Source organism: Lithobates pipiens, unplaced genomic scaffold (genome assembly GCF_037356315.1).
Source record: "Lithobates pipiens isolate NorthernLeopardFrog02 unplaced genomic scaffold, aLitPip1_a1.2 Scaffold_8, whole genome shotgun sequence".
Lineage (NCBI taxonomy): Eukaryota > Metazoa > Chordata > Amphibia > Anura > Ranidae > Lithobates > Lithobates pipiens.
The window spans coordinates 75,182,861-75,327,039 of NW_027507903.1; the positions used below are offsets into that span (position 1 = coordinate 75,182,861).

Genomic DNA, 144,179 nt, shown 5'->3' on the forward strand with positions numbered 1-144,179 from the left:
AAGTCATAAAAACACCAAGAGGGGCAGGTACAGTGTCAGGAAAATCCAGAAGAAACCAGTTGGTGGCTCCACAACTTTTGTTTGTCGTTACCCTAATGGCTAATGTCAGCTGCATATCACCTTCTGTGCTAAAGTTTGCAAAACATCTAAATCAGGGGTTCTCAAACTTTTTAAGAGCGAGGGCCACTTAAGCAACTTGGTAACCAGTCACGGGCCACAATGGGCGGATGACAGGTCACGGCTGCTCTACAGGCCCTCCAATCCGATCCACCTAGATGGAAGGGGGTGAACTCCCTTCTATTTTTTTTCCCCGGATTTTTAGGACTGGATTGGAGGCAGGCGGGAGGAAACGGACAAAAGTCTGTTTACATCTGCTGCTCTGTAGAGGTGAATTGAGGGTGCGATTGGGTAGGGCCGATCGTGTGAAAAGGGCCTAAACTGCTTTCACGCTGATGATTACCCACACCGCAGGTACAGCGTAGTGCACCTGTGTCTATCCCTGTGGGTTAACTGAACTTTGCCATAGACTCTGCCTGTGGCAAAATCCGGCGCTATACAGGAAGCATCAGCTTATGGGCTCTGCTCTGTAGCCATTTTCTTCCTCTACCACCAGCTTCATTCCCAACACAGATGATGTGGTATGACGGGTCGGCAACCTGTGATCTGGGCTTGCTAACCTGCCATTCCAGAGCAGGAGGTCGCGGGCCACATCAAAGGGCTCCGCGGGCCACATGTGGCCCCCGGGCCACTGGTGGGCCACCCCTGATCTAAATGAAGTAGCCATCCTCTGAGCAATTATAAGGAAATTTTTTTTAGTATGGAATCAACTGGCTGACACGATAGTAGAACTGCACCATCCATTCAGTGTGCAGTTTCTACTATTGTAGACAGGAGTGACATCATCGCAGCTCGGCCATTTAAGGGGCAGGAGCCCTCAAAGCCAAAAAGGAAGACTAGGTGAAGACGGAAGCTCCAGCAGTGGGGCTGGAGGCATTTATTTTAAGGCAAGCCTTTCATAATGTGCTAGGATGTGGGGTGGCAGCATGTTAGGACATTAACTTGCATGGGAAAAGGTATTTTTCCTTTTTTTTTTTTACCATTCACAACTGTACTACCTGCTTTAACGACAGGTATGACTCAAGCTAGGGTGTTGATCAACATTCTCCAAAACTATAGAGTAGGTCCATTTTATAAAGTCTAATGTTGCTTAAAAAAATCTCACACTGAATTAAAGATTTGTATATATTTTTAGATTTCAATATTACTGTCAAAAATACATTATATGATTTTACATAGGCCTTGTGCTACATTAGAACACAAAGACAAACAATCACTGTGTAGTAACTGAAACATTAAATATTAAATAAACAAAATAAAATAAAATGTGTAAACACTAAACTAACATGGATTGCTAATGCAGCACACACCTAATCAAGATGTATTATAGTAGAAAAAAAATGGATTAGGACTTTCTATTTGTTTCCAGTCTACATGAAATACACAGAACATACTGAAGGAAAATCTCTGGAGCTTGTCCATGTCTTTCGTCATGTTCATTCACACCAAAGTCTCTGTTCAATGTATAATCAAGCCTTTTCTTTCTTTGAATCTAGCCAAAGATCTTCTTGGCCGATAGCTCAGCATCTGGGTGAAAACTGAGGGTTTGTTGGAGTTTCTATGTAAGATTTCAGTTCATATGCTGCCCCACTGTCAACTTCCATGGACTTCCGAGAGAAGAGAAGCCGCACATCTCTATGGAGGTAGATCTTTCCTGACTTAGAACTCTGGAACCTGAAAGGCAAATGGAATAATTAGAATCACCAGGCAATTGTATCGTCCAGACTTTCTCAAACTTTTTTTTTTTTTTTTTTTTTTAACGCTGAGGAACCCTTTGTGGTCTCAGGGAACCCCTACTAATAATAACTACCCTGTTTCCCATAAAATAAGACCTAGTGTGATTGTCGGTGATAGCTGCAATAAAAGCCCTACCCCCCCCCCCCCCCAAATAAGCCCTAGTTAAAGTCCTTGTAGGTCTTCTTTTCAGGGTAGGGCTTATTTGGGTGGTAGAGCTTATATTGCAGCCAACACAGACAATCAGGCTAGGTCTTATTTTAGGGGAAACAGGGTATATCTACAGCTCACAATACATTTGTGTGATGGAAAGTGGGAAGAATGCTCCTTACATTTGCAGTCATTGGGAAGAATCCCTCCTTATAGATACAGTGGGAAAAATGATTTGATCCCCTGCAAATTTTGTACGTTTGTCCACTTACAAAGAAATAAAGGTTCTTTAATGGTCATCATATGTGTATTTTAAAAGATAGAGACAGAATATCAACCAAAAATGCAAAAAAAACACACGATACAAATGTTATAAATTGAGTTGCAGTTCAGTGAGTAAAATAAGTATTTGATCCCCAACCAACCAACAATAATTCTGGCTCCCGCAGACTGGCTACAGTATGTCTTGTGGTACACAGATTAATCCTGTGGTGCCCCTAATGACTTATTTGTATAAAAGACACTTGTCCACAGAATCACTTTCTTCCATTCAAACCTCACCTTTATGGGCAAGAACAAAGAGCTGTCAAAGGACATCAGGGACACGATTGTAGACCTGCACAAGGCTGGAATGGGCTACAAGATCATCAGCAAGAAACTTGGCGTGAAGGAGACAACTGAAATTATTCGCAAATGGAAGAAATACAAAACAACCATAAATCGCCCTCGGTCTGGAGCTTCATGCAAGATTTTGTCTCATGCGGTAAGGATGATCATAAGAAAAGTGAGGGACAGCCCAGAACTACATGGGAGGAGCTTGTAAATGATAACAAGGCAGTTGGGCCAAGTGTCACCAAACAAACCATTGGTAATTCAATGTGTTGCCATGGATTAAAATTCTGCAGCACCCACAAGGCCCCCCTCCTTAAGAAGGAACATGTAAAGGCCAGTCTGAAGTTTGCCAATGAACATTTAAATGATTTAGAGGAGGATTGGAAGAAAGTGTTATGGTCAGAAGAGACCAAAATTTAGCTCTTTGGCATTAATTTTACTTGCCATGTTTAGAGGAAGAAGAATGCTGATCATGACCCTAAGAACACCATCCCTACAGTCAAGCTCAGAGGTGGAAACATTATGCTTTGGGGCCGTTTCTCTGCTAAAGATACAGACCAACACTGCCGCATTGAGGGGCCAATGGACAGGGCCACGTATTGTAAAATCTGGGATGAGAACCTTTTTCCCTCAGCCAGAACACCGATGACGGGTTGTGGATGGGTCTTCCAGCATGACAACGACCCAAAACATACCGCCAAGGCAACAAAAGAGTGGCTCAAGTAGAAGCACATCTCCAGACCTGAATCCTATAGAAAATGTATGGAGGGAGCTGAAAATTCAAGTTGCCAAGTGACAGCCAAGAAACCTGAAGGATTTATCGAAGATCTGTAAAGAGTGGACCAAAATCCCTCCTGAGATGTGTGCAAACCTGGTAACCAACCTAAGAAACGTCTTACCTCTGCGCTTGCCAACAAGGGTTTTTCCACCAAGTACTAAGTCATTTTTTGCTTGGGGATCAAATACATATTTTATTCACTGAACTATAAACTTATATAACATTTGTATCATGTGTTTTTTTTTTTCTGGATTTTTGGTTGATATTCTATCTCTATCATTTAAAATACACCTATGATAAAAATTATAGACCCTTGTTTCTTCTGCAGGGAATTGGATAATTGTTTTCCCCACTGTAAGCTAAAAATATTATTGGGGTCAGTGGTTACCTTCTTGAGAGGCAGGAACTGCTCAAGGAACCCTCAACAATGTCTGGAAGAATCCTAATATACCAAAGCAAAGCTGGTCTAGGAAGAGAAGAGCGAATGTTGTAAACTAGAACTCAGAGAGGTACTTGTGACTTCCAGGATTCCTGACCTGTGTCTTGACCATCCTCTCAACAAGGCCACAGCCATAGTCATTAAAAAGAGGATATGACACCCACCATGGAAGTTAGGAGACCTGTTAAATGAGATGCATTTTCCTGACTGTGCACTCTGTAGCACATTGCTGGAAATACTCAACACTGCCCTGCATTTTACATTTCTATTTATAAAAAGCAGAGCACAGTGCTGCGCTTCCAATGTCCTGCAGCGTGTTCTCAGCATAAGGCCTCAAACAAGTCATAGGACAGGTTTCCTCCTCTTTCAAAATTGCAGTTTTCAGTGTCATACACTTGAAAATTTGCACCTGAATCGGTGAACGAAACGGCACCGGACTGACAAATTGCACTTACACTAGCCTCGCACATATATGTGAACCCGGTCTCACCTTTTTTATAACAGTAATTGGTAGTAATTGGTAGTACGCATTAAACTTTCTCAAAAATGTACAAAGTAAATAAGGGAAAATACCTCAGATGGATGAGGTAACGTAATGTCCGCTCTTGTGTCTTTACGTTTTTCTCAAGGTTTGTCCCCTTATCACGATTTGCAGGAACAGAAAATGTTCTTTGTCTGAGGAATGTCTGGTGATTGGCTGGCATGTCTTGCAAGTCATATTTCACCACAAACATCTTCACCACAGTCTTGTTTGGATTAAATAAGGTCTAAAAAAAAAAAAAAAAAAAACACCACATATTAAAACTTAAAGGATTTATTTTACAAAAATGAAATATTGTACCATTTAAAGCTGAAGTATAAAAAAATTTAAAAAGTCACTTAAACACCAGAAATTGTACTTTTAATGAACAAAAAGCATACCATGTGCTGGTAACTGCTGTGTTAGGTTGAAATCTTCAGTCCTCGCTCTGCCCCTGGATACTCCTGTGTAGCGCCGGCTCCTGAAGAGCATACGCTATGCATTTTTGAAATTTAACGTTACACCTGAACTGCATATAATTATTATAAATTTTGACCTCAGCATCAGTCTGACTGGACTATATGGTGTTCAGCCTGGCCATAGGGGGCGCTGTCTCTTCTGGCAGGCATGGAAACACAGTATGGTTGGGTGCTTTAAGGTTACTTTCTCTCTGAGCCAGCCCGGTTGGAGTGTCACTCTTGCTGTGCTTTCTGGGAGAGGGTACTTAAGATATGGATTTCACATGGTTCAGGGTTCCGGTCCAGAAGTATGTTCTGACTCCATGGTCCCGGTCCTCATGACCAGCCTCCAGGATGCCTGTGGCCTGGGGTGCGGATACACCTGACTTTATGTCTCGGGGCTGGCTAGCCCGAGGCAAGGAAAGGATTTGGAAGTGGTCCGGTGCCATCAGGTTGTGGAGAGGCCCAGCAACTTTGTAGTTATCCAGGGAAGGACTCTTCAGAAGAAGGCCACACAAGGGTTGGCTTCTTAGCAAGAGCCTGGTAAAGCTGAAGGACCTAAGGGAATCCAATCTCGCGGGTTTTACCAGACCGGCTGCAAGATACTGGTACCACGCCAGTGTTCTACAAGTTTTCTAGTTTCCTTGTTCATGTTCTACAACAAAGTCTGTGGCAGAGACTTATTCCTACATGTTCTACAACAGTCTGTAGCAGAGACTTGTTCCTGATTTAAGCACCCTGTTGGCTGCTAGGCCTTGTGACAGAGGGACTATCCAACTGGAGCGAACATCCAGCTGTGAATGGCTATTCTCTGGATTTATTCAAAGTAAGAAAGTTCTTTATTACTGACTTTGACACTGAGTGTACCTGGACTTTTCATCTAACCCTCTGATCCTATACTAGAGACTGTTAACTTCGTTTTTGCAACAAAAAAAAAAAAAAAAAACCCTTTGAGCGGATCTATCGTCAGTCTCTCAAGTTTCAGGGCCATCTACCACAGGAAACCCCTAGACACGAGGAGCGGGGGCGAGAGAAGGTAACGGTAAGCCCATTAAAATCAGCCGCTCCTTCGGGGGTTACGTGCTACAGAGTTCTGCAGAGGACAGAAGATCTCAACCCAATAGCAGCAACCAGCATATGGGACATTTTTCAATGATTGTAAATAACTAAACTTCAGCTTTAATGCAACCAAGCACAACAACACACACACACACACACACACTTGTTATTACACTATATTGTTTTACTTGCACAAGTATTCAGACTTTATCAATTCTCCCTCATTCAGAAAAAATAAAAGAAAAAAATATATGCTCAATATATTTTTTCTGTCCTGTTAAAATTGTATTTTGAATCATGGAAACTGTTATTTTTGAAAATCAGAAACATATTTACAGCTTTATGTGTTGTTCGAGTTCATTGCAGTGTTAATTTCCTTGACTAAAATTACTAAAATATTTTAGTTAACTAAATGAATACTATTTTAGTCTAATAAAACACGACAAACAATTGAGATGACTAAAACTAAAATGCCATTTTAGTCAAAAGACTAAAGCCTCGTACACACGATCAGATTGTTGGCCAACAAAGCATCAGACTTTTGTCCAAAGGGCGTGTGCCAGGAACTTATCTTGCATACAAACGCTACACAGTTGTTGGCCAATAAACACGAAATACGAGGAATTTTAGCTCTTGAGCGCCACCCTTTGGGCACCTTCTGCTAATGTCGTGCTTGGTGAGCATTGATTCTTAGCATGCGTGTTTGTACTTTCAACTTTTGACGGACTTGTGTACAGACGACAGGAAAATCTGACATCAGACCGTTGTCCGCCAAAAATTTACTAGCCTGCCAGCCAACATTTGTTGGCGGAAAGTTGTACAACAATTGTCTGATAGAGCATACCAACGGTCGGATTTTAGGCCAACAGTCTGTCATCACACAATTCCCTGCCGAAAATCCAATAGTGTGTACGAGGCTTTAGACTAAAACTAAATTGAAATTTGACTTCAAAATGAACACTGGTCTGTAGTGCATGTTCATATCTCAATATCATAAATAATAACATATTCGATTTTTCACTCCAGCAGTATATAATGAGTCTGGAAATTGTACAGAAATGTTTACACCTATTAGACAATTTATTTACAACTATTAGATTTTCGATTACTAAAATTAATTTTAGTAGACTAAAATATACTGGAGATTTAGTCTGCTAAAATTCTTACTCTTTCTTTTTTTGTCGTTTATCGTTTCTGATCATGCGCAGTCGCTCTTTTCTGATTTTTCTTGTATGAAAATGGTACACATTAAAAGAAAATTGTTTGTTTTGTTCCCGAGCGAGAAAAATTCTGTAGTTTGTCCCTTGGGAAATTTTCGTAAAAGAAAATTCGGAGTCGGTTGTTGAAAGTTGTGTACACACTATATGAAAATCGTACGAAACTTCTCTGGAAGAAAACATTCACCTGATTTTCTTATAGTGTGTACAAGCCTTTACATGCCTAATAGTGAGATCAGGGCTTTGACTGGATCCTTGTGGTGCATCTTTTGATCTTAGACACTCCATTAGGCATTCTTTATGTTCTTTGAAGATTACTTTTTTTTTTTTATACTTATATATTCTAAAAATGTAGCCTGGAATTACTGTTCTGAAAATTCTAGATACTCAGCCTTTATGCTGATCCAATTATATCAGTTCAGTTCATGGTCCAAGTGTGCGTTCTTTATTGGAGGTCCAGGTCAGGGGGCTCAAAGTACTGAGAAGGTCAGTAATTTGCAGCCTAATATCGTTTTTTCAGCACAGGTTTTCTTTAACAAAATAGTAAACTCTTGTTAATCAATAGCAGTCCCAAAGCAGAATACTGCAACCATCATATTTTACTCCTGGTATGATGAGGTGTTTCCCACACTTTAAATTTTCGTATTACATTTACCTTCAACCATGTAGTGCAAGGGCCTGCCTGATTACATACAAATAGAAAGTGTTTAGGTTTGACCTCATTGTATGGTTTTGGTAAATCTTAAGGAAAATTGTACAAGAAAATTGTATAATGTATGACCAGTTTATATGTGACTATATTTAGAGTCTAGCCGTGAATGTGCTGGAAAACTTGGTTAAGTAGGTATATATCTGAACTTTAAAAGAATGGTTATCCAATTGTTCTGGCTGCATTTGTTCAGGGTTTTTCCAAGGAACAAACCTGTAAAAATTTTCCTCTCTGAAGCCTACCCTGCGTTCAAAAAGATGTGTCTCAAACTTACACACACACACACACACACACACACACACACACACACACACACACACACACACACACACCCAGTGGAAGGGTGAGCCCCACGAGTAGCAGGTTTTACAATGATTGAAGTACAGATAGTTTCCACCAGCCATCAACAGAGGACTTTTTAACAAAGCCTGGACATTTAAATAGAAGAGTGCAGGCGAACATCTTATCCTTCTATTGTTGCTGTTTAAAATTTCTAACATGTTACTCTGCAAGATAAGAGAGTTGAATGTCTGAATACTTTTGCTCCATTGTGAAAGGGTCTCCTAATTGGACAAGGTCACTTACTACTTTAACAAATAGGAATACACAGTACTGACCACTTGTATGGTTCCAGAAGGAGGTATGCGATAACCCCTCTTGCCAAGAGAATCCAGTGTAATGTAACCCTGGATGAAAAATAAAAATAAGATAGCACCAACATAATGATTTCACAATCAACTAAAGAGACAATCTAAAAATAAACTGCAAAATTTCTAGCATTGTATAGAAAGCCCATGTTATTTAAAGAGCTGTGAAGCAACAAGGTTCTCTTTCAATGCACCAACTAAACCATGTCCAAAAAAAATAAAAAAATAAAAAACACATGGCACATTACTTCTGAGCAGGGCGAGGATACAATAATACTCGTTATTAAAACGGAATCCATTGGACCCAGATAGTGGACATCACACCAACAGAAGGGTATAAAACCCCTTAGAATTATTTTATTAAATATTCATTTTATAATCTCACTTCACCCGTCACCATACCAAATTCTTTTGCACTCATAAGCAAGATCTTTACAGAAGTGTAATATTTTTATACAGATTAATGGTACGTTTAGAAATGAAGATATGAGAATGGTCAAGTTGACTTTGTCTCTCAGAGCTAAAAGAAATTTGGCACAGTAGTGTCAGGGTTTAGTCCCAAGATGAGCCAGACACCTCCCTGTACAGCTCCTTCTTCCTGCCCATTCATTTACTTAAAGCGATTGTAAAGTCTCGTTTGTTATTTTTAGAAAAAAAATACATTTTTTTTATACTTGCCAGCTCTGTGTAGTAGTTTTGCACAGAGTAGTCCTGATCCTCTTCTTCTCAGGTCCCTCTTTGGTGCTCCTGGCCCCTCCCTCCTGTCAAGTGCGCTAACAACTTGCTATGGGCGCACCAGAGATGAGTCACAGCTCCCTGTGTCTATTCAGGCATGGAACCCCTTCACTCTCCTCATTGGCTAACTGACTTTGATTGACAGCAGCATTGGCTCCGCTGCTGTGTCTCAGCCAATCAGGAAGAGCGTCCCAGATAGCGGAGGCACCTGCGGACATCTCTGGAGAGAGATGGGGCTCAGGCAAGTATTAGGGGGGCGGCTGCACATAGGAGGCTTTTTATCTTCATGCATAAAATGCACGAAGATAAAAAAACCTTCCAACTTTACAATAATTTTAACTGCTTGCCGACCAGCCGCTGCAGTTTTACTGCGGCAGAAAGGCATGGCTGGGATATGCACGGAGGCTAGGGGCTCGCATGGAGGCATGTGCCCAGAGCCGATTCAAGTGCCCGGCGGGCACAATTGCTTGTGACAGAGCAAGAACCGGGATCTGTGTGTGTAAACACACAAAACCTGGTTCTTTCAGGGGAGAGGAGACAGATCAGTATGAACACTGATATCTCTCTTCCCCTAGTCAGTCCCATCCCCCTACAGTTAGAACACACCTATGGAACACCGTTAACCCCTTCCCCGCCCCCTAGTGTTAACCCCTTCCCCACCAGTGACATTTATACAGTAATCAGTGCATTTTTATAGCACTGATCGCTGTATAGTTGTCAATGTTCCCAAAAATGTGTCAAAAGTGTCCAATTTGTCCACCGCAATATCGCAGTCTCGATAAAAAGATTGCTGCCATTACTAGTAAAAAAATAAATTAAAAAAATGTCATAAATCTATCCCCTATTTTGTAGACGCTATAACTTTTGTGCAAACCAATCAATATATGCTTATTGCGATTTTTTTTTTACCAAAAATATGTAGAAGAATACATATCGGCCTAAACTGAGGAAAAAAAATAAAAATAAAAAATTGGGATATTTATAATAGCAAAAAGTAAAAGATAGTGTTTTTTTCAAAATTGTTGCTCTTTTGTTTATAGCGCAAAAAAAAAAAAAAACGCAAAGGTGATCAAATACCACAAAAATAAAGCGCTATTTGTGGGAAAAAAGGACGCCAATTTTGTTTGGGTATAGCATCGCAAGACCGCACTATTGTCAGTTAAAGCGACGCAGTACCGTATCGCAAAAAATGACCTGGTCATTGAGCAGCCAAATCTTCCGGGGCTAGAGTGGTTAATATAAGCCAGGTATCATTACTTTGCTCAGCTGAGCAAGATAGCTATCAGATCTGGTAGTGCCTTCTGTAAAATACTTTCAAAGCCTTTAGGGCTCATGCACACAGGACGTTTTTACAGCTGCTGTTAGAGGCGTCGGAAAGTTTGTGTTCATGGACACACGCTAACATGGAGGGGCGTTTAGAGGAGGTTAAAAAAAAATGCCAGAGGCGTTTGGAGGCATAAGCTTTTAGGGGGAAGTAGAAAAAAAAAAAAAAAGAGCGTTCAGAAGCAGAGGCTGTAAAAATGAAAAATGACAAAAATTTGGCTAAACACTGTAACAGAACAAAAGATTATAGCGCACACATACAAAAATGTAATTGAAATCCTACAGTGCTATTTAACCACTTAAGCCCCAGACCAATTTGCAGCCAAAGTACCAAGCCCCTTTTTGCGATTCGGCACTGTGTCGTTTTAACCGAGAATTGCATGGTCGTATGACGTGGCTCCCAAACAAAATTGGCATCCTTTTTTTCCCATAAATAGAGCTTTCTTTTGGTGGTATTTGATCCCCCCTGCGGTTTTTATTTTTTGCGCTATAAACAAAAATAGAGCGGCAATTTTGAAACTTTTTTTTTTACTTTTTGCTTTAATAAATATCCCCCAAAAATATATAAAAAAAATTTTTTTCCTCAGTTTAGGCCGATGCGTATTCTTCTACATATTTTTGGTAAAAAAAAAAAAATCGCAATTATTGATTGGTTTGCGCAAAAGTTATAGCGTTTACAAAATAGGGGATAGTTTTATAGCATTTTTATTAATTAGTTTTATAGCATTTTTATTCATTTTTTTACTAGTAATGGCAGCGATCAGCGATTTTTATTGTGACTGCGACGTTATGGTGGACACATCGGACATTTTTGACACATTTTTGGGACCATTGTCATTTATACAGCAATCAGTGCTATTTAAATGCACCGATTCCTGTGTAAATGACATTGGCAGTGAAGGAGTTAACCACTAGGGGGCAGTGTAGGGGTTATGTATAACGTTATGTGTTTTTTTATTGTAGGGGGCGTGGCCTGGCATGTGACGTCACTGATCGTCTTTCCCTATATCAACAGACGATCGGTGACAGCCACAGTAGGAAGCACGGGGAGAGGTTTGTTTACACAGACCTCTCCTCGTTCTTCAGCTCTGTGACCCAATCGCAGGACACCAGCGGTGATCGGGTCCACTGGTCCCGTGGCCACGGTCACGGAGCTCAGGACCGGGTCCTGAGCTCCCGACCCACGGCTGGCCACAGGTACAGGTACGTGCTTGTGCCCAGCCGTGCCATTCTGCCGACGTATATGTGCAGGAGGTGGTCCTTAAGTGGTTAAAGCACCTGAAAATAATGGCATAATTTGATTCATAGTTAGGGTATGCCCCCCCAAGTCTTTGTCTGTTATAGGGGTTCCGACCAGTTCCCTTGGGATGGAGCAGCCCATCATCCCCCACCAGTACTTCTAATTAGTTTCCACCTGAGTTATACGAGGAGTCCTTTTAGTTCTCCCATAAAGAGGAGTGTATTTCTATCATGGTTGAGAAGTGGGATCTTTCATTTCTATGATTAGTGTAGGACCCACTGAAAATGGGGTACTTTGATGCAGTAGTGGGCTTAAGCACTTTATGGCCATACGGTGTGACCAAATCCCCATATTTGCCATTATGTTCAGGGGCTTTAAATAGCCTTGTAGGATTTTAATGACATTTTTGGATGTAGGCGCTATAATCTTTTGTTCTGTTTGTATGGTCTTATAGGAGCGCCATCTTTAATGTGATGCATAGTTAGGGTGTACCCCCCCCCCCCAAGTCTTTGTTTAAAGGCCGTAACAAGTGGTTAGCTGCGTTTGGCGTTTTTACATTACAGGGAAAGTTTTTACTGAAAAATAGCCGAAAAAACGCCCATAAACGCTATTCAAAAAAAAGAAAAAAGAAAATGAAAAGGAGAAACCAGTGTGCATGAAGTCTTAGTGTGCAAGGTACTAGCTGGTAGGACTTTGGACAGAGTATACAGGGCACCTAGAGTTATGGGCGATTCTCAGAATTTTAAGTTCTGTTGTGGGTCCTGCATCCTTTGTAGAGCTTTGGAAGGGATAAAGCCTGCTTTCCCAGGTCCACATCTTACCTGGTAGCTAGAACGAAAAATATTAGCCTCAGCTGTCCACAGGTCTTTATATGTGAGAGATGACTCCTGCTAAAGTCCTAGTCCCTCTCTTGCTCTACTTCTGCTGTGGGAGCCTGCTGCTGGGTGAAAAGGCTGACTGATGAGAGAACACTAAAAGGGTACAAGAGCTGTTTGATTGCTATGGGGAACCCATTAGGGGGCACCCAATTAGGCAGGAACTGATCTGAGTTTAGTATGCAACTCAAAGAAGCAGATTTTTTTGTTTTATGCCATGAACTTGTTGTATAAAGCCCTGCTGCACTTGAATAAAAGTTTAGTCCCTCTTTCCCTGTCTGGTGCATAATTTAAAAAGCCCAGGGACGCAAGTGGATTTAGGGCAAAAACAGCCCAGGAAATCAAGTGGCTAAAGCTCAAATTCAGCTTTACCTTCAAATTTTGCACAGCTGTGTTTAGGCTCCTCTTCTGCACTGAAATTGCCTGCTCTGATTTCACTGAACACTGAGCTTTCCACAATGTGCGTTGAAAGCTGAAGCAAACCAGAGCCTACTTTATTTTCTTGCTGGAGGACATCCAGCATCATCTTGTCATTTCCTCCCCAACATGACTGTCCATAATGTGCCTCTTTTATTAATTTGATTTCAGTTATTTTAATTATAGATGCTCAGCATCACATGCGGGCATTACCCAGGGCAGTCTGCATGCAACTTCAGCCTGTCTAGAACTCCTCCAGACTGACATCCAATCATCTAGGCATTTTGAGATTTACATAACTAGTCCCAGAATCCAGCCCACAGCTTGCATCAGGGTGGAGGGCTCATGAAAAAAGTACTAAGACAGGGTGCTGCAGGGCTGGTGCAAGGATTTTTCTCTACTTAGGCAAAAGGTGCATTTTGCCGCCACCTCTTCCCCAAAGGCAGTCTTATTGCCATCACATAGGGGACCAATAGCCCAGTGATAGCATATAGATGACAGGTTCTCTTTATGGAGACACCCACCATGACAGCACTGGGCCCGCAGGTGGGAAAGTGGAGCCTGGTGAACATGGCAGGGAAGGGGGCAGGGTGGGGCGTCTATAGAGGCTGGGAAACATATGCAGCACTATAAAAATCCAAATCCCCAGCCACTTGCTGGGGATTCAGATTTTTACAGTGCTGTAGACATGTTTTACACATTTTACCGCCCCTTTATCCTGGCACCCTAAAGTGGCTGTTTAAGCCACCTTATGGTAATGCCAGCCCTGGGGTGCTGTGATGTTTTCAAGAATCTATGTATGACACCCTGGTGGATCCTCCCACTAGCAAGAATTGCACAATGAAGCATAGACACCCAATGATGACATCACTGGGTCTGAAGGGAGGCAATAAAAACCATACGATTTTATTAAAAGATTTAATTGTTGATGAGAGGGTAGAGAAAAAGGCAATTCAAATTCAGCTTTAATCCATTAGCTAGGATACTTTTATGGTTGTTGCATTATTACTTCTAAATCTAGAAAGCACTAACTAATGAGTCTTACCATGTATGGAGAGGGAGCATTGTCATCCGAAACACTGTAGAAAGACACTTTGACAGGCAATGTCATATGGGTTGGGCAGAAAACTCCACTTGCCCCAACAGCTGCTGTAAAACCCCCGACTGTGCCCAAAGGTTCAAATCTATAATTTAGGACGGACTCCTGAAAAAAAAGAGAAGAATATCTGAGAAGACTATTAAAGAAAAAGAAAATTCTATTACTGGGGGGCTCGCCATGCCCTCTCGGTGAACAAATTTATAAAATGATCTTCTCTGACAAACTCTGTTCTCAAACTTCAGAGAACTTTTCCCATCGTCTGCCACTTAGCACCGAACACTCACTGGATGTGTTGACCTTGTTGTTGAATGTGGAAACCCCACTTAAAGGTAAATGACAGTACTGAACTCCTAACTACTTCTGGCAGCTGCAGCAGATTGCCAGTAAGGAATAGAACATATTGGTAGATACCAAACAGACCAATCCACAGGCAGTGCATTTGTCAGTCAAGCTATACTGCTACGAATCAATAAACCCTACAAGCATCAGAACAGTTCACCACCACAGAGCTCTGTACAGACGGCAGCATTTTTTTTCTCCCCGCAAAGCAGGCAGTAAAACAGGCGCATCACTTAATAAAAGCAGCACCGATTACCCATTATTAGGCACACAGTTAACCCTTTAATAATATAAATTTAATTTGAGTACAGTGTTGCATGACCGTGCAATTACCAGTTAAAGTAGCACAGCGTGCAAATAGCAAAACATGGCCTGGTTATAAAGGGGGTAAAATCTTCCGGAGCTACAGTGGGTAATTCTGCCAATAATATATCTATCAATCCCAAAACCATTCCGGTGATCAGTCTATATTTGTTCAGATTATGAAGCTGCGAAAAAGGGAAAATCTGGTGGTGAAAAGATTGCATTTGTCCACAGTCACCATGTTAGTTCAAATGCCAGAACTATTACTATTGCCTGGTACACACCACAGGCTTTTTTTTCTAGTTGAACGAACGTTAGTACAGCGGTTTCCCCCGCTGAGCTGTTGTGTTCTGACAGGGGGACAGTCCCCCCACCAGAACACTCCGATCAGCGTTTTCTGCCATTGGCTGAGAGAGCAGATAGGGAGTTGGCCGGCTTCTGGTTTTCCAGCATGCTCGGCCGGCTTCTGTTGAATAGACTGGCATACACAGGGGCCAAATGACGGCCGTTTTTTATTGAACCGGCCAATGCTGTTGTACACACAGGGTGGATGTTAGAGGGGGGGGGAGGCAGGTTATAGAGCGCATGTCCCCATTTATAATCTACTGCCTGAGCAAAACCCAGTACGAGCAGCTGAATTTAAAAAAGGGCAATATTCATTAAATTTTGTGTTTTAGAGAAATGTACTGTAAGTACGCACATTACGTAATAAGGCTGCAGGAAACCTACCTCAAAATTTCCCAGAAGACTAAGACAAGGAGCAGGTGGAGCGCTGCAACTGAGTTGTCGGTCAGAGCTGCATTCTGAACCCTCTTCTTTTTTCTCACAGGAACGTTGTCTGTTGGATTAAAAAACAATATATAATTATTATTTTGTCTTCATGGTCACAAACCCAAAATAGCTGTAATGAGCCTAAACCCAATATAAATTATTTCAATTGGACAGCTAATTTGCAACCAAAGATTTAGGTCTCTGATCTGCAGTAAGAGATACAACCAAACTTTGTACTGTAAACTAACCAATTAAATGACACTGAGTGCTATTAGATTTCCAGCGGCCGGCCTTCCCCACCAATATAAACAGCAGGAGGGTAGGCCCGGTGCTGCTCATGTGGGGGGGGGGTGTAGGGAAGGCAGATTATTTTGTTACTATAGGAGGGGAATCCAATGCCATTAAATTCATAATGGAAAACACTTAAGCATTTTATAATTAAAAATAGTTTATGTGTAATTAGCTCCCAGACCCCTAAAGGATGATGTACTTATAATGTAGACAACATACTTGTCAACATGTTGATCTGTACATTTACAATTTCAAATGAGCAATAGCGAGGTGTTTTGCATACATTACTAAGACGCCTTATTGTACACAGGCACCATACTAAAATGGCACAGATTTACAAAGCCTGGTGTGAGAAATCCAGCGCAGAATAGGAGCAGTAGGTGATAATTCTGCTGGTTTACAGCATCTTAAACAAAAGAACCCCATCTAGTGGACAAATATTGTATTGCACTTTTTTTACCTTTTGCCCTGGTCCACACTAGTTCGGCTTTGAAATCACAATGCACCTCTGATTTCATTGCAATTTCGTTTAACAGAGAACTACGCAAGTCACAAAGAAATCGTAAAAAAGTAGTCCAGTCTTTTTCAAAGTTGCTGCGACATGAGTCGTGACAATTTTAACAGTTCCATTGCTGATAAAGGAGTGTGACTTGTCATGCGATTTGTAACTGTCAAATCACGACAAACCGCACCAGCGTAAATGAAGGCTATTAAGTATAAGGAAAGGCTAAATGTTTTTTTTCAGTTTTGGAGTGAGTGGAGAGTGATTAGAACACCCGTCAGGATTTATTGCCGTCTTTGCTCCCATTAGGGAGAGTCACCCTCTCCATTTGTCAGGTTTACTGTTATCATTGAAAGTAAAAAAAAAAAAAAAAAAATCCCACATTTGGGGTTCGCTGAACAGTAAGAGATGGGAAATCTTCCAGTGGGGAATACTAGATCTGGTGAATGGAAATCTCCCCGATGGGATGCAGATGGCAAAAACTGACAGGGGTTATAACCCCCTCATTACGCTATCCAAAATGACTTCAGATCAGACTCATCACTTCAGCAGCTCTCTGTAGCATAATGTGCTGTGTATATTTACATCTCCTTTGGGTGAACACAATACCGTTCCTGTGAGATGTTTAGATTTTTATGGGCCTCACATATATTAACTTCGTCCAATAAAGCCACAGCTTCCTGCACTAACCACAAAACTCACAGTATAAAGGATTCGCAAAACATATCTAGAAGGGCTTCACTCTGCGTGCTTGAAGTAGGTCTATATAAGGGATATGCAATTAGCGGACCTCCAGCTGTTGCAGAACTACAAGTCCCATCAGGCATAGCAAGACTGACAGCCACAAGCATGACACCCAGAGGCAGAGGCATGATGGGACTTGTAGTTTTGCAACAGCTGGAGGTCTGCTAATTGCATATGCCTGGTCTATATAATCAAGTGGGGAAAATGAGGTGCGGCATGATCCCCATTAACCTACAGTATATGTTGGGCATTTTCAACTAGGGTTCCTTAAAGGAGAAGTTCACCTTTGGAACAAGTTTCATGTTCTACCTGTATTTAGGATGGAATATGTAACATCTCCCCTCCTCCTGCTCTCCCCTCCCTGTGACAGTGGACCTGGGATCTTCTCCCTGCACCCGCTGTCACAATTTAGAAATAGCGCAGTCACGCAGGACTCTGCCCACGCAGCTGCATAATTCATTTACAGAGTTCTGTAAATTAATGAAGTACAAGTACCGTCATCTGCCATGGCCAACAGCTTGTAGTACACAATGAACTACAAGGGTGCTGGTGAGTGCTCTTGTAGTCCATTGAAATCAAAGGCATGGGCAGACAATGTACTGAGAATCTGCAGGATCCTCAGCAGATTGCAGGTGCAATGCCTTTCTGGCTGCAGAGCAAAAAAAATAAAAAAACTTGAACTTGGCCTTTAAGTCATGGCTGATTGACCCTACATCTGAGGTCTGCATTATTCCACGCCCAATGGCATAACACCAATGAGCTTTTTAGCAGTCTGGAAGTTTGGCATTCTGATCACTAACCACCAATAAAAGGAGCCATTTTGCAAATAATTCTAGTTTAATAAATGTTAACGGGGGGTTCCCTGAGACCTAACATTTTCTTAAAGGGTCCATCTGGGATAAGAATGTTGGAAAGGGCTGATTTATGCTGTTACATGAAAGTGAAACAACTAAGTGAATGTTTGGAAATATGATCATTAAAACTACAGAGAAATTAGACACACACACACACACACACACACACACACACACACACACAGTGCTGTGAAAAGGTATTTGCCCCCTTTTTGATTTATTTATTTATTTTTTTGCATATTTATCACACTTAAATGACTCGGGTCATCAAACAAATTGTATTATTACACAAAGACCCGAGTAGAGTACAAAATGCTGTTTTTAAATGATGGTTTCATTTATTAAGGCAAAAAAGCTGCCTGGCTTTATGTGAAAAGTAATTGCCCCCTAAACCTAATAACTGGCTGTGCCACCCTTGGTAGCAACAACTGCAATCAGGCATTTAGGATAACTGGCAATGAGTTTTTCACATTGCTGTGGAGCAATTTTGGCCCACTCTTCTTTGCAGAATTGTTTTAATCCAGCCACATTGGAGGGTTTTCTAGCATGAACGCCCCGTGTAAGGTCATAATTATTATTATTATACAGGTTTTATATAGCACCAACAGTTTGCTCAGCGCTTTACAACATGAGATACGGCATCTCAATTGGATTTAAGTCTGGGCTTTGACTAGGCCACGTCAAAACCTACATTTGGCTTTGTTGTGTGTGCTCTGTTGTGTTTCGGATCATTGTCCTGCTGCATAACCCAAGTGCACTTGAGCTTGAGGTCACGAACTGATGATAGAGCTCAGAATTCATGGTTCCATCAATTATAGCAAGTCGTCTAGGACTTGAAGCTGCAAAGCAGCCGCAGACCATCATGCTACCACCACCATGATTGGGCAGCCAAAACAACATCACAAATGGATTTAAAGCCTTTACATAACAGGTGAATATAGTAAGCACACGACAGTTATGATTTATCCCAACCCCTGTCATTGTTAGACAGGTCAGCAGGTAAATATTAAAAGTGTGAGAACCTTAAAAAAAAAAAAAAAACAGTAATTTCATCAACTAAATCCCATCCCCATTTTAAGGCTGGCCATACAGTACATACATTTCTTGAACAATTTTTTTTTAGATTTACCAAAACCATAACCACTTTCTTCAGACAGGGCCATGGGCTACACAGCTGAAGGTAATTCTAAAGGAATTAGAAGAAAATTGTATAATATATGGCGAAGCCTAACCACATGCTGTTCTCAGAATTCAGTATTTATTAGCTTTTTTTGGGGATTTTCTTTATCACCCTAGCAAGCTCACAGAAGATCTGCACAACCTTACATTTATACATTGCTGGCATTTTTTGGTGTAACACTGAACACCCTTATTTAAGAGGTATCCCAACAATGTACTGGAAAAAGAAAGGTTTAGGAAGAGAAGAAGAAAAAAAAAAAATATATACAAAAATATAAATACCTCCTTGTGGATAAACCTTTAAATTGTAGTAAGGAAGTGTCCAGATCAAAATACCCTGACTGCGTTTTTCTTTGTGGAACCTAGGTGAAATAAAAAGATTCTTTCATCTGGTAAACCCTGGCTTTCAACAAACATCAAACTCCCAATCTGCAAAAATAATCTGGATTTCCAAAGACTCTCAGCGAACCTTTAGATATTTCGACAGATGACCAAAGAGAATGTTCTGACTTTAGCTTCAATGTAGTAATATGCTGCTAAGTGTGTAGCAAGCATGTAACAGTAAGTCTGTAGCACATATAGAAGATGAAAACTCAATCTAAAAAAGTATCTGAAGCGGTATTTCCGCAGAAAAAAAATCAAATGTCTTAAATACGAGGAAGGGAAGCAATGAGAGCTACAATCCCACTTATGTCTGTTATGCTAAAGAGCTGTGTGTATGTATTGTTCTCATATTAAATAGCAAGACCATCCTGAGGATGCTGTAGAATTTACACAATCAATAAACGAGTCTTGAAAAGAACACCAAGACTGCTGTGTTGGCAGCTAAGAATATCTTGTGATCTGTTTAATGTAGTAGATTAGTTCTGTGACGTAGTGATTGCGCCCATACATTTTTTTTGTTTGGGCCAGCTTGGTTCAAATGGAGCTATACTGTGGCAGAACAGTCTGCCCATTTGGAAGGATGTAATACAGTGCAGCAGCTTCAGCTGCATACAGTTAGCTGTTGATGGCGGAGTCCTATCCATTTCCCTTAACATCTGGGAATAGTCCTACACACTTCCCTTCTGTGGCTGGAAAGAGTCAGCCATGTGACATCTCAGCCAATAAGGAATAATCTTTTAATCAATGAATACAAGGCATCTCTGATTGACCAAGGGGAAGAGGTGGGCAGATGACATCACAAGCTCCACCTTGGCCAATCAGATCTTGGTAGAAAAAACTTCTTGTATTCGTTGATAAAGTTACAAGGCTTGTTGAAATGCTGAGATCACAGGAAGACAGCACAACATACTGTATGTAGCAGAAGCTGCTGCACTGTGCGCAAAACGCTTTGGCAGCGGTGCTTTTAAGCCCTTCTTTGGCCGCTAGTGGCCGAAAAGCGCTGCTAAAACTAGCAGCGCTTTACTGCCGCAGTGTGAAACTCCCCTCAGTAACAGGATGTGGATGCAGCAGCTGTCCCTAGAACTGGCAACAAACTTTTGAACTAAATGTACAACTTGTATTTGCAATGGTCGAGGCACACCAAGCTGTTTTCTAGAATTATTGCATGTAAATACAGCTATACAGCATACAAGGGAACAATTATTAATATTAAATATAAGCAGAAACTTACAGGACTTGAGAGTAAAGGTAAACCTGTGCAAGGGTTGAAGGCCTTGGGCGAAGTCCCATCTAGTGAGTGGAAACCCCTCTTCCTCCAATTATTGGATGTCCGTAGCGTAACAGATTTCTAGGTATGCCAAAAAAGAACATATAGCATTAGATATATTATGTATTTTGTTGGATCATATATACACAAGCAGAAAATAGGTATGCTCATTAGCTCCATCTAGTGGTATGTTTTCATACTTAAACCTTCATGTGGTTTGTGTATTTCTTCCACTTCTGTGCAAAAGTGTAAAACTTTGATTTTGTGCTGGTGCTTCCTGTAATATAATAAGATCGATCACTGCTACTCTTTTTTTGTAAAGTAAATTTGCCCGTTATCACCCTCCTCTGCTGGTTTACTGCATTTAGCCTGCCGAGTCCCTCCCATGGCCCTGCACTCTATGCAGAATATTGTGCAGCCCATTACTACTTTTTCAATGTAACAACTGGGTTTGCAGAGGCATTTGGTACAGACTAAATTGATTTATATCCTTTGTGGCTATAAAGATTATATTTAAATAACATTTTGTTCAGCTTTAATTACATGTGAACTCACATTCTTTTCTCTTAGCCTGCCTGCAGAGTCCCACAAATACCTGCTGAGCCTGAGAGTGAAGTCCATGTAATGCAGCTTCCAGTGACGGTGTGGTGGTGGTGCTGCAACACTCCTGAATTCAGAGCGGAGTTGTAACTCCCATATAGGCTGTGCTATTAGCATGGTCACTGCTGGTTCACAAGTCTGTCAATTTTTAATCAGTACCTGACTACACCTTCGTGCCCACTGTGCCATGACAGCGCTGCCTGTTGCTAAAAACCCTCCAGCTGTGAGCTGCAATGCCTGGGGGGTTCAATGCCATAAATTAAGGAGGATTTGGCTCACTAGGGAGGTAAAAGACGTCGTCATGAGGCTTGTGCATTACATATTAAATGGGCCCGTTACTTTTTTGGACTGGCATAAAGTCTGTGATAGAGAAAAGAAAACTACGCTGGCTAAGTTTGGCTCATATCGTACCTTGCTAGATACCCTACAGCTGGCCATACACTTGCCAATGCTGGAGCTTTCCAACCTAGCTTCATTAGTTTCTCAGTTACAAGAGAGCAAACAATGGATACTGAGGCACAAAATGTATGGACACTGCAGTCAGCCAAAAGGTATTTAATCAACCCGCAGGCTGGTCTTATGGAAATGAGCGCATGGTTAAAAAGGTGGTAAAATGTGGTTGATAAAAGCTTCAGAACTTCCCAGTTATTTTCTCTATTGCCCATCGAGGAACACAGCTTGATGATAATTTAACAACCTAGGGTTATACTGTTGCCTACAAGAGAAATGGACACTAGACACAAAGAAAACTAAAGGCCAGCCCCTAGAGGTTATGACCCTTCCCATCTCACACCTGCCCAGTTACGCTTACTGTCCCCAGGAGAACAGATCCCTCCATTCTTTCTGCAATATTTCTTCCTTCAATTGGAAGATTTTTCTACCATCCACAGGTACCAATTTCAGGCCGAAAATTCAAAATTCCAGAAGTTTCTCCAGTTTGCTGAGTGCACGCTCTCCCAGTTCATCCAGTATACTGGTCTCATCTCTGCAATGGTCCTGCAGTTGCTAGTATTAACCAGTCTGTGTTGCAGTTAGCAGAGGGCTCCGCTATTCACATCAGTTCAGTATCTGGAGACTCGCCAAGCATTGGGACCAGAGCTGTGGCAGTTCAACTGTCTGCATCTCTGAAGACTCACCGTTGTGATTGGCTAGCAGGCTGTCAGCTTCTGTGTCACATTCCTACAGATGCTGCTATATCTAGAAGGCTGTATGATGGGAGGTTTACATCTTCTCTTTACAGAACTTTCCTATTCATTCTAATAAAGAGTTTGTGCTAACATACTTTACTATTTTCTAGTGTGTTGAATCTCCTTTTTTTAGGGGCTGGTCACCGGTGAGGCAGCAAAGCACTATCTAAGCTCAGCCGTCCTTTTAAATCTTCCGCCATTTTATCTGCACTGTGGGTATTTTTTTAAATGCAGTAACATTTTCTGGTGTTGGGCTCAAAACACTGTTTTTTTTTTTTTGCTTAGAAGGCGTTCCGATTTTAAAAGCGTGGATGCACAAATGTGCTAGAACAGGGATGGGGCCCTCCAGCTGTTGAGGCATTGCAAGGATGGCAGTTACATTTACTCTCAGAGGCATGATGGGACTTGTAGTTCTGCAAAAGCTGGATGGCCCCATGTTGCCTACTCCTGCCCTAGAACATGCAGCTTGGTCACTTCCCTCATACAGCTTATTCTGAAGAGTCACCTGAGCTAGTAATCGCTATTCCATTGATACCTCCTACAGTCTAACCAGCTGAGAAGTGGCATTTTGGCATCAATAATTGTCTGGAGTTTGTACAATGCTGCCTGCAGAGACAAGTGATCACACCAACCTGGCTGCTAATGTAAATCCTAGTACATACCTGATGCAGCAATTACCCTGGTAGCACCATCTAGAATATTGACTCAGTTATGTGGAAGTATTTTATAACTAACCCACACATTATATAGTGTGCAAAACGTTAAACCTGTGCTGCATCAGATGTCTTGATAATGATATAAAGAGCTGAGACAAAAATGTACCAAAACCAGGTTTCAAGACTTCTCTGTCAATGACAACCAGCTCTTCAATGGCCAGGCTTCACTCACAAGCCAGCTGCTCTTACTATGAAGTTGTCGGCATGATGATCACCTCATCTCATTTCAACAGAGAAGTCTACTACACTACTGAACCATCCTGCCTTCATAAAAATTCTCTAAATAAATATTAATAAAAATGCCAAACCAAATATGTGGAAATAAAGTTTTCCTCTTGAATCCAAACAAAACATATAAATATATGTATTAGCCTATTTAGATTAATACCGGATAAAATGCATATTCAGTAACTGTGCTGTGGTTGGCAGATGTTCATATGCATAGCCCAGCAGGGGATCTGTTGGGATGAGCAATAGTAATGAATGGAAACAGCTGAAAAAAAAGCCACAATGCATTTGCTTGTGTATGGAGTTCATTTAGATCAATGCACAAGTTCAGGATTGGTTCTGGACTTACACCTAATGCCACCTTGAAAGGCCTAAATGTACCTACCCTTACAATATGCTCTTCAAGACAATTTGCTACAACTAACTTCCTCAGATTTTCTTGACATAGAAATTAAGTAATTTAAAAAGTAGTCCTATACTGGGATAAACACAGAAGATGCCATTGAGGACTTCTGCCTGGAAATGCTAGTCATCGCAGCCCGCCCATTCAACAGCTGCAGCCTGCGCACCCGGAAAGGCGGCCGGGTGAATATGGATTCGCAGTCAGCGGTGACAGGGCGCCGTTGGAGGGATCTGTTCTGTAGGCAATAATATGCTAGTATGCATTGTATACTATACAATTAAAAATTGCTCGCTCTAATCAGTTTGTAGCACAGTAAAGCCTTTTTTAAATCAGGAGGTATTTACACATCCTAATCCACCACATATCATCCCTCCCCCAAAAAAATTATGAGCAGTGCCCGGTTTCCTCCATACAGGATGCTTGCCATTCAGGCCAAAGAGTTCAATATTTGTTTAATTGTACCAGAGAATTTTGCTTCTCATGGCGTGAGAGTCCTTCAGGTGCCTTTTGACAAACTCTAGACGGGCTGCCATGTGCCTTTTACTGAGGAGTGGCTTCCGTCTGGCCACTCTACTATACAGGCCCGATTGGTGGAGAGATGGTTGTTCTACTGGAAGGCTCTCCTCTCTCCACAGAGAAATGCTGGAGCTCTGTCAGAGTGACCATCATGTTCTTGGTCACCTCCCTGACTAACGCCCTTCTCCCCCGGTCGTTCAGTTCAGCCCACTCTAGGAAGAGTCCTGGTGGTTCCAAACGTCTTCCATTTATGGTTGATAGAGGCCACTATGCTCATTGGGACCTTCAATGCTGCAGACATTTTCTGTATGCTTCCCCAGGTCTGTGCCTTGATACAATCCAGTCTCGGAGGTCAACAGAAAATTCCTTGGACTTCATGGCTTGATTTGTGCTCTGCCATGCACTTTAACTGTGGAACGTTATATTGGAAAGGCACACCTATCTAATCATGTCCAATCAATTGAATTTACCACAGGTGGACTCCAAGTCATACAAACATCTCAAGGACTAACAGTGGAAACAGGATGCCCCTGAGCTCAATTTTGGAAAAGGCTGTGAATACTTATGTACATGTGATTTTTTTTTTTTTTTTGTTTTTTTTTAAGATTTGCAAAGATTTCAAACAAACTTCTTTCATGTTGTTATTGTGGGGTATGGTTTGTAGAATTTTGAGGAAAATAATGAATTTAATCTGTTTTAGAATAAGGCTGTAACACAACACAACATGGAAAAAGTTATGTGCTGCGAATACTTTCCGGATGCACTGTATATTTGCAGGATTGCTTCTTAACAGCCCTAAAGAATGGTTTTATTTTTTTTAAATGTACTGACATCAAATGAACAGTTGGAGGTGGAGGAGTGGTGCAAGCTTGCACAATGCGCTTCCGAATCCTAGAGCAATACCTCTCTAATAGAGGCCAACTACAAGGTACTTTTCAGTTGGTATAGGTCACCAGTAAGAATAGCAAAGTGTGTCCCGGGAACCTCCTCAGTGCTTCAAGGGGTGCGGGCAAGAAGGATCAGTCTTTCATACCTGGTGGAAAGTGTGGAAATTTTGGACTCCAGTGTATAATGTTATCTACTCACACAAGTGAATCTGGTCAAATCTCCCCAGCAGGCGCTGTAGGGACGGTTACCAGAGGGATTACCGAGACACACTAGGAGACTAATCGCATTTTTTTTTGGCTGCCAGAATTGGTAAATCATGGAAGTCTCCCACGATCCCATTTGAGTCATTGAAGGCCAAGTTATCCTGGATTATGGTCAACGAAAGGCTCTCGGCACTGTTGAATAAGTTGGCCTTCAACGAAACCTGGGATTCCTTGGATCAAACATCTGTCAAACCTTGATTGGAACAATGGTTACTCTGTTGGCTGGATATGGTGCACTCGTCCTCCTTTTTTCTTCCTCTTCTTCTTGTGCATTTGTCCTTTCTCACTTTCTTTTCCTTGATTTTGGTTATATGGTCATAAGGATGTTTAAATTGGTCTATCAAGAAACTGGTGGGGAAATTTGGTCTCAGAGCTTACCTCAGTTCCACTTACCAAATTGCTACCCACCATGGTTTTGAATTAAGGGGTGGGAAACTGTTTGCATTTGAAAACCCTTGTATATGATAGCCATACCTTTCAGTGTACATTTGCTTATGTTCTAAGCTGTTAATGTGCCCTATGTCCTATTATAATATTCTTGTGAATTTGTGTATGAAAACAAAAAATAAATAAAAATAATTATGGAAATGAAATGTACCGACATGGCATTGCCTACAGTAAAATAGGCATTGTTGCACATTGTTAAAACCCATGAATTTGGCCAGTGTGACAGTCTTTTTTATCATGTAGGTATAGCTGCTCTACAAAGAGTGTGTGTGTACAAAAAAGTATTTCTTAAATTCTTTAAAAAAAATAATAAATAAATAAATATCAGACATAACATTGGACATGTACTTTTTTTTTTAAAGCTTTAGTCCAGGTTCACACTGAGCTGTGGGAATGAAGCCGTGCGACTTCAGCTGAACTCACAAAATTTCACTCCCGAATGTCAGTCTAGATTTTGGCCACAATTTCAGAGACATCTGTGCAGGTTTCTGCACAGATGTCAATGTAAATTGCAGCCCGAAATCACAAAAAGTAGTACAGAAACTTTTTTCAAATGCAGAGTCGTACCAATTAGGACAGTGCCATTGCGGGCAATTGCCGCCGATTTAACATTTAAAATCGCACGTCGAATCGCACAAGTGTGAACCAGGGCTAAAAAATACAAAATCCTGCCTAAGAGCAGATACCACAAAATAGTGGTCACAGAGCACAGACCCCAGGAATTAAATAAAATTAAATTACAAAAGGTTTTATTTATGGGCCTTCCTTATAGTGTCTGCTCTTGGGTAGGACTTCTGTTAAGGACCCATAGCAGCCCCCTCTTCAAACTAATAGGCTTGAATCAGCATGCACATTTTCAAGACCTGTCCAACATTTTAAATTCGTTTTGCATATTCATGCTTCAAGATATTGTGCTTGATAAGAATTAATTCACAAATAGAATAGTGCATAATAAGGTAGAACTATAGACAACACTTTGTTTTTCATTTTGTATATAGAGTAAGAGACGGGTATAACCCTTGTAAAGTTTATTTTAGCCATCTTTGTCCCATTGGAGAGGTTTACCTTCAGTTCCTGTTCCATAACCATATAACCAATATGAAGTGAGAGGAAAACCGTGCGGATTAAGGATATTTCTTGGAGACCCTCATGCCGCCAGAGCTAGTGTCCCTATTGGAAGGTTCCCCCTTTACTTTTATGGGGTCAACCCAAAATTTGTGAATTTTCTTTTACTTTCACTTTCAATAATGGTAAACAGGGCAAATAGAGAGGGTGAACTTCCCTAATGGGGACAAAGGCACCAATAAAAAAATGACAGGTGTTCCAATCCATCTCTTTAATCGAAAACTAAAAGAAAAAAAAAAAAGTTTTGCTTTTAGTTATAATTTAAATTCCAATCTAGGTTTTCTAAAGACAATAAATGACTATAACTGACTCTAGTAACTTAAGGAGAGGAAATGGCACACACCATTACAGAACTAGGTCTACGCTGCCACACGGCTTAATCTTTGAGGTTATTAAAACCACACTTGTATGTATATACATACCTTTTGTTCTTTATTTTTCAGACGGTCACATCTGGAACAACTCCTGGCAGCCTTTCCTTGCTCTTGCTTGGCACAATCACACTTGGTTGGATCCTTGTTCTCATCATGGGTTGTTTTCGGTTTGTCCTGGCTCTCTCTGAGTTTTGAACCATCGCGGTCCGAACTGACATAATTTTCTATACTATGAAGTTGATTAGTATGATCAGACCCTTGTGCTTTCAATGCGTTATTTTCTATACATTTAGTCTCTAATGCCTGGCTACCTCCACAGGTTTTCAGTGCCACTACATTTCGTGAACAGTTCTTACAGAAATCACTTTGAGAACAGTCTCTGCTTCTGTTTTCAGTCTGCTTGTTGTTGCTGCTGCATATGTGGACATTAGTCAAGCTATGGTGTGAGATGTGGGTTACTTTACTGGTATTTTTTTCGGTCTGGTCATCTTGTTTAAAGTCACATATTTCAGGCAAAGTGACTGAATTTTCTCTTGTGGATACAGATAGTGCAGTTGGTGCTTGTTTACTTGAAAAACTCTGAAAGGAGTTAAAAACTTGCTCACTAGGTTGAATTAAAATAAGTTTCCTTCTAGCTTGTGGTTTTGGTGAGGTTCTACCCTCCAGACTGTTGCGGGAGGAAGTGATGGGTGTATCTAAAGATGGTTTCAGTTTTCTATCCAGGCTGTCAGGGGTTAGATTCAAGTCTGAACTGAGAGTATTTATGACAGGTGTTTCTTGCTCTATCTTGTTAAAGTTTTCATCTTCAGATTGGTTTCGGAATATTTTAGAACATATAGTGCTGGAGTCGTGCAATTTGAAGGAACGATTAGTTATGTGTGCATTTGCTGGATCACACTGTAGCAAATGTTGTGCAATTCTTGCTATTACTTCTTGACGTTCTTGAATTAAGGTGCCTATCAGGGGGTTGGCCTCGGTTGGCTGGTTTGCGTGCAGATTATTAGGTGTATCAACCAAAGATAGGGATTTAAAATTTCTAACAGGAGAGTCTGGTGGAGCTCCCTTTAAATCGCCGACCATACTAAAACCTTGAACCTTTGATGGAGATGTCCCAATGTCATAAGCACTGCCACCTCCAGATATTAACTTGATACTTGTGGCAGGAATAGTCAGATTCATGCTTAGACTTGTTCTAGCTTGCATTAAACCTTCAGGTCCAACAGTCCATGTCTGCTTGCTACAAGAATGCTGAGAATTGAGGACACCATATTGCCTGCTCTCCTTCAGCTCTCGAGGCGGAAGAACACGCTGCTCATGCGTGGAGAACCTCTTTTCATAGAAGCCAAGATCACTATGGATGCTACAGTTCAGCACTGGATAGTTGGATTGTCTAGGCAAAGACTGGACACTGACTTTCAAGGCCACATTGTGAGAGACATTGGGAACAGGAAACACATGCTCAGTTGGGGTATGTGTAAAATTCCACTGCAGTTCTCCATCAGCAGGACTCACTCTGAAAATATATAAAGGAGGACAGACAATTAGTCCCTTTCACATACTTAACTAAAAGGTTCTTGTTGGACAGTATATGCAATCATCTAATTTCATTAACCACCCCGACTGAGCTAAACAGCCTATTTGTGTCCCACATGCTCCCCCGTTCAAACATCACAGCTCACAATGGGAGGGATTCAGCAACAGAGGCAGTGTGGTCAATCCAGAAAGCATTGGGCGGGACTAGATATAGCTAAGGAATGATTAACAATCCACAGGCTTGTTAATTGGCATTGGATATGCTGAAAGCAACACACCCTGCAACATCAATTTCATTCCACTGTAGTGCAGGCACCACAGCCTATATGAAAGTGGCAACTCTGCTCCAAATTCAGAGAAATGCAGCATCATCATAGGAAGCTGCATAATAAAGCTCTGCAGCACATACAGTATACTTTATACCAGGAGGTTCTAGTTCTACCTTAAGATATCTGGGATGGACCACAGAGCCAGGTGTTGCATTGCCGATTGTTTTTTATAACACCAACATATTCTCCAACAATACAATTTTGAGGCAAATACTGTATATGAACTAAACCTGATCAGTATTAAAAACTTTCTAAGGTTACAGTGCTAAACTGCAGACACTTTAAGTACCTGTCCTGGTTTTCCAGTAAATCCCGGTTTCACTTTTGACCCTGCTTGAATTCAAAGCCTAGGCTGTACAGTGTACACCACACCTAGATTTTGTAACTGAGCCACATCTCTGCCAATGCTAAAGCCGGCCATAAAGTGTTTGAATATCGAATGTTTCAGCAGGCACCCGCTGAGATTCGAATCATGTATGGGCAGGCTGAATGTACCCAAGTTGATTAATAGATGAACTTGGGTATAAACAGCCTGCTGGATTTTACATGCGATTACAGCTAGTGGCTGCTAGGAAAAAAATCACTGTGTTCTCCCGGTGGGGACGGCTTCCCCCGCCGGGAGAACACAATGGCTCGACAGGAGGGTTTCCTCCATCAACACTGTGTTGATAGGGGAATCAAGTGAATTTCTTTCCTACAACTAAAGAAATTCACTCAGTCTATGGCCAGCCTTAGTCACATTCCTTGCCATTTAGCCATCAAATGCTTGAGACTCTGTCAACTTAGGCACTTGCATTTAAAAGCTAAATGACAAGGTATGAGGCTTAAAGTGGATGTAAACCCGATTCATGAAATCTGAGCTGGGCACAGGTTTGTTCTTCTGTTATCATCATGATAACTTCTGACAGGTTCTCTGACAAGTGATAAAACCAGCCTGAAATTTGTGTCAGGGAGGGTGCTATAAACATAAGCAGAAAGCTGCTTAACTCACAGGACAGCTCTAAAAAGTCTCTGCCTATCTGGTGGATGGTGTGTGCCCTTCTTCCAATCAGCTGTCTCCCAGTGTAATCCAAGACTTCTCTCGCAGTGCAGAATGAGGAAGTGAAAAATTCTAACATGATATGCACTTTCTAAGAATGATATAAAGCTAAAGACAGCAGATATACATGTAAAACTTATGCAGGGAGATTTGTTTACTCTCTGTGTATCATCTGAGGCATTTCACTTCACTTGGGATATATGAGGGTTTACATCCACTTTAAAATTTCAGACCAGCAAAAGTTGCCCTTTCCAGAACAAGCCAGTTTGAGAGTATTACAAATATTAAAGAATGGTTTTAGTGGGTAAGGTGTGCAGGAGAGCAGTGCGGTGGTTATGACTTTGGGTAGTGTGCAGGAGAGGAGTACAGAGGATATGAAGATGACCGATATGTGCAAGGTAGCCTGGAGTGTATAAGGGTGGGCAGTATGATCTGGAGTACTATGTAATTATGGTGGGTAGTCTGAGCAGTAGAGGAGAGAGAACTATATGACAGCAGTAGTGATGGACGAACGTTTCGCCCGGCGGTCGTTTCGCGGCGAATTTCCGACATTCGCGGTCCGCACGTTCGAACGCCTTTTTCCGTCGTTCGCCGCGGCGGACTTACGTGTTTAATGTATACAAGAACTTTAACCTTTGGTGACACGTTTATCATGTGATACAGGACAGCCAATTGAGACATGACAGCACATGGACACTTGGACATTCCCCCTAACCTATAAATACACCCGATCCGGTGGCCATTTTACATTCTTTCTTCTGTTACGATAGGGACAGGTTCCTGTGTGGAGTAGGGAGAGATAAACCACTAGCTATTTGGTACACAAAAGTTCTTTTCAGGACTGGTATAGGTGTTAGGTGTTGATAGGTTTGCTGTGCTGCTGATTCTTGCAGCAGCCTGAGTGTCTTTTGTTAGTTTAGAGAAAGGGAAAGGACGGTGTATGCTACAGGGACAGCCAGATTAGTCTTTCATCATCATCATCATCATCATCATCATTAGCTGTTACTATCAAGGTCCACAAAAGAGCTGTTCCAGTAACCACTAATCGTTCTCTTTTTTTGCCAATTTGTATAGGGACAGGAAGGAAGCAGTGTTGTCAGGCAGTGAGGGTAATTTTAAAGACTTGCTGTTATTATTAGTTCCACAAAGGTTCTTTTCAGGACTGGTATCAGTGGTACAGTAATAGGCTTGTACATGTATAATATTCTTTCTTCCAAATATAGAAAGGATATTATACTTGACTGCTGCCCTTCTGCTGCAGTCTGCTAAACATTCACAACTCACTTGTTCCACAAAAGTTCTTATAAGGACTGGTAACTTGGTATAGGGTGCTACGGTACATAGGCTTGAGTGCGGTACAGTCTGCTGTTCTGTAAGGACCGCTATCGGTCCACAATAGATAGGGTTGACGTGCACCACTGCTGACCGCTGCCCTATACTGCAGCAGTCCTTCAGCGGTATAGGGACTGACGTACAGTCTGCTAATCACTAACACACAACCTGCTTGTTCCACAAAAGTTCTTATAAGGACTGGTAACTTGGTATAGGGTGCTACGGTACATAGGCTTGAGTGCGGTACAGTCTGCTGTTCTGTAAGGACCGCTATCGGTCCACAATAGATAGGGTTGACGTGCACCACTGCTGACCGCTGCCCTATACTGCAGCAGTCCTTCAGCGGTATAGGGACTGACGTACAGTCTGCTAAACACTAATACACAACCTGCTTGGTCCACAAAAGTTCTTATAAGGACTGGTAACTTGGTATAGGGTGCTACGGTACATAGGCTTGAGTGCGGTACAGTCTGCTGTTCTGTAAGGACCGCTATAGGTCCACAATAGATAGGGTTGACGTGCACCACTGCTGACCGCTGCCCTATACTGCAGCAGTCCTTCAGCGGTATAGGGACTGACGTACAGTCTGCTAAACACTAATACACAACCTGCTTGGTCCACAAAAGTTCTTATAAGGACTGGTAACTTGGTATAGGGTGCTACGGTACATAGGCTTGAGTGCGGTACAGTCTGCTGTTCTGTAAGGACCGCTATCGGTCCACAATAGATAGGGTTGACGTGCACCACTGCTGACCGCTGCCCTATACTGCAGCAGTCCTTCAGCGGTATAGGGACTGACGTACAGTCTGCTAAACACTAATACACAACCTGCTTGGTCCACAAAAGTTCTTATAAGGACTGGTAACTTGGTATAGGGTGCTACGGTACATAGGCTTGAGTGCGGTACAGTCTGCTGTTCTGTAAGGACCGCTATCGGTCCACAATAGATAGGGTTGACGTGCACCACTGCTGACCGCTGCCCTATACTGCAGCAGTCCTTCAGCGGTATAGGGACTGACGTACAGTCTGCTAAACACTAATACACAACCTGCTTGGTCCACAAAAGTTCTTATAAGGACTGGTAACTTGGTATAGGGTGCTACGGTACATAGGCTTGAGTGCGGTACAGTCTGCTGTTCTGTAAGGACCGCTATAGGTCCACAATAGATAGGGTTGACGTGCACCACTGCTGACCGCTGCCCTATACTGCAGCAGTCCTTCAGCGGTATAGGGACTGACGTACAGTCTGCTCACTTCCTTGACCCAAAAAAGCACACCGTACTATATGCCCCTACCCTCCTCTTTGAAGAGGTTGAGCGGTGTCATATTTCTACTGGGGCTGCTTATGATATCCCTGTGCTGTGCTGACTTCCTCCTGGGGGTTCTTATTATGAAGGGATCACACTATCCCTGTGCTGTGCTGACTTCCTCCTGGGGGTTCTTATTATGAGGGGATCACACCATCCCTGTGCTGTGCTGACTTCCTCCTGGGGCTGCTTACGGTGCTGCTGTCAGTGCTGTATGTCACGGTGCTGCTGTCAGCGCTGTATGTCACGGTGCTGCTGTCAGCGCTGTATGTCACGGTGCTGCTGTCAGCGCTGTATGTCACGGTGCTGCTGTCAGCGCTGTATGTCACGGTGCTGCTGTCAGCGCTGTATGTCACGGTGCTGCTGTCAGCGCTGTATGTCACGGTGCTGCTGTCAGCGCTGTATGTCACGGTGCTGCTGTCAGCGCTGTATGTCACGGTGCTGCTGTCAGTGCTCTGTATTACGGTGCTGCTGTCAGATGCCTCTATCACGGTGCATGTGTCATTCCGGTATGTCACGCTGCTGGTGATCATCTCCTGCACCCTCTTCTTTGCCTACCCTGGTCCCTGACCTTCCCTCTCCTCCATTGCCTTCATTAGCTCCATAGTCCTGAATTGTTAGAACAATTTCCCAAATAAAATAAAAATGCTTGTAGTTATCGATCCCAAATTCACCTCATACATGTATTATGTCATTGTCCAGATGGTGGGACTACGTTTTACCCCCTAATAATTACCACGTGGCCGCAAATTCGACATGAAGGTTTGCAAAGTTCGCCTCCCATTGAAGTCAATGGGGCCCGCGGCGAACGTTCGGTTTCGCGAACGTTTGGGTCCGTTCGCATTTCGCTTTCGCGAAACGTCCCGTCGGAAGTTCGTCCATCACTAGACAGCAGGTTGTATGGGATGGTGAGGAGTATAAGCAGCAAAAATTATATAGAGTAATGCCGATAGTATGGAAGTAAACATGTGCAGGACAGGAGTGAAAAGTGTATGGTGGCAGGCAACATGGTAAGAGAGGAGCATGGAGGCCATCACTGTATGCAAGAGGTTGGACACGTGCTCTAAAGGGAGTAAGGTGGGAGGTGAAAGATGTGTCAGTGGAGAGAGGAGGTGACCATGAGAGGGAAGTGTGTCAAGAAAGGGGGGAATGAGGCCAATAGAGAACAATGTCTGTTATAAAGGGGAGAGGGGGGCCTTGAAGCAGCTCAGGAGAGGTTACTATGGTGATGCAGTGAGAATAATAATGTGTAGGGCAGGGTCTGATGTGCTGTTAAGTAAGGAGTTTGTTGTTGGGGGGGGGGGGGGGATTAGGCTGGGAAGTAATGTGCTGTAAGTTGGGTGGTGCACAGAGGTAGGTCTGTCAGCAATGGGTGAGGCGGTGTGATGCAAATGTGCTGCGCGTGTGAAGAGACAGGTTGCACTGTGAGCAGAGATGCATTCTGACTGAGAAGGGATGCGCACACAAGGAAGGGGGTCACTGAGGTTGTCGGGAAGAAATTTGTGAACTGTAAGAAGCATGTGGCCATGCTGTGAGCAGGAGTGTGGTACCTTGGGGCTAACGGGTCTGATAGCTATAGTGATAATTGCATACAGTGATTGTGACCTGCCGAGGGGGACAGAGATGTGCTGGAGGTCTGGTTTGAGGGGGGGGGGGGAGGAAAACAGTGGCAGGGTGTTTCCTATGTTGCAAAGATGTGGTGTGGAGGAAACCACTGCCGCTGTACTGCCTCTGCTGAGCCACCTGATGGTGCAGAGTGAGGAGAGAGTGGATGAAGCCAAACTCATTATAGACAGCCTGAGAAGCTGCAAAAATTGCAGATCTGTGGAGTGGACTTTGGAGGCAAAGACAGGTAACTGTTGCAAGAGTAGATGTGGTGTGGCAAGCGCAGGTGATGGTTGCAATCTTACCGATGTCCTAGCTGGGGTAGGGCACAGTGTATCTTTCAGCTGTGCTGCCTGGGGATCAAAAAGGTGCTAACACTGTTACCTTACAACATTACCGGACATATCAGGTTCACTTTGACGACTAAAGATAACAAAAAAAGTGTCAAAAGTGCTGGCTAATAGTCAAATTGTTTTTCCTTTTTGTTTTACTGGATGTTGTTCTCGTTATTTATTAATTCTGGCTTGGTGGAAAGGGTTATAAAGATCCTCCTATGCTTCCAGAAGAAAGGTACAAAAAAAATGTGAAGCAAATGTGCTTCCTGACTGAGCTCGGATATAACGTCTGTTGTTAATTTGTGATTTCATTTTTTTTTTTTTTTTTATATAAATATGGTTTAAAGTGATACTTTGTATTTTTGGTTTCAGTAAGCAAAAAAACAGGAAATGAGAAGAATCATGTACATATTGTAAAAGGTATTCAAGGTTAGCTGGTGTGCACATCAAAGATAGGAAAACCTTACATCAGCTGTTAGGGAACATGAAAGAAGAAAATGTCTATTTCCTGCCAACACAGCTTGCCATCTGGGTGATGAGGCAACTTTATGAAGAAAGTAACAGGATGGGTTTGTAACTTCTTATGTACGGTGGACCACCAAGTAGGCAACTTAATAATCAGGGAAAACATGCAACAGCAGGCCTATTTTGGAGGTGGAGGACACAGCTTATCTTGTACACATGAGGGGGGGGAGAGTGCAATGATAAGGAAGTGCTACAAGCTTGTGTTCATGATCTTATTGTGGATGTGCATATTCATCTTGAATTAAAAGCAGCATGTTTCCATTTGCAAGAGCCCCAACATGTAACATACTTCCAAAGCTTCCTATTAATGCATAAGTATACAAATGAAATAGCCAATAAGCTATATAGGAAAAAAACAAATAGCAAGCAGGCAAAGCCTATATGGCGAAAGGAGCATAGCATGTCCCTTCTGGGAATAAAACAAACTTACCTGCCTGTTTTTGGCATGTCTTGGTAATGGAATAAATACACTGCTGCAGCCATTAACTGGACTCAAGTCATTTTGGTCCTGCTAATGAAGATGGCCAAAGATCCTGATCCCAGAAAACGACCAAGTGAAGATGTTGGCATTGGCAAGTTGAGTATATTTCCACTTTAAATCCTAATGCCATACACACACACGCAATCGTTTTTTCCGTCGGAATAAACTCTGAAGGTTTCTCCGACGGAATTACGCTCAAGCTGTCTTGCATACACACGGTCACACCAAAGTCCGACCATCAAGAATGCGGTGACGTACAAAGGGACTAGAAAAAGGAAGTTCAATAGCCAGTAGCCAATAGCTTCCGTCTCGTACTTTCTTCAGAGCATGCATCATTCTTGGTATGTCGGAACAGCATACAGATGAGCGGTTTTCCTGATAGGAATTGGTTTAGTCGGAAAAATTTAGAACATATTCTCTTTCTAGGTCCATCAGAAATTTGACATAAAAAGTCCGATGGGATATACAATGAAAAGCTCCCGTCTGACTTTTTCCGCCAGAAATTCCGCTCGTGTGTTCACTGCATAACTCTTTCACCTTTAATTTGCTAAAGCATGGTATAACAAAGAATGGATATTTTTTCCCTAAAATATGGTTACTACAGTTTAAAGGCAGGCCATAAATGATGCAATTTTCCTTCCACCGGGAATCCCTCCCGCAGCGCTATTGCATTCTGCCGGCAAGGAGCCTTCCCTGCCATCAGAACACAATGATTAGAGCTGCCGGCTATAGATGGCGGCACAAATTGTTCGGATAGATCGAAATTTGTCTGGTCCCTGCTAAATCAGCCAAATTCTGGTTGGCTGTGTCCTCTGCACCCGCCTGCACAGCAAAGCTGCAGCTGACAACTCAGCGTGGGATCAAGTCGGATAGGCTTCAAAAAAGCGATGTACACTGGTTTCTTCTTTACAGGATTAGATAGGTTAGTGTTAGATCGTGGATGTCTGTCGATGTCGATATTTTAGTGTTGGGGTGCACTTATCCTTTAAGTAATGCAGGTATTGATATGAGCACTTTCTTAAGCTACAGAAAAAAGCACATATCTTAAAGGGGATCTTAGTACCCAATCTGTACGACTAGAGATAGAAACCTTTTGACTTTTGGTCTGGCCCAGAAATGCAAACCTCAGGACTTTGCAAAGACTGCTAAACTAAACTAGTTAAACCATAACTCACATGGCGTCATCTGCACTTCATGCTGTTTGTTGAGGAAAGGAAAGCTAATGCTGCATATTTATTTGCGTTAGGGACCAGTAGAATGAAAAGCATTATCAAAAAGGTTTATTAACATAATGTATAAAAATCTTGTGCCTGCATCTGTGGCAAACTGGCTTCATGTGCATTCTATTCTATGCCCAGATTATGTGAATTTTGGTAAAAGGTACCTTAAGTTTCAATTCATTGCATAACAATTAGGGCCTCTTAGGGAAAAAAAAAAAAAGAAAAAAAAAAAAAGTCAACTCACCTGTACAGGATGTTGCGTGGTACAGCCCCATGGGAGACACTCAACCAGGCGCTCAGCTGGGAAAAGAAAACATAGGAACGGACTGCCAGCAGTAAGGTCTTCTCTTCAATGAAACGATCTCCACTCCTAACATATAAAAACATTGCACTTGGTGAAAAAAAAAACTGATAAATATACTTTGTGTTCCTGTAAAACAATGTAAAAATGGATTCTGCTCTGCAACTCAAATAAAACATTCATTACAGTGTACCATTACAAAACAAAAACATTTCAAGAAAAAATACCACGGGGAACATTTTGTCCCCTTTCCCTGTGTATCCAATACCATGACAGATAATAACACTGCATGTGACTTTAACCAGAAGCATACCGCATGCTGGGAAAGTCTGCAGGCTCTTAGAAGTAGAGAATGAGCAAGCGCTGTTCAAGTAAAGTAGCTGCTGTAATTATCCTGGAAGTATCAGCTTTGCCCGATCTACAGTAAATCTAATTGTCCTTTTTTTTTTGTCTATTTGGATGCAGCAGTCTGTTTCTGCAAAAGCATCCTTGTGCATGACCAGATATTTTTTTTCTTGTGGTGTAAACAGGACAGCTGTATATAAGTGGATCTATAAAAGCATAGCTCCCAACTGTCCCCGATTTTGAGGGACTGCCCCTTATTCGGAACAAAGTCCCTCGTTTTGGTCCGATCTATATAGTTGTATATACAATGCACTAATTATCTATCAAAAAGGGTTTTACAGTGCTAGATCTTTTATCCAGTTTCTAAATGGCTGCATTTGTAAATGCCAAAAGCCAACATAAAAGGAATAGCAGTTGTACGTTTAACCAATCTTTTTTGTACAATTCTCCTTTAATTGGGGTGTGTCCCAAGCCTACATACTTTTGCTAATAGGTGTCCCTCATTCCCATCTCAGAAAGTTGGGAGGTATGATAAAAAGTGTGTAGCCTATAAGATAGGTATGTTTACTGCTAATAAGTAGGGATGTGCTTATGTTCGGACATGAGTCTAAACTGCCCAAGTTAAGCCCAGTCCACACATATTGAAACTCAGACTGACGAAATGCATTAGGGCAGAGCCAGGCTTTGGGGGGAGATTTACTAAAACTGGGGCACTCAGAATGTGGCGTGGCTGCGAATGGTAGCCAATCAGCTTCCAACATCAGCTTGTACAATTAAACTTTGACAGTAAAACCTGGAAGCCGATTGGTTTCTATGCAGAGCTGAGATTTTGCACTCTTCAGCTTTACCAAATCCTCCCTCTGTGTGTGTTGATCGGCAGCATTGAGCTGTGCATCAGGCTGGGTCTCCTCTCATAGGGCAGCCGGCTGTGTGTGAGAAAGACAGGAGCGCTCACTACCCACTGCTGTGGTCTGCTGGGGGACATTTTGGATGCTTTGTTGTATAATTTAAATGCAAGTTCTTGTGGTTTTGTGTCAGTAAAAGGCTTTTAGTCCTATGGTATCACACTATGTATGGCCTCTTCCTTTGTATGCTCACTAGTGGAGAGATTAAACTTCAGAAGACAGACAGCTCAGTGATTGAAGAGGCAGCTTTCATCTTTCTGGGTGTCATAAGTGCAATGGTCATATTTCTAAAAGTGTGGTATTATTATTTGGCGAGTGCAGATTCATGTGGGTGGAGAACAGCACATGGGGTTTGGTTTGGAGTTCTAAGGGTGGATGTTAGGCCATCACCACTCAAGAGTGAAGAAAGAAGCTTTGTTACTATTATTTTTTCTTTTTTTTGACACTATTACTTTGCATTAGTTTTTGAGTTTTTTGGGGATTTATGTACACATTTACTATTGCAAGTAGTTTCAAAGTGATTTCATTCAGCTGATTAGAATTATTAGAGTATATATATATATATATATATATATATATATATATATTTATCTATCTCTCTCTCTCTCCCTCCCTCCCTCTATCTCCCTCTCTCTCCATCTATCTATCTAAAATATGTTTTGCCTTTTTTTGTGATGAGTTAATAAGTGGATATATATGCACGTATCGCTGTGTTCTTCGTTCTGGTTTATTTATATTTTATATCTAATGAGTTGTAAACTGCAATAGTTTCCTTGTTTTATTCTGTGGTTTAAATATGCTTTGTTGTATCATTTAAAATGTTAGTATAATGGTTTTGTTTTAATAAAAGACTTTTAATCCTATGGATTGAAGAGGCATCTTTCTCCTTTCTGGGATCTCGTCAGTGCAATGGGCATATTTGTAAAAGTGTGGTAATATTTGGTGAGTACAGATCCTTGTGGGTGGAGGACAGCACATGGTGTTTGGTTTGGCGTTCTAAGGATTTGTATACACTAGCCTACATTTACCGCAGCAAAAATGTGGCGTGGTTTGGCATTTTCCCACGGGCCGGTGGTCATAACGTTCCCATCCTGAACGTGGTATTTATGTGTTCAAGAGAGGGAGGTTAAAGCTCACCTAAAAGCGGCAGCTCCTAAACTCTACTAAAAGCCTGTGTGTGTACATTGACATTGACATTATGGAGTGGAGTTTAGGAGCTTTGGCAAAAAAAAAAAAAAAAATTGCCAAAAACTCCTAAACACAAGTTTAGGAGCTGCCAGTGTAGGCTAATGTACATGAAGCCCCTTTCACACGGCACTGTCAGTTTAGCCACGTTAAAAACGTATCAGTTCTTATCCATTGCTTTATCCGTCTTCATCCATCGTAAGTTCTGTTAATTTCCGTTTACATCCATCTTCCGTTAACCACCTTTTACATACATTTTTGCATCAGTTTTGATCCGTTTACAGCAGTTTTTGTGGCTTTCATATTACCCGGAATGCATTGCTTCTCCCATGCGGCACTGCAGTTTTTGAGTGACTTGATTTTGCTGTGTCCTTGCTCTGTCCTTGTGTGTGTCATTTCTGTTGTGCAATAGATTTCATAATTTTTGGGACAGTGCTACATGGTTTGTCATATTTGCCTATATGTGTAGAAAGGAGAGCAAGTAGATTGTGGCTAGGAGACTGTCGATTTTGGACTCATCCCATGCTACTGAAGCGGCCTGAGGTTGAGTTCACATATAAAAAAAAAAAAGAAAAAAAAAGATCCAAAAACGGATCTTAACTGATCGGATGTTGATGGACATTGTCCGTTAACGTCAGTTAATATCCGTTTTCATGGATCGACGTACCCTTGCACATTCAAAAAATAAAATTGGAAGCGGAGGTGAATGGATGGTCATCTGTTTGCCCATTGGAATGCATTGTCGTCCCTTGACAGATGGATGAAAAACGGATAGATGGTCCAATCGTGTGAAAGGGGCCCAAGGTTGGTATTTGGTCATCACCCCTCAAGAGTAAAAAAATAAGCTTTGCTACAATGGTTTTTCCTTTTGGCACTGGGGTTTATTTGCTATAGAAATCAAATAAACACCTGTATCACTTTGTATTACTTTTTTGGAGATTTATGTACACATTTAATATTGCAACTAGTTTTGAAGTGATTTCTTTTAGGTATGTATATAATGTTTTTCCTTCTTTTTGTGACACATTAAATGAATGAATATACATGCACAGAGCACTGTATTGAACTTGATTATTCATTCTGGTTAATTTCTATTCTACATCTAAGTTGTACGCTGCAATAGATTACATTTTTTATCTTGGGTTAAAATGTGCTTTAACCACTTCCCGACCAGCGCACGATGATGTACGTCGACAGAATGGCACGGGCAGGCATATTGGCGTACAGGTACGTCCAATATTCAATGCCGCCCTGCCATCGGGAGCGTGCCGCCAGCGGCGCGCTCCCGCGCTGGTCGGGACCCCCGTGAGTCCGGTCGCGGGACCCGCGGACTCGATCGCCGCGGGCATCCCCGCGATCGTTTCACGGAGCGGCCGAATGGAGGAAATGCTGTGTAAACAGCATTTCTCCATTCTGCCTAGCAACTAGTGACGCTGATCTCTGCTCCATGTGATTGGAGCAGAGATCAGTGTTCACTAAATGAAAGCCCAACCCCCCCACAGTTAGTAACACACCTCTAGGAACACTTAACCCCTACACTGCCACCCCCTGGTTAACCCCTTCACTGCCAGTGTCATTTACACAGGAATCACTGCATTTATATAGCAGTGATTACAGTATAAATGACAATGGTCCCAAAAATTTGTCAAAAATGTCCGATGGGTCCCCCACAATGTCGCAGTCACAATAAAAATCGCTGATCGCCGCCATTACTAGTAAAAAAAAAAAAAAAAAATTATTAATAAAAATGCTATAAAACTATCCCCTATTTTGTAAACGCTATAACTTTTGCGCAAACCAATCAATAATCGCTTATTGCGATTTTTTTACCAAAAATATGTAGAAGAATATGTATCGGCCTAAACTGAGGGAAAAAAACGTTTTTTTATATATTTTTGGGGGATATTTATTATAACAAAAAGTAAAAAATAATGCGTTTTTTTCGAAATTGTCGCTCTATTTTTGTTTATAGCGCAAAAAATAAAAAAATCGCAGGGGTGATCAAATACCACCAAAAGAAAGCTCTATTTGTGGGAAAAAAAGGACGTAAATTTTGTTTGGGAGCCACGTCGCACGACCGCGCAATTGTCAGTTAAAGCGACGCAGTGCCGAATCGCAAAAAGTGGTCTGCTCTTTGACCAGCAAAATGGTCCGGTCTGCAAGTGGTTAATGTACCAAGAGCAAGTTAAAAAAAGGAAGAAGAAAAAAAAAAAAAGTAACAAAAAAACACAACAAATATGATCCACTTAATTTCTGTGTTCATGTAATCACTCCCTAGTCACCCGATTCTTGTAATTAGTTACATGTCACACAATTTTGATAGAACCTGAAGAGGCTGGAAACCAAAAACAAGTTTTCCTGAAGTTTATTTAGACAAAATGATGCTCTCATGGCTCTTTGAGAAAAATAAAATCAAATTGCCATGACTAAAATGGGTATTTATGACAGTAAATTCTTACTTTCTGCATTTGCAATCATTTAAAGACCCGTGGCAGTATTTGGCACCACAACACAAGAACAATCCAATACACAGAAACAAAGAAGCCAGGGCAAGCTTGTAAACAGTTTACGTTAGCAAAGACTGTAAAGGAAAAAGGAAACGCACTGTCTGGGAACTGGCTCCAGGGTCCACCTCTCCAGCAAGAGGGCATCTTGTTTCATTGCAGGATCATTTAAAACATTCCCTTCTGTGCCAGAGCCTTCATCACTATAGCAACAGTCTGGTAGCAGCATCACCTCCACCATGATGGGAATATCATTTCTCCACAGCAGGGTGACCTCAGACCTAGTTTTTCTAGCTTGACGACACTACAGGAGGGGAAAAAAAAAAAAAGAAAAAAAAAAAAGGTTAGCGCAGACAATAAAATAGTTTTACAGCCCAACTCTGGGAAAAGGTAAAAATACTTCCTGGCAGTATGGAGGCAGCCCCACTGCAAGCATTAAATGCTAAGTTATGTCTAGCAGAAAGGAAAAGTATTTTTACTTACCTGATCCTCCTCTCCTCCAGTAGATGGTGCTCCCTTACACTCCAAATGTGAAATGTTCCTCAGTATATCAGTCTTGATGACATCAGAGGGCATCCAAGCACCCCTTTCACACTAAGGCAGTTTTCAGGCGCTTTAGTGTTGGAAATAGCCTCTGCTAAGCGCCTGAAAACCGCCTCCCTTTCATTCCAGTGTGACTTTCACAGTCGGGCAGTGCGCTTACGGGACGTTCTGAAAGGTCCTACAAGCAGCATCTTTGGGCAGGTTGGGAGCGCTGTATTTAGCGCTCCCAAAATGTCCTTCCATTGGAATGAATAGGCAGCCCTTTTTAATTCGCATGAAAAGCGCCGCAAAAAAAGGAGTCTTTATAAGCCTATTTTTGGGGTTAAATGGGCTCGGCTATCGGCCGAAAAGTGGTGTAAAAGCTCCGCTAAAACGAACAACACTTTAGCGCTAACCGTGTGAAAGCAGTCTAAAGCACAAGAGGCTACTGGGACTGGTCCCACAGTATGGAGGATCGGTGTGTAAAATGCTTTTCCTGGTCCCCTAAACCAGAACTCCCCAAACTTTTTAAACAAATGAACCAGTTTACTATCCTTCAGACTTTAGGAGATTCAGTGGCCCACTATGGCCAGCTGGAGCAGAAAATGCCTCGGGCTTGGTGATCCTGTGAGAGTAAAAAAATTACATAGTCGTCTGTGGGACGGAATGGTGCCCCATCCTTGGCGTCAGCGAGAGGAATGGTGCCCCATCCTTGGCATCAGTGGTGGCAATCGTACCCCAGTGTTGGTGTCAGTGGGAAGAATAGTGTTCCAATGTTTATATCGGTGGAAGAAAATATGGCCCATTGCTGGTGTCAGTGGAAGGAATGGTGCCTTATCCTTGGTGTCAGCATGAGGAAATAATGCCTTGAATTAATGAGATGAACAGTGCCCCAAAGGCAGCATAAAGGCAAGCAAAGGGCCACATTCAGTCCTTGGAGCCAGTCTGAAGGCCACTGCCCTAGACCTAAGCAAGCATTTAACCTTTGCAGTGCAAAGGCAGCCCACTTCAAAGTTGAATTTCTACTTTCCCCAGGTTTCAGATTTAAATATTTATCATTCATTCAGTTACAAGAACTTCAGTGCAAATGGCAACCTGCAGTATAATGATAATTTCTGGAACAAATTAAACTCAATAAAAAGGATCAGTTGATGTAGAGGCAAAGGATCAAAGGCTCCCAGTCTGATGGCTGCTGCTTCTCAGCTTCCTGACCTCACACACAGTGCTCCATATGCGGTGTTTGAGGCAGCAGCTGTCAAACCTCAGATGATCTCTCACCCATTACACTCCAGCCAAAGTGTAAGGTTCAGACAAAGCAAGTAAAACTAAAAAGGAGCAAAATATAAATTTCATAAGTCAGACTGCTAATTTCTAATTATACTGAATACATACATTGCAGCATAAACCCAGTCAAAGTTCCAGTATGGTGGCCTGAATTTATCGGAGGAGTTCCGGGGGGTATTTAAGCAGCCCACTCATCTGTGGTCTTTGTCAGGTCCGGTGTGCAATTCGTTACGGCACTAGGCCGACTCTTCCCAACTCACTAGGTGTTCAGGAGTTACGCGTCTGATACATAGACAAGACAATAAAAAATAAAATAAAAACACACAAACTGGACTTTCATGTCGCCCCCACTACAGGTTCCAGTCGACTGAGCTTTTGACCTCAAAAACCAGGACTTCCCAACTAGGGCACAAGTCAGCCGGACCGGCAGTGAAGACCTCACATCTGCCCCTCTGTCACTGTCTCGGGATTCAGAGCGGCAGCATGCAGTCCCTTAGGGGATGGACCATCCCCAAGTCAACAAGCGCAGGGGCGTTCCCTTCTCTGCTACAGCCAGGAAAGCTAAGCTCTTTAGGCTCCTCTTCCCACCACCAGTGACAGACGGGTCCAGCACCCAGCAGGAGTCTCTTCAGTCCATATCTTCGGCCATTTCTCAGCGTCACACCATGGTGTCATCATTATCCACCACAGTCACTGACGTCCAAACCAGAGTGACCGTCTTGGAAGGACGCCTGGCCACGGTCATCCCTGACTCAGTCGCAGTCCCAGTTCCCAACACCCTCTCTGGCAGGTATGACAGGGAAGAGTTCTACTATCTTCAAAGGCCACCTGGTACCAGCCAGCATCAGAAAAGGCATTTTGGAGGGCAAGGACGTCAACATTGCTTCCCTCCTTAGTTGTGTTCACGATCTGGCAGAGAATAAATCATATGCCTGGGGGGACGCATCAGTGGTCTCTAAGGCCAAAGACTCCAGGCTCAACCGCAAAATAGTACAGAGTTTGCGTTGACCTTTGCGATGGTGAAGGATGTCCTGTGCTCAGCCAGCCCCACCAGGAGGGAAGAGCTGGACTTGTATCTCCACACGGTGGTGGACCTGGGCTATAAATGGGGGGGAGGGGTTCTCATTCTATGATTATCACTATTCATTCTTGGCCAAAGCAGCAGCCAGGTTCACGCAGTTCCAAGAGGGCACGGATTGGAGCCTCATTGACAGAGTGGTTCTGTCTCCACTTCACCAGCCTACGCTCACCACTCTGCGCTGCCAGCCTTCCACCCCCACCGCTAACTGGTGTGCCACGATAGAAGTTAGACGCCCTCTTCACCTGCCCTCCAACTCCGGGACAAGTTTGGACCCCCCATTCTGTCAGCAGGGGGAGCATCCATCTGCAATAACTTTAATTTAGAATCGTGCAGCTACAGCCAATGCCGGCTGCTCCATATCTGTACCATATGTCATAAGGCACATCCTAAAACCCTATGCCAGATCAAGCAGCAGAAAACGTCCTGACTAAGCCAAGTGGATGTCCTATGGCTGGGGTTTTACCTCAGGTAGTAAAGTCGCAAGCATTTACCAAACTTGCTCAGTAAATAACACTAAACCAATGAGGAGCTTTCTCCCCTACCTGAATGTTTTTCCCCCCCATTTTTTTGGTTTACCGATCAGCAGACCAGGGAACACTTAAGTCAATTTCATGTTGTAAGACTTGTGGCGTGTTTATGTGGTTCACATCCATCCTGGTTGGAGGGCTTTGAATAATCTATATCGATAATGCATTTACACAATCTTTTGGATGGACTTGTGTCTTTTTTCAACCTGGCTAACTATGTAACCATTACGTTCTTTCTGAGCACTTGCATGCTGTGACCAGAACTTACATCATGGTACACTAAAGATTCGGAAATGCCTGTGAAAGCTGAACTTTTGTATTTTTTGGGGGGGGGGGGGGGGGGTATGATGCAGCATCATACATATGATTTACCTGTAATGGTGTGTATCCCATGTCCTACAAGTTGCTGCTTCATGTAAATATCTTTCACCAATGCTGTAGGAAACTGCCTTGCATGGTGTTCTGATACTTAAGGGATTGACAGCAGTGAGTGAAAGTATGACGAACTTGCAAAGCTCACTCACCCCTTTATCCTACCCAGCCATATTTGTGAACTGGCAGAAGCAATTTTGTAATTTATCAGCTCCTTCGTCATTTACAGAACACACTGCATTATGCAACAATAGTCGTGCAAGTTCTGTAAATGGCTGGGAGGCAGAAAGGTGCATGTGGGCGAGCAATGACTGACATTTGCAGTCACTGCTGCTACCCCTGCAGCACCAGAAGATCGCGTGGGGCATCAAGCGCAGCCTCAAAGAAAGATTGTTTGCATAAAGCAGCAGCTTGCAGGACATGGGATATCCATCATTACAGGTAAATATTGTGTTTGGTACTGTATTACAAACAAATATTTTCTAAAATGTCAGATTTAAACATGGAACGGGCATATTTCTTCATTTTGCCCAAGCAATATAAAAGAGAAGTTCAGGATTTAAAAAACAAAACAAACATATGTACTCACCTAGGTGGATGCAGCATCTGTCCCCCCGCAGGCTCTGTAGTAAGAACTGAGTGATGAAGCACCACTGATCACTTCGTTCTCCCCTCCGCTCTGAGCAGGGAGCAGTGACTGTCAGTCAGCTGCTCTCTCCTCCAACGCTCACTGGAACACTGGACTACGGAGGTGGTGGCAGGGGGTTGCTCAGGCTCTCAGGGGATCACCGAGAGGCTGACCCAGGTGCCGTTCCAGGCATCTGGGTGGATCCCAAACCTAAGGTTGGGATCTTTCTCGAGCCTGGACCGGCTGATCCATAGGAGAAGTATGCACTTCTGTGATCCACAGGTAAAGTATGGCCAAAAAACCTTTGGCTATACTTCTCCTTTAAAGCCCATCTCCAGGGAAAAAAAAAAAAAAAAGAAGGTTTTCCTATGCAGTGGGTTCTGGTTTTTGTCTAGAGGAGAGGACAGAGGAGATTTACTTACCTAATCCTCTGATCCTCTCAGCTCCCCCGCGCTCCAGCAGTCTTGAGTTGTGGACTGTTCCCGACGTCATCAAGCTCAGGCTCCAGTGCTGGACCACGGGGAAGCACCTTTTTCCAATGGAACAAAGGATTGGGTGAGTAAATCGGATTTCGCCTCGTCGCTAGACAAAACAAGCAGTTGACATGCGCATTGCGGACACAGCCCCATGGGAAAACTTTTTTTGCCCGGTTGGGTTTCTAGGACAATCTGCTTGATGAAATGGAAGTAGTAGTGCGATTATTGTAGGCAACACATCCACTTTTTTTCTCCATCACTTAACAGAAATCCATTGCGATTAGGCCTTATTTATAACTAGACCCTTTTAATAAGACCTAGTTATTAGGCCTTTTTAGAACATTCACACGTTCAAATGCAAGTGCTGGCATTGGGGTAAAACGGACTCACCTGGGCCAATTTATCACTGCATTCATGCTTGTTGGGTTCAGGCTGACTAGATTGTGCTGGAGGGCAGTGGAGACCTTCTGTTCTGCCTTTTACTGAATGTTCAGGTGTGCGCCCTTCTGTAATCAGTAGAGCCAGGTATACCAGGAAGTCCTCCGCCTCATACTCAAAGAATTCATCCAAGGAATCTAGTAAAAAATAAATAAAAAGCAGTTGGCATACACGTCAGTCAGGAGAGCATTTCTAAATCACAAGAACCTCACTGCTAAAGTCACCAAGCTGAACTCTCCAATTGAAAAAATCACCATGACTCACAAAAACCTTTCTACTGCCAGAAAGTCTGCAATATGTTCCTGGCATCAGTGATGTGTTACAACGGTTGGAACATCTGGTTTTATTTTATCTACACAAACAAGAAATAAAGGCCAGAATGTTACTCTTTAATACAGGTTTAGTATTGTAATAAAGTAAACTAGAGAACCAATAACAACCAGCACAGGGATCACATTCCTTATTTCATGGGCATGAGAATGGGCCAGAAACGTGGGTATGATGAAGGGTGAATCGGGGTCACTCCCGCACACTGATCTAGGAGACATGTGGGAGAGAGCTCTGCCTGGAGCAGAGAAGGAGGAACTACTGAGTCTGCAATAGATGCCAGGCAGACAGACACCACATTATTATTATTGTATAGGTAACAACAAAGCATGTCAAGTTACTTTATTATTATTATTATTAAGGAAACAAGTTCACAAATGTAATTAATGAAGGTCACCATTAGAAGCCTGTTTACTAGACTTTCTGCAAGCAAAAGCTGAAGAACGGCCTGGGAGGGTGTAATATGTAGCAATTCAACCCCAGGTATAGTAAAATAGGATTAAAGCTTATCTATGGTTAAAATTTAATTGAATTTCAATTTCTAGCCTACTCCTATTATTCCAAACAATCTTGAAAAAGTCCTTTGTGAAGAAGTTCCTTGAATTCATAGTCACTATGCCCTGTGAGTAGGCACTGCCGTGCCACACATTTCACAGAACCTGCCTCCTGAACTACAGAGCTGCTGGGAGGAGAAGGTCCAGGAGGCGGAGTCAGTACAGGAATCACTGCTTGCAGGCAGCAAGGTATCATGGGACATGTAGTCCTTAGAAATTGAAAGTAAAAGCAGAGGCAGTCACAAAACATGCTGGGAATCTATGAATTTGTGGAAAGATGACCGGCAGACAGGCAACTCTCACAACATGAAAGGAGATTTTACAAGTAAGCTCATATAGGATTGTCAAAAATAACTATTGTTTGTATTTTTATGACACTACTGATATTATAAAATGACAGTGTATTTTGTGACTTTAGATCTCCTTTAACCACTTGCTGAATGCTGCGCACCGATATACATTGGCACAATGGCAGCGGTGGACGCACCTGTACATCCCCTTTAATTGGGGGAGCAAGCGGGCGCGCGCACCACGTGCAGTGTGAATGTGTCTGCGGGACCCTCTGACTCGATGTCCACCTCTGTCCCACGATCGTGTCAGGGAGCTGCAGAATGGGAGATGCCTATGTAAACAAGGCATTTCCCCATTCTGTCTAGTGACATGACAGGGATCTACTGCTCACGGTCATCGGGAGTAGTGATCGCTGTCATGTCAGTGGTAGCCCACCCCCCCCCCCACAGTTGGAATCACTCCCTAGGACACACTTAACCTCTTGATCAGCCCCTAGTGTTTAACTCCTTCCCTGCCAGTGTCATTTACACAGTAATCCGTGCATTTTTATAGCACTGATCGCTGTATAAATGACAATGGTCCCAAAATAGTGTCAGAAGTGTCCACCATAATGTCGCAGTCACGATAAAAATTTCAGATCGCCGCCATTAGTAATAAAATTTATTATATATATATATATGCCGTGTACACACGACCGGACTTTCCGGCAGACTAGGTCTTCCCAACTGACTTTTGGTGGAGTTCCGACGGATTTGGCCACACACGAACGGAAGTCCGTTCGGAAGTCTTTTAGTTTTGAACGTGATGACATAAGACGGACTAAAAAAGGAAGTTCAATAGCCAGTAGCCAATAGCTTCCCTTGCCTCGTATTTGGTCTGTCGGACCAGCATACAGACGAATGGTTTTCCCGATAAGAATTGAGTCCGTCGGACAGATTTGAAACATGTTCTATTTCTAGGTCCATCGGATTTTTTGTGTGAAAAACGATCGGATTAGCCCGCACACGATCGGATTTTCCAACGGACTGATTCCATCGGACCTAGTCTGCTGGAAAGTCCGGTCGTGTGTACGCAGTATTACAGCCAGGAGCTACTAGAATTGTACAAGATTTTATGAAGTGCTATATGGTACAGGAGCAGCCCCCAAGGCCCCATCTCTATGTATGAAGCAAAGTGATGTCTAATAAAGTGGAATTTGTGATATCCAGACCTACGTGGATCAGACACATTAAACTGATTATATATAAACAGATTATGTTTGTCAGTATGGTTAAAAGATGACCAGACTGGCTAACGTTACACAATATCATAGCTTCAAACTGTCCCTAATATGGAACAAAATCTCTTTCCCTCTTTCCTCCCTAGCTAGCCTTTATTTTTGTCAGAAGTATAGACCTTTATAAAAAAAAAAAGTGCTATTTAAATCTAAAACTCTAAACAGATCTAAAAAAAAAATAAAAATAAAAATAAATGCAGTTCTATAAGAATTAGAGAAGTATGGCCAAAGCTACCCTACTTTTCCTGTGGATCACAGAAGTGCGCTTATTTCTTGCACTTCCGTGACCCAGATTCAGCCGACAGTGGACTTTAGCCTACTCAGCCGGTCCAGACTGGAGAGATTCTGCTCCTACCCCATCCACTGCCCACGCTCCAGTCACTGTCTATCTGTTCACTGAAGACTGAGTGCTCAGCAGTGTTTGATCGCTCAGTTCACAGTCTTAGAGGCGGTGGGGGACAGATATAGCATTAGATGAATGCTACATCCACCTAGGCAAGATGATTGTTTTTTTGAACACACACACACACACACACACACACACACACACCTCTTTTAATGCATGAAATTAATAATTTTTTAAAAGAAAAAACAGATGCACTGAACACGCCCATCAGCAAGTCCGTGCATCACTGTAGAAGCTACAACGATGATATGACCTGCTTTACTGAGCCCAGGGAAAGGAGTTTTTTTTTTTTTTTTTTTTAAACAAGCTCATAGTGATTAATAACTTACATTTCCATATTGTAAAATGTTTTTATTTTTTTCACATGAGTAAAGATTTCAAACACTTTAAACTTTAAAGTGGTTGTAAACCCTTTCATATACCCAGTGAAGTGACTACCCTCAAGTGATGCACAGAAATGAAACAAATCCTCCTACATAGGCTTCACCTGTTTATCTACAGCCTCCTGTCCTCTGCATTTAAAGAATTTATAAAATTTGTCTGCGCTTTCAGGAAAAATAAATAAATAAATAAATAAATAAAAAGGGTGGAGAGCTGAAATGACACTCTGCAGAGCTCAGTGAGGAGAGCTCTGAGAGCTGATTGGAGGGAAAGGACACCCGCCCCCCAACTCACAGGAACCAAGTGATTAGAGGCTATCAATCCACCAAATTTTTCAGGAGTGATTTATGCTAATGGCAGAGGAATGCCGCAAATGACACTTGACAAGTAAACACTATAGAGGGAAATCCGTTGTTCATATTTCATATCAGAGGTTTAGAACCACCTAGCAGATGTCCACATGAGCTAGGTATAATTTCACTCCACCCACCTCACCACAATGTTAAAATAATTTTTGTTTACTTTATTCTTTAAATTTGTCCGCCTCCAGGCTGCCATTCTCCAAGCTAGAATAAGGTCTCCTGTGCTCCGAAGCCTCCTAGGACAGCGGTCGCCAACCAGTGGACCACGAGAAAATGTTGGTGGCCCCCAGGGGATGTATACCACCCAGTGTTTCCAGTGTTCTCAATCCGCTCTGGCAGTCAATACTGTCAGTGTGCATGGATACCCGATGCCTCTGCTGTAGCTCTTGTGAACTCAGAGGGAGGCTAGGAGTAGTGCAGAGAGCGGGAGGTGAAGGAGGGGAAATTCCAATGGCAGTGCTGACCACAGACTGTGGGAGGGAGCACAGAGTTCCCAGCACATGGTTGGATAAGGAGGTGAAATCCAACGATGAGTCTGCGTAGCAGTGTGATGCAGAGTGCAGGGGGAGGGGGGGGGGGGGGCATAGCCATAGAATTGTGTGTATTAAGCAGCAGTGTGATGCAGTGTGGGGGGGTCAGAGAGCCGGAGCATTGTGTGTATAAGGCAGCAGTGTGATCCAGGGGAGGGGGGGCAGAGAGCCGAAGCATTGTGTGTATAAGGCAGCAGTGTGATCCAGGGGAGGGGGGGCAGAGAGCCGAAGCATTGTGTGTATAAGGCAGCAGTATGATCCAGGGGAGGGGGGGGGGGGGGCAGAGAGCCGAAGCATTGTGTGTATAAGGCAGCAGTATGATCCAGGGGAGAGGGGCAGACAGCTGGAGCATTGTGTATAAGGCAGCAGTGTGATCCAGGGGAGGGGGGCAGAGAGCCGGAGCATTGTGTGTATAAGGCCTGTAAAATTTAGGTTAGTGGTCCACGGGATTTGAAACAAAGTTTAGTGGTCCGTGAGGTCTGAAAGGTTAGTGACCACTGTCCTAGGATACACATTACATATCCAAGGATGCTTCAGTTTTCAAACAGCTGAAAGAGAAGCCGACATACCCGGTAGCGCATCATCAGGGGGCCAAACTGCTTGGACCAGGGTTAGGCTGGCCATACACCGTTCATATCTCGGTCGGTTCAGCAGGAACTGCCCCAAATTCAAACCATTAATAGGCAGGCTGAATGTACAACCAGCCTGCTGGATTCTCTTGCGATTATTGCTAGCAACTGCTATAGCCGCTAGTGATAATCACGGTGGTCTTCTCCCAGCGTGGATGGCTCCCTCCCCTGTCCAGGAGAAGACAATTACTTAGCAGGAGGGATTCCCCCGTCAACACTGTGTTGACGGGGGAATCATGCAAAATCCTTTCCTGAAACCACAACCACCAAAATTTGCACAGTGTATGGCTAGTCTTAGCCCTTGTACACACGGTCGGAGATTGCGACAGAATGTGTCCTATCGGACATTCCGACTGTGTGTGGTCTCCGTCGGACTGTTATCCGACGGACCAACTTTTCCAACTTGCCGGTAAAATTTTCCGACAAAATGCTCCTATCGGACATACTCCGATCATGTGTAGCCTACTCCGACGGACAAAGTGCCACGCATGCTCAGATCAAATTCCTAGACCAAAGCTATTGGCTACTAGCCTGAATGTAGTCCCGTCGTAACGAAATAACGTCATCACGTTATGTACAATCGGATTTTCCGACAACTTTGTCCGACCGTGTGTATGCAACAGTTTCAGACAAAATCCGTCAGACAAAATCCAACGGATTTGGTTGTCAGAATGTCCAACCGTGTGTACAAGAGCTTAGGCATTTGGCTCCAGATGTCAGCAAGGAAAATGGAAACCTGGGATCCAGTGCAACAGCAGCGCGGTGGATGATGGCAGAACAAAGCTGGATTCACTAGCCAGGCAAGCGTTTGAATTATGCAGAAGACCAGGGAAAAATAAAGTGAAGGTAAATTAAAAAAAAAATATGGAGGGTGGTGGCTTTAAATATCTGTTTTTGAGGCATAGAACGCAATAAACAAGGTTATAAATAATGCATGAACTGGAAAATATAATCTGTAGAATTGAATTTGCAGCCACAGCCTGCATTTGTTACATAAACAACCTTGATAATCTGGCAAAAAAAAGGTTTCTTCAAAATGAGTAAAATATTTGTGTGCTGGAAAGGTTGGTGTAAAAATGGCTCCTTCCTTTAAGAGACAGAAGAATTCACAACACTACAGAGGTGTCTTTGTTACTGTACCAGCTCCAGTCTAAACTAGTACAAAGAATTAACAGACAGCCCTCCGCAGATGAAGCAGCTGGCATGCTTACTCCCAGATTACACAGAGGTACTTATTCCTACAGCTGGAGAACATACCATGCGGCTTTTGTTCTGCCACTTAACAGTTCCTTGGCCAAATTGCTTGTAAATCTCACAAAATTAGTGAAACAAATGTAAAGCAAATTTATGGATAAAGTCTGACAAACGTTCACGGATCAATTAAAAAAAGTTATGGTAAAGAGGGAACGTTTATTAAAAACAGTCCAATATAGAAGATGGTGGTCATCAGCACATACACACACGGCTGGGTTTTGTCGGAATAAACTCCGAAGTTTTTCCAATGGTGTTCCAACAGAGTTCCGCTGAAACCATTGTGCGTACACGCGATCACACCAAAGTCCGATCATTAAGAACCAACGACGTACAACACGTACGACGGGACTAGAAAAAGGAAGTTCAATAGCCAGTAGCCAATGGCCTCCGTCTCGTACTTGCTTCAGAGCATGCGTCGTTTTTGGTCCGTCAGAACAGCATACAGACAATTTTCCCGATAAATATTTCCGAAGGAACCAATTCCTAACACATGTTCCATTGCTAGGTCCCTCAGAATTTTCGTAAAAAAAAAAAAAAAAAGTCAGATGAGGCATACACACGATCAGAATAACCGATGAAAAGATTCCGTCTGACTTTTTCTGCCGGTGTGTACACGGCATCAGGCTCTGTTCACACCTTGGCATTTTGTTTTCAGGCAGAGAGTGGCGAGATTTTGTACAGGTCAAAAAGGTCACCAATGTTCAAAGCAGAAAACACACAGGTAAGCTGCCAAAAGAGAAGCTCCTGTACTTTGAGCTTCGGGCTTTTTGCTTCAGATGACAAAACGTTTAGATGTGAACAGGGGCCATTGAAATGAATGGGATTTGTCTTGTTGGGCGAAAAATGCCCAAAAACGCCAAGGTGTGCACAGAGCCTCAGGCTTGGTTCACACTGCAACAACTTCCAGTGCGACTTTGACCAATCATAACACAGTGGGACTCATATTATTGAACTTAAAAAACCATTTGAAGTTGAAGCCAAAGTACCAAAGAGAAGACAAAGAAAATGACTTCCTTGAGACTTTTGTGATATATGGCACTCATGTCGTAAGGAAGACACAGAAAAGTAATGCAGGAACAATTTTTTTTCCCTCGCTGTGACTTGCAATGTGGAAACAAAGTGGTAGGCTGACATGCAGCTGTCAGGAAAATGGAAAATTGAATGTTGGAGCTTATTCGGATTGGAAAATTGCGATAAGCATTTATGTCAGCCTACCACCGAGAATGGCTGACGTCATCATGCTGACAAGGATCGTACTCGCAGCTTATCGAGTTAGTGGTCGGAGACGACTGGTACATACAAATGCTTTTATCCCTAGTGCGGGTTGGACACTTGTAAAATGTGAGCAAATCATTTTATTATTATTTTAATGTAGTCTTTTAAAAAAGACAAACGGTATTACACTATTGGAGTCTCCTTTTAGACCCCTTTCACATTGGAGGTGCTTTTCTGGCGCTACAGCGCTAAAAATAGAGCCTGCATAGCGCCTGAAAAAAGCCTCAACTGCAAACCAAGTGTTAAAGTCCGAGTAGTTTCACACTGAGGCGCTCCGCTGGCAGGGCATCACAAAAAGTCCTGCAAGCAGCTTCTTTGCAGCACTGAAGGAGCGGTGAATACATTGATCCTATAGCGTCCCTGCCCATTGAAATCAATGGGCAGCCCCGTCGTACTGCCGGCAAACCGCCACTTTGCGGGCAGTTTTAACCCTTTTTTCAGCCACTAGCGGGGGTTAAAATTGCACCGCTAGTGGCCGAATAGTGTCGCTAAAAATAGAGCCGTTTTACCGCCGACACCCGGGTGCTTTCAGTGTGAAAGGGCTCTTATTCTATATCCAGTGTTACTAAACCCAGTAATATGAAAATAATTCATCCACCACCCCCCCACACCTTCTAAATCTTTTTAAATTAAAATATGGCCACTATATACCTTTTTGGATGATCTGTATATCAGTTGCACGATAAACTGCACAGTTGCTCCAGAGCTGAGTGTTCAGGAAGGAGGAGTTTTTTTTTTTTTACTATAGCCTGTATACATGCCCACACGTGTGATGTCACCATCATGTGACCTGGCTTTGAGAACAAGTAAAAAACATTCTCTCCAGCATAAAAGACACAATTGAGCATGTGCAGGTCGCCTACTTTGCCTGTGTTAGCTGGCTTTGCCCAGATAGACAGTGCAGGAGGGAGGATCTGTGCATATAGGATAAAACGGTCTTTTTACACAAAGCAGAGGATTAACCCCTTAAGTTCCACAATGAATATAACACGCATGCTATGCTGCTTATACAGTCAGATTTTACGGTTGTGGGTTTACTAACACTTTAAAATGTGTAGTTGCTGGCTTATAAATTTTACCAGCCATTAACTCTGGTGAGTTTGTGTAGTGTGACTGATATCGGATTACACTGAGTGGCAAATTCACATTTTCATTTGATATCAAAGTCATCTGAGATTCAGTTTTGGGATTGATGAACTTTATATATTTTTGGATCACTTTATTTATGGACTGGTTTTTCAATTGTTCCAATACGTTTTTCTAAACATTGTTTTTATTATATTTATCTATAACTATATACATTTTTGTCTTATGAGCACCTTGCTTGTTTGCATCTTGTATTATAGGAGGTACTTTTTGCCCTGTATTTATATTTAGGGTTTGCATTTACGGCAGTCATCAATAATATTCACAATATTAGACATCGGTTTGGGGGGTGTATTTAGGGATTTGAGACCAGCGCTGCTTTTCTCTTTTTTTTCTACCACTGATAGCGATTCACAAGAAGCGTCTGAACCTTCCGGGCAACCTCCTCCTCATCCGTGGAGAAGACATCCAATAAAAGATGAGACCTTGATAACGTCAAGCAAATTAAGCTGTGACACAGTTTTATGTCAACTTTACAAGGGCTGGAAGCCTGCTTAGGGTGATATTAATCCCATTGCAGACATGTAAAATGCCTGGTCATTTTATAAAAGCATCACTACCACTGAATGTCTATCATTGAGCCTTGCAGCCCTGCAATACCAGAAACCACTGAACATTCTGGTGGGCTATAAGGCCCACAGTTACCTATAGCTGGTTGCAATATAATAAAGCGTGGCACTGTGGCTTAGTTGGAAAGAATACATACATATATACTGTATGTAGGTTTGAATGTAGCTTAGGGGTCCCCGCTTGGGCTACTGTAGGTTGATTCTGCGAAAAAGGTGCGAGCTGAGGGTGAGTCTGTCCCAACTCAAAACACGCCATGTTATTAAAGTAACTATGACTCTCTTAAGGAGGGAACGTGAGCTGGGTTTAGACCGTCGTGAGACAGGTTAGTTTTACCCTACTGATGATGTGTTGTCACAATAGTAATCCTGCTCAGTACGAGAGGAACCGCAGGTTCAGACATTTGGTGTATGTGCTTGGCTGAGGAGCCAATGGGGCGAAGCTACCATCTGTGGGATTATGACTGAACGCCGTTAAGTCAGAATCCCCCCTAAAGGTGATGATACTGCAGTGCCACAGAGCCCAGGTTGGCCTGGGATAGCCGGCCCCCACCACCCCTTCGCCGGGGCGGGGGCCGCTGCATAGTGCCACTCGCCTCGGGACCGAAGCATGGACGGAAGCGGGCCGCCTCTCTCCCGGAGTTCGTTGGGAACCCGGTGCTAAATCATTCGTAGACGACCTGATTCTGGGTCAGGGTCTCGTGCGTAGCAGAGCAGCTACCTCGCTGCGATCTATTGAAATTCTTCCCTTGAGCCAAGCTTTTGTAAAGAAAAAAAAAAAGAAGGGATGTTGCGGGCCCCGCACACTTATCCCAGCTGTGTAATTAACAGGTAAAAGCAGCCTCGGCTTGCTTCATCTAAGCCACATCCCCCCAGCGCATTTCACCCAGCCATGTTTAAGCCCCAGGTGGGGCGAAACACGTTGGGTACATAGCTTGGATGGAGCAAGCAGAGGCTGCTTTTACCTGCCAACTACATGGTCAGGATAGGTGTGCGGCGGCTGTACCATCCTTTTACTATCATAGTATATGTTGGCTTGTTATAAATCTGTGGTTTGGGAGATGGCGTGAAGGGGAATGCAAGCATCACACACCCTGGCATGTGTTGGATGTGAAGATCGTTTGGGAGTCTACAAATGGGCACTTGGACAGGTAAGAGCATTTTTTTTTTGTGTGCGTTTATCCAGAGTCTCTGTAATGACTGACACTGCAAAACTGAGCAGCTTGTGTTTTTATATGGGAAAGGTTCAATAAAATGACTTCACTCTGATTAACTGCATTACACATGATTCTGGATGATTCATATAAAGATGTGAACAGGACAATCCTTTACAGCTCACTCACATCATGCTTACTGCACACAATCACAAACCACTCATGGATGGACGGGAAAATCCTGTAGGCGCTTGTTTTACCCATCTGTTACCCTAAGGGCTGTATATACACACACAAGCATTGCCTATGGGTTAACAGTTTCACTGCCTTCAAGCTGAATACAGCCAGTGAGCTCCCTAATAACGAGCTCTTCATAGGCAGACAGAACAGGTTCAGCCCCAGAACTGATGACTCTTTGTACAGACTACACAAGGCCTCTTGATTTGACAGATAAAGGTGAGAAGGCAGTGGAAGGTCAGCACATGCTTTAAAAAGTCTCTATATTTAGATGATAAAGACAAGCACACAGACTGCAGCTCAGAGGGCTGAGAGACCGGGTTACAACCTCAGCCAGTTCGTAGATTTGACAGATAACTTCACATTCACATATACAGTAAATGTCACTAAATGTAGATGCCTTCATATGAAGCCATTACATTCTGGACATCTAGTTTTTCTTCCTCCATCTACCCTTTCACCACTTGACCTCCAGGTGGTTTTACCCCCTTCATGGCCAGAGCATTTTCTGCTACCCATTTTAACTTGCAATTGCGTGGTCATGCAACACTGTACCCAAATGAAATTTTTATCATTTTGTTCACACAAATAGACCTTTCTTTAGGTGGCATTTAATCATCAGATGGTTTTCATTTGGCTATATAGAAGTAAAAAAAAAAGAGTTTTTCTTTTCGGTTATAAAATTTAGCAAATAATCTTTTTTCATAAATTTAGACCAAAGTGTTTTCTACTACATTTCTTTGGAAAAAAATAACCCAAATCAGCATTTATCATTTAGTCTGTGTGAAAAAGTTAGAGTCTACAAACTATGAATAATAATAAAGTATATATATATATATATATATATATATATATATATATATATATATATATATATATATATATAAAAAATATCTTTCATGCACGGCTCATTGTTTACTACTGGGATTGGCCACAGCTATCACATCCCAGTGTTTCTCAATCATGGATCCTTATGCCGCGTACACACGGTCGGAGAATCCGTCGGAATGCGTCTTATCGGACCGTGTCGTCAGATAATCTGACTGTGTGTGGTATGCATCGGACTGATTCCGCCCGAATCTCCGTCGGACCCAATTTTCCAACATGTTGGAAATATTTCCCGACCAACTGGGCCGGTCGGACCTAATCCGATCATGTGTAGCGAATTTTGATCGGACCAAGTGCCACGCATGCTCAGATCAAATTCCTACATCAAAGCTATTGGCTACTAGCCTGAATGTAGTCCCATCGTAACGAAATTACGTCACCGCGTTCTTGGCAACCGCTAAATCAGACAACTTGGCCCGACCGTGTGTATGCAACAGTTTCGGACATAATCCGTCGGACTAAATCCGACGGATTTGGTTGGCAAAATCTTCGACCGCGTGTACGTGGGCTTAGGATGGCCAAACACGGACTTCTTTCATTCAGCCTGTGGGCTAAACATCAAGGATCGACCAATCTCCTACTGTGGCTACTGTATTTTAATAGTCGGCCCCTTCGGCATTGTCCATTAACCACAATTTTTATGGTCTGCCTTTTTCTGCACTTGTTACTCATTTCAAGATAACTAAAAATTAATGATACACCCGGTGTGTAAATATGCTAGTTAGACCACATACTTCTTTAGATTTAAAACATTCAACTTATTGATAATGCTAATGTAGCATAAGCTGTAGGTATAATCCTTTTTAGCAGAGGTTACCGGAGACCTGATAATTATTTGAAGGGTTCCTCGGGGTAAAAAGGTAGGGCAGATTTAATCCTTTTATGATGGTGGTCACAGATACCTGGACCCCCACATTAACCCTGCATAAGTGGGTTAACTTGACAATAATTCTAAAAAGGTCTACCCTGTTTTTTTAGTTAAACATATACGGCTTTTATTTGGTACAATGTTTTTTTTTTTTTTTAAAAAGGCTAACAAATAAAATGTGAAAAAAATGCACTGTTCATTTTGAAAGTTTATAATAATCTTTTAAGATTATTTTTTTACAGGTTGCCTTGCACTTTAACAGCCACAACCAGCTGACTGTTCCTGTCACAGTGTCTCTCTCTGTATGAGACAAGACAAGTCAGGCGGCCAACTCCAGACTTCTCATACAACAATGCCAGGTGATCACCATGATATAGTAACCACATGATCTGGAACATTTCTGATTGGCCCCTGTGAGATTCCAGTGACAGCTGCTGGTTCTGCCAATTGACCTTTATCCACATATTCTCAGTGCAGGGCATGAGGAACATTATAAAGGGGATTGTGCGTAGTAAACAGTTAAAGCGGTATTAACACACAAAATGTTATATATTGAAGCTTACCAATCAGTAGATGATGTAGCTGCATTAGTTTTCTTTTTTTAGTTTTTTTTTTCCTCTCCGATTTCACCTGGCGATCTGGCCAGTAACATACCTCCAGTATTAGGCCGGCCATATACGGAGCAACTTTATTTTTGCAGGATAGAAATTAGCTCGATTCCCCCATCAACAGACAGTGTTGATGGGGAATCCCTCCTGCCGGGCCATTGTCTTCTCCCAGTGGGGGCAGAGAAGGGCAGGGGATGCCGTCCCCGCTGGGAGACAGCGATTATTACTAGCGGCTATATCAGCCGCTAGCGATATTCGAAGGTAAACCCCACCATGCTGGTTGTACCCAAGGTGATCAATCAACCTGGTACATTCAGCCTGCCCATACACAGTTTCTGCTGAATCAGCTGAGATTCGAACCATGTATGGCCTGCCTTAAGCCGAGTACACACTGAGATTTTTCAGGTGAATTATATTTTTGTGCATACTAGACTCATATTGAAAATGAAGAGGTTGGGAGGTGACCGGATGTATGTGGGGCGTGGCGTGGCGTGAGGAGTGAGGATGTGGCTGGGTTGAGGTCAGCGAGACGCCGCCACGCTGTCTCTCCCTCGTTCTGTCTGAGTGACAGGCTGCGTAGGAACAGATGAGGTTCGCCGGAGGTCTCCAGGAGAGTGGAAGCGCCGGTATATGCCGAAGCCAGCCGACAGCGGCCGAAGATATCCTGATGTAAGCCGACGCTGGCCGCGGACCATCCGAGTGCAGGAGTGGAGGCACCGACATACATGCCGGCCGATGAGGACTTCCCGGGCGCTGTACGAGCGAAGACACCGGTATCTGCCAGCTGCTAATTTTGGTATCCGTGAGTACCCCCTGTTGGGGAAAATAGCCTGGGAATAGCCCCTCTGGAGGTGAGAAAAAATGATTTCTCCGGATAACGAACTGTAGTAGCAGCTTCATTTGTTCGTTTTCTCTGGTATACAGGAGTCTAGGCAGTAGGATGTAACCTTATGCCTCTCTATGCTTTTTTTGCTGACGGAACTGAAAGAGTACACATGCCTATACTGCTATCTATTGGTTTGCTACTAGATTCGGTATCTCTCAGGATGATAAGATCTCTCTGGTAAACTGTTTGAATGATATTCCAGTGATATTTAAAAAAAAAAAAATTATTAAGCTTTGCCTCCCTAAGTGCAACTGTACAACTGAATACCCACACTTATTTAAATGTCTCGTAAACGCATCTACGGACGATACAGCTAGGAACGTTTTTTAAAGAAAAAGAAAACACAGGAATATTTTTTTTTTTTTTTGTATTTTCTTTCCCCTTCTTCTTCGCTTTCCTTACGCAGCACGGATTTACAGCAATGTCCGAAAGGCCTTAATACTAAGTCTCTCTTTTCTTTTGCTTTATTTGGGGTAACGGCTGCATATAGCATTAGTGTCATAAGTGTTATTGGCCCCCTCGTTAAAATTTTTTTCTTTATTTACTTTTTTATAAGTCAATATGTCAAGGCGAAGAGGGGAGGAACAGCCGCAGCAGGAGGGTGCGGGGGTACAACATCTCCGCTCCTCCAAAGAAAAGGAAAAAAGTAATCAGGCAGCAACGTCAGCTGCAGCAAAATTAGAACGGTTTACGCATACCCCGGCCCAAACACCAACAAAAGGAGGACAGACGACACAAACTAAATCTCACCACGGGGGTCCGGCCGATAGAAAAAGCCAAGGCCAACCGGCCGCTCTGACCACGCTAGTACCTGAGGGTAAGAGCAAAAAGAGCCAGGGGGGTACCCAAGTAGATCTGGAGTCAGACGTGTCTAACAAGCCACATGAGGAGGAGGAGGCCCCAACACTGAAAGATGTATTACAGGCGGTAAACGCATGTAAACATTCCTTGGGAGACTTGGCAGCCCAGCTAACAGGAATGAAGGAGGATATATTGTTAGTTCGACAAGACATTCAAAAAGCAGTTGAAAGAACAACCGCTCTGGAATCGAGAATTAGTCAACTGGAAGATGACTTATGCCCAATCCAGTCGGTGGTTAATAATATGCAAAAGCACTTGGACAGTCACGCTACTAAAATGGACGATTTAGAGAATAGATCTCGCAGGGACAACATTAGGTTGTTGGGCCTACCCGAGAAAAGTGAAGGCCCCGATATTATAAAATTTTTGGAGTCCTGGTTGGTAGACAAGTTCGGAAAGGAAGGTCTCTCACCCTTTTTTTCGATAGAACGAGCCCATCGGTTTCCTTTTAGAGCACCGCCACCCGGAGGGCGTCCCAGACCCGTGCTGCTGAAGCTTTTTAATTATAAGGATAAGGTGACATTAATGCGCAAGTCGAGGGAGATGGGGGATATCTCCTTTAATGGTTCAAGGATTTCACTCTACCCAGATTATTCTCCCGACTTGCAGAGACGCAGAGCGGAATTCCGGACAATTAAAGCTACTTTGCAGTCATATAAAGTATCATATGCACTTTTATATCCAGCAAGACTGCGTGTGATGACCCCGGATGGGGTACAGATTTTTGACTCTGCAGATGCGGCATTAAACTGGCTGGAAACTAATAAGGAGTCCCTACGGAGTAGCCAGGGGGAAAGGGAGGGAAGATAGCAAGGGAGGGGGGTGGTTATATGTTGATTGATAAATTTTCAGGTGGAAATGGAAGTTAAGTTTAGGCAGGATGGGGGGGGGTCAACGGGGTGGCGTCTGTGAGTTTGGGTACTAGGTGGGTTATGGATGTTTCGGTCACGTTAAACTCCCAAAGGGAGCACCTTGTTAGGTGGAGGGAAGGGGGGGAGGGGGTGGTATTAAAAGGGAGGGTAGGACGTTTGGGAGGAAGAGGGGGGGTTGGGTTGGATGGGAGGGGAAAATTGTTAAAAAAAAGTAAACACGTGAAGGGAAAATTCGAATATAGCACGATAAATACACAAGTGAGTAAGAAAAGTAACACTAAACACAACTACAAGATACCACAAACTAGGGTTAAATTTAATTGTAAGTTGCAAATATATAAAGTATGGAAAAGCTAAAGGAAGATGAAATGGAGGTGGGAGCACTTTTTGTATATCGGTACTCCGGTAGGGTCTATATATTATAAGAACTATGTTTATGTACATTGTTTGGTTGCGTGGCACTTTCCGCTTGTTAGTTTGTCCTTTTTTTCTGTTTGATGGTACAGATGCTACAGGCTAAAACCCTCAATATTGGGTCCTGGAATGTAAGGGGCTTGGGCACCCTGGTAAAAAAAAAAGGGGAAAAAAGAGGGGAAAAAAAAAAAATGGTGGTTTTTGTTGTGCTGGAGAGATTTGACGTAGGACTGGCCTGTCCGCAGGAGGCTCACCTAACCAATGTGTCTAAACCACAGCTAAATAATAGGAAATACCAACAGCAGTACCATTCAGTATCTTTTGGTACCCTGGAGGGAAAATATGATAGACGCAGGATAATTGCACAAGAGAGAAAGTATATAAACATAAAGCACTATGATAAGATAATATCTGGGGTTAAATTTAACCCTGAGCTATTAATGTACAAAGTAGAGAAATATAAACTGTATATGACACTAGGGTGGGTGTACTTAATAGAGATAGGTATTCTAGTAGACTTTATATTCTATAAATATCATGTAGTTGCTCTCTGTGTAACTGTGTGGCGCTCTTTGCCTGCAGGTATGTTTTCTTTTAGATCCGATGGTAAATTCGATGCAGGGTAAATCTATAAACATCGGGTCCTGGAACGTGAGGGGCCTGGGTACCCCGGTAAAAAAAGCGATAGTTTTTGCTATGCTGGAGAGATTTGATATTGGACTGGCCTGTTTGCAGGAGACCCACCTTACCAATATATCCAAATCACTGTTAATTAGCAGGAAATATCGACAACAATACCACTCAGTATACTCCTCCTACTCAAGGGGGGTAAGTGTGATAATAAAGGAAGGGGTGAGTTTCTCCTGCAACCAGGTCAGCATAGATGAGCAGGGCCGATATATTTTTTTGTATGGTAAACTGGAGGGCAGTAGCTGTATCCTGGCAAATATATATATACCCCCGCCGTTTAAAATGGAAGTTATGTACAGACTTTTGGAATTCATTGGGGATAAAGAGGATACTCCAGTTATTGCGATGGGAGATTTCAATGAAGTCCTCGATGTAAATTGCGATAGGTTTCCCCCTAAGGTGCGATCCAGGGACCTAGGTGAAACTAGGCTGAGCTGCTTTCTGAATGAAATAGGCTTGATGGACCTCTGGAGAGAGAGGCACCCGAGAATTAAACAATACTCTTGCTTTTCAGGTACTCACGGTACTCTTTCTAGGATAGATATGGCTATAGGAAATGTGGAAATGGCACAAAACATAACTAAGATAGAATATATGCCTAGGGGTATCTCAGACCACTCCTTGTTAAGGGTCGTGCTTAATACGGGGATTAAAAAAAAAATTCAAGGGTGTTGGAAGATCAGCCCGTTCTGGCTCGAACTTATGAAGGACGAAGTGGAAGTTAAACTAAGCTTAAAAGAGTTTATAGGTTTTAATGCCGGCTCGGCCCCAATGAGCGTGATCTGGGATACCCTAAAAGCGTTTATTAGGGGCGTTTTGATCCAACAGGTAGCTAGAATGAAGAGAAAATCTAGATTATGGGAGGAGAATATTAGGAAGGAACTTCTAGAAGCTGAGAATGCCTATGTCTTGGACCCAACCCCAGAAAACCAAAAAATCTGGCTAAATAAACAACAAGATTATAAAATAGCAATTGTAAAAAAAGAAGAGAGTAAACGAATATTTGTGAAACAGCGCTACTTTGGGGAAGGGGAGGGGGTGGGAAGATTGCTTGCACAGGTGGTTAAGACAAACTCCTCCCCCTCACTTATTTCTAGTATTAGAAATTTAAATGGGGTGATAACATACAAGAGCGAGGAGATAGTAGAAATTTTTGGAAATTACTACAGAGAGTTGTATCAGTCACGAGGCTCAGGGGAGCAGGGGGAAATGGATAGTTTCCTGGAAAATTTAGAAATGGTGACCCTCACTCAGGAGGAACGGGAAATCTTAGATGCCCCGATAACCATTAATGAGCTACAACAGGCATTGGCTGGGATGCCAAACAATAAGGCTCCCGGCCCGGATGGGCTCCCGGTAGAAATTTACAAATATTATGGAGAACTGCTACTTCCCGAGTTGCATAAAACTTTAACAGATTCAGCGGAAGGAAGACACCTTCCGGCTTCAATGACAGAGGCAACGATCATAGTCATCCCCAAAACGGATAAGGACCCGTTGGAAGTGGCCTCATATAGGCCAATATCATTACTGAATGCGGATGAAAAAATCTTAGCTAAAGTACTTTCAAATAGGCTGAATCAGTTCATGTCAAAGCTAGTGCACCCAGATCAAACTGGGTTTATTATGGGAAGATCTACAAGTATGAACATCAGAAGAACCTTCCTAAATATGCAGATCCCAGTAGAGAATGTAGGGGCGAGGGCCATAATGTCCCTGGATGTTTCAAAGGCTTTCGACAGTTTAGAATGGAACTTCCTATGGCGGGTGTTGGAGAAAGTAGGAATGGGCCCCACCTTTATAGGCTGGATTAAAAAGATGTATAATGGCCCTAGCGCCAGGGTAAGGGCCAATGGTAGGTACTCAGAAAAAATTGAAATGAGCAGAGGGACAAGGCAAGGTTGTCCCCTGTCCCCTCTGCTCTTTGCATTGGCCATAGAGCCATTAGCCATAGCTATTAGGGCCAACTCTGGGATTGAGGGATTTCAAAGAAGCGGAGAGAGACAGGAAAAGATTGCCTTATACGCAGATGATGTGTTATTGTTTTTGGGAGATACCGGACCATCTCTGACGCAGGCAGTAACTTTAGTAGAAGGTTTTGGAAACTTCTCAGGGCTGGCTATTAATTGGGAGAAATCTGAACTGCTTCGAGTCGACCCCCAGGATGCTGCAGTTCCGTACCCGGGGATAAGAGTAAGAGAGGTGGATGTGCTGAAGTACCTTGGCATATACTTGACATTGAACCCCGATCAATATATTAATAAAAATTTAATCCCTCTTCTGCATAAATTTAAGTGCAAATGCGAGGTCTGGAGTAAACTTCCGCTTTCAGTTATGGGCCGCTGCAGCCTGATCAAGATGATCTGGCTGCCACAGCTGCTGTATGTTTTGCATAATGCGCCCGTATGGATATGCAAAAAATGGTTTAAGAAAGTAGACACCCTTTTTCGGGAACTTATTTGGAAAAAGGGTACGGCCCGGATACGACTCCAGACGTTGCAGATGCCAATAGTTAGAGGAGGCCTGGCTGTTCCCCATCCTAGGAACTATTACCTGGCGGCGCAGATGCAGCACCTGGCAGGTCACGACTCGGAGCAAGGAAGAAAGCTAAAAGAAGGGATTAGAATGATAGGAGCCCCGCATGAGTTTATAGCTGAGGTCCTGGAGGCTGACTCTTTTCAGTATAGTAATTCGATAACTAAAATGATAGGTAAGGTTTGGAAAGCGGTGAAATTAAAAATGGGTTTCTCAGGGCTGTTAGAAACCACACCCCTATGGGGCAACAAAAACTTACCTGAAATATTTAGAATCGGTAAGATTAAATCTTGGGAAAGGAAGGGTATAACCAGACTGATCCACCTTTATGATGGAGGGGTCTTAAGGACATTTTCGGACTTAAAAAAAGTCTACGATATACCACAACACTCATTCTTTAGCTACGTGCAGATAAGACATGCTTTAGCAGCACAGTTTGGGGGGAAAATGCCACCGTGGGACAAAATACCTCCACTTCAGAAGTTGCTCACCTCAGATAGTATAAAGGGGTCCATCTCAGGTATTTACAATCATTTAGGTATGAATTCTAATGATGAAATAGACCACCCGAATTTGAAGAGGAAATGGGAAGAGGACTTAGGAGAAATCTTAGATACGCAGTGGAGGAGAATAATGGAATTAGGGCCAGTGACCTCGCTCTCTCCTTCTCAAAAGATCTCACAATTGATGCTGGTGCACAGGGCTTATTATACCCCTAAAAGATTACGTCAGATGGGTAGAAGAACAGATGACAAATGTCCTAGATGTCGGGGACAGGGAGATCTCTTACACATGCTGTGGCGCTGCCCGAAGCTCTTTCGATATTGGAGAGAAGTGATGGCGAGTATCAATAGGATCTTTAAGTTAGAATTGGGAATGGACCCAATCTTGTGCGTACTGGGATATAGGCAAGAGCCAAGAGAAGGGAAATATGTCACGGTGGCAGTGGTAAGATGCCTGTTTCAGGCACGCAGATTGATCGCGCAAAGATGGCAAGCTGATAGTGCCCCTACAGTAGGAGAATGGACCCAAAGTATTAATGAATTAGTTTGGAAAGAGAAGACTTTGTTCGTAAGGAGAGGAAATTATAGAGTATGGAAGGGAATATGGTCTCCATGGATAACCGAGATGGGATACCCAATAGATTAGAATGAATAGGAGACATAAGGGTAGCAAAAATTAAAAAAAAAAAAAAAAAAAAAAAAGAAAAAAAAAAAATGAAGAGGTTACTAAAAGTACGAAAATTCTGGTATCTGAGAATTGAGAAAAATTTTCGTGTTTGCCCCTTCTAAAAAATTTTGGCGTAAAAGCTGTGAACCAACGATCAGATTATAGTACGATTGCTTTGAAAGCAGCATTTATACAATATTCTGATCATGTGTATGGTGCCCCCACTCTGGATGAAGGTGAACAGGGGACACCTTTGGACAGCAGCATTGTCAGTCTGTGGGGGAGGACAGTGTTAGATCTACTAGCAGATTTAGAACCACTAGCAAATTGAAGCTAAACTCCAGTTAACACGTTATAATCAATTACAGCAAACTTTTTTTTTCCCCTCTTGGGATAAAATGATGACTATTGGAAACAGCCCTGTCAGCAGTAAATTGTCTCATCCCTGTAAACCGATACATCTGCAGAAGAGCTTGTTCTTTGGAAAAACAGACAGGAGGTCCAACCCGGGGTGAAAAAAATTGAAACAAATACTGTAACTGCCGATTTTTAATATTAGGGCACTTACCTGTCCAGGGAGCCCGCAATGTTGGCACACCAGCCGGTCTCCGGATCAACTCCCGAGTGCTGCCACCATTCCTAGTAAGGGAACCAAGGCAGCGAAGTCGGAAGGCTTCACTGCCTTGGTTCCCTTACTAGAAATGGTGGCAGCACCCGGGAGTTGATCCGAAGACTGGCTGGGGTGCCAACATGGTGGCTGGTTTTCCACTGCAAAAAACGCTTATGCTCAAAAAAAGCTGGAAGGAGTGCAAAGAAGCTCAATAAAAAAACATGTAAAAGAGCCCAAGAAAACACAAAGCTTATTCAAGCTGAAATAAAAGCTCAAATTCCTGTAAAAGCAGCTTTTTTTTGAGCTGCAGTGTGCACGATCCCGAATACTGCTTTGATGTTAAATGCTAAAGTAGCACCATACATGTCAGATTTAAAGTATTTGTTACCCTAAAAAATAGGTTTGTGCTAAGTAATTTGGCCCCTTGTATTACCCTGAAATACCTGGTCGATCCAGCCAGTTTCTACCCTCCCCTCTGTACACTGACAAGTTCATTATGGCTGCTGAGCCCTGACACCGTGGTCAGTTTATGTGCCGCCTTCATCCGAGGTCTCCTGTCTGCTCTCCTCTCTGCTCTTCCCCCTCCCCTCCCTACCTGTCAGCTCATGAAAGAGCCCGCCCCCGTTCCTCCTGCTGCTGCTAAATTTTTATGTTATCTGCTGTGCCCTAATTCTGTGTACCCCTGTGCGATTTATAAAAAAAAAAAAAAAAAAAGCTGATTATACACCATTTCAGAGCGCCGATCGGCACTCACGTGACTGGCTCTCGCCTCCTCCCAACTAACGTCAGCGGGGGGGGAATCTCCACCCGCTCGCTCTAGATCCCTCTGAAATGACATATAATCAGCATATTTTTTAAAAAACCTCACACACAGTGACACAGCATTAAGAGACAAAGCGGATAGTATAAAGGGGTGAGAGTGGCTTAACAACCACTTTAAATTTGTAAATGACAGTGCAGATATTCTTACCCGATCCTCACATTTTTTTAAGATTTATACTTACCTAGGTGGGTAAAAACTAACTTGCACTCTTGTGATCCATAGGAGAAGCCCAGCCATACAAACTTTACAGGACTTCTCCTTTAATGATGATCTTTTTTGCATGCTAACCTTTGTTATGATTGTCTAGTTATATTCATGTACATCTTACTTGTGAGAGAAAATTCCAAACAATGACTTTACATGGATTTAAAGTGGATGTAAACACACTCTCATCCTTTCTAAACAACTGCAATATTGGTTATCTAGAAGGATATACATGCCTCCTGCATGTATACTTATCTGTCAAATGTCTCCCCTCCCCTCAAATGTCTCCCCTCTGTCTGCTATGAGATCCGAAAAACTGCAGATTTTGTGGGTGGGTCTGTTTTCCAGGCTCAGTGGGTGGAGTCGTGATGTCAGTAGACTCCCTGCCCACCTCTACACTCCCCTTTTCAACATGCAGTTTCTCCTGTGTATTTCTTACACTGAACTTCTGCTATGATCACTAACATACAGTCAAAACCCAGAAAAGTCCCCACATGACTTCAGCATGCCCAATCATGCTGAGGTGTGGAACAGCTAATCCTTGCATAGCAGCAGAAGAAAGAAATTAAAAAATAATAACTTTATTTCACTGAAAAAAGATATGAGGATTGCTCAAGAGCTGGATTAACTCTTTGTGGCAAGACTGGGCACAGCTGATCTGAAATCCCATACTCTATATTGTGCCAGACAAAAAGAAATAAATAATTTTGGGGTTTATATCCACTTTAAGCCTTTTTAAAAGCTGAACACTATGAATGGCAAATAGCTGAACAAACCAAATAGTTTTAAGACTCAGAATATATAAACACAAACAGGAAATGTACAACGTGAAAAGACACAGACAAAACAGTGATGTCTGCTTAGCATTTCATATACTCTATTTTCATGTATGCTTCCTAATAAAGTCTAAAAACATACCACCAGGGTCACTGGGATTCTGTTTGTCCAACTGTGCTAAATATAATGAGACTCGTCTACAGGAAATGGGAACTGCTGGTACTATATATAGTGAAGGGTGTCTATACACAAATATTCTTTGGCAGGTAAAAAAAAAACAGCTCCCATGTACATACGTATGTATTGCAAATGTGTATACAACATGAAACTTTGAGTTTTAGCTTAATAAGCAGATAAGAGGAAATTATTTGCTATAAGAAACTTCCAATAAAGTGCAGATACATCCAATAAATCCAGGCAGAAAACATTAAATGCATTCCTCAATAGCCACAAAGGATATAAATCTACTTTGTGTGCATCGCCTATCTTAACAAACCCAGATATTACCATGTAAATGTAGCAGTGACATCACTGTGCTGTACATTGCTTGCAGAGAGCAGAACTGTAAGAGGGACATAGTAAGCTCCACCCACTACAGGCGGAGAGAGAGGGAGAGAGAGAGAGAGAGAGAGAGAGAGAGAGAGAGAGAGAGAGAGAGAGAGAGAGAGAGAGAGAGATCCAATAAAAAAAATAAAGATATCTAATTTCATCAATTTAGGCCAATATGTATTCTGCTACATATTTTTTGGTAAAAAAATCCCAATAACCGTATATTGATTGGTTTGTGTAAAAGTTTATAGCGTCTACAAACTACAAAGACATTTTTATTTACTTTCTTTTTTAATAGTAAATGGTGGCCATCAGCAACTTATATCGGGACTGCAATATTGCGGCAGACAAATCGGACACCTGACTGATACCATTACAGTGATCAGTGCTAAAAATACACACCATCACTTTACTAATGACACTGGCTAGGAAGGGGTTAACATCAGGGGTGAGCAAAGGGTTAACTGTGTGCCTAGCTGGTAATGCAGTGTAGTGGGGGAGGTGCTTTTACCCAGAAGTGCAGGATTGTATAATATATATTATAGCAGTAAATCTGCTATGGGGTGGTTGGCAAGTGGTTAATGCTAACTGTGCTTCGTGCTTGAGCACTAATTCATTTCAATGGCTAGAATACATTTTTATTCTATAGGATAGGACAAATAAAAGAGTAAATCTCCCTAACTGCGACACAAACAGCAATAAAAACCCGACAGGTGTTCTAATCCCTCTGAGTGATGTATGTCCCCAGGGAGTAACCAAATATCACAGGTGGGACCTTACAGGATTCGATTTTCTCTAGTGTCAGCACCAAGTACCAGATACAGGAGGCCCATGGCGAAACAGTCGGTATGGGCCTTGTACGTGGACTGATGGACGTTCTGCAGAGGATAAAATCCTGCTTGGCTGCTGGCAGTATAGACACTGTATTGGTTGTGACGATGGTACAAAACTAAGTAAAGTCAGGGAAAACACAGAATTAGTGAACTGCTAATGCTATGCAGAAAATCCTGGAACTGGGCTTAAATCAGGAAGAACAAGTAATTTGTGTTAATCTGATTTTGATGTAATCCACTGGAGCCAGGTTGAGAAAAGCTACCATGTGCTTTGGAGCCAAGCCTGTCTGCTCCCATGTGGAGGACAGCAGTCACACTTGGCCACCACAAAGGGGCATGTTAGTGGAATGATTGCGGGAGGGGGGGGGACAGAAAACCTGGAGGTTGGATCATGTCCGCCCCTCCAACACTAAACCATGCACAAAGTCAACTTTACACAGGAGTAGCTCGATAGACCACAGGAAAGGGAAAATAAGGGCAAATAAGGGCAATACAAGTACCACTCTGAAGGGAAATTAGTAAAAAAAAAAAAAAATAAATAAATACAGGGCAGAGGGGTATTAATCTCAAAGGCTGCGCTAATTCCCCAGCAGATTAGAGTGCAGACAGGACTTCAAGTCTAATAATTGCAGATACTAAAGATGGATTGGTAGCGAAGTAATTAATCCACTCATCCAATCATTTTATTCCCAGAGGTATTTACTGAGTAAAACACACTGTTAACACCAAAGAGGATCTGAGAATTAAAACAGTGCATTACGGAAAGGATGAGAAAGAACATAAGCCTTTCCAACAGGTCTCCTGGAAATGAAGCAGTCATTACATATGAACACCCCATGCCAAACAAAGGAGGTGTGAGGCGCTCTTCTACAATTCACAGATTCTACAGCACTATAAATATGAGGAGCTACTACTCAGCATCAGCCTGTGTAGAAGGCAAGAATTATATATATATATATATATATATATATACACATACATATATATATATATATATATATATATATATATATATATATATATATATACACACATGTCATGCCAAAAAATAAAATGCAATAAAGGTTGACTTAACAGCAGTGTAACTAGCAGATGCCTCTTTGCATCTCAGTGTATGGATATACAGTGCCTTGAAAAAGTATTCATACCCCTTGAAATGTTCACATTTTGCCATGTTACAACCAAAAACATAAATGTATTTTATTGGGATTTTATGTGATAGACCAACACAAAATAGCACATAATTGTGAAGTGGAAGGAAAGTAATATTTTTCAAATTTTTTTTTTTTTAAAAGCATGGGGTACATTTGTATTCAGCCCACGGAGTCAATACTTTGTAGAACCACCTTTCTCTGCAATTACAGCTGCAAGTCTTTTTGGGGATGTCTCTACCAGCTTTGCACATCTAGACAGTAACATTTTTGCCCACAAAAATGCACATACATTGTGGTTCAGGAACCATGGGGGGGGGGGGGGGGGGGGGTAAAAAGATGGTAGCTGAGCATATTTTCAAGTTACTGACTGAAAAGAAAAGTTTGGGGTTTAAAAAAACAAAAAAAAAAACAAACAACGCATCAGCTCAATGCTGCATCTGTCCCCCGCAGGCTCTGTACCGAGCGATGATTGCTCAGTTCTCTCCCGTTGTTCTGAGCTGTCAGCAGATTTCTGCTCTCCCCTCCAGCACTCACTGGACCTCTGGGCTGTGGTAGGGATGGTTCAGGCCCTTAGCAGATCACAGAGGCAGAGCCAGCTGCCGATCCAGACTTCTGGGCAGATCCGGACCAAATGGTTGGGATCTTTTAAAAACCTGGAATGTCTCAGGCATCAGCTGACAGCGGGTTTCTGCCCACTGTTGGCTTTAAATGGGTCAAAGGCGAGCAGAACAAACTGCACTCCTGTTATCCATAGGTGAAGTATAGCCAAAATAGCTCTGGCCATACTTCTCCTTTAACACCAATACAAAAATGTAAAACTATTTATAAAAAAAAGTCTGCCTGTAAAATGTTTATTTTACAGTACTGTCAGGATTCAGATCTGTCTGTCTCCTATCACCAGGACAAGAGAATATCAAAGAGGCAAATGAAGGGCAATAAAAGTACATAAAATGCAGAGTACTGAGCATAAGAAGAAAGAACAGAGCCTGGCACTAATACATGTGGTTATCCATCCACCTTCTGCATCATCTCTAATCCAGCTAAGTAATCAGTACAGAACCGTATTTATATTCCAGTTCTAGCTAGTTAGCTTAATCATGCAACGTGGTATTGCTTGTTTCTTATATGTATTTTCTCAGTTATTTGACACCAATCATATACAGCAATAAAATCTGCCGCAATAAAATATCAAGAATCCATTGGCTGAAGTTTGATCCTTGCTAATATGAATATCTTCACCGTCTTGTCTTTCACTTACATTAATGAGTAAACTGGTAAAACCGGTCTTTTTTTTTTGAATGCCAACAATTGTTTAGCGATCAGATACGACAGGGATGGGATAATTAATTCACCTACAGCTTGACCATAGCTGCATTAGGGAGACCAAGGAGTGATAGAAGGATAAAGCTGGCCATACATAGATCCAAATTTGTCCAGTTCATCAGAGATCACCAAATTTTGATCCACGTGCTCTTGTTGGAAAATATTTTCGATCAGCAACTGCAGCCACTGATCGGTGTATTTTGAGAGCAGAGAGTCTCTGCTGTGAAAGTACAATGTCTCTACCTTGATTGTGTGGATGGAAGAATCCGTTCCCTCTATGGCCAGCCTAAAGGGCCATACACATGGGCTGAAAATTAGATGTTGGCCGATTCAAAAGAAACTTGCCGACATTTGGGTCCCGTGTACGGCAGCTGGTGCAACAAGGTCTGCTGATCAGCATTCTCAACCAATGAACAAAGTGTTCTGCCTGGGGGGGCTGTTCCCCTCTCAGAACACAATAGCTCAGTGGGAAGATCGCTGTACTAACATACTAACATTGGATTGTTAGTACAGGATCTCCTCAGGGTTTTTTTCATTCAGCCCACTGGGTTGAACAAGAAAAAAAAAAAGTGTGGAAGGCTTTGTGTTTTTCACCTTAAAGTGGAGTTCCACCCTAAAAAATGGTCTTCCTTTAAACCTATAAACAAACATTTTGAGGAAAAAAATGTTTTTATACTTCCCCTAAACGCCCTGTTGCTATGCAGTCCTCATAATCTGCCACTTTCTGGTCCGCGGAGCTCTGTCACTTCCTTCCTTGCCTATGCTCCCAGGAAATGATGACACACAATTTCCCAGGAGTGTGGGCAGTACAAACAATCAGCGCCATGGCCGCCGTTGAATTGTGCATGCATGAGATTGAGAGGTGCATGTTTACCCAGCATGCACCTCTCCATGCATATTCCAGGAAGTGATCTCGATTGGGCTTCACATGCCCACATTAATGATGGAACGGCCACAAATGGAGGAATGACAATTTACAGTAAGGAATTTATATCTTTGAATAATCTACAGGCAGTCCCCGAGTTAGGGGACTGGCTGTTTGTTCTTAAGTCGGGTTTGTTCATAATTCGGACACGCATGTGCAGAACGGCGTTTTCCGACATCCCCGCTGGCGCCACCTGCCGTTCGTAAGTTGGAGGTTTGTAACTCGGGGTCCTCCTGTATCAAGATCATTGTATACTGTTATTTTAATTTCGTTAGCAATAATACATAGGATGTATTAAAGCGGAACTCCACTTTAACGTGTCCTATGCATTCAGGTGAAAAACAACTGTCAGTGACCAGCCCCCCAGTCTTACCTGAACCCTCAAACTTGACCCGGCAAGGACACGCTGTCTCTCTGCCCGGGGTTCTCGGCTCTTTATTGGATAGATTGATAGCAGTGCAGCCATTGGCTCCCACCGTCAATCAAATCCAATGACACGAGCGCCCGGGGGGCAGGCAGAGTCCTGCATTCGGCCTCTATGGACATCGAATGCTGGACTAGGGAGCGCACCCGCAAGGTAACCCCCTCAGGGAAGCGCTTCCCTGAGGGGGTTATCAGATGTGGGGAGGAGCCGTGGCAGCCGCCGGGGACCCCAGAAGACAAGGTTCGGGGCCACTCTGTGCAAAACAAGCTGCACAGTGGAGGTAAGTATGATATGTTTGTTATTTTTTTATTTACCTTTACAATCACTTTAAGCTTGTCATCCTTATCCTGCTTCACGTCTTGATCAAAGGCATGGACAAACATCAGTATAACAAGTCTCCTGAGTCTTCAAATCAATTTGTCCATGTCAGTGAACCACCAAGTCGTACATCAAGGCAGGGGCGGATCCAGGGGGGGGGCAACGGGTCAATTGCCCCCCCCCCGAGAATACCGGCAGCTGATGACAGCAAGGCCGGTTCCGCTGGTCCAATCGCGGCCGGTTCCGCGGGTACCAGCGGGCCGGTTCCGCGGGTCCAATCGTGGCCGGTTCCGCGGGTCCAATCGCGGTCGGTTCCGCGGGTCCAATCGCGGTCGGTTCCGCGGGTACCCGCGCTGAGTGGACGGGTGAGGGGGGGGCAGCTGGGCGGCTTAGGAGGGCTGCTGGCCAATCAGGAAGCCAGCAGGCAGGGGAGCAGGGAGATGACATCATCTCTCACTGCCCTGCATCCCTCCAGTTCCGCCCTCACTGTGTAGGAAGCTGTGTGCAGCAGAGAGATTGCATCATCTCTCTGCTGCCTATCTTCACTCTGGGACCCAACAAAAGACCACCTTAGCAGAAAAGTGACACAGTAGGTGACAATCCGCAATGTGTGGCAGGCTACGTGGCAAGTGGTAATCCGCAATGTGTGGCAGACTACGTGGCAAGTGGCAATCCGCAATGTGTGGCAGGTGACGTGGCAAGTGGCAATCCGCAATGTGTGGCAGGTGACGTGGCAAGTGGCAATCCGCAATGTGTGGCAGGTGACGTGGCAAGTGACAATCCGCAATGTGTGGCAGACTACGTGGCAAGTGGCAATCCACAATGTGTGGCAGACTACGTGGCACGTGGCAATCCGCAATGTGGGGCAGGTGACGTGGCAAGTGACAATCCGCAATGTGTGGCAGGTGACGTGGCAAGTGACAATCCGCAATGTGTGGCAGGCTACGTGGCAAGTGGCAATCCACAATGTGTGGCAGACTACGTGGCAAGTGGCAATCCACAATGTGTGGCAGGTGACGTGGCAAGTGACAATCCGCAATGTGTGGCAGGTGACGTGGCAAGTGACAATCCGCAATGTGTGGCAGACTACGTAGCAAGTGACAATCCGCAATGTGTGGCAGGCTACATGGCAAGTGGCAATCCGCAATGTGTGGCAAGTGACAATCCGCAATGTGTGGCAGGTGACGTGGTAAGTGACAATCCGCAATGTGTGGCAGGTGACGTGGCAAGTGACAATCCGCAATGTGTGGCAGACTACGTGGCAAGTGGCAATCCACAATGTGTGGCAGACTACGTGGCAAGTGGCAATCCGCAATGTGTGGCAGGTGACGTGGCAAGTGACAATCCGCAATGTGTGGCAGGTGACGTGGCAAGTGACAATCCGCAATGTGTGGCAGGCTACATGGCAAGTGACAATCCGCAATGTGTGGCAGGTGACGTGGCAAGTAACAATCCGCATTTGGTGACAAGTGACGTGGCAAGTGACAATCCACATTTGGTGGCAGGCGACATGGCAAGTGACATCCTCAGGGCTCCCACTGATTCTGCATTATGGCGAGTTGAACCATTTAATTTTATATTACAATGTATTAATAGAAATAATGCGCTTCAATCATCCTGACACCATAACAACCATGGTGCCGTAATGATTGAAGCGCAAATACCAGCCATTTCCCATATAAATTGTCCCCAAAAAAACATTTTATAGCAGTGCCCCTCCCGAGATTAGACTCTGGATCCGCCCCTGCATCAAGGGCAAGGATAACCCCGGAGCACGCACCCTCAAAAACAAGTCGGTGAGGACAGCTGCACTAGATCTATTCTGATGGGGCTCATTCACATCATAGCACATGTGCTGACATGTGGGTTTTAAATATTCTGCAAATCATTTTTAACACGCCGCAGAGCGTTTTTTTTAGGATCCTTAAAATAAAGGATTATGCCCTGCCACATTACAGTGCTTCAGGATGAACTGCACAAAAATACGCTTTTTTTTTGTGAACAGCAATAGGACAAACTGTCTTGTTCTTGTGTTGGTTGGTGAATAAGCCCTAATATGAAGGGACAATAACTATTCACTACTTCAGCATTTTTTTTTTTTGTGGCAATTCCAGTGGGTAGCTTTTTCTTTTTTAACCACATGCCAGGTCTGAGAAGAGAAGGCTGCTATCTGAATGCCCTGTTGCCATTATAAATCAGTAATTGTCTGAATTTCCACTCATACATCGGATTACTCCAATAGAAAAATCTGACTTCAATGAATATTTTGGAAAGCATTTTTAAACTTGGACGGTGAATTAGAACATTCTGCTTATATATAAGGGAAGGTTGTTTTTTTAACTGATTTTGAAATTTTAAAACTGAGAATTGACTCACATTAGCTTCATTTTACTGTACTTAAAGCTGAAGTTTAGGCCCTCCATACACAGTTCAAGATTTGAACCATTAATGGGTAGGCTGAAAGTACCTAGTTAATCGATTGATCAGCTTGAGTTCAACCAGCCTGCCAGATTCTCTTACGATTATACAATCACGGTCTTCTTTCAAAGCAGAAGAGGAATCAGTTAAATGATGCTGATGACCTCCAGCCAGGAAATGAGGTGGACGTTATCTAACTTGTAATGCATAGTGAGAAACTCACAGTATGCAGGGAAAGAAGAGTAAGCAATTTGGTACAGTAGAGGAGTATGTGCAACTTTACAAGACTGAGGAGAAGGCTTGAGTTCAGGCCTAAAGCCCAGCAGAAAACCTGAACGTTTTTCATTGGAATCAGGCTGTGCCCACACTGCAAGGGTTAACTGCTTGTTTAGCCTAGGGGAAAAAGAACTTTTACTAACCCGATTCTCTGTTCCCCTTGCAGATTGTGCTCCCCCATGATCCAATGGTGTCCCTCGGCATCTTCATGTCTACAGCAGGTCTATGGGCTCTGCTTTGTTCTTTATGACATCGGAGGACATTCGACCTTGGGCCATGCGAAGAAGAGGCTACAGGGACTGGTCTCTAGCAGGGAAAATAAGCCTGTGGGAGAAGTGGTAAGCAAATCTGCATTTCCAAATCCTCTAGACACAAACTGTTAACCCTTGCAGTGCAAAGGCATACTCACAGCAAGGGAAAGCAAGTTTCCTGGAATTTAGCTTTAGGCTGCATTCACACTTGAGCGTAGCGTTTTCAAGCAGAAAATCGTGTGAATTTACCGATTTTGCAGTGTTTTTTACCGCGATTTTGTGCAGGGCAAAAGGTCACCAATGTTAAAAGAAGAAAAACGCCCAAATCTGCTCAATTCGAGCGTCAAAAAAGGGTCCGGAACTTGTTTGAGCTTCAGGCGCTCGGCTTCAGGCGACATGGAGTGGAGATGTGAACCATCTCCATTGAGAATAATAGATTTTTTTCCCCTCTAGCGTTTTGTAGCTTCAGGCTTCAAGCTACAAAACGCTCAGGTGTGAATGGGGTCTTAAAATGTTTGTTCACTTTTTCAGAAAAAAACTTAAAAGGCCAACAAAAACAAAAAACAAAAAAAAAAAACCCCATGTACACCTTGCACCCCCCCCCGGTCTCTGTTGTACTTACCTCTGTGGGTAAGGAGCAGTCAGTGCCCATGCAGACAGTGTAGCGGCCCTGGGATTTGAAATTTCAACTCTTCTAGCCCTGTGCCACTGCTGACCAAACAGATTTGCCCTGATCTGTCCTGGAAGTAGAGAAGAGCAGGGATTTCAAATCCCCAGACTACTACATGGGTGGTATGGGCACTAAAGAAAAAAGAAGAAAAAAAATAAATAAAAAAGTTCACACACACACACACCTCTAGTACCTGCTGTGCTTACCTCCGTGGGTGAGGAGCAGTCAGTGCCCATGCAGACCATGTAGCGGCCCTGGGATTTGAAATTCCTGCTCCTCTGTCTGCAGCACTTCCAGGATGGATCAGGGAGGAGTAGGAGCCTTGTGCCACTGCTGACCAACCAGATTTGCCCTGATGTGTCCTGGAAGTACTGCAGAGAGAAAAAGGAAGCAACTAGCAACTAGTGACGCTGATCTCTGCTCCATGTGATTGGAGCAGAGATCAGTGTTCACTAAATGAAAGCCCAACCCCCCCACAGTTAGTAACACACCCCTAGGAACACTTAACCCCTACACTGCCACCCACTGGTTAACCCTTTCACTGCCAGTGTCATTTACACAGGAATCACTGCATTTATATAGCAGTGATTACTGTATAAATGACAATGGTCCCAAAAATGTGTCAAAAATGTCCGATGGGTCCCCCACAATGTCGCAGTCACAATAAAAAAAAAAAAAAAAAAAAAAAAAAAAAAAAAATCGCTGATCGCCGCCATTACTAGTAAAAAAAAAATAAAAAATTATTAATAAAAATGCTATAAAACTATCCCTATTTTGTAAACACTATAACTTTTGCGCAAACCAATCAATAATCGCTTATTGCGTTTTTTTTTACCAAAAATATGTAGAAGAATACGTATCGGCCTAAACTGAGGGAAAAAATGTTTTTTTATATATTTTTGGGGGATATTTATTATAACAAAAAGTAAAAAATAATGCGTTTTTTTCAAAATTGTCGCTCTATTTTTGGTTATAGCGCAAAAAATAAAAACCGCAGGGGTGATCAAATACCACCAAAAGAAAGCTCTATTTGTGGGGGGAAAAAAAAAAAAAGAGACGTCAATTTTGTTTCGGAGCCACGTCGCACGACCGCGCAATTGTCAGTTAAAGCGACACAGTGCCGAATCGCAAAAAGTGGTCTGGTCTTTGACCAGCAAATTGGTCCGGTCTGCAAGTGGTTAAGTAGACACTTTGGGGCATATTTATTAAGCAGCAAGTGTTACTTTTACCAAACATTCACTGGTTGTGAACCAAGCAGGGCAATTTAAAAACTACAAGCACCAGGATGATTCACCTGCAGTGAATGTTTTCAGACTGACTGCTGTAAAAAGATATATATGTTTTGCATTTTGAAAATCATCTTCTGGGTCTCTTGTTGACTAGTCAAATGACAGCGATCCAGGCAAGACACAATGAGGCAATAAAAACAAACTTTTACAGCAATCTACCTGTCTGCTGGTAAGGAGTCATGAGTCAATGTCAGTCATTTCATTTTCCAGAACTATAAAATCATTCCCCGGGAAAGAAGAGCTGCAATTGTATTGTTCATGGCAAGTACAGTGAAAAGATATTATGAAACTGGCAGCTGTAGTTAGGCGTGTTATTTTACCTGATACCAATTGTGTAGCCTGACTCCAGTAACATTATATTCAGTTAATGAAATCTGTACCTTGCCTAATCTATGGCCAGGTTTCCCCCTCCACCCAAAATGGACATTTCAGTTATGGGTAGATTGTGGTGGAATGTCTCAATCTTGTTCAAGCTCTAGAGCAGAGATTAGATGCACATCCAGCCCTCCCTAGGCACTTGTGGATGCAGCCCCAAGCCTAGTACACATGGGCCAAACGATTCAAAAGAAAACGGCCAACATTCGGCCCATGTATACAGCAGTCGGTCCGACAGAAGCTGGCTGTTCAAAAGGGTGTGACCAAAGAAGATCTGTCGATGGGGTGCATCTACCCTAGGCCAGAAAGCCACCACCAACCCTGCCCACCTCTCAGCAGACACCACCTGCGATAGCTAGGCTACAAATCCCAGGAGGCTTTGGGGTAGCTTACAATCCTAATGCACATACAAAGTGCAGCGTCATCAGGAGGGCGGCTGCTAAGACATGGAAGAGACAGTCAGCCTCCTGATGTCACAAACAAGATGGTGGTGCCAGACCCCACAGGGCGGCAGCTGTTGGTGGATTGGCACTGGGTTCCCTGGGTGGGCAAGTATGTTATTTAAGAGGAGAAAAGCTGCTCCTTTTATCCTACTATGAAAAGAAAGGCAGGGTGCGAGACAAAAACTTGGAGACAGCCACTGCAAATTGTAGGAGACAGCAATTGGTTTTCTAACCTGTCTGACATTCCCCCTTACTGGGACAGTCAGAGCCCAAAAGTCATACGATTGTCTCAATATCACTGTGCACGCCTATCATGTATACAATCACTCCAAACCCCACTGCTGTCATTAAAGCAGAGGTCCACCCTAAAGTGGACCTTCCGCTCATTGGATTCCTCCTCCCCTCCGGCGCCACAATTGGCACCTTTCAGGGAGGAGGGGGGTGCAGGTACCTGTGCAGGTATCTGCACCCACTTCCAGGCTAGCTCTCTGCGGAAAGGGGCGTAGATTACACCCCTTTCCGAAAGTCCCCCGCTGCCTGCTGGGAAACACACAGATCCCAGAGGCAGCGGGTCCATCCTTATTGCGCAGCGCGATTCTGTTCTGCCGTATAGTGTCCGGCCAGAAAATGGTGTCCGCTCAGATGAGCAGAGTGTCCGGAGCAGATGAACCTTCGGAAAATCTCCGAAGCTGAACGGCGCCTGCGCTGTGAGTGGAGGTGGTAGCCCCACCACCCAAGCGGACATAGGGTTGTGAATTTTAGAGGGCCCCTCATGGGCAAGCTTCGCTCGCCACGCTTCGGGCTCGGCCTCGCTGCGCTTGGCTCTTTTTTATTCCTACTCTATGTTCACTTGGATAGTGGGGCTAGAACCTGGACTCACGGCGCAGGCGCCGTTCGTCCTCGGCAATTTTCGGAATCTGTGTTGCTGTGTACTGCGCATGCGCAGTACGCAGCGGACACTATCCGATGGAGGACGTTATTTGACAAGACACCGGGAAATGAAGCCGAAAGGCTCCACTTCCTGATTCCCATACCCAAGATGGCGGCGGCAGCACCCGAGAGACGATCGAGAGATCGGCTTCGGGTGCCGACATCACGGGCACGCTGGACAGGTAAGTGTCACTATTTTAAAAGTCAGCAGCTGCAGTATTTGTAGCTGCTGTCTTTTAAAAAAAATAAAAATAAAAAATAAAAACACGCGGACTCCTGGCGGAATCCCGCTTTAAAGTCCATGTTCCATGTTACACCTGTATATCTTCAGACTGGATGTGAAGGTTTCTTTAAAGGCTAGAAGGTGGATGAAAGCTTTGCAAAATGTTCACTAAACTCTTGATGGACCCACTCTTCTTATACAAGCTGAAGTCAGTGTTTACAATGCCTTAGGGATCATGTAGATGAACAGCATTTTCTGCTTTGAAAATGCACTTACAAGGCAGGTCAGCAGGTTCCCATTAAATAGAGTAATGTAGATGACAATGTATTGGCTCGGTTTGACCTGCTTCTGTTGCATTTTGGGCTCAGCAGGTCCTATTGAGGTGCATTTGAATTTCAGGCAAGTCAGGTCTAAGCCTTTTCATACATGATGCGTTTCAGCAGCATTGTGTTCAAATGGGAAAGGCTGTGTTGGACAAGAACGCCCATCTGCATAAGCCCTGAAGGCGTTTCACTGTAGAAAATACAACCGACTGCTGGGTTTTCCACTATAGAGAATACAATAGGAGCAGTGAGAGAACCTTGCTTTAACAGTGTATTGTCCATAACAGAGACGAAACCCTGCTAAGAAACCTCAGCATTGAAAGCGTCTAAGAATAAAACCCTGTACACACGGGCCGAATACAATACCGCCCAACATTCGTCCCGTGTGTACGGCAACCAGTCTGACAGAAGCCAGCCAAACGACTGGCTTCTGTCAAAAGGGCATGATCGAAAAAGGTGCCCTGATCAGCATCAAATCAGTGCTCTCAGCCAATGGTTGACAGCGCTGACTGGTATGTTCTGACACAGGGACGGCCCCCCTGCCAAAACAATGGATCAGCGGGGGAAATCCCTGTATGAACACAGATAGTTAATGCAGCGGCTGCTTCCGAGCTCTTCGTTTTTTTTTTGTTTCCCCCCCCCCCATTCAGCCCCCTTTGGCTGAGCGAAAAAAATACATGGGGTTCATGTAGGCAGACCATTATAGTATGCATTTTTTGAATATGAATCTTCTGTGTTTGGAAAAGCCATTGAATGTGCATGCATGGTTCAACGCCAACGCAAAAGCAGCATCAGCATCTATCAAAAGTAGAATGTAAAACCATTTATGGTAGGATGTACCATGTGTGGCTCCCTGCCATGCCTACAAACCACCCTGTGCATGAACCCAAAAAAATAAATAAATAAATAAATAAATAAATAAAAAAAAGGGAAAAGCCAAAGTGACCTCTATTTCTCTAATCAAAATAGCTTTTATGTATTTTACTGAATGATAAAGAGATAGCATTTCTGCCATTTTATCCATTACCACTCCCCATTATACAGTATATACAGTGCCTTGAAAAAGTATTCATACCCCTTGATATTTTCCACATTTTTTCACGTTACAACCAAAAGCTTAAATATTTTTTATTGGGGTTTTATGGGATCGATAGACCAAAGTGGCACAGAATTGTGAAATGGAAGGAAAAATGATAAAATGTTTTTTTTACATTTTTTTTTACAAATAAATATGTGAGAAGTGTGGAGTGCATTTGTATTCAGCCCCCTTTACTCTGATACCCCTAACTAAAATCTAGTGGAACCAATTGCCTTCAGAAGTCACCTAATTAGTAAATAGAGTCCACCTATGTGCAATTTAATCTCAGAATAAATACAGCTGTTCTATGAAGCCCTCCAGAGGTTTGTTAGAGAACCTTAGGGAACACACAGCATCATTAAAGCAGAAGTAAACCCGCTGAAATGTTTTTTTTTTTCCAGACCTGCAAGGGAAAAGGCATAATGAGCTAGTATGCACCGCATACTAGCTCATTATGAAATATTTACCTTAGAACAAGGCCCTGACATCTCATCCGATACACACAGAGGGAGCTGACATGTTCCCTCGGCATGGATTCTGGGTATCGGGACTCTGGCACTGTGAGTGGCCAGAGCAGAGATATTGTCACTCCCACACATGCAAGTGGGAGATTTCTTTCCGGCAGGGTCTGGCGTCTGCTGGGCTTCCAGCCGAGAATCCCCTGTGCGCATGAACAGCTGCAGTCAGCGGCTCATTGCGAGGGGGAATATCTCCTAAACCATACAGACCTACTAAGACATGGCCATCCACCTAAACTGACCGGCCGGGCAAGGAGAGCATTCAGAGAAGCAGAGGCCCATGGTAACTCTGGAGGAGCTGCAGAGATCCAAAACTTAGGAGAATCTGTCCACAGGACAATTATTATGCGGCGTACACACGACCGGACTTTCCGGCAAACTAGGTCAGACGGTCTTTCAGACGGACTTTCAGCGGAAGTTCCAACGGAGCTTTCCAAACGAACGGACTTGGCCACACAGAAAACGGACTAAGTCCACTCGAAAGTCCATTCATTTTGAACGCGAGGACGTAAGACGGGCCTTAAAGAGGAAGTTCAGTAGCCAGTAGCTTCTCTTGCATCGTATTTGGTCCGTCGGACCAGCGTACAGATGAATGGTTCTCCCAATACGAATTGAGTCCGTCGGACAGATTTGAAACATGTTCTATTTTTAGGTCTGTTGAATTTTTAATGAAAAGCAAATCGGATTAACCCACACATGATCGGATTGTCCGAATACAAATGCACCCCACACGTTTTAGATATTTGTAAAAAGAAGGAAACCCACTTATCATTTTTCTTCCACTTCACAATTATGTGCCACTTTGTGATGGTCTATGACAGAATTGAGTATTTCAAGGGGAATTAATATTTTCAAGGCACATATTTATTAAGACCCCTTTCACACCACACCGCCCATAGTGTGGGCGGTAAAACGCCGATATTTTTAGATTTGCGGCGCATTTCAGCCGCTAGCGGGGCGCTTTCACCCCCCGCTAGCGGCCAAGAAAGGGTTTAAACATATATGCCGCAATAGCCGACGGTATTACAGCGCTGCCCCATTGATTTCAGTGGGGAGCAGCGGTGGAGGAGCGGTAAACACACCGCTCCTTCACCACTCCAAAGAAGCTGCTGGCAGGCTTTCACACTACAAACAATGGTGCAGCTTTAGGGCGGATTGCAGGCGCTATTTCTAATGCTATAGCGCCTGCAAAACGCCCTGGTGTGAAAGGGGTCTTAAACTCCTTGTTTAACCACTTGAGGACCGCCGTATTGCCATTGTACGTCAGCACAATGGCACAGGCAGGCATAATCACGTACATCTACGTGATTGCCTTCCAGCGGGTGGGGGGTCCCATCGGACCCCCTCCCGCTGGTTACGGCGGTCCGATTCGGTCCAGGAGCGCTCCGTGATGAGGGGATGGCCGTTCGTTTTCGGCCACCCCCTCTGGATCGCTCCTGGCCAATGAGAAGCTTCCTCCCCTGTGTATTGTTTACACAGGAAGGAGGAAGTGATGTCATTCTCCTCGGGGCGGTCTTTTTGACCGGACTACGAGGAGAAGAGTAAAAGTAAGTCTGCACGAACACTACACTGACATGTAGGTACACACAGGCACACAAACCCCCCCCGATCCCCCCCCCGATCGCCCCCCGATCCCCCCCCCCGCCCCCCCTCCCCCCCCAGTCACAGTGTCACTGATTGCATTGATCATTTCTTTACTGATCAATGCATTCAGTGTCAGTTGTGACAGTAAAAAAACTGTCAGGACAGTTAGTGTTAGGTCCAGGGTAGCCCCCTATCACCCCCCAATAAAGATTTAACCCCCTGATTGCCCCTAGAGTTAACCCTTTCACCCCCTTTTACCAGTGTCACTAAGCGATCATTTTTCTGATCGCTGCATGTGTCGCTAGTGTCGCTAGGTAGCTAGTTATTTTTTTAGGTTCACCGCCAGGTTTTTATATCGCTAGGTACCCCGATATACTACCCAATAATGTTTTTAACCCCCTGATTGCCGCTAGTTAACCCTTTCACCCCCTTTTGCCAGTGTCACTAAGCGATCGTTTTTCTGATCGCTGCATTAGTGTCGCTACAGTCGCTAGGTAGCTAGTTATTTTTTTAGGTTCACCGCCAGGTTTTTATAGCGCTAGGTACCCCGATATACTACCCAATAATGTTTTTAACCCCCTGATTGCCGCTAGTTAACCCTTTCACCCCCTTTTGCCAGTGTCACTAAGCGATCATTTTTCTGATCGCTGCATGTGTCGCTAGGTAGCTAGTTATTTTTTTAGGTTCACCGCCAGGTTTTTATATCGCTAGGTACCCCGATATACTACCCAATAATGTTTTTAACCCCCTGATTGCCGCTAGTTAACCCTTTCACCCCCTTTTGCCAGTGTCACTAAGCGATCGTTTTTCTGATCGCTGCATTAGTGTCGCTACAGTCGCTAGGTAGCTAGTTATTTTTTTAGGTTCACCGCCAGGTTTTTATAGCGCTAGGTACCCCGATATACTACCCAATAATGGTTTTAACCCCCTGATTTCCGCTAGTTAACCCTTTCACCCCCTTTTGCCAGTGTCACTAAGCGATAATTTTTCTGAACGCTGCATCAGTGTCGCTAGTGTCGCTAGGTAGCTAGTTAACTAGGCTCCCAAAAAGTCCCCCACATGTGGTATCCCCGTACTCGGGAGAAGCAGCAGAATTTATTTTGGGGTGTAATTTGACTTCTGCCCATAGCATGTGTGAGCAATATATCATTTAGTGACAACTTTGTGCAAAAAAAAAAAAGTTTGTAATATTCCCGCAACTTTTGGCAAAATATAAAATATTCCATGGACTCAACATGCCTCTCAGTAAATAGCTTGGGGTGTCTACTTTCCAAAATGGGGTCATTTGGGGGGGTTTTGTGCTATTTTGGCATTTTATGGCCTTCGAAACTGTGATAGGTAGTGAGGAGTTAAATCAAAAATTTGCACCCTTAGAAATCCTGAAGGTGGTGATTGGTTTTCGGGGTGCCGTGCGCGACTAGACTCCCAAAAAGTCCCACACATGTGGTATCCCCGTACTCGGGAGAAGCAGCAGAATGTATTTTGGGGTGTCATTTCACATATAACCATGGCATGTGTGAGCAATATATCATTTAGTGACAAATTTTTGTAAAAAACCTTTTTTTTTTTTTTTTTTGTCATTATTCAATCCCTTAGGACAAAAAAAATAAATATTCAATGGGCTCAACATACCCATCAGCAATTTCCTTGGGGTGTCTACTTTCCAAAATGGGGTCATTTGGGGGGATTTGTACTGCCCTGCCATTTTAGCACCTCAAGAAATGAGATCGGCAGTCATAAATTAAAAGCTGTGTAAATTCCAGAAAATGTACTCTAGTTTGTAGACGCTATAACTTTTGCGCAAACCAAAAAATATACGCTTATTGACATTTTTTTTACTAAAGACATGTGGCTGAATAAATTTTGCCCTCAATGTATGACTAAAATTTAGTTTATTCGATTTTTCTTATAACAAAAAGAAGAAAATATATTTTTTTTTCAAAATTTTCGCTCTTTTTCCATTTATATCGCAAAAAAAAAAAATCGCAGAGGCAATCAAATACCATCAAAAGAAAGCTCTATTTGTGGGAAGAAAAGGACGCAAATTTCGTTTGGGTGCAATATTGCATGACCGCGCAATTACCAGTTAAAGCAGCGCAGTGCGAAATTGCAAAAAGACCTCTGGTCCTTAAGGTGTTTATTGGTCCGGAGCTGAAGTGGTTAAAACAGAACAAAAATTGCCCCAAACCATGAAAGCCTAGCACACTGCACGAACTATAACCCCGTACAGCCATTTTTACACAGTGTTAAGGTAGATGTAAACCCTTTTGCAAATAACTGGTAATATGTTGTTCATTTTTTCATTTTAAAAAGCAGTTTTCAATCTTCTTCAATTTGTAGCTTTCACTAAAATAATACCTGATAATTCTTCCATGAAGGGCCTCATCCAGGTGAATCCTCTTATGGGGAAACAATGCTCTCTCTCTAGCTTCTGCTAAAAGGTAACAAGTAGCCATTTTCAAAACACAAGCACAGTCTCTGGAGAAAAATTACAACCAGACGTGCCATTGTTTGATGTGCAGGGTAAAGGAGCCGTTTCCTACCACCGCGTTCCCGGTTACAGTATCTGGATTTTTTTTTATGGCGGTCGCCTATGTTGTATACAACACTGGTTTCTATCTGAACAAATGTAAGTGCAATACGTTTTATTAAAGGAGTCTTTTGGGATTTTACACTATCTGGTGTCTCCTTCATTTGTGTGGTTAAATCTGGTCGTGGGGTGAATGGAGCCTGGTCTCAATATCCAGTGAAAGTTCTCAATTTGATCGGAGGACACATCTCCAGCTGATGACCCCTGCAAAGATTACAACATCAAGCCTGTTTGACCCTCTGTAATAAAGGGTCCAGGCTCTCTGGTAAGAGTCTATATTGCTTGAGGTGGCGATATATGCACGAGGTGGAGAGTCTTCTGGATTCATCGGCAGTTTGGATGGATTTGTGTTTTTTGAGTTTTTCTACAATTGGACCATTTTCTATCAATACTTATGAGCAATTTTAGGTTTAGCACAACATACTTTTTGTATATGTCATGTAATGTGATTATATATCACTTTAGTGGTGCTGCTACTGAATATTTACACTGTAATGGCTTACATTTATTTGTATGATTTTTTTTTTTTTGCACAAGCACAGTATTTCTTTTATATGCTGATAGATAGAGAATATGAATATAAATATATATATATTTTTTTTTTATTTAGAAGTGTTTCAAGTTGTTCAGTGATCTACACTAGAGGAAATGACTCATTATAGAATCTTATATACAAAAAGGTAAAAATAAAAATATTATATTATATATATTTTACACACACACACACACACACACACACACACACACACACACACACACACACACACACACACACACACACACACACACACACACACGTGTGAAAACCAAGCAAAGAAACCCTTCAAGAAAATCTATAGGCTCTAGAATTCCTAAAGTTCCATCAGCATACAGAGCGTTACACTCATTTCTGTGGACAGACAAAAGCCGATGTGTCTTTTGCTGGCAGCTCGGAGCAGTGTGGAGGAGCTCAATTCGTTCCACACCTTTGTCATGTAGCCCCTTGTTTCCACAGCACTAAACATTGTGGAAGAACAAGTCTGTGGCCAGTTATGTGCTAGACCCAGATCCTGCCCTCTGAGCATGCTCACCAAGAGCTGCTACAAGACATTTGCCTTTCACAAAGGAGGCAGAAAAAGAATGCACATAGCAACAGCGTCTGTAGTTTGATTGGACGGAATTTTGTTAAACCCTCATCGGCTAAGCAAGGGCTTCTCCGGTTTCCTGCTTCTTTGGCAGGCAGAGCGATGTTTGTATTTCTCCTCCTGTGAACTCAGCTGTATTTTGCTTCAGTTCAGGATATCAAGAAAAGGGAACCACAACAGTCCGCAAAAGCAATAAAGATGAAAAACAAGAAGAGTTCTGTTATGTTACTACAGAAACAAAATACAGACAAAATACATCAGCAGGGGTGTAGAAAACCAGAATGATGCTCGTTTTAGAAAACAGGTCTATAAATGACCCCACCACCATCTAAAGCGTGAATTGCACTTTTCAGCTTAAATAAAGTGGATTTTCACTCATTAGATGGACTAGGCAGCATTGCACGTCTCCGGCATTAGATGGACTAGGCAGCATTGCACGTCTCCGGCATTAGATGGACTAGGCAGCATTGCACGTCTCCGGCATTAGATGGACTAGGCAGCATTGCACGTCTCCGGCATTAGATGGACTAGGCAGCATTGCACGTCTCCGGCATTAGATGGACTAGGCAGCATTGCACGTCTCCGGCATTAGATGGACTAGGCAGCATTGCACGTCTCCGGCATTAGATGGACTAGGCAGCATTGCACGTCTCCGGCATTAGATGGACTAGGCAGCATTGCACGTCTCCGGCATTAGATGGACTAGGCAGCATTGCACGTCTCCGGTATTAGATGGACTAGGCAGCATTGCACGTCTCCGGTATTAGATGGACTAGGCAGCATTGCACGTCTCCGGTATTAGATGGACTAGGCAGCAGTGTACTTCCCTGCCGTTAGATGGACTAGCTCCTCTGTAAGATGCAGTCACTGTTTGCAGTAGCTGTCAGAATACAATAGAGATTCCTTCATCCATGCTGTGGATGGTGGAGAATTGATGGATTCTCTGTCTCTTGTGGGCTGAACAGCCAATATCCAAGCCATCTATGCCCGACTTTAGTAATGGCTGTGGGTAACTAAAGAACCTGAGCAGGGGCTTTAAAGTGGTGTTAAACCCAAAAGTATAATATATATTGCAGCTTAAAGTGATTGTAAAGTCAGAAGTTTTTTTTAATCTTAATGCATTCTATGCATTAAGATAAAAAGCCTTGTGTGCGCAGCAGCTCCCCCAGAATACTTAACTGAGCCCCATCTCGAACCAGCGAGGTCTACGAGTGAATCAGCCATCCAGGACTCTACCTCCTGATTGGATGAGGCACAACAGTAGCCCCATTGGCCCGATGCTGTCAATCAAACTCAGCCAATCAGGAGAGAGAGGGCGGGGCTGAACCACAGATCCATGTCTGAATAGGTAGACGGAGCTGTAGCTTGGTTCGGGTGCCCCCATAACAAGCTGCTTGCTGTGGGGGCACTCGGCAGGAGCCAGGAGCTCTAGCCAGGGACCCGAGAAAAGGAGGATCTCGGCTGCCCTGTGCTCTGCCACTGTACATAGCAGGTAAGTATGACTGTTAATAGAAAGAACAAAAAAAAAAAAAAATCACTTTAACAATCATTAGATGTGCTGGCTACATTGGTTTTCTTTTAGTAGTTTTTTCCTCATCTGGTGATCCAGCCAGTAACACACTTGTATTAGAAAGCCTCCAGTCTAGGTCAAGGAGCATGTTTGGACAACAGCATTGTCAGTCTGAAGGGATGGGAGCGTTAGCAGTAGATTTAGATATACTACAAATTAAGACAAACTGCAGCTAACACCTTATAAGCAGTAACAGCAACAGTTTTGTTCCTTTCCGGATAAAGGTTTTACATAAAGAAGCACCCCTGTTAATAGTAAATGGATTGTCTCAACCCTCTAAGTGCTACATCTGCAGAACAGACTGTTCTGTTGACAAACAGACCTACTGGGCAGATCAGAAGGTGAAAATAAAAAAGGAAAGAAAGCCTGAAAAAGAAGACTAATGTAGCTACACACATCTAAGCCCCTGTACACATGGTCGGAGATTTCCACAACCAAATCCGTCGGATCTTGTCCGAAACTGTTGCATACACACGGTCGGACAAAGCTGGCGAAAAATCTGATCTTTCATAACGGGATGACGTAATTTCGTTACGATGGGACTACATTCAGGCTAGTAGCCAATAGCTTTGATGTAGGAATTTGATCTGAGCATGCGTGGCACTTTGTCCGATCAAAATTCTCTACACATGATCGGAGTATGTCCGATCAGCCCAGTTGGTCGGGAAATATTTCCAACATGTTGGAAAATTGGGTCCGACGGATATTCCGACGGAATCGGTCCGATGCATACCACACACACAGTGGGATTATCCAAAGACACGGTCCAATAGGACACATTCCGACAGATTCTCCGACCGTGTGTACAAGGGCTAAGAATTGGTAAGCTGCAATATAATAAAGGTTTGCTTTGGGGTCTAATACTGCTCTATTTTCCAAATCAAGAATTTTAATTCTTTATTGACCAAACGAACACTGCCTGTATACCGTAGGGTTCATTATAACATCAATCTGCAGAACTTTGTGCTGTTAGGCCCTGTGCACAGAAGCATTTAAAGAGCATAAAGTGTTACTAAACCCACAACAGTAAAATCAGTCTGTATATGCAGTAAAACATGTTTGTTATAACCTAAGGGGTTAATCCTGCGCATTGTGTAAAAAGGATGTTTGATCCTGTCTTCTCTGATCCTCCCCTTCTTCCAGTCCCCAATCCATCTCCTGATGGATACAGAGCCTTGGAGGCACTCTGCACATGCTCAGTTTGTTGTGTAATGCTAAAGAGTTTTCTGGGGTTTTTTTGTTGCATGCGATAAGGGCCAATCAGCACTGTGCAGACAGAGGGTCAGGAGTCATGTAGCCTTATAGGACAGTTGGAGGAGAATGAAAACTCCTCCTACAAGCTTTATAACCAGTGTTTGGCCAGACACTGATAAGACTGCTATATACTGCTGATGAGAAAAGGCATTTAGCGGTTTATATTTACTAAAATAATTGCATTTCCATGTTCTGGGTACTGTGGGGGACCAGTGATAGTGAATGCAGGGTCTTGGGTTTAGTAACACTTTAACACTTATCTGTGTTGTCAGCTAAGACTCCCTAAATTTCAGAACAAAAAAAAAAAAATTTATATATATATATATATATATATATATATATATATATATATATATATATATATATATATATATATATATATAGCATTAAAGCAAACCTAAACCCATGAAATTCAATAAATCGCAACTTACAAAATCTTAGATTTTGGGCCTCATTAGTCCAAACCCTCCCGTCAGGCTTTTACATTTTTAAATGTTGATCCTGCCAATAACACTTCTTGTCTTAAGGTGCCAAGGCTCATTCACTGCACTATATGGAGAAGCTGTGCTGTCAATCTAGAAAGTGCTTTAAAGTTACAGACTACTTCTACTATTCACAAAATATGGGGGAAGTGTTCTATAGTCCACAGTGAGAATTGAGAACATTGTTTATGGAGAATAACCTTTATGCTCTTTGTCTCTGCTGACCTATCAGGTCATCAGATATTTGGCAGGATCAACATGTTTTTTTTTTGTTGAACAGATGCAAAAACAAACACTTTCATAAAAGTAGTTACCAGACTAAAAGTGAGCCGATTGTTAGGGTTCACATACAGCTGAAAACAAGCAGCACAATACCCATAAGTGATCACTTCCTTGTGTGGTGCGCCCCCCACCCCCATTATTCTGGGGCTTCCATGATGGGACAGCGTGATCTGGGGCTGGTCTGCCTGCGTAACTTTGAAAAAAGCTCTGATTAACTGCTTCTGGCAAATGCAGCAATATTATTTGACCTCCAATACAATGTTTCTAGCCAAGGACATTTTTATTTGTTCAACTTTGTAACAATCTTGCGACAATGCCGTTTCCTTCCCTGTTACTCAGAAATGATGCAAATAAATGGCCAAAAGTATGTGGACACCCCTCCAAATGATGGGAGTTAAACAGTGAAGGGTATTGTTATTGCTACAACATACAAAGGCTTTTGACAATTGTCCACTCCCCCCATGCAGCAACAATTTGGGGAAGTTTTTTTGTTCCAGCTTCACCTTGCACAAAGCCTAAAGCTGGCCACACAAGTAAAGATTTCTCTTTCATCCCAGTGAGCTGAACGAGAAAAATCCACATATTCCACAGCTGGAAGAAATCTGCCACTGCTGGATATTGTATTGTGACAGCCACAGCACCCACGGCTGTCAGAGTACCTGCACAGTGACTGCAGCTGATTGGCTGCAGTCACTGTTTGGCCAACTTTATCTTTAGTTCCTTTGATTTCTCAATTGAGGTTTGTCATGCTGGGTGGTGTTATCAAGGCTACCTGCAGCTCCAATTGCAGCCGATTCACAGGAATCCGAAGAAATTTGAGCCTTGTATGGCCAGCTATATCATCAATTATTGATCCATCACTCAGGGCTATCAATCTTTTTCCAGTTTAGAAGAATAACTTTCCTAGAAAAAAGGAAAGCATTAGATTGATCAAGGATTTTTGGTAGGCAGAAGACACAAACGAAATCAAGACACCACAGGAGACAGACCCCTCTGATGTGTTGGGGCCTACAAGCCCTAGTTTAGGCACCAAGACCCCTTCCACACTGGGGATGCCCGTGCGTTAGCGGTAAAGCGCCACTCATTTTAGTGACGCTTTACCGCTGTTTATGCATAGCTTTTTGGCCGATAGCGGGGCGCTTTTAACCCAAAAAAAGGGGTTAAAAACGCCCATGTTGCAGCGCTTTCCGAAGCAATGGGCAGAGGACGTTTTGAGAGCGCTGTATACAGCGCTCTCAAACCGCCCCAAAGATGCTGCTTGCAGGACTTTTTCTAACATCTCGCAAGCGCACCGCCCCAGTGTGAAAGCACTCGGGCAGCATGGGAGGCAGTTTTCAGGCGCCATTTCTATATCAGCAACCACCACATAGGCCATGTACTGTAGCATGAGAAATGGTACTATGGAGAATCATTTACAAGAAGCTGAAATCAAGAATTACACAACATGAAAAATGTGAAACACTGACTGCACCTAATTTAGAAGAAAAACCTTAGATTTCTTCAGGTTTTGTAAGCAGCATCGGAAGAAGCCTGGAGCCGCACTCTCTTCAGAAAAGGTTGTCCAGTCCTCCTATTAATCCATTCTGGCAGGACTGTTAAAAGAGCTTTAAAGCTGGATTATAAAAAAAATAAAAAAAATAATGGATACCCTAGCAGTGGGGGTGGCCTGGCAGTGCAAGGGTTAAATGCTCATTGTTCCTAGGTGTATTGGAAGAGGCTGCATTAGGCCGGCCACACATTGTTAGAATCTCGGCCAGTTCATACCGATCTGAATCGTTCATAGGCAGCTAGCGATAGGTCTACATACAATACCCAACTGAAACCAATAATAATGTGCACATTTTATTTTCCAGCCTGGATTTAAGTTTAAAGTGATATTAAAAGGTCTTGCTTTTTTGTTGAAAATTACAAACATGTCATACTTGCCTGCTCTGTGTAGTAGTTTTGCACAGACCAGACCAGAGCCTCCTTCTCGGATCCCTCTTCGGCTCTCCTGGCCCCTCCCTCCAGCCAAGTGCCCCCACAGCAAGCAGCTCCTTATGGGGGAAGCCCCGCCCCCTCTCTCATTGGCCCACTGACTTTGATTGATAGCAGCGGCAGACAATGTGTTTCAGTCAATCAGGAGGGAGAGCCCCAGACAGCCAAGTTTCTTGTGCAACATCGCTGGATGGAGATGGGGCTCAGGGAGGGAGCTGCACACAGGTTTATTTTTTATTTTTTTATCTTCATGTATAGAATGCATGAAGATAAAAAAAAAAAAAAAAAAACAAACAAACAAACACACTAGGGGCGTCTGTCAGGTTTTTTTCCCCCTGCAGGTTAGGCTGGGTGTCCATGCGTACATAGACTTTTAGCAGCATTTAGTGGCAGGAGAGTTTAGAGCAGGGATATGCAATTAGCGGACCTCCAGCTGTTGCAGAACTACAAGTCCCATGAGGCATAGAAAGACAGCCAAAAGCATGACACCCTGAGGCATGATGGGACTTTTTGCAACAGCTGGAGGCCCGCTAATTGCATATCCCTGCATTAGAGGCAGGAAAAAAAAAAAAAAAACACTGCCAATGTGTCCAGGAGCAGCAGAGTTTTGGCAGAAGAAAAAAAAAAAAAAAAAAAAAAAAAAAGAAGGACACTTGATGCTGCTAAACGCTGCTAGGCATGTTTAGCACATAAGCATTAATTCACTTAAATGGCCAGAATAAATTAATATTCTGGCCAATAAAATAAAATGCCCAAGCCCTTGACAATTATAAACGCACCTAAAAAGCTTGTAAAAGTGTCAAGAGAGGAGAGGTTGCAAGATGCCCTGTGTGCACGAGACCTTAAAGCACAACTCCAGGCACAATGCTTTTACTAGCATCCTGTGGTTGACCAACTGGAGGGCAGGGCAGAGATACCACATCAGCTCTTGTGTCTAGGAGCCATGCAGAGTTCATGTCCTAAGCGAGAAACACTGCGGGAGCTGTACTATATGTTAAAGCTAAAACTATTTTAAATCAGTTTAACTGCTTGCCGCCTGCCCACTGTCAAATGACGGTGGGGCGGTGCAGCTCTTGTTCTGGAATGCCATCATACGATGGCAGCCCAGAGCGGGTGTTCAGTGATCGCTGCTGCACCATGTTGCTTGGACACGGCGCAACCCCGATCTGTGTAAAGAGCCGCGACCATGACTCTTTAACCATGTGATCGGCTGTGTCTAAACACATGTAAACATGGAGATGCCGGTAATCGGCTCTCCGCACCTCACACTGACAGAATGTGAGGAGAGTAGAGCCGATCAGTGGCATCTCCTCACAGGGGGACATCTAGGGATGTAATCAGGGCACTGACCATCAGTGAGTGCCCTGATTACAATAAAGAAATAAAGTGTAACAATACAGTGCCTACCAATGCCAGCATACAGTGCCCACAAGTGCCACAAATCAGTGCTCATTAGCCATACCAGTCAGTGCTGCCCATCAATGCCCATCTGTACCGCCTACCCATGCTGCCTGTCCATGCCCAAAAAAAATAAAAAATAAATATAAAAATAAAAACTCACCCTCCCCCCCCCCCCAAACTTTTGGTCTTTTTTTGTAAAAAAATAAAAAACCCAGCAGTGATTAAATACCAAAAGAAAGCTCCATTTGTGTGAAGAAAATGATAAACAATTTGTTTGGGTATAGTGTAGCATGACCACGCAATTGTCATTCAAAGTGCGATTGCGCTGAAAGCTGAAAAATGGCCTGGGCAGGAGGGGGTGTTAGTGCCTGGTAGGCAAGTGGTTAAAGAACATCCAAGGTAAAGACACACCGCCACATTGGAGACTAGTAAAATCATAACACTCAGAGTTGGGCTTTAAGTTTAGTAACAGTTCTGCTTTAAGATGAAGAACCTATCAGAAAACCTAGAATACGTGGCGTAGAGTTAGCTCAGCTACTAAGAGCTAATTGTATACTTACCTTGCCTCTGTCTTATTTGTACTATAACAGAACGGCCTATACTGAACGCTTTATCTTCCTGAACAGATCCTGCCAGACACAGAATCAAACTGGAACATCGGTCAAAATCAGTGACCTACCGGCCGCCGCTGAACATGTCACAACCGACGTCACAACAATAAGCTCTGTTAGCACAGTCAGAGCCAAAGTGGAACAATGGACAAAGTTGCACGACTGTGTCATGAAACCTTCCTGACTTGATTATGCAAGCAAAGTCAGCTGTCTGAAAGTAAACATGACATTCTGTTTGCCTTTAGTTAGAACACTATCTACTAACCCAGAAACCTGCAAACACTCAGCACTGAAAAGCCTTTAAGATCAAAACAGAAGGCCTGTGCTATTTTCAGCAGATCTATGTTAAATATGCGTGGTGATGGAAAAAAACCACAGTTCAGAATTATCTCCAAGTGGTGGGAGGAGGTGGGGTGAGCTGATTGGCGTGCGTCTGGGTGTGGGGTGGCATTATTAAAACACAGTAGTTAGCAAAATAAAGAACCTTTTCAGAAAACGAAATAAACAGGTTGGGAAAAAAAAAAAAAAAAACACCCCACACACAACCATCCCTATACACGGATCTCAAATGCAGTTTCATCAGCTAATCCACTTAATACAACTTAACATGGAACTCCCTAGCAAAACCCATAATACCAGGATCTTAGTTGTATTGCCAATGTATGTTCTGCATTACCCTGGAACCAAAATCATGGAATTAAGATAAGTTCAGAATTCTAGGAAAACAAAACAAAAATAAACACACACACTTATACTCACCTAAGAGGATGCTGCATCTGTCCCCCTGCCAATTCTAAGACTGGGAACGGAGCGATCAAAGACCGCCAACTGCTCAGTTCTCAGTCTTCAGTGAGCAGAGAGCCGGTGACTAAGTCACCAGCTTTCTGCTCCTCCAGGGCTCACTGAAGCGCTGGGTTGTGGAGGGGGCGGGAGTGGCTGGTGCAGGCTCTCAGCAGCGCACCGAGAGGCTTAGCCAGCTGTCAGTCCATTTGGGCCTTTGGGTAGATCTAGAGATGGACGATTTTCTTAAAAAGAAAAGAAAAAAAGAAAAGGAAGACTTGATTCACAATTCAATTTTCTTCTCTTTTTAATGGATGCGGTGTCCATTAAAAAGAAAAAAAATTTGAATCGTGAATCAAGTTTTTTTTTTTTTCTTCTTCTTTTTAAGAAACTCATCCATCTCTAGATCTACCCAAAGGCCCAAATGGACTGATAGCTGGCTAAGCCTCTTGGTGTGCTACTAAGAGCCTGCGCCAGCCACTCCCGCCCCCTTCACAATCCAGCGCTCCCGAGTCCACGGCATCTGGCCTTGCGGACTAGGCCGAAGCCGCGGCCGAAGCCTAAAAACTCCTGCCCGCAGCTTCTCAAGACTGGTGCAGTGTCAGCGCTGGTCCTGGGGAGCTGCAGGCAGGAGTTTAGGTGAGGCCATGGCTTCAGTCTAGTCCATGGCGTCCGGCCTCGCGGACTAGGCCGAAGCTGTGGCCTCGCCTAAAAACTCCTGCCCGCAGCACCTCAGGACCGGCGCGGTGGTGAAAAAAAGAAAAAAAAAAGAAAATTAGATTTGCTTACATTTTTAATCGATTTGACCTCTCAACTCAATTCAAGATTTAAATACATTTTTTTCCCCAGCCCTAGGTAGGTCCTGACATTAAAGACGGACTCTTTCAAGAGTTTGGACTGGCTGTCAGACAACTTTAACCTGTTTACTACGGGGTCAGAGGAGTGCAGAACAACGTGCACTCCTGTGATCCTCAGGAGAAGTATAGCCAAAAGAGCTTTTAGCCATACTACTCCTTTATAACCCCACCTCATGCTGTACGGAATTGTATAGCGAGCTGAGCAACACAGATTCAGGTACATGCTAGTTGTATAGAGAAGTACATTTTGTTATTCCTAATATATCACTAAGGTACTTTTATCATTTAAATTTTTTCACTTTCTCTTAAAAAGGAGAACCTTGGGCTGAACAGATTTCCCCAACCACACAAGCGAGGCGGATGGAGGATTCCTAAGCTGCAGCCGCTGATGGACAGAAATTTTCCAGGGAGTTCGTTCGACAGTCAAACAATTGACTTCTGTCAAGCAGGGCAACACACCGATCTGCTGAGTTGGCTGAACTTCAATCCGTCTTTGCCCAGCTTTAGTTCACCTTTACAAGAAAGCTGACCATGCATTTCACCGTCCCCAGTACAAACACTGCTCAGGTTTTCATAAAAGCGTCTTTTTAATGTCATACCTGAAGGCTGTCTGTGACCTTTCCAAAGTCCGTCCCGAAAAAATTCCAGGTAGGGGGGACTACCCCTGTTCTGTCCAGATAGCAAGAGGCAAAGTACATTGGGTGCGTGACCCAAGCTTTCTAGGAACGGGTGGCTCATTCAAAACCTGTGCATATATGCAGTGGTCTATTCAGTAGAGTGCACTGTCTGCAATCTACAATATGTAGGGTGCACCACAAGACCGTTACATAGTAGGTGAGGTTGGAAAAAAGACGCAAGTCCAATCTATGTGTGATTACAGTGCCTTGCGAAAGTATTCGGCCACCTTGAACTTTTCAACCTTTTGCCACATTTCAGGCTTCAAACATAAAGATATAAAATTTTTATTTTTTGTGAAGAATCACCAACAAGTGGGACACAATTGTGAAGTGGAATGAAATCTATAGGATTTTTGAAACTTTTTTAAACGAATAAAAAAATGACAAGTGGGGCGTGCAAAATTATTCGGCCCCTTTGCGTTAATACTTTGTAGAGCCACCTTTTGCTGCGATTACAGCTGCAAGTCGCTTGGGGTAGGTCTCTATCAGTTTTGCACATCGAGAGACTGAAATTCTTGCCCATTCTTCCTTGCAAAACAGCTCGAGCTCAGTGAGGTTGGATGGAGAGTGTTTGTGAACAGCAGTTTTCAGCTCTTTCCACAGATTCTCGATTGGATTCAGGTCTGGACTTTGACTTGGCCATTCTAACACCTGGATACGTTTATTTGTGAACCATTCCTTTGTAGATTTTGCTGTATGTTTGGGATCATTGTCTTGTTGGAAGATAAATCTCCGTCCCAGTTTCAGGTCTTTTGCAGACTCCAACAGGTTTTCATCCAGAATGGTCCTGTATTTGGCTGCATCCATCTTCCCCTCAATTTTAACCATCTTCCCTGTCCCTGCTGAAGAAAAGCAGGCCCAAACCATGATGCTGCCACCACCATGTTTGACAGTGGGGATGGTGTGTTGAGGGTGATGAGCTGTGTTGCTTTTACGCCAAACATATCGTTTTGCATTGTGGGCAAAAAGTTCCATTTTGGTTTCATCTGACCAGAGCACCTTCTTCCACATGTTTGGTGTGTCTCCCAGGTGGCTTGTGGCAAACTTTAGACGAGACTTTTTATGGATATCTTTGAGAAATGGCTTTCTTCTTGCCACTCTTCCATAAAAGGCCAGATTTGTGCAGTGTACGACTGATTGTTGTCCTATGGACAGACTCTCCCCCCTCAGCTGTAGTTCTCTGCAGTTCATCCAGAGTGATCATGGGCCTCTTGGCTGCATCTCTGATCAGTCTTCTCCTTGTCTGAGCTGAAAGTTTAGAGGGACGGCCAGGTCTTGGTAGATTTGCAGTGGTCTGATACTCCTTCCATTTCAAAATGATCGCTTGCACAGTGCTCCTTGGGATGTTTAAAGCTTGGGAAATCTTTTTGTATCCAAATCTGGCTTTAAACTTCTCCACAACAGTATTATGGACCTGCCTGGTGTGTTCCTTGGTCTTCATGATGCTTTCTGCACTTTCTTTTACAAAAGGTTTATTGAAAAATTTCACATCAGTGAGACAATACAAAGATAGCATAAATCTGCCAATAATAGTACAAAGACATGGAAAACGTTACATAGGGACATAACAATGGTGGACTCCTGTCCGGCCTAAAATAGTCACATAGAAACTTCTAAGTTGGTCGCGACTCGCAACCACACCCCATAGAGCAAAGCTAAAGGGGGCATAGGGACGGACAGAGTTCGATTATGCGATGAGGTGCCAATATCTGAAAGCCACAGAATAGGTAAAAAAGCGAGCAAAAGCTCTTACACCGCAAACAGACGGAGTTGGGCTGCTTTCAGGAGGGGAATAGGAAGAAACCCCCGCTAGTGGACATAGATGCCAGTGAGCAGCCTGAGTGCATTGCGAGACAGATGTGATAAGAGAAGGGAAGAAATGGCTTTCTGCACTTTCAACAGAACCCTGAGACTATCACAGAGCAGGTGCATTTATACAGAGACTTGATTACACACAGGTGGATTCTATTTATCACCATCAGTCATTTAGGACAACATTGGATCATTCAGAGATCCTCGCTGAACTTCTGGAGTGAGTTTGCTGCACTGAAAGTAAAGGGGCCGAATAATTTTGCACGCACCACTTTTCAGTTTTTTATTTGCTAAAAAAGTTTAAAATATCCAATGGATTTCGTTCCACTTCACAATTGTGTCCCACTTGTTGGTGATTCTTCACAAAAAATTAAAATTTTATATCTTTATGTTTGAAGCCTGAAATGTGGCAAAAGGTTGAAAAGTTCAAGGGGGCCGAATACTTTCGCAAGGCAGTGTGTATGTCAGTATTACATTGTATATCCCTGTATGTTGTGATCATTCAGGTGCTTATCTAATCGTTTTTTTGAAACTATTGATGCTCCCCGCTGAGACCAGGGAATTCCACATCCTTGCCGATCTTACAGTAAAGAACCTTCTACGCAGTTTAACGTTAAACCTTTCTTCTAAATTTAATCAGTGGCCACGTGTCTTGTTAAACTTCCTTCTGCGGAAAAAAAGTTTTATTCCTATTTTATACCCATTAAGAAGGGGACATACCCCGAAAGCTTGTCCGGAAAAATTGTATGCATGTTAGTGCAAATAAAAAAAGTATCACGGACAGTACTCAATTTTCTCTGCCACAATTGCACTAATACAGCTACAATCACATCAAGTATACCCATCGAGGACACGGATAGGAGAGCATTACCATGGAGCATCTCATCCATCAGACGGGGGGGGGGGGGGGGGGGGCGCGATGGGGGTGGATCTTCAACTTTACATACCAGAGTGCCCTCAGTTATGAATCTCTGCTATGATGTTGACCTTTTTCTCCAATAGGTTTAGCAATTTTCTTGCGAAACACATTTTTCTATTTTATTTAGTCATTTTTGATTTTTTTCCATTATGTGGCTTCTTATATTGATCATTTTTTTTCTTTTATTTTCTTTCCCAGTGATTCATGTTATGATATGTTTTGCTTGTTATCACTTCCTGAGAACCATGCACCTGCAGCAGTGTTCTCGTTTATCTTTAATTACAGACATCTAATTAGTGGGAGTGACATGCATTATCCTTTTATCTTTGCACTATTTATGAGTTGTATTTTTCTATGATGACTGTGCTGTGAACAAGCCTAGTGCCAAAACCCATCAGCCGTCACATTTTAATGTTATAATAAAGATTACAGAAGAATTTCCAGAGTTGCTGGTATTTTGTTTTTTAATTTTCAAGTATCTTAGTTGGATGGAAGGAGGACATCCCAAGCCTGAGCTCCTGCAGTAGGTGTGCCGGTCTTCTATTATCTTACCAGAGGCTTCACAGTTAGAGCGGTGCTTCTCTCGCATGCATATATGCAGTATGCTCTCTCCCTTTGCCGCCGTAATGGCTGAGCTCAGCATTGTGCTGCAAGGCCCCTTTCACACTGGGGCGTTTTTCAGGCGCTACAGCGCTAAAAATAGCGCCTGAAAAAAATCTGGCCCCTTACACTCCAGTGTGAAAGCCGGAGGGCTTTCACACTGGAGCGGTGCGCTAGCAGGACTGTGAAAAAAAAAGTCCTGCTAGCCACATCTTTGGAGCGGTAAAGGAGCGGTGTATTCACCGCTCCTACCCAGTTAAATGGATGGGGCAGCGGCTATACCAGCGGACCTTTGCGGGCGGTTTTAACCCTTTTTCAGCCACCGCTTTACCGCAGACGCCGCTCCTGCCCCAGTGTGAAAGGGGCCTAAATTGGGAGAGAACACAATACACAGAGGGGTTTTTAAAGTGAAAAAACGTCTCTCTCAAATCAACATTGACTATTTTTAATAACAAAATAAAAAAGCTGCGCACGTACATAAATACTGTAAATAAAATTAAATATAAACATCTATGAGTGATTAATTGATTGCAATAGTAGTGAAAAAAGTTGATCTACTTCTCTAATAAATCAAACATACCATAATTTATAAAAAGAATTATAAACAACAAGTGTTAATAATGAAATTCGAAAAAAATTTTGGGGCAGATCAACTTTTTTCACTATGTGCGCGGCTTTTTTCTTTTGTTATTTTATTGTGTTTACGTGCATCTTGTAAAACTGAGCTGCAGCGATTTTTAGTTGTACTAGTGTAGATTTAGGTTTAGAGAGGTATTTATTTTTAAACCTCTGATACATTTTTAAGTTAGGCTTTGTGTTGGTACCTCATCCAAAACAATCTGGTTGACCTGACACTTTAGCAAAGAAACATTTGGAGTATATATGTACAGTATGGCCTAAATTACTATCATCTCATGTTTATGAGCATATGCTACAATCGTTTTAAATTGTAATAACATTTTCTGGTACCAGTAAAGTCCGTTAGCTTTGTTTCTACTATATATTTTTAAAGTGGTTGTAAACCCTTACAAACCACTTTGACCTACAGGTAAGCCTAGATTAAGGCTTACTTGTAGGTCCAAGAAATATCTCCTAAACCTATACGGTTTAGGAGATATTTGCCCGAAGACCGGCACCGCTGTCTACGGCGCATGCGCCGTAGACAGCGGGGCGCAGGCACACTGAGCGCGGCATTTCCAACAATGGAGCTGCCGCGCGTGTCGGCTCCCATGCGCATGCGCGGGAGTGACGTAATCGCGGCTCCGCCGAATGACAGCGGAGCTGCGAGACCCCACCGAAAAGATGGATGCGCCGGACTACAGGGGACAGCGGTGACATCGCTGGCTCCTGTGTCAGGTAAGTGACACATAATGGGCTACTATGCGTTGCATAGTAGTCCATTATGCTTTGCCTTTGCAGGGAATGAAAGAGGAAGTAAACCCATCAGGGTTTACTTCCTCTTTAATCCTCATGCTACTAGCATTAGTAAATAGATAAGAAAGTATATCAGATTTACTTTTTTTAAATATATTTTTCTAACATTTCTTTAGTTACATCCTGGTTTTCATGCCTAGGCAAATTATGTCATACCCTCCCAGGAGTCTTCAAAAAGGGGTTTTCTTGGGCAAGCACACGCTCCTGTCTTAAAGCGGAGGTCGACCCTAAAGTGGACCTTCCGCTCATTGGAATCCTCCCCCCCTCCGGCGCCACAATTGGCACCTTTCAGGGGGGGTGCAGGTACCTGTACAGTACAGGTATCGGCACCTACTTCCGGGATAGCTCTCTGCGGAAAGGGGCGTAGATCTACGCCCCTTTCCGAAAGTTCCCTGCTGCCTGCTGGGAAACACACAGATCCCAGAGGCAGCGGGTCCATCCTTATTGCGCAGCGCGACTCGCGCATGCGCAGTAGGGAACCGGGAAATTAAGCCGACAGGCTCCACTTCCTGATTCCCATACCCAAGATGGCGGCGGCAGCACCCGAGAGACGGTCGAGAGATCGGCTTCGGGTGACGACATCGCGGGCGCGCTGGGCGGGTAAGTGTCCTTATTTTAAAAGTCAGCAGCTGCTGTATTTGTAGCTGCTGGCTTTAAAAAAAAAAAAAAAACACACCGGAACTCCCGGCGGACTCCCGCTTTAATGTCTGAGCTAAGGGCAGATATGCTAGGGGGGTTGATTTCAAAGTGATTTCTCATCAAAAATAAAGCATGGAGACATGGGTGCATGGAGTTTGCATTGATTATTAAAAAAGAAAAACGTATGTGCTCAGATACAGCGTAGTTCCACTGTAACAAGCATTTGTTCCTGTGAAGCTGAGGAGTCTGCCCAATGTCTGGAGCACCTTGCCATCTAGGCAGAACGGGAAGGGTCTCCTACCTTGGAGTTTTTGTTGGCTTGGGATAGGCCACAGAACAGCCTGCAGGTATGACAAAGAAAAGAAAAGAAAAAGAAAAGAAAAAGAAAAAAGGGGTGAAACACACACACACACACACACACACACACACACACACACACCACTTTTTTCAAAACCAGAGTATTTATTTTATTTTTTAAATGTACTGATGCATGGGTTTTATTCTTAAAGGTGAACTAACAAGCAGCCAGGGAGCTGCCTGTGTATACATTATCTTGCCACCAGTTATTCTAACAGAAGACAAACTATACAAATATGCACATATGAAAAAAGATGAAGGTGAAAGTTGGGGAAAGACAGAATGAAGCATACAAAGGAGCAAAGGTAAGCAATAGTGATCAGCCAGAAAAACCCACCAGATTGCAGGGATCCCACCATTTGTGGAAGTTATTATTTTTATTATTATTGTTATTCAGGATTTCAGTTTCTTGCACTTTGCAAGCATATTATGGTACTTTTGTAGACAAACAGACAAATTACAAACTGGATGAGATTTGATATTAAACAAAAAACGATTAAGCTACATAACATCTGGTCAAATCAATAAAGGGAAAACTCGGTTTGTGTTGAACTCTGAAAATGTAGGCCATGCTAACATAATAAACCACTCTCCGCAACTGCCTGATATAGGCCATAATTATTAGGTCAAGAAGTTTACACGTTCTGGTCATATTACAGTGAATATTTATAGGCAGACACTATTTATAAGCTCCTCTAAATAAGTCCTCAGGAAACAACAAGCTGGTTCTCCACCGTGCCTCAAAAGGCTGTGTTCAAGTCAAGCTCGTTATTCTAAAGGCACAGCTGCCTATATAAAATGTTCCAAGACAAAGCCACACATGAATCTAAAACAATCGAGTCGAGGAGATTACTCAACCAGAGAACCTACTCTTTCAGAAAGATATACAAGTGATGGTTATCTGCTAGGACTGACTACTTATTACCCAATTATTTAAAAGATCTGGTTGTTAGACAAAAAAAAAAAAAAAGGGGGGGGGGGGGTATACCTTCATGCAAATATTACTTTTTACCAATCTAATCCCACTTTATTTATTTTTTTTTTTTTACACACCCCCTTCCTCCGTTCTCGCTTTTCATCATAAACCAAGCAACTTCCTCAAGGGGAAAAAAGCTCCACCCCCTTTGCCGAAGTCACGTGGTTCATGATGAAAGAAACCAGGGCAGAGCTTGTGACGTCATTGCGCAAACCTGGAAGTGAACACTTTTCTACTGAGGCGATTCCGATGCTTGGCTCCTAAAGGGGGGGCGATGTTATTCACTTTAAAGTGATCATACCATGATGCAGTCTTTGCGACTGGATTTATTTTTTAAATAAAAAATGATGTTAAATGGTAAATCATGATGGGCTTTTATTGCTTTGGAGCTATGAATTATCCCAGTATAGGATCTAGAGAAAGAAGGTGGTCGTATGATAACCATAAGAGATGGTGAACGCCCTACATTAAGAGGAAAGTGCACTATACTATATGTTGAGGTATGCAGCCGATTGCAAAAAATGCATTTCATTGTACAGATGGATTATAAAACAATATAAAAAAAACAAAAAAAAATAAATAAAAAAAAGTGCAAGTAGGACCTTAAAATTGTAAAAAGTCAATCACGGGAAACCATGCTTTTATCATTTTGTTTTTAATTTTTACCAACAGTTCAAATGGTTTCAAGCGTTTTCACCTCCTAAGTATATGACACACATATCAGAATAACTGGGGTCCCAGAGATATCCAGATTAATAATAAATCTGCACAACCACACAAAGTTTTCCAAGGCATGTTTATATCCTTTACACTTTTGCAATCCTTTGTATTATTACGATTCTTTATTGCATGGTATAAAAGAATGTAATTAGGAAGTGAATCACGACAGACACTATGCCAAGACTTCCAGGTAACTGGGAGACCGTACGTCAACCTCAAAGTGTTGCTGCAAGCTTCGGCTAATCGTCCCCTGCTGAGCGTACATACTCCATAAGCATACATCATCATTATTTCGCATGAAGGCGCCAAAAAGGTGACCTGCATTATAGGATTAATATTCTAGTGAGGTTTAAATTCAATTTATGATGTTCTGGGGAGCATCATAGACCCGCTGCACTCCTGACTGCTCTTTGGAACATGGTGAACTCTGAAAGAATGGTGCAGCCATGTGGGGGAGCCCCGCACGGGCCAAGTAGTATTTCAATTTTGCCAGCAGGTGCCTTGGGGGTGGGGAGCAGAAGCTGGAATAAGTTATATGTTCCACCCTAAATACAAGTGGAACAGGTTCCAAAAGGTGAACTTATCCTTTAAGCTTCCCATTAATGGATGAAAATACTACCAATTCAGCAGGGACCAGCTGAATTGCAATCAAATGTCGATCTTCTCTGATCATCTTCTACTGAACAGGACTGTTGGAAAAATTTGCAGCTGCAGTCACTGATCATTGTGTTCTGACAGAAGAGGAGCCCCACTGTCAAGATACAATGGCACAGATGGGGAGATTCCTCCATTCGCCTACAGGGCTCAGCCTAAATGAGTACACCCCTTTTGAAAAGTAAGATTTTAATCAATATTTTCAATGATGACAAGAATAATTTCCAATATTTTGACAAAACTGCCTTATGTTTAGTTCAGTGTTTCTCAACTCGTCCTCAAGGCGCCCCAACAGGTCATGTTTTCAGGCTTTCCATTATTTTGCACAGGTGATTTGACCAGTTTCACTGCCTTATTAATTACCACTGCTGTTTCATCTGAGGGAAATCCTGAAAACATGACCCATTGGGTCGCCTGGAGGACTGGAATTGAGAAACACTGGTCTAGCTCATTACATGAAAGCAAGGTTAAGAATAGAATTTAGGATTACAAAATCTTCAGTTTTACTCAAATTAGTTGATGTAAAAATGAACACACCCACAACAAAAACGACATCTCGTGTTTTGTATGACCTCCATTATTTGTAAGGACAGCACCAAGTCTTCTAGGCATGGAACGAACAAGTTACATATTGCAACATCTATCTTTCTATTCTTCAAGAACGACCTTTTAGAGCCTGGATGGTGAGTGATGCTCAACTTGTCTCTTCAGAATTCCCCATAGGTGTTCCCTGATTGGGTTCAGATCAGGAGATATACTTGGCCACTGAATCACTTTCACCCTGTTCTTTGGAAATGCAACAGTGGCTTTAGATTAGTGCGTTTTGAGTCCTTGTCATGTTGGAAAAGTGTATGACGACCAAGGGCACAGAGTGATGGTAGCGTCTTCTCTTTCAAAATAGCACAGTACATGTGTGAATTCATGATGCCATCAGTGAAATGCAGCTCCACGACACCAGCAGCACTCATGCAGCCCCGTGGAAGGACACATTGTTAGCACCATGTTTCACTGTAGGCACCATGCATTTTTCTTTGTACTCCTCACCTTTGAGACACCATACAGCTTGAAGCCATCAGTTCCAATAACCTTTATCTTGTTCTCATCACACCAGAGAACAGAGTCCCAATAGTCTTTTTCAGCATGGGCTCAGGCAAGTTCTAGGTGGCCTTTTTTGTGCATGGGCTTTAGGAGAGGCTTCCTTCGTGGACAATGCATGCCATTCTTCTGCAACAAATCCCCCCAGTTTGGCTTTCTACTTCTTTAGCCAACTGCAGTGAACTCGCATGGCAATTTTCTTTAACCCTTCTCATCAGAAGACGCTCCCGTCGAGGTGTTAACTTACGTGGATGACCTGGACATCTGTGAGAGATCGTTGCAGTTCCATTTTTATATCACTTCTTCTACAGTATTTGGAGTGACAAGTAAAGCTTTGCTCGTCTTCTTGTAGCCTTCTCCTTTCTTGTGTAAAGAAATGATTTTCTTCCTCAGGCCTTGTGACATTTCTCTTCCATGTGGTGCCATTGCCGACAGCATGAAATGGGAAAGGGTTTTCTTTGTTACGTCACGCCCTCTTATAATCAACTGTCTGCTGGACACCTGTTTAATGAATAGCCAGACTCACCTGTAGTTGAATTCTTGTTAATTAGGATTTTGTTGTCTAAAATGTAGCTTTGCTCCGAAGACTTTCATTGAGGTGTATTCATTTTTGCAACATGGTCTTAAATTAATTTGTTAGGAAAAAATAACGTGTCTCTCTGTTGGGGTGTACTCATTTATGCTGAACAGTGTATATATTGTGTGGATGGGGAATCTGATTTTTTTTTTCTATCAGCCCTCAAAACATCTATGGCCAGCCTTACTTCCTGTCTGGTGAAACTGTTGTCACTGGAACAGGAAGTGAGGGGAACTCTAACAGCAACACAGACAGAAAAAAATAATTGTTTTTTTCTTTTTATTAGAGTAGGGGAAGGCTAGAACCTCCGACAGATTTATTTTTTAGTCTGTGTCCCTGTTGCAGGTTTTTCTTCACTTCTTGACTGGTGAAATGGTTGACAGCAAGACAGAAAAGGTAGGCAAGTATTGCTCTAACAGAGACCCAGATAGAGTAGGGATGTTGGGTTTCCACTGCTATCTACAACTAGAGAAAAAAAAAAGGAAGAAGTTTATGGCTGAACATACAGTATACTTTACAATAGCTGAACTGAAAATCAACTGCATAAAGAATAAAGCGTTAGATCTCCTAAACTACAGTTTCATGGGCCTAAAAATAAATAAAATTGGGGGAAATGGGAATAAATTACAGAATCACTGCAACAAACCAGGTTTAAGCTGGCCATACACCATACAACTTTCTTACTCAATTTCCTTTAGGATTTACCTTCAACTGTGTAGTAGAAGGGCCTGCCTGATTGCACACAAATTGTAAGTGTTTAGATTTGACCTCATATTATATGGTTTTGGTAAATCTAAAAGGAAATCTATAGAAGAAAATTGTATAATGTATGGCCAGCCTTACTGTATTCTAAAGATTGCCTAGTCACTCAGAGGTAAAAGGTTAGCATTAACTTCTTCAACATAGCAAAGTAACCACCAATGCAGCACACAGAAAGTTTTTACCTTAATGCAGAGAATGCATTAAGGTTAAAAAACAAAAAAAACCTTCTACCTTTACAACAACTTTAAGGTCTAAGCCCTGTGAATAAGTGCAACATTTAGGAAATGTATTCAAAAAGGAGGTTGGAAATGTAATATGTAATTACAGAGGAACTAAACTGTATCTGAGCACCACAAACCGAAAACGTTGTCAAATTAATTTTTAATCCTCAACGCATACTCCCCCATCTATCTATTATTTTGCTGAAAAATCACTTTGAGAAACACCCTCTAGCATTTCTAACTGTGGCCATCTTGAGTAAGGTCAGATGATTCATGCAGCATTTACTTCCTGGAATCCATCTGCCCTTAGCGCAGGCATAAGGGTGTGCTTAGCTGAGAAAGTCTCTCCTACAGACGCAAGGAAAAAAAATGGCCAAAGACTTATGGGATGTAGGACATCATGGTTAAAATAAAGAGCCTAAAAAAGAAAGCCCGTGCAGCCACCAAACCTAATTGTTATGCTGCAATATACTACATTTTTGGTTTTGGGTTTAATGCCGCTTTAAGCATTGTGTATCAAACCATCGACGTGTGTAATAAACGACTTGTTTTACCTGGTTTTCATCTTGTATTGCATCTCAGTGCTGCCAACTTCCTTCGGCCCACTCTCAATTCTTGAGTAAGGATTTTAGGATGGGGACAACAGGGGAATTCATGAACATGACAACAGTGGACAATGCCGGCATAACGTGTATTAAAAGGCTGCTTGTCACCACCAGAAGCCCTTTATAGGGTGACAAAACAGAAGCACAATAGGGCAACAATGCTCTGTCCCTCTGACAAAGATAGAGGGGCTTAAATAAGAACCTTCATAGCAAGATCACCTGGTGTCATTTTAATGCAAGTTGCAAATGTAAAAAAAAAAAAAAAGTATTGAAAATGACTTCACGTTACATTAACATGTTAACGCTTCTAGGAGAGTTTACCAATTGTACATACAGCGAATATAAAAAGTCCACACACCCCTGTTAAAACGTCAGGTTTCTGTGATGTAAAAAAATAAATAATTTCATAACTTTTTCCACTTTTAACGTGACCAACTGTACAACTCAGTTGAACAACAAACTGAAATCTTTTAGGTAGAGAGAAGTAAAATAAAAAAATAAAAATATGGTTGTATAAGTGTGCACACAACTTAACCTAATACTTTGTTGAAGCACCTTTTGATTTTATTCCAGCACTCAGTCTTTTTGGGTAGGAGTCTATCAGCATGGCACATCTTACCCTGGCAAAGTTTGCCCACTCTTCTCTGCAAAAACATTCCAAATCTGTCAGATTGTGAGGGCATCTCCCATGTACAGCCCTCTTCAGATCACCCAAAGATTTGCAAATCAGATTCAGGTCTGGGCTCTGGCCGGGCCATTCCAAAACTTTAATCTTCTGGTGTATGCTTTGGGTTGTTGTCATTCTGAAAGATGAAGTTCCTGTTCATATTCAGCTTTCTAACAGAAGCCTGAAGGTTGTGTGCAAATATTGACTGGTATTTGGAACTGTTCATAATTCCCTCTACCTTGACTAAGGCTCCTGTTCCAGCTGAAGAAAAACAACCCAAAAGCATGATGCTGCCACCACCATGCTTCACGGTGAGTATAGTGTTCTTTTAGTGATGTGCAGTGTTTTTGTGCCAAACATATCTTTTGGAATTAAGGCCAAAAAGTTCAACCTTGGTTTCATCAGACCACAACACATTTTCCCACATGCTTTTGGGAGACTTCAGATGTGTTTTTGAAAAATTTACCTGGGCTTGGATGTTTTTCTTGGTAAGAAAAGGATTCCGTCTTGCCACTCTACCCCATAGTCCAGACATATGAAGAATATGGGAGATTGTTGTCACAAGTACCACACAGCCAGTACTTGCCAGATATTCCTGAATTCCTTAATGTTGCTGTAGGCCTCTTGGCAGCCTCCCTGACCAGTTTTCTTCTCGTCTTTTCATCAACTTGAGGGACGTTCAGTTCTTGGGAATGTCACTGCTGTGCCATAATTTCTCCACTTGTTGATGACTGTCTTCACTGTGTTCCATGGTATATCTAATGCCTTTGAAATGCTTTTGTACCCTTCTCCTGACTAATACCTTTTAAAAATGAGATCCCTCAGATGCTTTGGTAGCTCCCTGCGGACCATGGCTTTTCCTGTAGGATGCGACTAAAAAAAATGTCAGGAAAGACCTACTAGAACAGCTGAACTTTATTTGGAGTTAATCAGAGGCACTTTATACGATGGCAGTTTCCCCAAGTTGTTGAGTTGTACAGTTTATAGGTCACATTAAAAAGGTGGAAAAAGTTATGAAATTACTTATCTTTGTCTCTTTTTTACATCACAGAAACCTGACATTTTAAAACAGGAGTGTGTAGACTTTTTATAGCCACTGTATACTTTAAGACCACTTCCCACTGGCCTAGATCAGCCTTCAATCCAAGGTTCTTCCAGAGGTTTCTCCAGCTGACCACATGCCTAAGGGAGGGGGTCCTTCTCCCACTGGCCATGAATGTAAGAAGACACTTCCACAATGACTACCAATGTAAGAGGACATTTCTTCACTAAAAAGCAATGTAAAAGAGCACTGCAATTTGCATTGGCTGCATTTATTTTCTGATCATTAAAATGGGTTTAATTTCATGATGATTATTGCTAAAAAAAAAAAAAAAAAAAAAAAAAAGGATCTGCTGTTGGGTGTCAAATATGCTAGGAGTGCTACATTATTTTATTTATTCTTATACTGTATGTACAAAAATGTCAAAATTAGGCTAACATACCATGAATTGAAGGTGTAATAGTCTATCAGGGGCTCCCTGAGACCTGAAAATTACTTCAAAGATTCTTTTCCGTGTTATAAAAAAAGTTGTGAAAGGCTGGTCCGGCCAGCGATCAGAAGATCAGGATACAATGGCCAGACAGGTGAAGTAAACCATTAGAACAATGTTCATAAACAGAAGGAAATGTTTCCACCACTAACTGGGACACAAAACAGAATCTGACCTAAAGTGCAGGAAACCTCAAACTGGGGATGTAGATTACGGGTTTCTTTCACACAAGAATTTAGTCTTCATCTGTGTCAGTTTTTCAGACAGATCCAGACTGAACTACAATGTTCTAGTAGGGGGCAGATGGATTTAAAAACAGACATACATCACGTCTATTAAAAAAAATAAAAAAAAAAAAAAAAAAAAAAAAAAAAAAAAAAAAAAAGGGGAAGGAAATGGTTTCTTCTTTTGTCCACTTATGACTATTTTCTTCAGCAACTAAAAACAACAGACATGTGATAAATGGATGTATACCGATATAAAAGGGAACTAATTAGTATGTCTACAGTTCTTTTGGTCAGACTTCTATAGATCACAGGAGTGCAGAACTAAGTGCACTCCAGTAACCCACATTCAGCAGATTAAAGAGCACTGTCAGCTGACATCGCAGAGCTGGTTCAGTCTCTTGAAAGATCCTGACAATAATGTTGGGATCTGCCTCAGCCTCTCAGTGCGCCACCGAGAGCCTGAGTCAGCTGCTCCTGCCCCCCTTCACAGCCCAGCGCTCCAATGAGCACTGGAGGGGCATAGCACAGAGCAGTGACAGTCACAGCTCTCTGTTCAGAGGGGACCTGAAAACTGAGTGACCTGTGCTCTTTGATCGCTCAGTTCCCAGTGTAGAGTTGGTAGGGGACAACAGTGGCATCTGATCTTTTATTAGGTTATTTTTCTTTTCTTTTTTTTTTTTAAACAGGATTCTTTTATCTGATGAAATGACCCATATTCACCTGCAGTTCTGCACATCTTGAAGCAGATCTTCAGTACACAATATATAAACCCTATGACACTAGTCCTAACATAGCTCAAGCAGATCTGCTGTCCGATAACTTCAACCACCCCAGAGGTCACTTTGCTTTTTTTATTACTCCATAAAACACATATAATTTGCTATTGTTACACATGGCATGCCAATGTAAACATAAGCAGCTGGGCAATTTATTATTCAAGTGATTTTGTCCATACACAACGTTTCATGTTGGTAATGAGATCCAGCAGTCTGGGATCCAGTTTGACGTTGTCGCCGTAGACAGACTTGCTTTGTACAGATCAGCTGCTCTTCAGAATACTACACAACCTGCCAGCTAAGCTACTCACTTGCTGCAGATCCACCTAGTAGTAACCTGACACTGAGAAAAAAAAAAAAGAAAAAAGAAAAAACACTTGACTGCTTACTAAAATGGGAACTCAGCTGACTGCCAAACACAATAGGACAAGGAACTGAACTGGTCCCAATGATTCCCCAAAATACCATCTGATGAAGCAGCACCTTACTAGCTGTAGACTTTGACGGCTTTGTTCTCATCCTCGCCAAGTAATAATTACATACAAACGCCTGCCAAGCAGTGTATAGGACATTTGGCAGTGGTGTTAGGGTAGGCCTCTCCAGCTGGCGATTCAGATCGCAGCCTTACAGTCCAAAAAAAAAAATCTATCTATCTATCTATCTATCTATCTATCTATCTCGATGGTATGCTGCCCACTGAATCTAATATCATGGCAAGCCAGACACAAAGGTTCCTTCATAGATGTGTATATGGTGTCCTCACTACACGGCAGACACAGATCTGTATACCACGAGAGATAGAGTTATATATATATATATATATATATATATATATATATATATATATATATATATATATATATATATATATATATATATATATATATATATATATAAAAAAAAAATTATTTATTTTTTTATCACACACACACACACACACACACACACACACACACAGCTTACAGATGCAAAATAAATCATATAATATGCTTAACTCAAATGATGTCCAAACAAAACAAAATACAAATGTCAAGTCCTGACGTTTGATTAGGGAAGTAGATAAACACGATCTCCTTTAGCAACAGTTAACATATCCGTACAGCAAATAATGGGGAAGACAAATACAATAAAAAGATTCAATGTATGTCTTGTCACTGTACTACATTGTGACAGTGAAACAAAGCCTTCACTTCAGGGATCATAAAAACCCTGGGATTGTGTTATCAAACAAAGCCTGCCAATCAGAAAAGATGGTAGAATACCAGACTGGGCGACCACCTAGAAATAACAAAACCACATGTGTATCGCTGTTTTCAGTTGTTGGTGATCTATAAATACCTACAATAAATAAACAGACCGGCAACAGCCCAATCACAATGTAAATCTAATTACAGACAAGTACTGCCACCAAAGCAATGGAATATTATGGCCATCCATAGCCGGCCATTCCTGCACATTTCTATTCAAAGTTGCAGATTATGCAAAAGACATTTGTCCTCACACCAGGAGATGGTTTATTCCTGTTCAAGTCAAGGAAGATAATCTCTTCTCACAATTGAGCTCCTTATAAACACACAGCTAACAATATGTGGCAAGAAAGGAATAAACATTGCTGGATGGATGGATGGATGGAGCTGCCAACCTCCTGTGTAAAGAAAGATTTTTCATGGATCCAACAGGAAGAGAGAAAATCCAGCAAGGGACTCACCAGCAGAAACTGCCAGGACTGATCCCAGACAATGCCGATCAGAAAGACAGGCCGAGGGGGAGGAAGATGAGGAGATCTGCTCAGCACCTCATTACATATGTCACTGACCCACTTATCAGGATAGGAAAGGTTGGCAGATCGATGGTATGCTGCCCACTGAATCCAATATCATGGCAAGCCAGACACAAAGGTTCCTTCATAGATGTGTATACGGTGTCCTCACTACACGGCAGACACAGATCTGTATACAGTGATATATATATCTCACACACACACACCTGTATACAATGTATCCTGCATAAACACACACACTGTATGCAGATCTATATAAACACACAGTATCCCAAATACACAGCAGACACAAATCTGTATATAATGTATTCTCACTACACAGCAGTCACAGTACACATTGTATTCTATACATAGATCTGTATACAATGTATCATATGACTGTAGATTGTCTCACATGAGCAGATCCTTCCCAACTCTCCTCTAATATAACCCTTTAAACTGTAAAGCTCTGTGCAAAGTATTGGCATATATATATATATATATATATATATATATATATATATATATATATATATAACACACACACACACACACATACATACACACACACATCTGTATACAATGTATCCTATGTAAACACAGATCTGTATACAATGTATCCTATACACACGCTGATCTGTATACAATGTATCCTATACACACACTGATCTGTATACAATGTATATATGTCGGTCCGGTTACCTCTGTCGGGCTTCATCTTCCCGGTGTGTCCGGTAGAAGACGTGGTGGCGGATCTCATGGACTCCGGTGGTCGGCCGATCGGTCAGGATGAGCCCCCACACTCCCCCCTCCTCCTGTCCTCCGCTGACTCCGGTCTATTTATAGAGGAGGGCCGCTGTGTCCATGATGAAGGTGAGTCACCCGGATCGGGTCACCGCCACGTCTGCCATAGACACACACAGCTGATGCCGGTCCCTCCTCCTCCCCCTCCTCCTCCTCTCCGGTAACAGCTGACTGACGATCAATAATCGATTAGTAATGTCGGATGGATGTGATCGGCTCCCCGCACACAATAGGCGATCAGCTGGTCGGCGGAGCCCCGGCCTCTCCCCCGGACATGGTCCCCCCTCCTCCTCCCGCTACATATCCCGGTGTCCGGGCTCCCGCACTCCTTCCCCGGGCTCCCCCCGCTCCACCATCTCCTCCCCCGCTCTGTGCTCTGGGGCCCCCTGCTGTCCTCCTCTCCCCCTGGCCTCCCTGCGCACCGCCGCCGCCACGACCATCAGCAGAGCCCCGCTAGGAGGACCGGGACCAGGGACAAGCCGGGAGGCCGCACTCATCAACCTGCACCGGAGGGGGAGCAGCTCGGTGACTAGGGCGACCCAGACTCGGCTGTCACCCCGGTGACTCCTCAGCCCTCCTCCTGTCACAACACTGTCTAGGCTGCGCTCCGGACCGTCACGTGTCCCGACAACAGCCAATCCGCCGCCCTCGCTGCCTCCACCAACCGAGAGGCTCGGCTCAGCGCTTGGTTGCCTTGGTAACCGGGACCGTCAGACGCGGCGGGGACGTCCGGGCTTCTCCAGGGCCGGAGGTTGTCATTAGATAGACACAACCCCCTTTCGCCCCGCTGAAGACCGGCGGACACCTACCCACCCCCGGGGGCTCCCCTCACTATATTCCTTGCTGCTGGAGCGCTGGTTCGGTTGCACGCATGCGCAGAAAACTAAAGCGGGGGGGGGGGGGGGGGGGGGGAGCTGTGTTGGTAAACATTGTGCTCAGACTCCTTCCTTCATAGCACACATTGTACTGCTCATAGTCCCAGCACAAATAGACAAAACTTCTTTTTTTTTTTTCATTTTGAATAGAGTGAAGCAGGGTTATAACCTCTGTCAGGTTGTGTCCCATTGGGGAGATTTCCCTTCACTTCCTGTCCTATTGTCTGTACACAGAAGTGAGGGAATTCCAGGGTGTCACCAAAACTAGTGTCCCCATTGGAAGATTCCCCTCTATTACAGCCTGTGCGTTGTTATAAAACACAATATGTATCTTTTATTAATAAGCCTGCCATATTGACAAATAAGAGCGGCGGGATGCTCCCTTGTTCTGGGGCGATGTCGTGTGTCCGCTCCAGTTTCACCGCACTCGCAACCCCCATCTCAGGAAAGAGCCAATGACGGGGCTCTTTACCCATGTGATCAACTTTGTCTAATCACAGCTGATCACATGTAAACAAAGAAATGCCATTTATCATCTCTCCTCTCCTCACACTGACAGTTTGAGGAGAGGAGAGCTCATTGGCGGCATTTCCTCACAGGGGAGACCTGTACAGATAATCAGTGCAGCCCCAATAGTGCCCAGCAGTGATGCAAGTTAGTGCCACCTATCAGTGCCCATCAGTGTCTGCTTATCATTGCTGCCTATCCATGACACTTATCAGTGCCCATCATTGCTGTCTATCCATGCTGCCTATCAGTGCTGCATATTAGTGCCTCCTCATCAGTGCTGTCTCATTGGTGCTACATATCAGTGCCGCCTATCACTGCCCATCAGTGCTGCATATTAGTGCCTCCTCATCATTGTCGCCTCTTCAGTGCTACATATCAGTGTCACCTATCAGTGCCCGTCAGTGCTGCATATTAGTGCATCCTCATCAGTGCCTGTGTTTCGTCACATGGAGACCCATCACAGTTGGCTACCCACTGGACTGCGCATGTGCGACGCCGCCGTATGTGTTCCACCCTTGAGTCCAAATTCAAGCCCCACCATCTAAGTGGACATAGAGTCTGATTATATTTATACCGAGCGAAGCAAAGTCGTGCCCAAAGCGTGGCGAGTGGCCCTCTGTTGGAACGCATATGGCGGCGTTGCACATGCGCACTCCAGCGGGTAGCAAAATGTGATGGGGTAGCCGAATGTGACATGACACCTGCTCATGAGTGCCGCCAATCTGTGCTGCCTATCAGTGCCTGCTAGTGCTGCATATTAGTGCCTCATCATCAGTGCCTCCTAAGTGCCACCTATCCCTGCTACCTAGCAATGCCACCTATCATTGCTGCATATTAGTAACACCCCTTCAGTGCCCTTCAGTGCTGCCTTATCGGTGCACATCAGTGAAGGAGAAAATGTATTTATTTACAAAATTCTCTGAAAGAAAAACGCCATTCCAAGTGAGCTGGGGAGAGGACTCCTCCCACGAGTGCAAGCCTTGGCTCGCCTGCCATGCATATGATATAGAGGAAGAAATTGGTGGCTGCACACCGGAGTTCCATGCACAACGGCTGTTCCATGTCTGCTCCACTTATGCAGAGTGGACACAGACACAGCCCGTTCTCCTCTATGGGTGTTCAGTTGTAAATGGCCCGGCTCTCCATTCACAACCAACTGCCATCCAATGCACAGAGAATGGAGGGTCCACCTGGGTCTGCCTGAAAAGCTAACATGCGGATCTCATTGGTCAGTTTGTGTGAAAAGGGCCTTAAAGCGGAGTTCCACCCATTTAAAAGTCAGCAGCTACAAAAAAGTGTAGCAGCTGATGTTTAATAATCAGACGCTTACTTGTCCCATGGTCCAGGGATGCGGGCATGAAACCTCGCTTCTGTCCCCCTCCTCTCCGCAGCACCGGCTTTCTAACTATGGGCTAACTGTGGCTTCACAGCCAGGCGCGTACTATGCATGCGCGAGCCACAATGCGTGCTGTAAATGGCCGGGCAATCTTCTGGGACCTGTGACGTGTCTTCTTTCCGGCGCTGCGACGCCAGGGGAGGAAGTGGGAGCTGGTTGCCTCTAAAAACTGTACCGGCTCCCCCCTCCAAAAAAAAATAACATGCCAAATGTGGCATGTCAGGGGGTCACCAACACTTAAAGCGGAAGTTCAATTTTTGGGTGGAACTCCGCTTTAATGTAATCTTAAAAGAGATATTATAAAATGTAATTTTGTTAAGACAACAATCTAAAGCTAATATTGGAAAGACTGCAGCAGAAATGGTGATCCTCTTCTACCCGAAACGGGTTTAAGGATCTTATCCTAAACAGGGGTGTCCCTATTTTTCATTTAGTGTTCCCGCTAGGCTGTAGTCAGCCTGAGCTTGTATCGTTCTAGTTCTGCTTTTGTTGGCTTTCCCCTAAAAATAGACTATTGTTTACTTTGTGTTTACACTGTGAAAATATGTACAAGAAGGTGCAAATGCCTAGTGAATTACCTCCAAAATAGTTTACTGTAAAATCGTAAAATGGTAATATACTCATAAAAGCAGATTAAAATCAAGCTAGACAAAAGCAACAATCCAGCAAGTGAAATGGGCATTCCCACCGACACAACACCATGGAAAATTGTACGTGTTTCAGAGGACAGACCCCCTTCCTCAGAGCTAACACTGGCTAGCTCTAAGGAGGGGGGGGGGGGGTCTGTCCCCCAAAAAGGCCTTGTGCAAAAGTTGTGCAAATATAAAAAATCGTTCTAGTAAATAAACCAATAATGTATGCAACCTCTACAACTCTTCACCAAAAACAGCCAATCCCTGTTACTTGAGATTGCAGTGACAGTTGCCAGAAGGCTGATATACACAGAGCACTATTATACCTTTTTACACTAAGGTGCATCTAACCTGAAGAACAAACATGTAATATATTCATTTTATCAGTCCGTATATGTGAACGCTACCAGGGGCATAACTAGAACCTTCAAGGCCCCCGGTGCAGGAAACCATGTTGGGCCCCCTGACCCACCCCCATTTAATCCAACCCCCGGGCTTCCGATTTTGGGAGGGTGTCAATGGATATTATCCCAGAACTCTGCCTTCCATATACCCCCTGGGATGTGCATTCAGCATAATCACGGCAGCCCTTTACCATGTGATTAGCTGATCACATGTAAACAGAATTGCTGGGTATCAGCAGCTTTTTCCTCCCACGTTGTGTCTGTGTGAGGAAAGGAGAGCCATTAGATGTCAAAAATGTCAGTAAATTGTTTACAGTGATAATCAGTGCTACCTATCAGTGCCATCTATCAGTGCTCAACAATGCCTCCTATTAATGTCCATCAATGCTGCTGATCAGTGCTGCATTTCAATGCTGCCTATTAGTGCCCAGTGCTGCCTATTAGTACCCATCAATGCTGCCTATCAGCGTCCATCAGTGCCGCCTATCTGCGTCCATCAGTGCCGCCTATCAGTGCTCAATGCCCTTCAGTGCCGCCTATCAGTGCCCATCAATTCCGCCTATCAGTGCCACCTATCAGTGCTCATCAATGATGCCTATCAGTCCCACCTATCAGAGCTTATCAATGCTGCCTATCAGTGCCATCTATATCAATGCTCATTGATGCTGCTTATCATTGCCTATCAGTGTCACCTATCAGTGCTCGCTGCTTATCAGTGCCGCTTATCAGTGCTCATCAATGTGCTAAGCTGCCTATCTGTGCCACAGACCATTGCTCATCAATGCCACCTATCGGTGCTGCCTATCAGTGCAGCCTGTCAGTGCCACCTATCAGTGCTCATAAATGCTGCCTATCAGTGCTCATCAATGCCCATCAGTGCCATGCTACCTATCCATGCCACAGATCATTGCTCATCAATGCCATTGCCACCTGTTAGTGCTGCGTATCAGTACAAATACAGCTACCACATCTCAGCACTTGTTTGTACTTGGGTTTAGATATACTTTAACTACTTCAGCCCCAGAAGAGTTGGCTGCTGAATGACCAGAGCACTTTTTACAATTTGGCACATGCGCTGCTTTAACTGCTAATTGCATGGTCATGCAATGTTGTAGCCAAACAAAATTTGCGTCCTTTTTTCCCACAAATAGAGCTTTCTTTTGATGGTATTTTATTGCCTCTGTGATTTTTATGTTTTGAGTTATGAATGGAAAAAGACAGAAAATTTTGAAAAAAATTATATTTTCTACATTTTCTTTAAAAAAAAATTTCAGTAAACTCAGTTTTAGTCATACCTTTAGGCCAAAATGTATTCAGCCACTAGGGATGAGCTTCGTGTTCGAGTCGAACGTACGTTCGACTCGAACATTGGCTGTTCGGCGAATTCCGAACGCTTGGGCCGTTCGCGTCAAAATTCGAGTGGCGCGCGCGGACCACAATGCACTGCGGTGGCGCAGTGCATTGCTGGCTCATGATTGGCCAAGCATGCACTGTGACCCCGCATGCTTGGCCAATCGTAGCGCCAGCAGCGAGGAGACCCATGATTGGCCACAGGCATCCTGCCTGTGGCCAATCATAGCTCAGGCTGTGTAGTGCACGCCCCACACTATATAAGGCCGCCTTTGAGGCGGCCTCGTGTAGTGTGTTGGCATCTGAAGCAGTGGGTGTTCTGTGTACCTTCAACACAGTACACACCGATCGTTTTTGGCTGATTTCCTATCTTGCTGCTGTGTAGTGGTTGTTGTCTGTGCCCTGACCGCAGTATACACCACTATATTCACCTCACCTATATAGCTAGTGATCTAGCTTTAACCACTTAACAACTGCCCATTGCCGATTAACGGCTTCAGGGCGGTTGTTTAACTCTGAGAGGCTGTTAATTAACGGCCTCCCAGAATTCTGCTCTCGCGCGCCCCCTGGGGCGCGCACTCGAGAGCATCCGTGACCGCCGGGTCCACAGGACCTGGCGCATCACGGATCACGGTAAACGGCCGCTCGTCGCGGCCGTTTACCACGTGATCGCTCCGTCAAATGACGGAGTGATCACTTGTAAACAAACCGGCGTCATGTTATGACGCCGGTTCCTCCCTCCCCTCTCTGTACCGATCGGTACAGCGGAGGGGAAAGAGATCGGTGTCAGCAGCGATGTGGGCTGCATCTGCAGTGCCCACATCGCTGCTCACCGAATTTAACCCCTCAATTCCCTGCCAATACTCTGCAATACCAGTGCATACTCTGCAGTACCCTGCCATTACTCTGCAGTACCCCGCCATTACTCTGCAGTACCCCGCCATTACTCTGCAGTGCAGTACCCTGCCATTACTCTGCAGTACCCTGCCATTACTCTGCAGTACCCCCCATTACTCTGCAGTACCCTGCCATTACTCTGCAGTACCCCCCATTACTCTGCAGTACCCCCCAATACTCTGCAGTACCCCCCAATACTCTGCAGTACCCGCCATTACTCTGCAGTACCCCGCCATTACTCTGCAGTGCAGTACCGTGCCATTACTCTGCAGTACCCTGCCATTACTCTGCAGTACCCCCCATTACTCTGCAGTAACCCCCATTACTCTGCAGTACCCTGCCATTACTCTGGAGTACCCCCCAATACTCTGCAGTACCCTGCTATTACTCTGTAGTACCCCGCCAATACCCCGCCAATACTCTGCAATACCCTGCCATAAATTGCCATACCCAGCCATACTCGGAGATACCCAGCCATACTCGGTGATACCCTGAAATACCCAGCCATAGACGCCCCCCACCCCTCACCGCCCTCCGGTGCTTCTACCAACTCGCCAGTACGATCAAAGCCAGAATCTTTTTTTTATTTTTTATTTCAGGCTTCCCAGCCTAGAGGTGAGATGTGGGGTCATATTGACCCCCAGATTTCACTGTAAAGAGGACCTGTCACCCCATATTCCTATTACAAGGGATGTTTACATTCCTTGTAATAGGAATAAAAGTGATCAAAAATATATTTTTGGGGAAAAAAATGTCAAACTAAAATAAATAAAGTAAAATGAACAATAAAAAAAAAAAAAATTTTTTTAAAGCGCCCATGTCCCCATGTGCTCGCATGCAGAAGCGAACGCATGCGTAAGCCCCGCCCACATATGAAAACGGTGTTCAAACCACACATGTGAGGTATCGCCGAGAACGTTAGAGCGAGAGCAATAATTCTAGTCCTAGACCTCCTCTGCAACTCAAAACATGTAACCAGTAAAAAAAAATTTAAAGTGTCGCCTATGGGGATTTTTTAACCACTTGCCGACCGCCGCACGACGATATACGTCGGCAGAATGGCACGGGCAGGCATATGGGTGTATATATAAGTCCCTGCCTGCCCGCGGGTGGGGGGCCCGATCGGGCCCCCCCTGGTGCCTGCGGCGGTCGGCATTCCTTCGAGAGCGATCTGGGATGAGGGGGCGGCCATTCATTCATGGCCACCCCCTCGCGATCGCTCTCGACGAATGGAAATCCTTCGTGACATCACTTCCTCTCCTGTAATGTAAACACAGGAGAGGAAGTGATGTATTCTCTCCTCCGTGTCGGTATTTTTCGTTCCGGCACCGAGGAGAGAGGTTCGGTGAGTTGCACCAACACACCACACATACAGTAGAACATGCCAGGCACACTCACACCCCCCCTTTACCCCCCGATCACCCCCCCAATTACCCCTGCCCCCCCAGTCACAGTGACACCAATTGCTTTTTTTTTTTTTTTTTTGCATTGGTGTCATTTGTGACTGTAATAACTGTTAGGGCAGTTAGGGTTAGCCCCCTTTAGTTCTAAGGTACCCCCCTAACCCCCCCAATAAAGGTTTAACCCCGTGATCACCCCCCGTCGCCAGTGTCACTAAGGCTGGGTTCACATTGCAGCGGTTTGAGAACGGATGTGATTCGCACCGCACTGCAGTGCAAATCACATCCGATCTCTGTGCGATTCGAGTTCAGCCATACAGATAGTATGGCTGAATTCGTGTCGCACCCGCCGCACCCGCCGCAAACTCGCACGGGACCCTTTATTTGGTCCGCAGCAGAATCAGATCGCATGGGTGTTCACACCATGCGATCCGAGTTTGCAGATCGCACTGCGATATGCGAACTGATCTGGGGGTGTCATTAACATTTCACTGACACTCCCAGCAGTTCGCATAGGGCAGTGTGAACTGCCGCCGGGAGGCATGCGATGCGGGAACCCGCCGCGGATTCGTGGCGTTCCCGCATCGCTCCAGTGTGAACCCAGCCTAATAAGCGATCATTTTTCTGATCGCTGTATTAGTGTCACAGGTGACGCTAGTTAGGCAGGTAGGTATTTAGTTTCGCCGCAACTTTTTATAGCGCCAGGGACCCCCATATACTACCGCATAAAGCCCCCTGATTGCCCCCTAGTTAACCCTTTCACCAGTGATCACCATATAACTGTTACAGGTGACGCTGGTTGGTTAGTTATTTTTTTATAGTTTCAGGGCACCCGCCATTTATTACCTAGTCTCACTAGTGTACCCCTAAATTTAGGGGTGTCTACTTTCCAAAATGGGGTCATTTGGGGGGGGGGTTGTGCCATCTTGGCATTTTATGGCCTTCAAAACTGTAACGCCCTTAGAAAGCCTGAAGGCGGTGCTTGGTTTTCGGGGCCCCGTACGCGGCTAGGCTCCCAAAAAGTCCCACATATGTGGTATCCCCGTACTCAGGAGAAGCAGCAGAATTTATTTTGGGGTGTCATTTCACATATGCCCATGGCATGCGTGAGCAATATATCATTTAGTGACAACTTTGTGAAAAAAATAAATAAAAAAAAAAGTTTGTAATTTTCCCGCAACTTGTGGCAAAATATAAAATATTCCATGGACTCAACATGCCTCTCAGCAAATAGCTTGGGGTGTTTACTTTCTAAAATGGGGTCATTTGTGGGGGTTTTGTGCCATCTTGGCATTTTATGGCCTTCAAAACTGTAATAGGTAGTGAGGAGTGAAGTCAAATATTTACGCCCTTAGAAAACCTGAAGGCGGTTCTTGGCTTTCGGGGCCCCATACGCGGCTAGGCTCCCAAAAAATCCCACACGTGTGGTATCCCCGTACTCAGGAGAAGCAGCAGAATTTATTTTGGGGTGTCATTTCACATATGCCCATGGCATGTGTGAGCAATATATCATTTAGTGACAACTTTGTGAAAAAAAAAAAAAAAATTTAAGTTTGTAATTTTCCCGCAACTTGTGGCAAAATATAAAATATTCCATGGACTCAACATGCCTCTCAGCAAATAGCTTGGGGTGTCTACTTTCTAAAATGGGGTCATTTGTGGGGGTTTTGTGCCATCTTGGCATTTTATGGCCTTCAAAACTGTAATAGGTAGTGAGGAGTGAAGTCAAATATTTACGCCCTTAGAAAACCTGAAGGCGGTTCTTGGCTTTCGGGGCCCCATACGCGGCTAGGCTCCCAAAAAATCCCACACGTGTGGTATCCCCGTACTCAGGAGAAGCAGCAGAATTTATTTTGGGGTGTCATTTCACATATGCCCATAGCATGTGTGAGCAATATATCATTTAGTGACAACTTTGTGTAAAAAAAAAAAAAAATTATTTTTTTGTCATTATTCAATCGCTTGAGGCAAAAAAATAAAATATTCGATGGGCTCAACATGCCACTTATCAATTTCCTTAGGGGGTCTACTTTCCAAAATGGGGTCATTTGGGGGGGTTTTGTACTGCCCTGCCATTTTAGCACCTCAAGAACTGAGATAGGCAGTCGTAAACTAAAAGCTGCGTAAATTCCAGAAAACGTACCTTAGTTTGTAGATGTGACAACTTTTGCGCAAACCAATAAATATACAATTATTGACTTTTTTTTTACCAAAGACATGTGGCTGAATACATTTTGGCCTAAATGTATGACTAAAATTGAATTTATTGGATTTTTCTAATAACAAAAAGTAGAAAATATCATTTTTTTTCAAAATTTGCGGTCTTTTTCCATTTATATCGCAAAAAATAAAAATCGCAGAGGCAATCAAATACCATCAAAAGAAAGCTCTATTTGTGGGAAGAAAAGGACGCAAATTTTGTTTGGGTACAACATTGCATGACCGCGCAATTACCAGTTAAAGCAGCGCAGTGCCAAATTGTAAAAAGACCTCTGGTCATTTACCAGCAAAATGGTCCGGTCTGAAAGTGGTTAAGTAGCGACGTTTGGCGCCATTCCACAGGCATGTGCAATTTTGAAGAGTGACATGTTTGATATCTATTTTCTCAGCATAACTTCATCTTTCACTTTATGCAAACATTGGGCTAACTTTACTGTTTTTTTTGTTTGTTTTTTAAGCACAAAACTGTTTTTTCCCCCCAAAAAACGCGTTTGAAAAATTGCTGTGCAAATACCGTGTGAGTTAAAAATTTGCAACGACCACCATTGTATTCTCCAGGGTCTTTGCTAAAAAAAAAAATATATATAATGTTTTGGGATTCTCTGTAATTTTCTAGCAAATAAATGATGATTTTTACATGTAGGAGAGAAATGTCAGAATTGGCCTGGGTGCTCCAGAACGCCTGATGGCGCTCCCTGCATGTTGGGCCTCTGTATGTGGCCACGCTGTGTAAAAGTCTCACACATGTGGTATCGCCGTACTCGGGAGTAATAGCAGAATGTGTTTTGGGGTGTAATTTGTGATATGCATATGCTGTGTGTGTGAAATAACCTGATAATATGACAATTTTGTGAAAAAAAAAAAAAAAGGAAATAGGCCGTCAGTACTTCAGGTGTGATCAATTTTCAGATATTGGCACCATAGCTTGTGGACTCTATAACTTTCACAAAGACCAAATAATATCCACCAATTTGTACTTATTTTTACCAAAGATATGTAGTAGTATGAATTTTGGCCAAAATTTATGAAGAAAAAATTACTAATCTGCTAAATTTTATAACAGAAACGAAGAAAAATTCATTTTTTCGCAGAATTTTCGATCTTTTTTCTTTTATAGCACAAAAAATAAAAAACTGAGAGGTGATTAAGTACCACCAAAAGAAAGCTCTATTTGTATGAAAAAAAGGACAAACATTTCCTATAGGTCCAGTGTTGCATGACTGAGTAATTGTCATTCAAAATGTGAGGGCACCGAAAGCTGAAAATTGGTCTGGTTATTAAGGGTGTTTAAGTGCCCAGTGGTCAAGTGGTTAATAATAGAGCTTGCAGTCAGTAGTGTTAGGAGATAGTGCGTGCTATCTGCGTGCTCTGTACCCAGTACATACCGCTATAATATAGGGCAGGCCCCTACTTTCAAACATCCAACTTACAAACATCTCCTACTTGCAAACGCAAGGAGACAGCAGCAAGTGAGATGAAAAAAGATGGACGACAAAACAAATTATACAGGGGTGATAACCCTTCCCTATGTTTTCCAAAAAGCTTAAAAATAGTTTTTTTGACTGGAGCTACACTTTAAAAATGTACCGGTTGAAAATTACAAACAGATTCAACTTAACACAACAAACCTACACAAGTCCCTGTCTTGTTTGCACCGCCTGTATACTGCTGTTCTGAGTATATAGGGCCTGGGAGCCACACGCATTTCCTTTTTTTAATATGGGTACGGGGTTCCCCTTAATATGCGTACAAGACCCAAATAGGCTGGTAATGGGCAGGGAGGGCTACCCATGCCATTTTTCTCAATGATTTTCAACCATATTGCAGGAACCAGATATAACATTAAAACCGCAAGCAGTTTTAAATGGTGTTATTTCCGTTTAATGTCATTTGGTGCAGGGACTGTTCTAAACACGGGAAACACGTGGCACTTCACAGGCATACTACAGACACCCCCCAGGCACCATATTTAAAGGAATATTTCACCTTTTTTTTTCACTTTAATCGTCATTAAAATCAGTGCTCCCGCCAAAACGGCAGTTTTTAAAACTTTTTTTTGCAGTGACCCATGTCCCCTGAGGCAGGAGGCAGGTCCCCAAACCCTTTTTAGGACACTATCTTGCATATTAGCCGTTAAAATTAGCACTTTCCATTTCGAACGTTCGAGTCCCATAGACTTCAATGGGGTTCGAATGTTCGTAACGAACGCGGGGGTCGTTCGCAAGTTCTGGTGCGAACCGACCCGGGGGGTGTTCGGCTCATCCCTATCAGCCACATGTCTTTGGTAAAATAAATGTCATTAGGCGTATATTTATATTTAAAATACAGGTACATCTCCTGGAATTTACGCAGCTTTTAATTTATGACTGCCTATCTCATTTCTTGAGGTGCTAAAATGGCAGGGCAGTACAAACCCCCCCCAAATGACCCCATTTTGGAAAGTAGTCACGCCAAGGAAATTGCTGAGAGGTATGTTGAGCCCATTGAATATTTTTTTTTACACCCCAAAATACATTCAACTGCTTCTCGTAAGTATGGGACTTTTTGGGAGCTTAGCCGTGTACAGTACCCTGAAAACCAATCACCGCCTTCAGGATTTCTAAGGGCGTACATTTTTTACTTCACTCCTCACTACCTATCACAGTTTCAAAGGCCATAAAAATGTCAAGATAGCACAACCCCCCCCCCCCCCAAATAACCCCATTTTGGAAAGTAGACACCCAAAGTTATTTGCCGAGAGGCATGCTGAGTCCATGGAATATTTTATTAATTGCCACAAGTTGCGGGAAAATTACAAACTTTTTATTTTGCACAAAGTTGTCACTAAATGATATATTGCTCAAACATGCCATAGGCATATGTGAAATTACACCCCAAAATACATTCTGCTGCTTCTCCTGAGTACGAGGATATCACGTGTGTGAGACTTTTTGGGAGCCAGCCACGTACAGAACCTCAAAAACCAATCACCGACTTCAGGCTTTTTAAGGGCGAAAAATGGTGATTTCACTTCCTCACTACCTACCACAGTTTTGGAGGCTGTGAAATGTCAAGATAGCACAAACTCCCCCCAAATGACCCCATTTCAGAAAGAAGACACTTCAAGCTTTTTGCTGAGAGGCATAGTGAGTCCATGGAATATTTTATATTTTGCCACAAGTTTTGGGAAAATTCAATTTTCTTCTTTTTTTTTTTTTTTACACAAGTTGTCGCTAAATATTATATTGTTCAAACATGGCATGGTTATATATGGAATTACACCCCAAAATACATTCTGCTACTTCTCCTGAATATGGGAATACCACATGTGTGGGACTTTTTGGCAGTATAACCGCATGCAGGACCCCAAAAACCAATCAACGCCTTCAGGCTTTCTAAAGAGGTACATTTTTGATTTCACTCCTCACTGCCTATCACAGTTTCGGAGGCCATGAAATGCACAGATAGCACAAAACCCGTATCGTGGGAGCAAGCGCTGTTGCTGTCGTGCTGCAGCTGAATGGTGTACCTGCTAAGCAATTGATGGTTAACAATAAAACAAAGTAACATTACAGTATAACAGTAAGGCCGCGTACACACGCGGGGACTGTTCGCCCAACTTTGTCCGCTGAACAGTGTTTCGGCGGACAGTCCGCCCGTGTGTGGGCTTTCAGCGGACAGTTTCAGCGAACAGTCTGCTGAACAAAGTTTTTCGGAAATTCCGAAAAACTGTCCGCTGAAACTTGGTTTCAGCGAACAGTCCCCTCGTGTGTAGGCTTGTTCGTCAAACTAAGTTCCACGCATGCTCAGAAAGGATTTACACGCCGAAAGTTGTAATGCAGTGTATAGGACGTCGTATTTTCCGTCCCGTCGTACGTGCTGTTCACGTCATCGCGCACGGTTTCAGCAAACTGCTCGTTCGTCGTGTGTGGGCAAGTCCGTCCATGCTAATTTTGAGCGGACTGTTTGCTGAAACTGTTTGACGGACAAAGTTGAGCGAACAGTCCCCGCGTGTGTACGCGGCCTTAGACATACCACAACTGCAAAGCAAATAAAATAAAACATAGTAAAAATAAAACATTACAGTTCTAAAATACAGGAACAATTGAGAGAGAACAATAGATATAGAACAATAGAGTAGACAATAGAGAGCAAATATAAGACATAGAACAATAAAGGGAGAAGAAAAATAAAACCACAACAATTTTTGTATTTTTTATTTTTTTGTGTTTTATTTTATTTTTTGCACTTTTAAATAAACTGTAAACTGTAAACGTTCCAGATTAGGGTCTCTCAAAATGTGATGGCCATCTCATCTTTCAAGACCCTGTGTTAGTGTGCCCTAGGACTGTGTAGTGCTGTACCCTATGCTAATACTCTACTAGTGTGTGGTAGTGTTTGAAACAGTCACCAAAGCAGAGACCAGGTTGGTCAGCACAGGGGGCACAATAAAAGTGGGTGTCATTCCTAAATCCGCATTTTCTGCAGACACATCTTCTTTGGGGTGTTGTTTAGGCAGGGGTACCAGGGAGAACATACGGAAAATGCCTCTCATGCAGCCGGCTCACTGCATTTGTATTGGGAAGGTGGGCTACAACACCGCCTGGAAACAGAAGGGCTGTAACGATCTCTTCCTGGAATTTTAGGAAGGATCTAGTTCATCATGAAGCTTTGTATAGCACAAAAGCATTCAGCAGAGCCAATTGGAATAAATATACAGACACTTTTTTTTATACCAGCATCTGGCTTTACGGGCAATTAGGTAGGGTGCCAACAACTGGTCGTTAAAGTTCCCATGTTAAGGTTGTATTCGTGGACACAGAGGGGTTTCTTCACAACACCATCGCAGTAGGAATTTGGACTGTTGTATCTGCGTGAAGGGAGGACAAAACAAAAACATTCCGTGAATCCCTCCACTTCACTGCTAACAAATTATTAAATTTTAAGTAGGCTCTCTCCTCCTGTCTAAGGCGGGACTCTACAAACCGTTGGGGGAAGCCCCGGCAATTAGATCGCACAGTGCCACATGTGCCGATTCCACAATCAAAAAGGTGACTAAAAAGTGGAACGCTGGTGTAATAATTGTCCGTGTACAAATGGCACCCCTTTCTAAATAAGGGTGACACCAAGTCCCACACAATCTTACCAGCGCTCCCTATGTAGTCTGGGCAGTTTTCTGGTTCCACCTGACTATCTCTTCCCTCGTAAACCATAAAAATATATGTATAGCCTGTTGCCCTGTCACAGAGCCTATGCATCTAGACCCCCATATCTGGCATGCTTTCTCGGAAGATACTGTTTGATAGACAAGCGACCAGAAAACTTAATCAGGGACTAATCAATGCAGACAACTTGATCAGGTGTAAACAAGGCTGCAAACTGCTGGTTGAAGTGGTTTACGAGGGGCCAAATTTTGTGGAGCCGTTCAAATCCAGGGTCACCCCGAGGACAACAGAGTTCATTGTCATTGAAATGCATGAACCACAAGATCTGCTCGTATCATGTCCTGGTCATGGAGGCAGAGAACATTCTTTTTAGTAGTGCCCATGAGGAGGGATAGGCCCAGGAAGGTCTTAAATTCAGAGACAGTAATAGGTCTCCAATCTCTGGCAAGGATCAACTGGGAATTAGCGGCAATGAATTGACCAGTGTACAAATTGCTTTGGTCCACAATAGATCTACAGAGATCTTCCGTGAAAAACGGCTAATAAAAATCAAGTGACGTAAAATTAACTGTTTTCACCTGACTTCCGGGTTGGCCAGTGAATTGGGGAAGTACGGGTGGTTCAGAAGTGTTGGGCTCCCAATTCAGATTGGCAAATCCAGCAGGAAGGGCACTATAGGCTCAACGGGCCTGTGTTTGTCTTCTTCTTGGTGGACACCAGTTGTGCTAGCCACCTCACCAGCTTGAATTGCACTTATGGGACTCACCACATCACCACGTGATACTGTAGTGCTGGTTTGACTACGACCAGGATGTACTAGGCTACTGGTGTTTGCCAGATCAGCAGAAGGAGGAGCGGCACTAGTACTGGCTCTCTGCTCCATACGAGAGCCCTGCGGTTCTTGCACCTCAACAACAGCAGAAGAGCAGGGTATGCCTGACCTTGGCAGGCACCACTACTCTGTCGTCAGAGCTATCTGTCAGGGTGCTGCTGCTGTCTACTGGTTCGTATTCTGAGCCAGAATTGGACAGATGAGTGACTTCCTCTTCACTCTCATCTGTCAGGCTCAGAAACATGTAGGCCTCTTCACTAGTGTACCTTCGATTGGACATTTTGGCCTCTAAATTTACTGGTACACTAGTGAGACTCAAAGGGAAAAAAAAGCACCTGACTCAGCGACTGCTTCAAATGCTACCAAAAAACAGTTTCACCCCTTTCACACCAGGGCGTTTTGCAGGCGCTATAGCGTTAGAAATAGCGCCTGCAATCCGCCCTAAAGAAGTTGCACCATTGTGTGTAGTGTGAAAGCCCCAAGGGCTTTCACACTACAGCGGTGCGCTGGCAGGACGTCAGAAAAAAGTCCTGCCAGCAGCTTCTTTGTAGTGGTGAAGGAGCGGTGTGTTTACCACTCCTCCACCGCTGCTCCCCATTGAAATCAATGGGGCAGCGCTGTAATACCGCCGGCAAAACGCCACTATTGCGGCGTATTGCCAGTGGTTTTAACCCTTTTGCAGCCGCTAGCAGGGGATAAAAGCGCCCTGCTAGCGGCCGAAATGCACCACAAATCCACCGCAAATCCGGTGGTAAAACGCTGCTAAAAATAGCGGCGTTTTACCGCCGACGCAATGGGCGGTGTGGTGTGAAAGGGGTCTTAGAGTTTGCAGGGATCATGCCTGACTCTGCGAATGCTGCAGTTATGTATTTTGTGTTTTGTAAGTGACAGTGATCGATTGATACTGCACTTGGGTGGGCTGGGCTGGGCTGGGCTGGGCGGAGGGGCTAAATGCAGGTGCTAGCAGGTATCTGGGCTGATCCCGCTAACTCTGCGTTTTTGGGAACCCTAAACTACTGGGGACATTAGCATAGATCTGATCAGATTAGATATTGATCCGTTCAGACACTATACTACTAAGGGAGGTGCATGGTGCGCACGTGGCTGTTAGCGCTACTGGCACTAATCTGATGCTGCCTGGGGTGACGCAGACCCTAATTGATGGGTGATCAGGGGGTTAAACCTTTATTTAGGTAATATATGGCGGGTGCCCTGACGCTATTAAAAGAAACTAGCTAACCAGCGCCACCTGTGACACTAATACAGTGATCAAGGGGTTAAACCTCTATAAGGGGGGTCCGTAGACCTATCTGGGCCTACCACTGAGTACCCTAACACTGATTTTTGTCACAAATGACACAGTACAGTAATCAAAAAGAAAATGAACACGGCACTGGGTGACACAGTGACAGGGAGTGAAGGGGTTAACTGTATCTGTATCGTATACAATCAATATAACCATTGAGAAATTGTTTATTTACCCAGCATGCATTTACACCAATTTGAATTCCTGGATGCCTACTTAGAATAGGATTGAACAACACTCAGTCCTTGTACACACGATCTGAGATTCCGATGGAATGTGTCCGATCGGAGCGTTTTGTCGGATATTCCGACTGTGTGTGTGGTCTGCATCGGACTGTTTCCGTTGGAATATCCGTCGGACCAAATTTTTCAACTTGCCGGAAAAATGCTCCGATCGGACATACTCCGATCATGTGTAGAGAATTCCGATCGGACAAAGTGCCACACATGTTCAGATCAAATTCCTACATCAAAGCTATTGGCTACTAGCCTGAACGTCATCACGTTCTGAATGATCGGATTTTCCGACAACTTCGTCCGACCGTGTGTATACAACAGTTTCGGACAAAATTCGACGGATTTGGTTGTCGGAATCTTCGACCGTGTGTACAAGGGCTAAAACTGTGAAAACAGTCGAGAATTGTGAAGAAAAGTATTTTCTACCAAAATAAAGCTTTCTTCTCAAACATTCATCTGTTATGATTGCGTGCAGACTGCTTGTCTTCAAAACCCCCACAGTCAGAAAAACAATTCAGATGTCTGTAATGGTCACCTATTATGAAAGGAAATGTGCTCACAGAGGGCAAGTACCCACTTCTACTTTCTCAATCCACACCTAGCCAAGGATCACATCCCTTGCCCCGTCCCCTTCTCTCAGCCTCCTGGGATATGTCACATGTCCCAAGAGGCTGAAGGACCATTCACAGTGCACACTGCACATGCGAGCATGTGCAGTGGGGAGGCGGCTGTGGTTCGTCAGGAAGCCACAGTCAGCTTCCATATCCAAGATGGCAGCTCCAGGGAACTGTAGTAGTAAGAAGAGCCAGCTGTGGAAATACAGTGCTGGACTTAAAGCGGGAGTCCGCTGGGAGTCCGCCGTTTTTTTTTTTTTTAAAAGCCAGCAGCTACAAATACTGCAGCTGCTGCTTAAAATAGTGACACTTACCCGCCCAGCGCACCCGCGATGTCGGCACCCGAAGCCGATCTCTCGATCGTCTCTCGGGTGCTGCCGCCGCCATCTTGGGTATGGGAATCAGGAAGTGGAGTCTTTCGGCTTCATTTCCCGGTTCCCTACTGCGCATGCGCGAGTCGCGCTGCGCAATAAGGATGGTCCCCGCTGTCTCTGGGATCTGTGTGTTTCCCAGCAGGCAGCAGGGGACTTTCGGAAAGGGGCGTAGATTATGCGGAAAGGGGCGTACCTTCTGCAGAATCTACGCCGGAAGTGGGTGCAGATACCTGTACTGTACAGGTACCTGCACCCCCCTCCCCCCTGAAAGGTGCCAATTGTGGCGCCGGAGGGGGGGGAGGATTCCAATGAGCGGAAGGTCCACTTTAGGGTGGACCTCCGCTTTCAGGAACCAGTAATATCTGATTTTTAAGTCAGCAGCTGCAGTATTTAAAAAAACAAAACAAAGCAAAAAAAAAAAACTGAAGTTCCTTCTTTAAAATATGATCGTATTTCATGCTTGTGTTGTACAGTAAGAAGCCAATGTTTTGTCTATGTACATTTGAGGCATGGGTTTTTGTCCAGTTTTTGCAGGATCAAACACTGTACACACCCTATTGGCAATTATGTACGCAAGGCCTAAGAGATCAGACTCATGTAGTGCAAATAATACTTAATGCCATTGGATGAACCATGGGCACTCCTTGACGTATTTTCAGAATATCCACTGTTCAACAAAGTGACAATAAACACTAGCAACAATAGCAAAACCTATATCTAAAGTTGCCAACTCAACCCTTTAATTAGTGACGCACACTATATACACAGGACTGAGTGAATCCAGGGATGGCAGAAAGTGAATCGAATTACCCACACTAACTATATAATTTTAATTTGTCAGCAATTAAATGGGTGAGTTGTCAATATACTATGCTCTCCGATTCTGAACTACATAGATGCAGCTGCACTCTGTCAGATGTGGCTTAATCCATTGATTCCTATAAATTACATGCTACAATACAGACACTTTGTAGCATCTAAAAGCGCTTTTCATGGGCCCTCAGAACATGCAGGTGAAAGCTCTGCAACCTCTGTAGGCACAAAAAAATAATAAAAGGAACAAATGTTGACACATAAAAATAATAAAAGATTTGTTACATACAAACTCAAATCCATTCAGCTTTATAAAGGGGTATTGTGACACTAAATGCTACAGCATTTTGCCAAATACAGTAAATAAAAGCCCCTAAGGTTGTTCGTTATATATTTTGTACAATCAGGCTATACCTACTTCTGCACTGTCATTTGCATGCTTTTGAATATGGTAAATTTTTATACTCTAAGGCCGCGTACACACGGGCGGACTGTTCGCCCAACTAAGTTCGTCAAACAATCCGACAAACAGTCCGTTCAAAATTTGCATGAACGGACTTGACCACACACGATGAGCAGACAGTCCGCTGAAAGCGAGCGCGATGACGTGAACGGCACGTACGACGGGACGAGAAATTCGACGTCCAATACACTGCAATGCAACCTTCGCCGTGTAAATCCTTTCTGAGCATGCGCCAAACTTAGTCTGTCGAACTAGCCTACACACGAGCGGACTGTCCGCTGAAACCAAGTTTGGACGGACTGTCTTACGGAAATTCCGTAAGACTTTGTTCGTCAGACTGTCCGCTGAAACAGTCCGCCGAAGCCCACACACGAGCGGATTGTCCGCTGAAACACTGTTCAGCGGACTAAGTTGGGCGAACAGTCCGCCCGTGTGTACGCAGCCTAAGGCTACTTTCACACTGGGGTGGGGGCGTTAGTGGTAAAGCGCCGCAAGTTTTAGCAGCGCTTTACCACTGTTGTAGTGGCACTTTTCGATTACTAGCGGGGGCGCATTTAACCCCCGTTAGTGGGCAAATAAAGGGTTAAAAGCACCAGCAAAGCGCCACTGTGCTTTGCAGGTGCTTTGACAGCAGTGCCTGTTGATTTCAATGGCAGGGGCGGTGGAGGAGCGGTGTATACATGAGAGATGCTGCTTGCAGGTCTTTTTCTAACATCCTGCAAGCGCACTGCCCCAGTGTAAAAGCTCTCGGGCTCTTACACTGGGGCTGCAGGGGAAGTGTTTTTCAGGCTCTTTACAGGTGCTATTTTTAGCCCAAAAGTGCATAAAAACACCCTAGTGTGAAAGGGTTCTTAGTATAGCTTTTTAAAGCGGTTCTTCACCCTAAAGGGGAAGTTCCGCTAATCTGATCCCTCCCCCCCTCCGGTGCCACAATCGGCACCTTTCAGGGGGGAGGGGGGTGCAGTTACCTGGATAATCCAGGTATCTGCACCCACTTCCGGGCAGACCGCCGCAGACCCCCTGCAGACGCCCCGCCCCCCGTTGTGTTCTGGGAAACACACAGTTCCCAGAGACACAGCGGGGGACCATAAGAGACACGCAGCGCGACTCGCCCATGTGCAGTAGGGAACCGGGCAGTGAAGCTGTAATGCTTCACTTCCCGATTCCCTGACAGAGGATGGCGCCGACATCGCTGGACCCTGGGACAGGTAAGTGTGATTTTATTAAAAGTCAGCAGCTGCAATATTAGTAGCTGCTGGCTTTTAATATTTTTTTTTTTAGGTGCAGAACCGCTTAAACACAGAGTAACCCTTGAAATCATAATGTCCGGTCTTGCGGAACCCTTCATAATAACAGGGGGTTATATTAATAACTTCAGCTCACCGTACATTAGTGTCATGGCTACTGCTAGACTGCTTCTTAAATTTTTGGTCAATGGGAAGTATCACAACAACACAAAACAATTTCCTGCACTCAGGCCCTTAGTCCATATGTAGGTGGTGTAGCCAACCCTTTGGATAAAGTGTGGAAAGTCAAAGGTCTTGCTGCACTCCTCAGAAAAATGGGTGTCCTTAAAGAGGAAGTAAACCTTGATGAGTTTTACTTTCTCTTTGTTTCCCTGCAAAGGAAAAGCATAATGGGTTACTGTGCATCGCATAGTAGCCCATTATGTGTCACCTACCTGAAACCAAAGCCTGTGATGTGCTCGGTGTCCCCGCTGGCTGGAAGCATACATCTTCGCCCCCTTCTTTCTGGGGCCATGAACCCCCGGCTCTGTGACTCGCCAGAGTCGCGTGACGTCACTCCCGTGCATGGGAGCCACCAGTCGCGGCATGACCCCAGCTAGAAATGGCACAGCATGCCCTTTCTAAAGTGTGCATGTGGCAAATACATCGGCACATGCGCAAACAAACTCATCGTATGGGGAATTGTAAATATCTCCTAAACCGTGTAGGTTTAGGATATTTCTAGAACCTACAGGTAAGCCTTAATGTACAGGGTGTACAACCACTTTAAGGCTGAAACATATAGGAAAACAGGGAGGGCGCATCGACCTTGTGCATTACCAAAGATAAAATGTATTTTTATAGCCGATAGCTATCACTGAGGCTCTGATGAAGAGGGTACTACCTCTTAATGCATAAGAGGTTTTGCGATGACATCTGGTTCCTCCCAATATCCAGTCCAGGTTGCAGGTGTCTGGAAGACACGGCTCCGAATCTTTGGAGTAACATTAAGCCTTTTTTAAGCGCTTTGTTTTTACTAGTCAAATAAAATGTTATCTTTGGTAACGCACAAGGTCGGTGCACCCTCCCTGTTTTCTTATAAGTATCACTTCCATACAGATAAATAAAAATTGGTCTCAGTGGTTAGTTATTGAAGATGCAAAATTGCTTATTGCTCAAGGACCCCCTAACAACCTCCAGAGCAGTGGTTCCAAATGTTTTTTGAGTCACGGACCCCTTAAAAAAATCTGATGAAAGCTATGGGCCCCCCTCTGTAGAGAGCATAAATTAATAAGCCCGACAGAGCGACTGACAAAAAGACATCGACCTAACCTAATCTAGCCTAGCCTAACCTAACCTAACCTATTTCAGTCATTCACATCTGTCATGCACCTGTCATTTGGTGTTTTTTGATGCTTTTGTGGTGCACCTATTGTGGCGGGAGGCCGTCATATGACGGCCTCCCGTTTAAACAGGCAATGCGCGCGATCGTGCGTGCGCATCCCTGTTTCTTCGGTGGCGGCGTGTCACGGAGACACCGCTCGCCACCGAAGGGGGTGAACAGCCATTGGTTATGGCTGTTTACCACGTGATCGGCCGTGATGAAGTCACTGCCGATCACAGATGGTCACACCCCCACTGTGCACGATCACATCGGTGGCGGCGTGTTCCCCGGGAACACTGCTCGTCACTAACGCTGGTAAACAGCCATTGGCCGGCTGTTTACCCACGTGATCGGCTGTGATCCTTTCACAGCCGATCACTACAATGTAAACAAACCGCGGTAACGAGATGTTACCGGGTTCTCCTCCTCACACACCGATCGTGTGTGAGGAGGAGATTGTGGTAACATCTCGTTACCGCCTACAGTGTACACCAATCACACTGATTGCCCCCCCCAATAAAGAGGACCTGTCACCACCCCTCGTAGTACCTGTCAATCACAGTCCATCAGAGTACCTGTCACAGTCCATCAGAGTATTTGAGTATCTGTCACAGTCCATCAGAGTACCAGAGTACCTGTCACAGCCCACCAGAGTACCCGAGTACCTGTCACAGTCCATCAGAAGACCCGAGTACCTGTCACAATCCATCAGAGTATCCAAGTATCTGTCACAGCCCATCAGAGTACCCGAGTACCTGTCACAGTTCATCAGAAGACCCGAGTACCTGTCACAGTCCATCAGAGTACCCGAGTATCTATCACAGCCCATCAGAGTACCCGAGTACCTGTCACGGCACATCAGAGTACCCGAGTACCTGTCACTGGCCCATCAGAGTACCCAAGTACCTGTCACGGTCCATCAGAGTACCTGAGTACCTGTCACGGTCCATCAGGGTACCCGAGTACCTGTCATGGTCCATCAGGGTACCTGAGTACCTATCACGGTCCATCAGGGTACCCGAGTACCTGTCACGGTCCATCATGGTACCCGAGTATCTGTCACGGTCCATCAGAGTACCCGAGTACCTGTCACCAGGCCATCAGAGTACCCGAGTACCTGTCACCAGGCCATCAGAGTACTCGAGTACCTGTCACCAGGCCATCAGAGTACCAGAGTACCTATCTCCAGCCCATCAGAGTACCCGAGTACCTATTTGCAGCCCATGTCTCATAGAATATACATTGGGGTGTTTGCTTTCCAAAATGGGGTCATTTTGTGGGTAATTTCACTGTCCTGGTGGTCCAGGACCTTCAAAAGTGTGATGGGTAGGAATGAAATGAGATGTGTCATTTATGCTCCTAGAACGCCTGAACGTACTACTTCAATGTTCGGCCTCTCTATGAGACCAGGCTGTGTAAAAGTCCTACACATGTGGTATCACCATACTTGGGAAGAGTAGCAGAATGTGTTTTGGGGTGTCATTTTTGCTATATACATGCTATGTGTTAGAAATATCTTATAAATTGACAACTTTGTGTAAAAAAAAAAAAATGCGTTTTCATTTTTTTCCACATATTCCAAAAACTTCTGGAAAAAAATGAACCGTTCAAAAGACTCATTATGCCTCACAGATTATACGTTGGAGTGTTTTCTTTCCAAAATTAGGTCATTTCATAGGAAATTCCATTGTCCTGGTACTCCAGGGCCTTCAAAAGTGTAATAGGTGGTTGAGAAATGAGATGCGTCATTTTTGCTCGTAGAACGTCTGAAGGTACTACTTCAATGTTGGTGTTCTCTATGTGGCCAGGCTGTGTAAAAGTCTCACACATGTGGTATTGCCGTACTCGGGAAGAGTAGCAGAATGTATTTTGGGGTGTAATTTGTTGTATGCATATGCTGTGTGAGAAGTAACCTGATAATATGACAATTTTGTAAAAAAAAAAATAATAAAAGAAAATCTTCATTTTGCAAAGAATTGTGGGAAAAAATTACAACTTAAAAAACTCACCATCCTACTTAATACCTTGGAATGTCTACCTTCTAAAAAGGGGTCATTTGGGGGGTATTTGTACTTTCCTGACTTGTTAGTGTCTCAAGAAATGAGATGCACCTGATGTACTGAAGGCCTGATAAGATGTGATCAATTTTCAGCGATTGGCACCATAGTTTGTAGACTCTCTAACTTTCACAAAGACCAAATAATATACACTAATGTGGGTTATTTTTACCAAAGATATGTAGCAGTATAAATTTTGGCCAAAATGTATGAAGAAAAATTACTAATTAGCAAAAATTTATGACAGAAACAAGGAAAAAGGCATTTTTTTTCACAAAATTTACGTTTTATTTTATTTATAGCACAAAAAAATAAAAAAACCCACTAGTGATTAAATACCACTAAAAGAAAGCTCTATTTGTGTGGAAAAAAGGACGCAAGTTTCATATGGGTACAGTGTTGCATGACTGAGTAATTGTCATTCAAACTGTGAGAGCGCTGAAAGCTGAAAATTGGTCTGGTCAGGAAGGGGGTGTAAGTGCACTGTATTGAGGTGGTTAAAAAGCCTTCATCTTCGGGGCAGTGAAGGAGAGGTGTATACACCACTCCTTCACTGCTCCTGCCCATTGAAATAAATGCGGCAGAGTGGCTATACAGCAGTGCTTTGCAGGTGGGTTTAACCCTTTTTTGGCCGCTAGCGGGTGTTAGCTTCTAAAGCTGGCGCTAAAATAGCGCGGTTTTACCGCCGATGCTGCTCCCACCCAGTGTGAAAGGGGCCTTAGTAGTCTGATTGTTTTTACTGAACACTGAGGCCGCGTACACACGCGGGGACTGTTCGCCCAACTTTGTCCGCTGAACAGTGTTTCGGCGGACAGTCCGCTCGTGTGTGGGCTTTCAGCGGACAGTTTCAGCGAACAGTCCGCTGAACAAGGTTTTTCGGAAATTCCGAAAAACTGTCCGCTGAAACTTTGTTTCAGCGAACAGTCCCCTCGTGTGTAGGCTTGTTCGTCAAACTAAGTTCCGCGCATGCTCAGAAAGGATTTACACGCCGAAAGTTATAATGCAGTGTATAGGACGTCGTATTTTTCGTCCCGGCGTACGTGCCGTTCACGTCATCGTGCACGGTTTCAGCAAACTGTTCGTTCGTCGTGTGTGGCCATGTCCGTCCATGCTAATTTTGAGCGGACTGTTTGCTGAAACTGTTTGACGGACAAAGTTGGGCGAACAGTCCCCGCGTGTGTACGCGGCCTTACATGTCCAATTTTCTATATTGCACCAACATGCACAAACACATTCATACACTACACATATTACTCTTCAGCCACACTGTGAAAGAAATTGTGGCCAATTAAACCTAGAATATGAGAAGATAATTAAATAAATGATAAACCATGGAAAATTTGAATTTGCACTTGCTATTGTGGAGTGGCACAAGATGGCGGTTGTGCAGAGAACGATGATACAAATTGAAATGGTAAACATGGACCAACATTGAGTAAAGAGATGCTTAGCTGTCGGCGCCAACTTGACCAATGCTGCATCCACCTAGGTGAGTATGTATGTTTGTGTTGTTTAGATCCTAAACTTCTGTTTTAAAATCATAAAATATAGTCCGTAATGGCTACAGTTACTTGTAAAAGCAGTCCAGTGATAGAATTTGTTTAAAAATCATAAAATAATGTATTTGTCTATAAATTCAACAATTGTCTCTTCTTTAACTAGTTTTGCTCTTTGGATGTAAGGCCTCATGCACACGAGACGCAGTTAAACGCGCGTTCAGATGCAGTTGGACAGTTTTTTCAACTGCACCTGAACTCATTCAATGTTATCCTATGTGTCCATGCACACAGTCTCGTTTTTTTCCGTTTATATGCAGTTGCGTTTAATCTCGTTTTTCCAGAAGCAAAAAAATGCGTTCAGAAACAAAAATTTCTGCGTTTCAGACGCAAAACGCGGCTAAACGCGGCTAAACGCGGCACCCGCGTTTAGCCGCGTTTGCGTTTATATGAGTTTTTAAAGGTGACCTTTTTTTTTACATTAAAAATCTCAAAAATGATTGCAAATGATGAAAAACCATTAGAAAAATATTTTAAACAATTGCAATTGCAAGTGGACAATCCACAACTTGTGGCAAGTGACGTGGCAAGTGGACAATCCACAACTTGTGGCAAGTGACATGGCAGGTGGCAAGTGATGTGGCAAGTGGACAATCCACAACTTGTGGCAAGTGACGTGGCAGGTAAAGTGGCAAGTGACGTGGAAAGTGGACAATCCACAACTTGTGGCAGGTGACGTGGCAAGTGACCTGGCAGGTGACGCGGCAAGTGACTTGGCAGGTGACGTGGCAAGTGGAAAATCAACAACTTGTGGCAGGTGACTGGCATGTGACGTGGCAAGTGGACAATCCATAACTTGTGGCAGGTGACGTGGCAAGTGACGTGGCAAGTGGACAATCCACTTGTGGCAGGGGACGTGGCAAGTGACGTGGCAAGTGGACAATCCACTTGTGGCAGGTGATGTGGCAAGTGACGTGGCGAGTGGACAATCCACAACTTGTGGCAGGTGATGTGGCAAGTGGACAATCCACTTGTGGCAGGTGACGTGGCAGGGGACGTGGCAAGGGACGTGGCAAGTGGACAATCCACAACTTGTGGCAGGTGATGTGGCTGGTGACGTGGCAAGTGGACAATCCACATCTTGTGGCAGGTGACGTGGAAAGTGGTGTGGCAAGTGGACAATCCACAACTTGTGGCAGGTGATGTGGCTGGTGACGTGGTAAGTGGACAATCCACAACTTGTGGCAGATAGCATGGCAGGTGACGTGGAAAGTGGACAATCCACATCTTGTGGCAAGTGACGTGGCAGGTGATGTGGCAAGTGACGTGGCAAGTGGACAATCCACAACTTGTGGCAGGTGACGTGGCAGGTGATGTGGCAAGTGATGTGGCAGGTGATGTGACAAGTGGACAATCCACATCTTGTGGCAAGTGACGTGGCAGGTGACGTGGCAAGTGACGTGGCAGGTGACGTGGCAAGTGACATGGCAAGTGGACAATCCACATCTCGTAGCAAGTGACGTGGCA

The 144,179-nt window shown here is 43.4% G+C and overlaps 1 protein-coding gene across 1 annotated transcript; it reads right to left on the reverse strand.

Annotated features, from left to right (window-relative positions):
- Positions 1–1,228: 1,228 nt before the first annotated feature.
- On the reverse strand, positions 1,229–117,729 carry ATOSA (atos homolog A). The gene is made up of 12 exons (XM_077468348.1): positions 116,922–117,729; positions 47,737–47,921; positions 42,558–42,760; positions 37,461–37,586; positions 27,559–29,023; positions 20,728–20,844; positions 19,395–19,474; positions 15,501–15,609; positions 14,076–14,234; positions 8,411–8,479; positions 4,404–4,597; positions 1,229–1,791 (listed from the first exon to the last, which is right to left on the reverse strand). The coding sequence occupies exons 1-12, from the start codon at positions 116,977–116,979 to the stop codon at positions 1,638–1,640; spliced, it is 2,919 nt and encodes a 972-aa protein (XP_077324474.1). The 5' UTR covers positions 116,980–117,729; the 3' UTR covers positions 1,229–1,637.
- Positions 117,730–144,179: the final 26,450 nt, after the last annotated feature.

What these genes read in the sequence shown, in the direction of transcription:
- ATOSA (XM_077468348.1), bottom strand. Translation starts at nt 116,979, where the DNA reads ATGAGATCCGCCACCACGTCTTCTACCGGACACACCGGGAAGATGAAG. An exon ending in TACCTTTACTCTCAAGTCCT is followed by an intron (nt 19,475 to 20,727) that starts GTAAGTTTCTGC and finishes TATTTCACCTAG; the next exon opens with GTTCCACAAAGAAAAACGCA. An exon ending in ATGCTCCCTCTCCATACATG is followed by an intron (nt 8,480 to 14,075) that starts GTAAGACTCATT and finishes TTTTTCATCCAG; the next exon opens with GGTTACATTACACTGGATTC.